At 47.5% G+C, this 122265-nt stretch overlaps 5 protein-coding genes across 5 annotated transcripts; 4 read left to right on the top strand and 1 right to left on the bottom strand.

Annotated features, from left to right (window-relative positions):
• Positions 1-8750: 8750 nt before the first annotated feature.
• On the bottom strand, positions 8751-23904 carry CIMAP2 (ciliary microtubule associated protein 2). The gene is made up of 9 exons (XM_065409283.1): positions 23855-23904; positions 20245-20332; positions 19502-19672; positions 19202-19318; positions 16028-16165; positions 14646-14789; positions 13364-13528; positions 10136-10264; positions 8751-8885 (listed from the first exon to the last, which is right to left on the bottom strand). The coding sequence occupies exons 1-9, from the start codon at positions 23902-23904 to the stop codon at positions 8751-8753; spliced, it is 1137 nt and encodes a 378-aa protein (XP_065265355.1).
• A 2911-nt stretch (positions 23905-26815) lies between these two features.
• TTC22 (tetratricopeptide repeat domain 22) lies at positions 26816-45590 on the top strand. Its single transcript, XM_065410105.1, has 7 exons — positions 26816-27382; positions 35896-35951; positions 37981-38096; positions 38824-38942; positions 41144-41305; positions 43875-44027; positions 45060-45590. The coding sequence occupies exons 1-7, from the start codon at positions 26816-26818 to the stop codon at positions 45588-45590; spliced, it is 1704 nt and encodes a 567-aa protein (XP_065266177.1).
• Positions 45591-50982: 5392 nt separating this feature from the next.
• On the top strand, positions 50983-53129 carry PARS2 (prolyl-tRNA synthetase 2, mitochondrial). The gene is made up of 2 exons (XM_065409377.1): positions 50983-51041; positions 51673-53129. The coding sequence occupies exons 1-2, from the start codon at positions 51001-51003 to the stop codon at positions 53126-53128; spliced, it is 1497 nt and encodes a 498-aa protein (XP_065265449.1). The 5' UTR covers positions 50983-51000; the 3' UTR covers position 53129.
• Positions 53130-66161: 13032 nt separating this feature from the next.
• Positions 66162-90177, top strand: MROH7 (maestro heat like repeat family member 7). The gene is made up of 19 exons (XM_065409282.1): positions 66162-66207; positions 67203-67309; positions 69409-69497; positions 70290-70416; positions 71402-71497; positions 72492-72593; positions 72754-72889; positions 74363-74475; positions 75531-75683; positions 76171-76325; positions 79917-80055; positions 80972-81135; positions 82317-82454; positions 82567-82681; positions 83666-83806; positions 85582-85743; positions 86887-87042; positions 89513-89576; positions 89942-90177. The coding sequence occupies exons 1-19, from the start codon at positions 66162-66164 to the stop codon at positions 90175-90177; spliced, it is 2439 nt and encodes an 812-aa protein (XP_065265354.1).
• Positions 90178-92211: 2034 nt separating this feature from the next.
• TTC4 (tetratricopeptide repeat domain 4) lies at positions 92212-102407 on the top strand. The gene is made up of 10 exons (XM_065409389.1): positions 92212-92333; positions 93147-93264; positions 93521-93682; positions 94634-94711; positions 96874-96998; positions 97910-97996; positions 98131-98345; positions 99552-99633; positions 100964-101046; positions 102165-102407. The coding sequence occupies exons 1-10, from the start codon at positions 92226-92228 to the stop codon at positions 102265-102267; spliced, it is 1161 nt and encodes a 386-aa protein (XP_065265461.1). The 5' UTR covers positions 92212-92225; the 3' UTR covers positions 102268-102407.
• Positions 102408-122265: the final 19858 nt, after the last annotated feature.

Genomic DNA, 122265 nt, shown 5'->3' with positions numbered 1-122265 from the left:
TTTGGGTGGGGGGAGGGAAACTAAAGGACCTGTTGTCAACATTAATAATTTAGTTATATAAGGTCCATTTGAATAAATATTGGTGATAAGTGTAGGGGACAACCTAAAATCCAGTTGTGAGGTGGAAGTTTGAAATACACAAAACATGGCTCTGACTTTTTGCTTTCCATTTTAGCTGGATTAGTTTGATAGGTTTTAAAAAAAAGACCCCTTCAACCAACTGAAGAAGAAATAACATTAGAAAAATCTGCAGAGGGTTTACTATTCAAGCCCCTTTTCTAACTGTGTGTTTCATGAGCATGGAAACGTTTTGACATTGCATATAGTACAACATTTTTTAAATTGAGTCCACATCTGATCCAAACTACTTAAAGTTGTTATTTTAACATTTGTTGGGCTTGTGGAGAAATGTATGTTCTTGCATTCTGCATAATGTGAAAACAGTTATAAAACAATTGCCAATGAGGGGGGGGTTCCTTTTTATGTTCTAGTTCAATGCTAAACCAATGATTGTTTAGTGATAGATGGACATTTATAATGCAGATTAAACCACTGATAAGGCAGTAATGGAAAATTAACTTGGTCATTCACTTTGTGATGCATACTGGGCCAAATTGCAACCTTGCTGGTGCTGCCATGCGGGAGAGTAAAGGGATATAAGTCATCCCCTTAAGGCCCTATGTATGCTGTCCATACTGTGTGTGTCAGTCCAGGGGGAGACATAACCAATGCAGAGCAGGTACATCCCCCTCCATCCGCATACATGAGTGCAACAGGGTGGGGATTGGGTGGGGCCCAGGCTCAGCCCCCACTCCAATGTGCAGGCCAGCACAGCTGTGTCAGCGCTCCAGAGGATGTATGCTGTGCCAGGTATAGACCTTGGAGCAAGGGCTACTGGAAAACAAATTGTGATTGTGTCATAATCTACCTTCCAGTCTGCTCCTGGGGCAGCACAATAATGACTGCCCTTTTTTTCATGGCAAAGCCATGATTTCACCTATTATCTGTAGGATACTCTGCACTGAGCGAGAATTGGTTCACTTAGCTTTTAAAAGGCAATATTAAAAAAAAAATAAAGGATATGCAAAGATATTAAATCAAAATAGTATGTCTCTAACTTTGGGTATTCATAGCCTTTAGTTATACACTGTATTTGTTACTTCATAATTTGCCTTTGCAAACTTTTGGTACAACATGATTTTAATGTTGTGTAACTATGGTTATCGTGAATACACACACTTTCTCTTTCTCTCTCATATATGCACATTGCTGCTGATGGAGTTTGAAATTCTTGGCTGTATGAGCTGTTACAATTAAAAATATAACCAGTTGTACTGTTAAAATGTTGTTTTTTTATGGATGACTAAATAAAATATGTTTTAAAAAATCAATTTGTTCTCTGCTGTGCTTTTGGCACTGTTACTGGGATTGCTGTGAAAAAGAGGGCTATTTGGAAATTACAGCATAGAATGCAGTGAGCTTGTTGAAGAGACTGGGGTCCCAGTCCTGCAAGCTGCTTAGTGTGAAGACCTCTTGAAATCTGTGGGGCTCCATCTCGGCACAGGAGCCCACCCATGCAGAGCGGCATGCAGGATTGGGGCTTGGATTTTTAATTGCTCTCTGGGTAAATATTGACCCAACTATCTTAAAACTTCTCTTAGGAGTCTAAATAATCATAGAGTCATAGGACTGGAAGGAACCTCGAGAGGTCATCTAGTCCAGTCCCCTGCACTCATGGCAGGACTAAGTGTTATCTAGACCATTCCTGACAGGTGTTTGTCTAACCTGCTCTTAAAAATCTCCAATGATGGAGATTCCACAACCTCCCTAGGCAATTTATTCCAGTACTTAACCACCCTGACCGGTAGGAAGTTTTTCCTGATGTCCAACCTAAACCTCCTTTGCTGCAATTTAAGCACATTGCTTCTTGTCCTATCCTCAGAGGTTAAGAACAACAATACTCCCTCCTCCTTGTAACAACCTTTTATGTACTTGAAAACTGTTACCATATCCCCTCTCAGTCTTCTCTTTTCCAGACTAAACAAACCCAATTTTTTCAATCTTCCCTCATAGGTCATGTTTTTTAGACTTTTTTAATCATTTTTGTTGCTCTCTTATGGACTTTCTCCAATTTGTCCACATCTTTCCTGAAATGTGGCGCCCAGAACTGGACACAATACTCCAGTTGAGGCTTAATCAGCACGGAGTAGAGTGGAAGAATTACTTCTCGTGTCTTGCTTACAACACTCCTGCTAATACATTCCGGAATCATGTTTGCTTTTTTTGCACAGTGTTACACTGTTGACTCATATTTAGCTTGTGGTCCACTATGACCCTCAGATCCCTTTCCGCAGTACTGCTTCCTAGGCAGTCATTTCCCATTTTGTATGTGTGCAACTGATTGTTCCTTCCTAAGTAGAGAACTTTGCATTTGTCCTTATTGAATTTCAACCTATTTACTTCAAACCGTTTCTCCAGTTTGTCCAGAGCATTTTGAATTTTAATCCTATCCTCCAAAGCACTTGCAACCCCTCCCAGCTTGGTATCTTCCGCAAACTTTGTAAGTGTACTCTCTATGCCAGTATCTAAATCACTGATGAAGATATTGAACAGAACTGGACCCAGAACTGATCCCTGCAAGACCACACTCGTTATGCCCTTCCAGCATGACTGTTAACCACTGATAACTACTCTCTGGGAACGGTTTTCCAACCAGTTTTGCACCCACCTTATAGTAGCTCCATTTAGGTTGCATCTCCCTAGTTTTTTATAAGAAGGTCATGTGAGACGGTATCAAAAGCTTTACTAAAGTCAAGATATAATAATGCCAGTCATCTTTGTTGTTCCCCTCTCTGCATCTTTTTCAGGACAATCTCCTTTCTTTGTTAGTGTGACCAGTGTTCCAAATGGGGTCCAATAAGTGCTGGGGTGGTGGATTAATTCTGTCTCCTTAATATACTCTTTAATTAAACATTGCAGTGAACTGAAGGCTTCAGTGACTTTCTTTTGTTAACTTAGACCTTTTTCTTGATCAGGATGGCATGTAGCTGTTACACTGGGTCTTGGCTGCGAGACTACCTAACTTAAATTTTTCTGAACTGCAATGAATTTGCCGTTTGCTGGCCCAGTCACCTGAACAATCTAAATTCTTTTGGATCAGACTTGCATCTTTGATAGAGTTTGGGTTCAGGTCCACAAAAGGGACTTAGGCCCCTGGAAAATCACCGGAACACCACTGTGATCCACAAAGCCATGTTAGGTGCCTATGCTCCTATACAAGGAATAGCGAGAGATAGGCACCTTCGAATGAAATCCACAGCCAGCACTCTGGGTGGGGAACTACCTAAGGTAGCCAAAGGAAGATATTGATGATAGGGGTGTGTCCTAAACCCTGCTCCTCTCACAGAGATAGGTGTCTATCTCTGTCTGTGATCCATGAACTGGAGGAAGATAGGTGCTCCTCTGCCTAAGTCATGTGTGGGGCCTGATCTGGTAACCATGCTCACTGCTACCTAACTATACAAAACGGCTGGCAGGGGGAGGACCTCCCTTATGAGCTTTAGCCTAAGAGTTAGAGCATTCTCTCAGGATGTGGGAGACCACTGGTTCAAATTGCCCCTTTGCTTGATCAGAAGGGATTTGAACAGGGATCTGCCATCTCTCAGGGGAATGCCCTAGCCACTGGGCTATAGAGTCATTCTCACTCACTCTGGCCCAATTAATACTTAGTTACACAATTAATAGGAGAGTTAGGGAACCCTACATTGGAATATTACATAGTGCAGTGATTCAGCCACTCAGCTGAGAGTTGGGGGAGGTCCCTGTTCAAATCTCTTCTCATCATAGAATCATAGAATCATAGAATATCAGGGTTGGAAGGGACCTCAAGAGGTCATCTAGTCCAACCCCCTGCTCAAAGCAGGACCAATTCCCAACTAAATCATCCCAGCCAGGGCTTTGTCAAGCCGGGCCTTAAAAACCTCCAAGGAAGGAGACTCCACCACCTCCCTAGGTAACGCATTCCAGTGCTTCACCACCCTCCTAGTGAAATAGTGTTTCCTAATATCCAACCTGGACCTCCCCCACTGCAACTTGAGACCATTGCTCCTTGTTCTGTCATCTGCCACCACTGAGAACAGCCGAGCTCCATCCTCTTTGGAACCTCCCTTCAGGTAGTTGAAGGCTGCTATCAAATCCCCCCTCATTCTTCTCTTCTGGAGACTAAACAATCCCAGTTCCCTCAGCCTCTCCTCATAAGTCATGTGCTCCAGACCCCTAATCATTTTTGTTGCCCTCCGCTGGACTCTTTCCAATTTTTCCACATCCTTCTTGTAGTGTGGGGCCCAAAATTGGACACAGTATTCCAGATGAGGCCTCACCAATGTCGAATAAAGGGGAACGATCACGTTCCTCGATCTGCTGGCAATGCCCCTACTTATACAGCCCAAAATGCCGTTAGCCTTCTTGGCAACAAGAGCACACTGTTGACTCATATCCAGCTTCTCGTCCACTGTGACCCCTAGGTCCTTTTCTGCAGAACTGCTACCTAGCCATTCGGTCCCTAGTCTGTAGCAGTGCATGGGATTCTTCCGTCCTAAGTGCAGGACTCTGCACTTATCCTTGTTGAACCTCATCAGGTTTTTTTTGGCCCAATCCTCTAATTTGTCTAGGTCCCTCTGTATCCGATCCCTACCCTCTAGTGTATCTACCACGCCTCCTAGTTTAGTGTCATCTGCAAACTTGCTGAGAGTGCAGTCCACACCATCCTCCAGATCATTAATAAAGATATTAAACAAGCAGAGGGAGAACTAGAAAGTGGTCTCCCACATCCTGAGTGAGTGCTGTAACCACTGAGCTAAAGGTGACAAGGGAGGTACTCCCCACCCCATTTTGTTTGGAGCTGGGCAGCTTCTGAGTATGCCTACCGGATCAGGCCCCACACACATCTTAGGCAAAGAAGCACCTATCTTTCTTCTGCGATACTTGTGCATCACTCTGGAGCTTAGGCTGCCGTTGGTGCCTGGACACCTAGAGCAAGGCAGAAGTGTGCATGTCCAGAGGCAGAAACAGACACCTAGGGAACTTCTACTGCAAAAACAGGTGCCAAGTGAGTTTCGGCGCCTACAGGGTTGAACGTAACCAAGCGAGGGTTTTGTGGATCACAGTGGTGCCTAAAAATGGGGATTAGGCGCCTAGGTATCATTGTGGATCTGGGCCTTGGTTCCTATGTTACACCACCAGTTCTTTTGTAGTCTGCAATTTCCCACCAAATAATACAGATATCTCCACCCTACTCTCCCTCCAGGGACCAACCTTTTCCTTAACTCACTCTTTCTATTACAGTAATCTGCATTTCTTTCATTCACCCTATTTTTACCTGTGTTCAATTATGCCTTGCACCACAGAGTAATTGCAGAGTAATTAGCATATTTAATCAGCCACAATTGACATCTAATTACAATTAAACTTAATTATTCCAGTTGGGTATACACATCATTATTAGACTTTGCAAAGGTTAACCCTGAGCAGCCCAGATATTTTTATTATTGCTCACTTTCTCCAGGAACTACCCATATTCATTTTCACTTATCAACCAACAACCACCTTTTTGGTCTTCTTCACGGCCTCTAGGGTTAACTTCTTATGGAATTCATAAGGTGCCCAATGATACCACTAAGCATAGTCCTACTGCCGCTGTGCTCCTCCTAATCCACCAGCTCCACAGCAGGCCTTGTCTGGGCACGCCAGTCATACAACAAAATAACATTTTATGCTTATGTAAAACCTTTCAGCTGAAGTGTTTTGCAAACAATCTCTACCAATATGCCTGGATGACAGGTAGATGTAACTATTTGCACATGAAAAGTCTAGACGAGTTGGGAAGAGCAGTACATCCTCTACCAAGTGGTTACCTATAAAAACCAGGCAAAAAATGTTAAAAACCACAACCATTGATCTCCCCTCTCCCTTTTAATGATTCGTATCTATGAGCTTTGAATTGGAGGGATTAGCAGTTAGCCCTATTGATTTGACAGCCAGCCCTTTTCTAACATGGCTGCAATTGATAGCATACAAACTAGTCTGGTAGTTAGAGTGTGAAGGCATGAGTTTTGGCTTCTAGTCTCCCTTCTGAAACTGATGTGTTGTGTGACTTGGGTCAGTCATGTTGCTTCTCCGTCTGTTACCTTTTATGAAAAACAACGAAATATTTAATATTTTATTTGCTTTAAAGCAGTGGTAAGTATCTTTATTTTCAGAAAAAAACCAAATGAAATGAAATATTGTTATATATTCACTTCTAATCTGCTTTGTGTTGGCAGGTTTACTATGTAAAAAATCTATTTTACTGATAAAGTAGAGGATTTTAGCTTTACCTTCTGAAGTATGCTTTATCTACTTAAACTGCACAGATTCTGGGTAATGTCACTGAAATCTAGATCTGGTGTTTTGGCCACGAAAGCGCTCTCCTTTTTCAATCAATGTAATAGACATCCTTTGAGAATGCAATGTCACTTGAGTTGTACTGACTTTGGCCAATTCTGTTGCTTGAGGTGAGAACAAAAGCCATCAGCGCAATGTACCGAACTTTGCATTTATATATGTACAAAAAATATATATGCAATTTCTTGAATGAAGCAATTTGATGGAAAAAGAAATATTTAATATTCAAAGAGCTACCCACCAGCACTCCTATTTTGGGGAAGAAAATGTACCTATCTAAAATTCTGCCAAATATCCTTTTCATAAATTATGTCATGTATAAACAACCAAAAGTGAAAATAACTGTAATCACAGAAAGAAAAAGTAAGATTGCTGGTGGGTTTTAAGTGTGTTATTGCAGAGCAAAACTGTAGGTTGTTTTAGACTGTCTTGACCTGTGTGCAGCTGTACTGTACGTTGCAAGTATTTTCCTTCTTATAACCAATCTTTATTTAAGTGTCTTCTGCTTTACAGCATGCACTTAGTTTTAAGTAGCAGCAATAGCTTGTGCAGAGGTATCTGGATCACTTGCAGCAGAAACCAAATTGTTCCAGTGCCCTCTATTAACAGGGTTGATCCGCTGTCTGTAAAAGGGGAGGAAAAAACAAGTAGACTCAAGTTATTGACTGTATTAATCTTTCTTTGGTCTTAGCTCGTGTTGAGGAAAATGAAGTTATTACAAGCTTGACTGTTAACTACAGAGTGAACAGCTACGAGAGAGTGAAAGCTGGATTCTCTTACATCATCTCAAGATGTGTTAGCAAACTCTAGTTGCAGCAACAGAAAATGCTGCCCTCAGTTACATCTTTGCAACCCCAGCACAGACGATAGTCAAACAACTGTCTTAGAGCTCAAGAGAGGAAAACGTAAACAAATCTTAACAGACCTATGATCGATCTTTATTCCGTCCTACAACAGAACCTTGCTAATCCTCACTCCGAAGCAGAGAACTACTGCAGTGAGGTCTCATAACTAATAATACCTCCCTATGGTGGGGCAGATCCTCACCCGGCTCAGGAAGGGTTAAATAGCTCCTCTGGGCATAATCAGCCTCAACCTGGTACACCTGTGAGGCTTGTCAGGCCTGCAAAGGGGTGAGTCCTTAAAAAGGAGGATCCAAACCCAGGCTGAGGTTGGCACTGAAGTGAGTAAAGCTTGATCAGGGAGCTCCCTAACCCCACCAATCAGGTACTGTTTATCAGGAAAGCTGCTGAATTGCTTCTGCTGTCTGGTTCCCTCTAAAGAAGTAGAGGGACCATCTTTGCTTAGCTTTCCTTTTAAGAGCCCAGGGCCCTCAGACTAGGTCCTTTGGCCATACAAGGAGATAGGAGCCTAGTCCTCTTCACACAGCCTACTGACCTTTTGCCGTGTATGGAACTACAGGGTGAGCCCAGACTGTTTTGTGAGCTGCAGGACTATTTGGTTTGCTTTTTTCATTTGGACTGCATTAGACCCCCTGGAAGGGTGCATCCTTCCTAAAACAGCTAGCTGGAGGACAACACCCCGAACTCCCAACCAACTCTTCAGCAACATCCATAGCAAGGGATGGATATCTGGGGCAACAGAGGCACCAGCCATCACCCTCAGGGGGTGCCCTAGTGGTACAATATACTAGGCTAGCTTTTAATGCTTTTCAATCATAGCTCTCAAAGCACTTGACAAAGGAGGTAAGCTTCATTATCCCTGTTTTAAAAGGGGGAAATTGAGGCACGGGATGGTGAAGTGACTTGTTTGAGGTCACCCAGCAATCCAGCAACAGGGGTGGGACTAGAACCCACCAGGGCACCTGGGACACTCTCCACAAAGGTAAACTACAACTTCCTTTCTTTCCTACAAACTATGCAACAGCACCAGAACATGATCTCTTATAAATAGACCTAAACTGCACTTACCTAAGTAAGAGAATAAGTGACCCTTGTAGGAGTGCCTACCATTCGTTAATGTATTTAGCCTCCTAATACCCCAGGCAGGTAGGGAAGTGCTATAATCCCCATTGTACAGATGAGTAACTGAGGCAATGATTAATTAAGTGACTTTGCCAAAGTTTGCGGCAGAACAGGGAATTGAACCCAGTTCTCCTAAGACCAGGCTCCGGCCTTCATCTCAAGAACTATCTTCCTTCCCAGGAGGCAGGATTTGGGCCCTCACTTAATCTTCAAGAGGCAGTAATTTATACTGGGTCTCCTGTTCATTGGTGGGAATTAGTGAGGTTCTACCATATACCAATGTTAATATATCACTAACTTTATGCTGCCCATAGTACATTTCTCTTACAGTAAGTATGCATCCCGCTCCAGGTTACTCAGATAACGGTGTGTTTCGCACTGGTAAAGTGACCGATATCTAGTATTCCACTTGCACTTTTCTTGATTTGTGATGTCATAGCGACCAACACCAACTGGGTTCTGAAAAAAGAAAGTCAGACATGGTTCTGCAACGTTAAAGGTGCAGTTATACACACACCAGTGAAGTTCTGCCCGTGACTACAGTGGCAACAGGATCAGGGCCTCAGTTTGAAAATAAGAATCTGGAATATTGAACAACAATCACCACCACCACCTCTTGTATTTGAGAATGGAGGAATTAGGGCCTGATCCTTCCATTTAGGTACAGAGTCTATGCAACAACCATCATAATCAGATCCTACAGTTCCAATTTCCCTGAAGACGTTGGGCACCATTCCCTTGAAATGTGATTTTCCCCAACAGCCTAGAACTAGCTCTAGTCAAGTTATAGCAATGTTACCACTGTAATTTAATCTGTGGAGTTCCTGCATCAATTACAAAGAAGTCTTCAGCCTTGATCTTTTTCAAATTGCCTGTTGCCTGCTCTTCTGCATAAAGGCAGGAAACTGCATGGGAGTTTGCTCCTCATCCCTAACCATAGGGACTACTTCACATTAAAGTTTTCCTTGCTTCTTTGAGCCCTTCAGGCTTTGTTCTACTTCACTAAGGGAAACTTGAGAAGATTATTACTACAGATGACATAAGAAAAGGCATTAAGGGAAGGAGCAGTTACCAGCACCATCCCTTCAGCACTCTGATGCTAAAAGAAATTCTGTTTTTTCAATAACAGAATGTGACTTTGAGTGTATATGTTGCCCTGCCCCCTAAAGGATTAAAATCTGCTGCATAACTTAGAACATTCCTGAACTACAATCTCTTGGCTGGAGAGCAGTAACCACTTGGTACACGGCATAACTGATGAGGGAGGAGAAAGGTGCGCAGGGAATTTTGGCTAAAGAGGCAGAGCTAAACCTCTTTCTCTTATAAAAAGTACCACAGTGTCTCTAATGTCCATACCAACAATGTTGTTTCCAGCGTTGTTGTAGCTGTGTTGGTCCCAGAATATGAGAGAGACAAGCTGGGTGAGGTAATAGCTTTTATTGAATCATCTTCTGTTGGTGAAAGAGACAAGCTTCTGAGCTGCACAGAGCTCTTCAGCTCTGAAGAAAAAGCTCGTATAACTCGAAAGCTTGTCTGTGTCTCTGAAACCTGTTTATGGACAAAGCTGTAGAGCAGCATTCTTTGGGTTAGAAGGATTTGGACCTCCAGTGGAAAGATCAGTAAAGGGTATGAGTGCGTCATGGAAGAAGCAGACAGCATGAATATTTTCATGCACCTACATCTATTCCTGCCATAGATTTTCCACTCACCGTGTTTCCAATAAAGAGGCGGTATGCTTTCCTGTCAACTCTTTTTGCAGATGACCAAAATGGAGGTTGATTGAAGTATTCTGATCGCTCCACGGGTTTTGGATCATGTGAGCCTGGCCCTACAGCATACTACAACAAAGTGACAACCAGTAAACATTGATGTACTTACGTATGTACCTAACTCATGCTTAAAGTTAGGCACCTGCTTAAGTATCTTGCTGAATTGGAGCCTCAGTTAATTCTGTTGTATTCTTCTAGTAGCCACAGAACTGAGAGGCTGCTTCGTGAGAAGTATTAAGTGCAGGAAACCGTCATGGCTGTGTTGCAATGGTGGGAATAAGCACACCAGAAACGTGAGAGACAAAAGGAGCAGCATGCTGGAAATGAGACCGTCGCTTGTGCTAAGCCTCCAACCTGCTATTTGCAGTTGGAATTCAGTAGAGTGACCCACCACTCCTTTGTTAACAACTGTGGTGTAGATATCCACCTTTACTCATATGCAACATCCTGTCATATAGGCATGGTATGGGCCTGCCCCTTCTCCTGCTCCAATTGAATTCAGAGGGAGCTTTGCAATGCAGCTTGAATCTGAAACGGGACTATGCAAAAAACCTCCTTTGTTTCCCAGAATGGTGACAGGGAATGGCTCACTTGATGATTACCTGGTCTGCTCATTCCCTCTAAAGCGCCTGGCATTGGCCACTATCAGAAGACAGGATACTGGGCTAGATGGACCTTTGGACTGACCCAGTATGGCCTTTCTTATGTATGTTCTTATGTTCTCCTTACTTCAGCCAATTTATGCCCCATGTGAATTCAGAATCATATTGGCTGATGTTTGTGACTGTCAAATTGTTAACTACTCTTTAATTCTTTTAGCCAGACCCAACACAGCTGAGAGACAGTGATCTGGATTCTAGTCCTTCTCATGTACCAAAAAAACCATAAGCTAAATTCCAGTGATAGATCTTTATTGTTGATGATGTATGAAGAAGAAAGAACCCAGTTTGACCTTCAGGTCCCAGGGTGAGTTTGCAATGTGAGTGGTTAGATAAACTATCTTTTCACTTATAATTTTCTGAGCAGATTTGATCTGGAATCACAGGGAGCCTCTAACCATTGAACCCCATAATGTTATTTTTAATTCCTATGCTGCAAGTACTTAAGCATGTGCATAACTTTAAGCACATGCTTAAATCCCATGAAAAGCCTATGTTTAAAGTTAAGCATGTTGTATTGTGCTTTGCTGACTGGGTTGGGATTACTCCAAATTTATCTTAAAGCTGCTGAATCGGGGCCGTAAGTAGTTACCTGAGCAACATGAGAGCACATTGCAAGATGCTGTCAGATGGAACCATAAAAACGCCAATTGTAATGACAAGAGCTTAATTTTCAAATAACTTGTGATAAAAATAATAGCTGCTAAGAAGCACTTCTTTCAAAATGCATGGCTGAGCAAATGGATGCCGTCGTTTTAATTTAGCTCATATAGCCACAACAGGGTTGGCTACCAGTGCACATACAGGTGTGCTATGTTCTGCCAGATGCCTTCCGCCGCCCGAGGAGTTCACTTGTAGCCAAGCAACACACAGCCCGGAGAGGCTTATTGCTATCAGAGTGTGGTTATTGTTACCATGCTACCTGTTAATTTCAAATTTTACTCAAAAAATGTTAGGTTTATGCAATGAATCCTTCCACAATGAACAATAGTTGGTTGTCGGAGGAGAAGGGAATGTAAGGGGCTGAATCACCTTTCCAGGGCTCCTTTGGCTATTTTGTTATTCTTTCACTGTCTCCTAATGTACCCACACCTCCAGGTTTGCACTTTATTTGCACCCCTTTGCCCTGAGAATATCTCCTCAGAATCCATCCGGAACAAGGCCCAGCTAGCCCTAGCGCTCTCTTTTATGGGATAATGGCCACATCACGCTCACCCCGCCCAGGGTAATAACTAACCTGGGAGCTATTTAACCACCCCGTTTATTTTTTAAAATGAGCGTAAAGTTTCCCGAGGTTGCAGATTGATGCTGAAGGGCAGCCAGGCTCCTGGGGGCAGACAGGGAGGCCTTTGAACGCCTCCAGGTGTTTCCCCCACAGCTGCCTCCTCAGCCCCTGGGCTCCTTTAAAATTGCCATGTTAGTTTAAGTACTCAGTTGGGAGCCTTAAAACTAGCTTCCAACTCAAAAGAGCTGAGCGGAGTCAGCATGAGAGAAGGGGGAGGAATGAAGGTTTCAGCTGCCTTTGTTAGTAATAATGGAGAAGTAGAAGGAAAAGATCATGAGGCTTCTCATTTCCTCCCGCTCCAGCCCATCCTGGGCACAGGGATTTCCCTGGTGCTTTTGGTGATGAGCTATCAGTTGGGCACTGGTGCGTGGCTGTTACCTCACCAGAGGAAAGGCCAATCAGAACACGGCTTTGGACAGCTCTGCCCCAGCCCTCCCCATGGCAAATTTTGACTGCACAGTAGGGTGACCAGATGTCCCGATTTTATAGGGACAGTCCGATTTTTGGGGTATTTTTCTTATATAGGCTCCTATTACCCCCCCACCCCCATCCCGATTTTTCACACTTGCTGTCTGGTCACCCTACTGCACAGAGAATCCTCTGCAGGTGACCAGGAAAGCGAAGATAATGCCCTGGCAATGGCTGATCATCCTTCTACGTGAGAGCTCTGCAGACCAACCCAGCACAATCACCACTTGTCCCAATCCAGACAGGCTGCTCTTCAGCTGCACATTTCACCTGGGGTTCTCCCAGTCCTAGAGGTCCAGGTGGTTTTCCCGCCTTTCCCTTTTGCCTCACAGCAGAGCCGTAACAAGGAATTTTTGCGCCCGAGGCAAGGGCTGGCTCCAGGCTCTTCGGCGGCAATTCGGCGGCGGGTCCCTGAGTCCCTCTTGGAGAGAAGGACCCTCCGCCGAAGAATGCATGAAGCGGCGGCAGCAATTCGGCGGCGGGTCCTTCCCTCCGACAGGAACTCAGGGTCCCACCACCGAATTGCCGCTGAAGCAGAAGCGGCGGTAGTGCTGCCGCCGAAGCACCGCCGGTCGCGGTAGAGCTGCGCCGCTCCACTTTGCGCGCCCAAGGCAAGTGCCTCACTCGCCTCGCCCTTGTTACGGCACTGCCTCACAGTCTCTCTCAGTGCCATGGGGTGTATTCGCAGCAGATGGCATCCTGCACGGTAACATTTGCAGCAGAGACAGGAGAGGAAAGGAACACGGTGTCACTAACCGTGGCACGTGGACACTGGCTGAGTGTGGCCCAGAAGATCCGCTCCGTGGGGCAGCCGGGGTTCCGAGCGAGGGTGCTGAAAACGCCTTTTTTCTTTCTGTCCTTGGTGTCCAGCTCCTCCACAAAGCTCTTGACATTGCTGGTGCCGAGCTCGATGCATTTCTTCTAAAGAGATGAAAGAGAGGACGGGACGTCTGCTGCTGCTGGAGAAAATGTGACGCAGTTGTCTGGCAAGGCCCTGCAGGTGCCAGCCACAGGGGCTCTCCCGTATCTCTGCGCTCACGGGATCCAATCCAGTCCCCAGGTGAAGCCTGGCAGGGAGAGCCCACTGACTTCAGTGGAGCTGAATAAGGCCCATAGACCCTCATTCGGAGTCCATTGACTACTTGATTCCCTTGTCACTGACATGGATCACATCTACCCTCCTCCCTGCACAATCTCTGCCCCACCCTGGGTTCTCTAGGGCAGATATCTTTCCAGAGTGTAATAAATGTACGCCACTGCCTTCCGCACCCCAGCAGGTGAGAGGTATCCCCCAGGCTGCTTCCAAACAGAGGTTCTTAAAGGAATATCTCCTCAGAATCCATCCAGAATAAGGCAAAAAGACTGCACATAGACAATCTTGTTCATTTTAGGTTGCTGGTTTGAATCCTACCCTAGGCCAGTAGGGAGAGGAAGCCGTGAGTCCTTTTCATTGTCCGTACTAAATGAAGGGCAAACAGCAAGCAAACTAAGGCTTTGTCCACGCTACCACTTTTGTTGGTAAAACTTTTGTTGGTCGTCGGTGTGAAAAAAACACCCCCCCCCCGACCGACATGTGTTTCACTGACAGAAGTGCTGGTGTGGACAGCAGTGTGTCGGCAGGCGAGGCTCTCCTGCCAACATAGCTACCGCCGCTTGTTGGGGGTGGTTTAATTACGCCAACAGGAGAGCACAGCGGTACCGCTGTGCCGCTGTAAGGTCCATAGTGTAGACATGGCCTAAGTAGCAAAAAGTAAATTAGCTTTTTAGGGCTAGATCTTCATATAAATTGTAGCGTCACTGATTTCAAAGGAGTTGTGCTGCTTTCCCCTTGCTGCGGATCTGGCCCTCAGTTTTAGTAATCTAAGTTGTTAATAATAACGGCAAGGATGGGTTTTAAAACTATGCTGTCTAACCTGACAGCACCCCTCTCCTGGCAGCAATCTGAGAGAGATGTCACGCCTGCAGGACTAGCTCCTACATCATTAACCAAGGCAAGGGTGTTTTACTAAAAACACAACTCTCTTACAAGGGTACGTACTTCCACAGCGTAATGTCCGCAGATAATAGGCTTTGACCTGTCTCCTGTGAAGGTGTCATATGGGCCGCGATTACTGACCACACGTTTCAACACCTCGTCTGTACTGTTTTTGAGATTGTAGGTGCCTGGCCCCAAACCACTTCCCTAAAGTCAACGGGGAGCAAAAACAACCATCAGTGATCGCTCTGTTGGGGAGCAGAGTCCTAGGTTGTGCTCATTTGGAAACCGGACACTAACTACAGGTTTGTTGCTAGACAATTGCAACATTGCTGTTATCTATTACAGTAGCACCCAGAGGCCCTCACTGAGACCAGGACCCCATTGTGCTTGGTGCTGTACAAATACTTAATGAGAAGCAGACCCTGCCCCAAAGAGCCATGTCTTGTGCTCTGCCCATGACTTTTCCCTCTCACCCATGCTGCTCATTCTTGAGTGGTCAAATAATAAATGAGTAGCCACCTGTTTGTTTCAATCATCCATTACAAATTGCTCTCTGTACCCTCAATTAAAAGCTTCACCATCAGATTGCAAGGGGTGGTCCCTCTGCATGGCAGCCTTTAAACTAAGTGGCTTGGACCATCCCCTTTGCTTAGTCTCCATTGCTCATGGCATGGAACACTCCTAAGAGACCCAGAATGGGGACAGTGCCACCTCTATGGGATCCTGCACATGCACTTCTGAGAGTGGGAAAGTGAAGAGCAGGGGAAGCAGGCATTCTCTGTGGCACCATCCCCTGCTGACCCACTGGCTCTCTGGGCAGTAACCTAGACAGGAGTTCAAGCTCCACTGAAACTTGAGGCTGGCTGCAAGATCATCTGTAGATTCCCCTACTGAGCAGCTGTGGTGGGCTCCACCAATGGCAGCACAGCCCCGGAAGGGCCAATATCACCAGAGGGAGCTGTGGAGCAGCCATTGATGCAGGCTGGCTCCAGTCTCTGGGGGTTCTCTCCTCTACAGATCCTGTGAGGTTGGGAAGCCTCAGCCTCTTCAGGTGAACCTCACCGACTTTTCTTTCCCTTTCGGAAGCTGTTTGCCCAGCCTCCCCTTTACCCCTCCTCCCCCCGCAAGGGGCACTCCAGTTTCGTGCAGCCAGGCAGTGAAAACTGCAAGCTGGCTGCATCCTCTCTAGAGAGAACCGCAAATGCTGATGCCTCCCTGAGCCTTCAGAGACACCCGAGGGCTCCTGATTGGCCAAGAGATGAAGACCATAGCCATGCTGATATGGTCCACTGTAATGAACAAGGCAGCAAAATAACCTGGGGGGGGGGGTCAGCTTCCACAGATCCCTCACTTTCGTTCTTTCTGGTCACTCAAGCCCTGGGCAATGGCTGGTATGCAGGTCAATACGGGAGCTGAATGAAAAACAAATAGCGCAGACTTGCCGCAGCAGTAGGTAAGACAGATTTTTCGGTTTTGCTGTCCATTATCCCTTGAGAGTTTGCCGAGCGTCTCTCCTTCTCCTCAATCAGGGCATAAGGGTTTCCATTCTTGCCATAAGTCCCAGGGCCAGGGTGGCAATCCTGCAGAAATAAGAGGGAGAGGATTACGAACAAAAATGGATACAACTACCAAAAAAAAGCCAGATTCTGCCATTCAAGCCTATTAAAACAGTGATTCTTTGTAATTCAGTAGTGCCCAGAGATCTTAACTGAGATCTGGGCCCTCCGGAGCTAGATAGTGCACACACATCCAAAGCCTCAGTCTCTGCCCTGCAGACCTTCCTATCCATTAGGCATTTCTCTGTGGAGACATGCTGCCCCAGGGAGGCACGGGGCCTCACAGGAGCCCAGGGACTGCAATTGTCAGTGCTAATACTAACAATACATCAGGCGAGCGCAAAGCACTTCTCAGTCTTTAATGTCCTCGGCACACCCCTGTGAGGCAGGGCAGGGCTGTCATCCGCATTGTACAGATGAGGAACAGAGGCACAAAGAAGCTAAGAGACTTGCCCAAGGGCTGTGGAGGAACAGGAAGTAGAACCTGGGTCTCCCAAGTCCTAGTGCCCTGGACAATCCTTCCACCATGGCCCCCGCGTGAAGGAATACAAGGGGAAGAAGGTTCCCCGGGGGGGTTCCCCGGGCACACTATGCTCTAGATGACCTAAAGAGAATCCCAGTAAGGAATACCAAAGCTCCCCCTTTAAAGCAGATCAGACAGCAATTCCCTTGCCCTACCATGTCCCCTTCATGCAAACTGGCTCCATTTGGACCTGGAGGGCAGCTGTTCCCCAAGTCTAGATTAGAGTCAAATCTCATTGCCCTCCAGGCCGTGAAGCCTGCAGCACAGAATTAAGTTCTGGGTCTTTATGATGCCTGTACAATTGCCACCCTCTTTGTGCTTTGTATTTCTGGGGTGAATATGGCCCTCTACTCCTTTCCTATTGGAATCAATGAGGGTTGTGGGTAAAAGTCTAAAAAGAGAATTGGTTCTAAATTCAGCCGCTACCCAATACTTAGACAGAACGATTCATCCCTAGATTTCAAAGCCCTTTGCAAAGAGGATCATTGTTTTACAGATGGGGAAACTGAGGCACAGAGCAGTGACACAACTTGACCCAGGACAAAAAGCGAATGTATGGCAGCAGGGCCGGCTCCAGCATTTCTGCCACCCCAAGCAAAAAAAAAAAAAAAAAGCCGCGATCGGCGGCGGCAAATGGGGGGGGGAAAAAAGCCACAATCGGCGGCGGCAGTTCAGCGGCAGGTCCTTCGCTCCTAGAGGGAGTGAGGGACCTGCTGCCCCCGAATTGCCACAGGTGCCGCCCCTCTCCCTTGGCCATCCTAAGCACCTGCTTGTTAAGCTGGTGCCTGGAGCCGGCCCTGTATGGCAGAGCCCAGAATAGAATCTCTGGGTGAAATCTTGGCCCCACTGAAGTCAATGGCAAAGCTCCCATTGATTTTAATGGAGCAGGATTTCACCCCCACATCTCTTCACTCCCATTCCACTGGCTCAGACTGCCTCCCTACAGTTTGGCAGTTCTTGCCAGGTACAGATTGCTACATTCTGTATATGAAGGATAATCAAGTACAATCTTTGCATCTCTCCAAGCAAATAAAGGGAAATCTGACCTCTTGGAAGGCTCTTGATTAAAAAAACCTGAAAAGATACTAAGGCGAATTAGAAATGAAATCTCTAGCTATGAAATTAGGACAACAAGGAGTCTGGTGGCACCTTAAAGACTAACCGATTTATTTGGGCATAAGCTTTCGTGGGTAAAAACCCACAAAGAGTTACTCCCTTCTCTCCATGTGTCAGTATATAATGCCTGCATCTGTAACTTTCACTCTATGCATCTGAAGAAGTGAGGTTTTTACCCACGAAAGCTTATGCCCAAATAAATCGGTTAGTCTTTAAGGTGCCACCAGACTCCTTGTTGTTTTTGTAGATACAGACTAACACGGCTACCCCAGATATATGAAATTAGGAATTCTGTAACTTCATTGGCCACCAGCACCGGCAGAGCTGTTGCAAGTACAGTAAGCTGTGATTCACACAAGCTCCCACTACGCGTCACTCTTGATTCACACATACAAGTGTAAAATCAGCAGTCATGTGGCTATGCAACAGATCCGAGTATTAACACAACATTCTACAGCTGTGGCGATACAGGATATTTGACTGTTGTTCAGGCCCTATGGAGGAGGGATGTGCCACTGAAATGACCAAGTTTTTAATTTCTTCTGCCAGGCAGTGCAGATGGCAAAAGTGGCCAGCCTGAAGGGTTAGAAAGCAGGCGATGCCTACTAGCATTCTGCCCCACAGCCTGGTGGAACTAGAAGTCGTTACTAGGGAGTTCTGGGGCTAGTAGAATATTTGCAGAGCATTATTCTATAGAAAAGCTATTTTAAAAATATACTATCCTGTGTATACTCTGGATTCATAGAAGATAGGACATATATGTAAATGTGTATGCACCATATACATACACTAACACACTGATACTGCATATCGATTCAATATTTAGGTAGTATGATGGTAGGCATTACAGAAATATCTACAATACACACTGATTGGATAGACTGCAGTATATACACACAAACATATGGGCTCAGTCCCAGAACTATACCTTACACAGAACTCCCCAGTGAAATCAGTGTAGGTCCCACATAAACAGGGCACCTAAATAATGTGAAATAGAAAACACTGATATTGTGGTTTAGTTTGTCCCTGGATCAGTGATCTCTTATCTGCTCCCTTTGAATAACTCCCTTGTTAGTTAGGATGATTTTAGCTGGGGTATCACCAGACTGTGTGAGCAGAAGGCAGCTTTCTTTAACCCTGTTAATGGTAACATCATCCAAATCAAGCAACCGGGAAATTGAACAGCAATCAGGAAGCATAGCTGGGCATTGGCCCTTATTATTTCTTGCACCACCTACTGTACTTTTAAATTTTGCACAGTTGTAAAAGGGACTTGTTTTGGCCCCCAAAAGTGTGTATCATATTATTAGGTGATCCAATAATAATATTTAACTCTGCAACAAGAGGTACCAGATTATCTACCTTATATGTTTCTTGTCAAGTTATTGCAGTATCTATTGCTTGAATCCGATACATACCCTAATGAAGGCTCTAAACCTCTCTTCTCCAGTGTCACAAACACCTCTAATACTTGAAGGTCGGGTCTCTTGCAGAAAATCTTTGATATTGTAAGTTCCTGGGCCCAGTTTTTCTTTCTTATTGAGAAAAAGATTTTAGAGGTTTAATAGCAACAAAGCCAGGATTCTAATTTACCCATGCAATTCACAGCACCTCTAGTTCAATCTATCCCATGTCACTTAACAGTTGAAAGATTAAACCACAGAAACAGTCAGATTTCTTGTCCACACATAGGGAAAAAAGTCAAATTCAGATCTCACCAGATACTTGCTTTTCTTCAAGGTCTCCTTAAAATTAAAATGGGGCATCTGGGTAAGTCGTGCCGCTTCCTGTGCCTTGCCCCAGCCAGAATTTGAAGCCTTCTCCTGCAGCACAGAGGAGCTAAAGCTTCCATGGTCAATATTGTAGGTGCCTGGGCCTAACTTTCTGCCCTAAAATGAAGTGTAAGGTTAAAACTAAAAGCTTGATTTACCATTGAGTTAAGCCAGTTTTACACTGATGCATCACCATTGAAAAATGGAGTTCTGCAGTGGTGAATCAGGCCCTAAGAATTCTAATCATATTTTTTGCAAATTCTTACTATAGGCAAATAGAGAGAGAAAGTCAATGGAGCTATAACAAGCTACACCAGCTGAGGATCTGCGCCCACAGATTCCTAGCACGTTGGATAAATTGCTGACACAGGAAATCTACTCAAAGGTTCTGTAAGTATACATTATACTGAGAAGTAAATTACATTAGAGAGAGCCTCATCCTATATATGAACATCAACAGGAGTTTTGCCATTGATTTCATTGCCATTGGACCTACATTAAATGGACCGATTAGATTAGATTCAGTGATATTATCAAATTAATTTGAAAGCAGCAGAATGGATCCATTTGGATTTTTCATGGAAATTGAATTCTGGAAAAAGAATCCAAAGGTATAATTTTTAGTTTAGTTCTGCATATGGAGCTGAATAAGTGTTTGTTTTGTATATAAAATAGAGAGACAGACTCACCAACTCTGAAGAGACCTTTTTGCAGTATGGCGCCTGTGTGTATGTACCAGGTTTCTTACACTTTGGATAAACTGCTGACACATCAAATCTAGCGGAGGATGATGTAAATATACAGTAAATTTTGAGTTAAAGCAGGACTAATTTTACAAACATAGGTCCTGGTCCTGTGAACATTTAGGACTTGATCCAATGTCTATTGTAGTCTGTAGAAAGGGTTTCACGGACATCAATAGATGTTGTATCAGGCCCTCAGTACTGGACTGCTCAATACTGCAAAGAGACACGTGCTTCATTTTGTGAGTAGTCCCATTAAATTCAGAGGGATTACTCATGCTTAAAGTGAAGCACATGCATAAATCTTTGCAGGTTTGGGGCCTAAATGCTTTCTGCAGTGAGTAATCTCCTGAATGTCAATGGGATGATTACTCACTAGAGCAGGGGTAGGCAACCTATGGTATGCGTGCCAAAGGTGGCACGCGAGCTGATTTTCAGTGGCACTCACACTGCCCGGGTCCTGGCCACCAGTCCGGGGGTCTCTGCATTTTAATTTAATTTTAAAAGAAGCTTCTTAAACATTTTAAAAACCTTATTTACTTTACATACAACAATAGTTTATTTATATATTATAGACTTATAGAAAGAGACCTACTAAAAACGTTAAAATGTATTACTGGCATGCGAAACCTTAAATTAGAGTGAATAAATGAAGACTCGGCACACCACTTCTGAAAGGATGCCGACCCCTGCTCTAGAGTAAGCACAGGGCCAAAGACTAAATGTTTTCATGATCAAGGCCCTTAAACTGATGTACTGTACAAATTACATACAGACACTGTTTTATCTACTACTGAAATGCAGCCATCTCTGGTGTGAATCATGGCAGCTGTTTAACAGCACAGAGTAATACTACAGGAATTGAAATACAGTTTCTCCAGTGGAAACTACAGAGAGATTTTAGGTAGGCAGAAGCAAATGATCCAAATTGGAATTTGGCCAAGATAATAGAGTTAAGGGCCGCTGTCAGTTTAAAAATCATGTTTTAAAACAAACAAACAAACAAAGATCCATCCCTAATGTTATTAAAATCTCAGGCTATTAAAACAGAATTTTAAAAATAAAATTTACTCTTTACTGTGGATGCTTTTTATTTTTCCTTTTCTCTCAACTTAGACAATGAAAACAGACTGGCCATTTCCACATTTTTATTTGCTTCTAGTCAATTTCCCTAAAATGGTCAGGCACCAGTTGAATGGTATGATGTTTGGGTTGCAAACACTATAAGGAAATGTTAATATTTTTAAAAATTCCATTGGATTTAACCTAAGTTTGGGGTCAAATTTGACTTGTTCAATGTCTTTTAACAACCATTCTCTGTGAGATCTTTAATGACAACAAATGATTAGAACTTTGGCTTTCTGTTTCATCTGGAAGATGCCGCCTCCAAGTGCCCCATCCTGTAGCCAAAACTCTTGAAGAAGTCAAAGGGAACTTGGACTCAAACCCTGGTAACACAGCTATTCCCAGTAGAATTTCTGACACAAACTATATCAATAAAAATTCAGACCACATTCTTAGCTGATGTAAACTGGTGTAGCTCTGTTTTACAACAGCTGAGAAATCTGACCCTTCACTTGCCAAATTCCTCGGCATTTAAATAGATATTTCTATATTGTACAAATTAAACCAATTAAAATAAATTAAACTTTGCAGGTGAAAAGCAGTATATGAGGCCTTGAGCCTGCAAACTGTAATGTGATAATGCCTAGCTGTGAAAAGTCAAAGGACTTCAAAGGGATTGCTCATGTGAATCAAGTTACTCACCTGTGTAGATATTTGCAGGATCAGGGTCTTAGTGCCGGGTATTACATTGAAAATCCCCAAGCAGGAATTAGGCATACAGATTCATAGATTTCAAGGCCACAGGGGACTATCATGAGCTACCAATGTTTCTGTATTTTATTAGCCGATTGAAAACTTGCTGCTGTGTGAGCTAAATAAACAAAATCTCTCTCTCCTGCTGTTCAGGTGAACTAAGTAAAGGCACTGCAGGCCAACAGAGTTCCAAGAGGGCAAAGTGTGATTTAAGGGGTAGGTGTTTGTTCTGAATAAATAACATGGGTCATTTTAAATAAGGAGGAGAAGCAGGGAGAAACCCCAATCCATGTATTTTAGGTTAATGAGCTGGTTAAAAATGGACCCAGTTAAAATATATTATGGCAGAGCTTGTCAAAAAGTTTGTGTCTCAGTCTCTCACATGGCTTTGAAAATCTCAGCCAGTATGTGTATCATTGTGTTGTTAAAAATGTGATTCAAAATCCTTAAATATACACTACGTTACTGGAGAGATATGATTGTACTGATTTAAAAAATACACAGTGAAAGCAAAATCACTGAACACAGGGCCACACTGTGCTGCAGTCTGATGCCGCCATGCTGGGCTATAAGGGGGAGCATGATCCCCCAAACCCACCCTGTGCAGCCTCCCTGGAGCGCTAGTCTCGGTGCAGAGAAAGAGAGCAGAGTTTTTGCAAGACCACTGGATCCCACCCACGCAGGTGGAAGTGGGCAGACACGGGTGGGAAGTGGGCAATGCCTTCACTCCACTCCCCTGGGTACCAGCTAGCGCACCTGAGCTAGCATGTGGGGGAAGTGATCTGCACGGGATAAGGGGCTGTTGCAGATTGCTTCCCTGCAGGAGCAAGTGGGGAGCGGGAAGGAAATGTGGCTTCTTGGGGCTCCTCCTGGGGTAGCATGGCTGAGCTCAGCACCACCCCTGACATGTGGCTGTGCCTAACGGCTCAAGCTTAGCCTCTGGGAAGCAGAGATCGGAGCGTGTACTTTAAAAAATATTGTCAGTCATACCGTTACGCCAGACCATGTAAAACATTAGGTTTGGCATGTAGTATTTTGAAATGAAATTCACTTTCACCTAGAATGGGGGAAGTCATAAAGATAGCCAGGGTCAGCCAAAAATCCAGGGCCCCCCCAACCTGCTGGCTTATTTCTGAAGGAAAGGACTTCTCAGAGAAAGGGGTCCTGGCTCGTTGGATCCATTCAGTCAGGTTACAGTAACCCAGTACTGTATAGGCAAAATATCCTGCAGGAGCTTGTAACGTATAGGCACGAACGTGCGTGCGTGTGTGTGTGTGTGTGTGTGTGTGTGTGTGTGTGTGTGTGTGTGTGTGTGTGAAGAAGGAGTCTGCTGTGTGTTTCAGAGACATGTAAAAACTCATTTCTGTTTCCTTGGAAACTCCCCCATTCAGAGTATCACAGCTTGACAGAGTCCTGCATGTGGGTGCGTGGACACGTGTGCATGGACTCTCCGTGTGTAATAACCATGTGAACTTGTGAATGCATGTGTGTATGTGATCGCTGCATGGCTAGGTGTGTGATCTGTGTGCTGAGGGGCGTGTGATCTCTTGACTGCAGGAATGTGTGTGTGATATCTGTGTGCCGGGGTGTTTGGGGGACAGGGGAGAATATGTGTGCAGATGATCCAGAAGCTGAGAGTCAGATAGGGGCTGAGCCCAGTTCTCTACTGACTCTGGAAGGCCAAGTCAGCTGCAGGCTGAGCCTGTCCCCTCTGGAGCCTCTTCTGGGTGACTCTTACCTGACTGTCTGAGTGCCGAAGGGGGCACCTGTAAAGCCCTTTGCTGCCATTCTCTGCTCCCTGGGGATGGAGGGAGCCCCCCCACCCCCAGTGGCACAGCTTCCAGCAGCTCCGGAACACTGCTGCCATGACAACCCCATACACTTGTTGCCTTTCTGTTCCCATGAAGGCGGAGCTTCCAGGCAAACCATTGCATGGGGGAGCCTCTGGCGCCAAGCCTCTGTACCTGTTACAGCTCAGTTTTAGGCTCTGCCAGGGTTGGGGAGAGGGATGCAGCCGTTTTGAGCTTGCTGTTTGATCCTTGGTTAGTTTTGATGCATTACATTTTATCAGATGTGCACGGGCTCGGCGAGCAGACATGCCCCTTGCCTGGACTTGGACAGGCTTGGCGAGTAGACGTGCCCCTTGCCCGGATGTGAATCGGCTCAGCGAGCAGACGTGCCCCTTGCCTGGACTTGCACAGGCTTGGCGAGCAGACGTGCCCCTTGTCCAGACATGCACGGGCTCGGCGAGTAGACGTGCCCCTTGCCTGGACTTGCACAGGCTCGGCGAGTAGACGTGCCACTTGCCCGGATGCGCATCGGCTTGGCAAGTAGACATGCCCCTTGCCCGGACGTGCACGGGCTCGGTGAGCAGCCATGCCCTTTGCCCAGACATGCACGGGCTCGGCGACTAGATGTGCCCCTTGCCCAGACATGCACAGGCTCGGTGAGCAGATGTCCCCCTTGCCTGGATGTGCACGGGCTCGGCGAGTAGATGTGCACGGGCTCGGTGAGCACGGGCTAGAAGGGCAGACATGCACCTTGTCTGGATACTCATAAGGCTCAGAGGCAGACGTGCACCCTACCTGAACATGCACCAGCTCAGAGAGCAGATGGCCCTCTCAGCAGACATGCCTGGGGCTCAGAGAGCAGATGAACCCCCTCAGCTGATGGGCCAGGGGCTTGGAGAGAAGACGAACCCCTTGGCAGACGGGCCAGGGGCTCGGAGAGCAGACGAACCCCTTGGCGGACGGGCCAGAGGCTCGGAGAGCAGATGAACCCCTCGGTGGACGGGCCAGAGGCTCGGAGAGCAGACGAACCCCTCGGCGGACGGGCCAGAGGCTCGGAGAGCAGACGAACCCCTCGGTGGACGGGCCAGAGGCTCGGAGAGCAGATGAACCCCTCGGCGGACGGGCCAGAGGCTCGGAGAGCAGATGAACCCCCTCAGCTGATGGGCCAGGGGCTCAGAGAGAAGACGAACCCCTTGGCAGACGGGCCAGGGGCTCGGAGAGCAGACGAACCCCTTGGCGGACGGGCCAGAGGCTCGGAGAGCAGATGAACCCCTCGGTGGACGGGCCAGAGGCTCGGAGAGCAGACGAACCCCTCAGCGGACGGGCCAGAGGCTCGGAGAGCAGACGAACCCCTCGGCGGACGGGCCAGAGGCTCGGAGAGCAGACGAACCCCTCGGCGGACGGGCCAGAGGCTCGGAGAGCAGACGAACCCCTCGGCGGACGGGCCAGAGGCTCGGAGAGCAGACGAACCCCTCGGCGGACGGGCCAGAGGCTCGGAGAGCAGACGAACCCCTCGGTGGACGGGCCAGAGGCTCGGAGAGCAGATGAACCCCTCGGCGGACGGGCCAGAGGCTCGGAGAGCAGACGAACCCCTCGGTGGACGGGCCAGAGGCTCGGAGAGCAGATGAACCCCTCGGTGGACGGGCCAGAGGCTCGGAGAGCAGACGAACCCCTCGGCGGACGGGCCAGGGGCTCGGAGAGCAGATGAACCCCTCAGCGGACGGGCCAGAGGCTCGGAGAGCAGACGGGCCCTTTGCACAAGGCCTTTTTAGAAAGGGGAAAGCCAAAGCTGCATAAATAGGAAATCTGTGTTGCAGAGCCCCTAATTATCCTTGTACAGCCCCACAGAGCCCATAGGACTGAAAAGCAGAGATCTTGTCCACCCACCCGTGACAGGCTGTGGTCATTACTGGGACCAAATTGCTATTTCTTAACACTGGTTTGTAGCCTGTTCAGGTGTTGCTCCAGGCTCCAACTCGGAGGTGCGTATCTGCGGGTCACCCAGCAGCAGTGCTGGTAGAGTGCGGCTGATCCTCATTAAATACACACTGTGGCTGGCCCAGAATGGATCCACCAAGGGGTGGGAAGAGTACAAGAGTCTCCTCCACTCCTGCCTTCCTGCACAGGGACCAGCCACAATGCTCACGCCCCCTGGTGAAAGGTCGAGGGTGAGCCGGATCCACGCTCTCACACCACCCAGCTGAACCAGCCAGCTGCGCCCTCTCATGGGGGGCTGAAGCCAGTGGGGAAAGCCTGGGCTGGCTGCTCCCTCCGCTCTGGCCAGCTGAGCCAGCCTGTGCAGAGCCCCAGGGGAGGGACTGTGACTGCAGCACAGCCCCTCCACTCCCCCAGCAGAGGGCTTCTGGCTTCAAATGCCTGGATCTGGTCCAGAAGCGGCTCCGCTGTGCAGTCCGTGATCAGGCTCAGCTACCGATCCGTTCTGATGGGGGTTTGGAGTAAGGGAATCAGGATTTGGCCCAGGCTGTTTATTTTCAAAGGTATTTTATGGCCTGGAGCGAAACACACAACGAACATTAACACACTACGGAATACAAACCAAAGAAGGGAAATGGGAGTATGGGACTGATCGCTCCAGCATGCACTGCAAGGAGCAGCCCAGCCCTGCCCCTGCCCTGCCAGGACCACAAGCAAGAATGGATCCAGCAGACTTTTCTGTTTTGGACTCTTGAGATTCACTGACAGTCCTGGCCAAGCAGGCCCTTGACGAATGACAGGCGTCGCTAGGTGCCTCTCCCATTCAGGACTCCTCCCAGGCTGCATGTGAATCAGCTAAACCAGAATTGCAGGTTTGAGAGAGCGGAAAACATTGTGAGAGAGGAGGAGGAAAAGGCTAGGACTGGGAGACGCCACCGCAGCAGCCCTGCGTGGGGATATACCAGCAAGTCCCCATGGAGAACCCGGAGGAAGCCGAGGTGGATATTGACACGCTCATTGATGAGATGGACTATATTCCTGGTCACTTCCACCTGGAGATGAACATGAACTTCGAGCCCTGCTCCCCTGTGAATTTCAGAGGGAGGGACATGAAGCTTAAGCGAGACAGCCTGATGTATGAGCTAGAGCTTGAGTCTGGCTCCCAGCAATTCGCTGTCAGGAACCTGCTCGGGGTCTTCTCCTTCCACCTGGAGGAGATGGAGCAAGCCAAGGAGATCTTCCTGAGCATCTCCCAGGAGGACCCTGACAACCTCAATACCTGGGCCAACCTGGCCTACGTGTACGACAGGCTGGACAGCGAGCAGGAAGAGGCTGACTGCACCAAGAAACTAGCCCACTTAATGGGCCTGGGCTCAGAAGACGAGTCTCAGGGGGATCCCAGGCTCCGAGCAGCCCGCTGTCTGGCAGAGCAGGGCTACGCTTACGTCTTTGACATTGGGCTTGTGGATGAAGAAGACCGAATGGAGAAACTGACTGCCGGACTCATGCTCTATGACAAGGCTCTTGCTTATGGGCAGCAGGTCAGTCACGGCTCCTACCAATGTGTAGATTGCTGTCTGGTATCACTGGACGTACTTGCCATGTGTCTTTGTAGGGCCTCTATCCTTTGGGCAGAGCAATTCAATCATGGGTTCATTATGATCGCGGGAACCTAGAGTAGGAACTAATTTACCAGCTAATAGCTGAGCTTGGGTATGACAGTGCAGACAACTATAAGCCAGAGGGAATAAAGTTCTGCCAGGAGAAAGCTTCTGGAAATTGCTCCTATCTTAGTATTCGGCCCTCCTTCGTGCTGTGTCACTTAAAATTGTTGATCTCTATGGGCCCGATCCTGCAGATCAGCCCCTATAAAGGCGACACGATTCTGTAGCTGGATGGAATCGTGGAAAGTTTTAAGCCCGTTTTAAGTTACTCTGGTCTTACGTGATCAGAATAAACGGTGTTCTGCACTTCCAGCCTTATCTTCTCTAGCTGTTCAAACAAAGGCGCGTCCTTCTGCACACGCAGTGTGTGGCTGGCCTCTGGGAGCTCATAAAAGGCCAGTGGCTGGTATGCTCATTTAAGGGGAGCGCTTGGGTCAAGAGGTGGTTTTGTTTATTGTTAGAATAAGAATTGCACGGTGTACACTCTCTGAGATATCAGAATAGATGGAGCATCAGTGTAGCACACACATTGAATTTGCTTCAAGACACTAACTGTGTTCTGTTGGCAAAGCCGCAGAAAATGTCCTTCCTTAAGCCATTCAGCTCAAGGCTTTGTGTCAAGTGCAAATACTTCTCCCAGCCATGTTTGGAAGGGGCTTCAAGGCCTTCAGCTAGAAGGTGCTATCAAAATGCTCAGGAGTGCTACAGCTCAGTTCATTCCTTTAAATTCTTGACAGCAGACATGTTATCTGGGAAGTGCATAACTATTACAGAGAGACAAGGTGGGTGAGGTAATAACTTTTATTGGACCAACTTCTTTGGGTGAAAGAGACAAGCTTTTGAGCTGAGAGCTCTTCTTCAATTGTGGGTAAGCTCAAAAGCTTGTCTCTTTCACCCATAGAAGTTGGTCCAATAAAATATATTGGCTCACCCATCTTGTCTCTCTAATATCCTGGAACTAACATGGCTACAGCAACACTGCAAATAGTGTTGCCAACCCCCAACATTCAAAAATCATGAGTCAGACCCCAGAAAATCCTGAGATAGACTTAGCAAATCAGGATTTTTACAGCTAATTAATCTCGGATTCTTTTTCTTTGCCTCCTGTTACCTGAGCCTTTAGGCTGCACTCAGGGCACATTTTCAACCTTTTCTTTGCAACTCTGAGGGCTAGAAACTTGCTTTTACTTTTAAATGCAAGCTGAGATTCTCATGGAATCACATCACTCCTGGATCTGGGCTTTAAAAAAATAATCACAAGAGTTAGCAACATTTCAGTGAAGGGCAGGATAGAGAACTCTAGGATAGAGAAACAGATGAAAATGCATAGCAAGAGAATTAGCACTGCATCATTCTCTAAACCTCCTGTTCTAGGATGTTCTGTTGTGTCAGTGAGATGAAAACTATCAGACCATTTTTTTCATTTTAATTAGATGTGGGGGAGATGTCACAGGGTGACTGGCCCTTTAAGGGGAGATAGGTCCAGAGCCCCACCTGTGACCCACTTAACTTGTCTCCCCAGGTGGAGAAGATGAGCAGTGCCACAAGACAGGCAGGTTGTGTGACTAGAATCAAGCCTTCTTGAGATAACAGAGAAGCCTGCAGAGAATCAAAGGGGAGACTCCAAGTAGGAAGCCCTCGGAGCTGTTGCTAGATGGAGAGCAGGGAGGGACTCAAAGGAGCAGGAGAGCAGCATGAGCTGCTCAGAGACTCTCCCAACTACCCAGGCAGGAGGGGTTCAAGCCAGCTGGGAGCAGCAGCCAGCGAGGATGGCTGGAAGGTTGGAGAGCAAGTCTGCTAGAGGAAAGACTCAGCAGGGCCCAGCCTAGGATCACTGCACCAAGGGGTGGGAGCCAGCTAGGAAGGCTAGGGGAGTTCTTGTGTATCCAGACCCCGAGAAGGGGTGTTACAGGACACACGAAAGACCTATGCTGACGTTACTGGGAGCCCAAGAGGGGGAAACTGAGGCAGCCGCTAGCCTGCAGCCAGAGTGGGTAGGCAGTGCTGCTACAGGCGATTCAGCAGCTATTTAAAATTCTGCAGTCTGGCACTAAATTTTTCACAGTCCCAGTTCTGCACAAAGTAGGGGGTTAGTGATGCAGGGCCGCTCCGTGTGACGCAGGCAACGGTCTAACCCCGAGCGCTGTCACTTAGCGCATCACTGAGGCTACTGTCATAAGTGGACTCATCGACAGCACGAATGGGGCACTATTGTGTTATAACACAGCAACATGTGTGGTGTAAATGGAGCCCTACCAGTGTCCAGTCCCAAGTCTGCAGCCACACAGACCAAAGCAGCAATTATCAGAAAGGTGTGAGCTTTCTCCCATCAATAACATTATTCCTTTGTAAACACTAAGGGCCAGACTCTCAGCTGATGTAAATCAATGTCCCTCCATTGATTTCAGGAGAGTGATTCCAACATACCTCACTTGCAGATCCAGCCCCGGCACTGCTGACCCTCTTATCCAAACCACCCGGTTTATGTACCCGCCCCTGCCAGCCACTCTATTCTCTGTGCAAGGACACTGCCTAGGAAAAAGGTTGTGAATCTACAAAATAATTGACTCTTCTATCAGCTATTCTGTGGATTGCTCAAACCATTCCCGTGCTGGCCACCAGCCTTAGAAAGTAGGAGGGGAGCGGTGTTTACAATGTTGACAGCTGCAAAAATGTTGGAGCCCTGTGGGCTGGTTGTAGGATTCTGAGGAGCTCCTAGTAAATCTAGTCCAGCAGCATTCATACCCTTCACTTGAATAATCTCCGGCAGATCTTATCTACTGTAGGGCCATGTGGAATTGTAACTCAACTAAAGCCCTGCAGCCCTGGGGAAAGTGTGTGCAGGAATCCTGCAGGTTTTGTCTAAACTGCCTATGGGTGTCCCTGCCGGTGAGCAGCCCAACCTAACTTCTCTGGCAGTGTGGGGAAAGGAGCAGGTTTCAATTTAAAAAATGAGGATTTGAATGGCAAATCTGGAGAGTTTAGCAAAAGCTCAAGCAAGACTTTAAGCCCCAGCCCTGCACTGTTCAGTGGGAGCGCCAAGAGGCATTGTTCAGACAGGTACTCTGCCTCCCAGAGATCCGGGTCAGCACAGGCATCACTCTGTTACAGGATGCACTGTCTGCTCTGCTGCACAAGGGAGTGGAGGCATACGCCTTCCCCCTCTGGAGCCATGAGTGCTAGCCTTGTGCGGGCTGTGCGTTCTGCACGGCGCTGGGTCCACGGCAGGTGTGAGTCTGTCACAGCTCCAGCTGCAGAGGCTGGATCTTTAGTTCAGGTTGTAGCTGCTTATGCTTTTTAAGTCTGGAGATCCCTGGTTCAGTTTCTGGGGTGTTGCTCAAAATGGTGGCTATCAAACTTGCACTTAACAAAGCACAAAGGCCAGGGTGGGCAGCGTCTTTGTGCCCTCTCCCGCTTTCTCGCTCTTCCACTGAAGGCCAGGCACAACCTAGCTCCAGAGAACGTAGCCAGGTGGCTTGCCAGGAGTGATGAGTGATTCTGAGTCAGCTGGTTAGACATTCCTCAGCGGAAACTTTTCCGACAATGCCGATTGGTCAAACTGGAAAAGTTTCGCGGCAATGGCTCCTTTTTGACCAAGTTCTGATGGATCCCCCCCTGCCAGGCAGGTTTAGAAAACTGCCTGGTTTCCTGCCTGCTCACCCACCCAGCCCTCCGCAGCCTACCAGGGCAGCCTGGGTTTCCAGGCTCTAAGCTCTCAGGCAGCCTGCCTGGTGGGGAGCCAAGAAGCCCTGGGAACTGCGACTCCGAAGCTCCAAGGCTCTCTATTCAGCTGGGGCCCCCAGACTTACAGCTCCCTGCCAGTCCACCAGGTGGCTGCCAAAGAGCCGGGAGCTTCAGCGCACCAGCTAACAGCGCCTCAGCAGACAGAGCTACCAGAGTCCTCGGCTCAGGGACAGCCCGCTGGGCAGAATGCCCCTCAGCTGGGGTTCCATTCCCTTTCATGGAGACTTTCAAAAATGTTGGGTTCCATTCCAAATTGAAACATCCGTCCTCCCTGGAACAAAATTCCCTTTCTCCGCACAGCTCTCATTTTGAGGTACCCAACTTGAGCCACTTTAAAGAGACCCGTTTTTCAGAGGGCTGGTTGCTAAGCACTTTTTACAGACCCCCCCCCCCCCCCCCTAGGCATGTCTCAAGTTGGACATCCAAAAAGTTAGGCATTAAAATCATGTGTCGAAATCCTTTCTCATTTAGTGCTGGCTGCTTCCTTCTACATCATGATCCATAGTCTTGCTAGGCCGTTTAAGGTACAGGTTTATTTTATTCATATGCCCAGATAAAATGAACCCACAAAGAAATCAAAAAAGAAACTTAAACTGAATACCTTCTAAACAATCCAGCCAGCTCAGTGCTCTCCAAACCCATTAACCTGCAAAATCTGCTCCACCGCCAGGTCTAAAGGGAATAGCAATTAGCACTTTGCCCACAACCCATTACAATTAAAAGCAAACAGAGCCACCAGATGGGAGTATAGATCACAAAGCTGGTTCACTTTCAACAGATCATGGGCAAAGTACCAGCAACGGTGCTTGGTTCAGCTTCAGCCAGGGAGGAGGAATGGCCTTTCCAATTGTATTCAGTTCTTCTTATGAGCTAGGAGTGCAAATTCCCTCCCTCCAGTAATCTGTTACTTTCAACCTCAGAGGATCCCCACATGCTTCCCAGGCAATCTGTAAGATCTTCACAGGTGCTGAGTACCCACAAATCCCATTGAAATCAAGGAAGTTGCAGGTGCTGAGCACCTGATTCAGCATTCCTGACGTGGGTATCAGTGGAGGCTGAATGAGCAACGGCCTGTAGAAACTCTTCTCCCGTGAATGAAAGGCAGCCACCTCTGGGGGAGTGGTGGCAGGCGGCTGGAGCATGGCATGTTGCACAACAGCTGGGATGGGGAATGCTGGCCAACAACTGTCCGCAGGGCAAACTCCTGTTGTTACAAAACCGTGCCATGAGATGTTTAAAGTCAGATTGGCCCTATTAGGGCATGTCTACATTGCATGCTAAGCTCGGGCTCCAACTTAGGTTTCAGCCAAGTCCCTTTTCTGTCCACACACACATCAGTCTGACTCGGGTCAGCAAGCACTCAGGACCCAGGTCCTAGGACCCTCCTAGTGGGGTGGGTCAGAGCCTAAGTCCCGCTGTGACTTGGGTCCAAGCGCTGTCATTTTGCAGTGTGGACGCAGGTCAAGCTGCAGACCCGAGTCAGAAGGTCTGCATAGTGCAGTGTGGATGTGTTAGCACAGCTGTGAAAGCTGGGTCCAGGTTTACAATGCAATGTGGATGCAGCATGGGCTTGGAAACACCAAGTCCACAAGCCTGGGTCCCAGAGACCCAGGTGTACAATGCAATGTAGACATACCCCTGGACACCAGCCCACCTTAGGGTGCTGTGGAGCCTCCTGCCCCACAGGGGAAAAGCATTGTGCTGTAGGAAGACATAAGACTCCCTGGAGCTTCCCAGCACACAAGGTGAGCACATCTGCTACCCCATGTCTTAGCAGAGCGGGCTGGCTGCAGTGGGTGAGCAGGGCAGTGGCCTCACCTCCTGCCCACCGCCACCATCTCCTCTCGGGAGCCTAGTGCCCCAGGGACATCTCTGGACTCGGGAGCGCCCCAGGCTGCCCATGCACAACACTCACAGCCTTGACTTCTAAGGATCCTCCCAAAGGGAATTGCCTGGCAGTCAGTTCCTTGGCCACAACAGGATGAGGGGGTCAGCGCAGGCAGGGAGGGAGGCTGTGCGCTTGGAGTTTGGAACCAGTCGCTTGGCTCACAAAACTGTCCCTTAGGGCAGCTACCCACCTGGCACACTGTTAGCGGCGTTTCTGCAGTGAGCTGGCATTTCTGCTTACAGCAGCAGGCTAAATATCAGCCAAGTGCTTTCAGATATTTATAGTGCACTGAGAAATCTCTTTCATTGGAACGTATTTCTGCCACCTACGCGGTATTAGATCCAACAAGCCGACAGTTCTTCACCGCAGAATCTCCTGGCTATTTCGAAAGCTTTATATTGGTGCGTCTGTTATTCCTGTCATACGTCCCCATTTGTCCTTCCCTTACACACCAGCAAAAGATGCTAACACTTTGCACCTCTGCAGCTGCTGCTGTTTGAGCATCTCAGAGCACTTTGCAAACATGAATAAATTTAGCATCAAACCCTCTCTGAGGACGGCATTATTATTATCCCCTTGTAGCAGATAGGGAACCTGAGGCACATGAGTTAAATCCTTGTCCTACAGAATATATAGGAGTTTTGACTTCACTGGGGGGCCAGGATTTAACACTGCAGATTTGATGCTCCAGGGCTTTGCACCTTGTGTGTTATTTACACCAGTGAAAAGTGGGTGCAAACACAATCGGAGCAGACTGGCAACTGTTATAGCGACTCTGCACAAGAGTGAAAGCCTGCACAATGCAGAGACAAAATGGGTGAGGTAATATCTTTTATTGGACCAACTTCTGTTGGGGAGAGAGACAAGCACAGACTTTATCCTGGGACTAACACAGCACCAACAACACTGTGTGCACAGTGCAGTTACCAGTAAGACTCTGAACTGAGCAAGGCGACACAGAAGGCCTGTGGGAGAGCTGAGAACAGAACTCTAAAATCTCCTGATTCCCAGCGCTGTGCTGTGCTCGTGAGACCATCCTTTCTGCAAAGTGAGTGGAGACAAATCAGCCCTCACCTCCTGCTCCCCACGCACTTGCATGAGGCAGCAAAGATGGTGTGTGTAACCCTCGCTAACCCCGCAATTCCTTCCTCCCTGAATCCTCAGCACAGGGCAGGAAGGCAATGCTTTGTTTGGGAAAACTGTCCATTTGGTTTCTCCACCTCGCTGGTGCAACTGGCTGGCTGGGCCTGTGCTTGCTAAGGAGCTGTTCACGCCAGTGACGCAGTGAGCAGCTACAGTATGGAATCGCTCTGTTCTGGGTACGATAAGCGGGAGCCAGGATTGTTGTTGTAAGGCATTACTCTGCCTCAACCTTCGGCTTTCGTCACAAGAACACGCTAAACCAACCCCACCACTTGATCCCCCAGCATGTGCTGTCTTCTATGTGTCAGCCTCGGAGACTTGTGCTCTCTGGGGCAGGGGCTTGCTTTCTTTGTGTGCCCTATGCAGTGCTGAGCGCAGTGTGAATAATATAAGTAACATCGAGAACGATGTTTGCTCCTTTTAATTGTAACTGCGTCCACCTCTTGGAAACTGCTGACCTGGCTAGTATTGCAATCCATAACCCATTGCGTTATATACTGTCCACCAAGACTTACCCCATTGCACTGCCCCGTGCAATTTCCATTTCAACAGAAAGCATCCTCTTCTCTGTGCAGAGTGAGGGGACTGTGCTGCAGGCAAAGAACCCGACAAGCCTGATCTCCATGTTGCTGGCCCAGACTGGCTCTGCGATGTACCATTTTTAAACACAGTAATGCATACAACAACCTTGTAGGACGCAGACTTAGACAGATGCACACTTCATGGAAACCCACTTCTAACCTGCACAGAACAGAGTAAACACTAAATAAACCACCCTGAGTGGAATGGTATAGCCTGGCTGCAGAAATAGGGGGAAGAGAGGAAATCCGTGTGTCTGTGAGGACACCTGCATTCAGGAAGTGCCTTTTAATGGGTAGACCTGTGGCCCGGGAGTTGGGATTTCTGTGTTCTAGTCCCTGCTCTGCCACTGACTCCTCAGACCATCCATTTCCCCCTCTGTAAAATGGAATGATTAGTGCTTTGCTTGTGAACCAATTGCCATTGACACTATAGACTTCAAAGGGTTTTACAAAGGTGGATAAGCATTACTGTCCCTTCTTACAGATGGAGAAACTGAGGCACAAAGATTTGCCCAAGGTCTCACAGCAAGTCCTTGGCAGAGTCATAAGCAGACTCCTGACTACCAGCTCTTGCTTCAGGCACTAGACTACAGCTGCCCCTCTCTGTAGGGTACTCCCTTAGTGGGTTGAGGATTCACTCGTGTGTTTACAAGGTGCTTTGAGATCCCTGAATGAAAGTGCAACATCCACTGTGGAACTTAAAGGCCAGTGTGAAAGGGCAGAGGTTTGCATGACATACTGAACAGGTTTTGAAAGGGACCATCTCTATTTAAGAGGGAACCTTTGTGTCAGATTTTGCCTTGCTAAAAACTCATGGAGCGCCAATGGCGGGCGCTACACTGATTTACACAGCTGAGGATCTGGCCCAGTGTCTTTTATTGAATAGCAAAGTAAGAAGTGTTTTGAATGTTGCTTTCCTGGCAAAGTGCATGTTCGTCTTCCCTTGGGACGTCTAGTTTCATAGGCCAGTGGATTCAGGAGGGCGATTTTCAGGTGTTAATGATGATTTTCCTACAAACCTTTCCCTATTTCAGATCCCCCTGGAGGAGAAAAGAAGCTGGTACTTCACTATGGCCACGCTGTACATCAGGTAAGAGAGGGAGTGCCTGGCGCGGAGCTGGAAGAAGAGAGCGGAACAGCACCGAACACCTTCTTCAAGGGTGCCATGAGAAATAAACAGCAGCAGGTTACAGTGGAATGGGGGAGTTTGCCTGCAACCTGGCAGACCATCTGCTTTGTTTCTTGGGAAGTTGTAGCAAGGACTATGAGATGCCCAAGCCTGGCTCAACTAAAACAAAGGCATTGAGAGCAGGGACCGATAGCTCCAGTGTGGGATGGATTGTAATTGCCCCAGGTGACAGGTGCTAGTTAACATTTCTCTCCAGGTGAATTAAACGCCCAGTCTATTCAGACCCCATTCAGGACACAATCAAAATCCCTAGTGACCGATCCCCTAGAGCGATCTCGTTGAGCCACAAGCCAGAGAGTTTCCTTAGTCGTTTCTTCACTAGGGTGTTTAATTTGTTCTGGGTTCTCAGGGGCATTTTACCTTTGATTCCCCATGGGAACTCCTTACAGGCCAACATTTCCCGCTCTCTGGTGACCACGGAGAGGAGGTGGTGTGTCCCTGGCTGTGGTGCACTATGGGAGACGTTTCTTCAGTGGGATCAGGATTTGTCCCATGGTGCGGAGAAAGGGATTTTCTATGCAGAGATGAGTGGCTTTTTTCACTCTCTTTTTATTGCACAGCAAACCAGAGCACACCCCTCTAGTGAGGCCTGGGCTAGCACGCGGTGGAAAACAGGTAATGCATCAGGGGAACTGAAACCAACTTAGCATCACAGTACAATGGTGCCAAATGCCAGGGGGAAGTGGATTCCACAGACAGAGGAGGACTTGTGTAAACGACTCGGAGGGAAATCCTGGTTCCATTGAGCTCAATGGCAAAACTCCCAATTACCTCAATGGGGCCCGGAGTTCACCCTATATCAGACTTGTTCTCTCTTACTGCCTGGTAGGAGAAGGGGCTTCATAGAGAAACTCAGATACCATGGTCATGGGCACTGAATTAGTGGATTACGAGGGCAGAGTTCATTCTACCTGGCACAGGGTGGCTGGCCCTTTAAAGGAGTTGGGCCTAGCCCTCCTTTGCCTAGTTACCTGCCTCTCTGGTGATGGCTCTGAGGCCAGGGATCAGGTGATAGATTGCAAGTGACTGGGCCCAGATCCACAAAGGTATTTAGGCTCCTAAATTCTAGGCCTTGGGCCTTAGATAAAAGGCCAAAGAAGCAGCCCAGCTGAGAGTGAGACCTGCGGGAGACTCTGGGTCCTGGCCTGATTTCATGAGTTAGATTTGTGTTGTGCTGTTTGATTTGGAGAAATAAAACTCAGCCCTTAAGAAAGGATCTGAAATTCTGCCCCTAGCCCTGAGCCGCCTCCCACACACCAAAACTGCTGCTGCTGAAGTCACGGAAAGTCACGGAATCCGTGACCTCCATGACAGACTCGTAGCCTTAATTATAGTTACAGCTAACAAAAAGGGCATCAGATGGGAGATAAAACCTCATGTTTCAGGGCTCAAAACAATTTATAACTAGTAGGGATTAGGATTAGACTTTTCTGGGTGGCAGATTACCCCACATCTACCTACTGCAGGGTTCTTACACTTCCCTGTGAAGTGTCTGGTGTTGGCCACTGTCAGAAACAAGATACAGGGGTGTGATCCAGTCTGGCAACTCCCTATGTTCCACTGTTGCAATGCAGTGGAGAATCAGGCTCCTGAGTTCCAATCCTGACTCTTTGTTGACTCGCTGCGTAACCTTGGACAACTCGCTCTACCTCCCTGCGCCTCGGTTTCTAGTAAAGCAGGGAGAACATTATCCACCTCTGAGATCCTTGGATGAAAGGTGCTGTGTAACTTCGAAGTCTAATTAATAGTAGTGCGTTTGCTGTCCTAGGGTGTGACACATGAGCTGTGACTAGTAAGCCACTCCCACTGACTGCAGAAGTGTACCCTAATACTGAGCAATCAAAGCACTATTTGCTAAGGAAAGCAGTCCTATTGATAGAGGCGTTTGTGTAGCTAGGAGCCAGTAACCAAACCACTCCTGCTCTTACAGATTAGATGGGATCCTGATGAACAAGGGAAATGATGAGCAGAAGCGGCTGCCCTCCTTTAACAGAACGCTGGCTCTGCTTCGACAAGTGACCAAGTCCTCAAATTCTCACTACAGAGGTATGAGAACCGGCTCATTCCAGGCACACTCCACGGCTCTGCACAAGAAGCAGGGCTCAGACCGCAACTCACCAAGCTTTTCACACCTGCCTGCCTAAGGTTAGGCTCATACATGAACGTGGCCTTATATGCAGAAGAGCTAAGTATCTACAAATCCCATCTCTGGCAGCTGCTAAGGCCCCGATTCAGCAGGTTACTTAAGCAAGTGCCTAATTTTAAGCACATGAATAGTCTCATTGAAGCACATGGAACTAGTCGCATACTTAAAGTTAGTCACGTACTCAAGCACCTTGCTGATCAGGGCCTAAAAGTTATCGTACAATGGTTGTTGGGTGGCCTGGGTGAAATAAACTGATGGTCTCAGTCCAGTACCTAGTCAACAGAGATCAGGGAAATAACGTTTTCAACGGCAGCACAATTGCTGCGTATTGGCCGTCTCAGCAGAGAAGCCAAGGAGAAGACAGATTCTGGGAAGTGACCTATGCTCTGACCCCTTAGAGATCTGGGGTGTGGTCGAAGTACTTGGGTGGGGCAGCGTGTGGGCAGCTTGCACTGTCACTCTTCATGTTGCAGATAAACCAAGTACTCCAGGCTCCTGGGCACTTCTCAGAAGCACTAAATTCACTAAACTAACCTGACTTTGATTGTGCAGGATGGATAGCTTCTAATGTTAGTGTCTTTACTGCTAACCTGCTCTGACTTCTGTTCTCCACCCCCCACCCCCCAGCTCTGGCCTGGTGCTACCTCGGGTTGCTGCTGGAAAGGAAAGAGACGTTTTCCACCACCCCGATGGGGATCCATGACTGTGGTTACTCTGGGACTGGGCCCCTTGATTGCTTTGGCAAGGTGCTTTTTTACTTCATTGCTAGCGTGTAACAAGAAGACTTGGGGAAGACCCCATTGCTCGCTCCTTTCCACCTACATCCCCCATAAGCCATGCAGATTGCCATTTCTCTCCTCCGCATTCCCTTCTTATCTGCTCCTTCCCCGTCACCCCATCCTCATGCCTCCTTTTCCCTACTGCGAGGCACTCCAGAATGAGCAGTACATCTAAGGCAAAGCCAGCAGAGCTTAGGATCTCTGTCTTACACAAGCAGACCTCACCATCAAGGACACTGGGTCAGATTCTCAGGTGGTGTGAATCAGTCTCGTTCCACTGATGACAAGAGCTACCACTTACTGCAGCCCAGGGGCCCAAGCTGTAAGATGAGGCTGGAGGAAGCATCCAGGGGTTAATTTTTGTTAAGAGTGAAGAAGTTCTAGGGATGGGAGAGTCCCAGGGAATGGAGAGAAGGGAGAAGGATTAGGCTGGGTGTTTGTTTTACCCCCCCCCCCCCCCCCGCCACAGCCTCCACCCCTTATACAAGCACCTGAGCCTCACACTGACTACACCCCTGCTCCCAATGTAACTGAGGAATCACATGCTCCATTGGCAGCCTGCCTGGGTTACACGTGCAACTCAGCAGTCCTGCCAGCTCTCGGGTTAAGATTATAATCACACAAGGCAGCGTTGGCATGTACAGGCCTAAGCCACCCATCCAGTCAGGATCCAGAGCTAAACTCTCCCAAAACTCAGGGCTGGCTTGATCCATGGTTTGGGCTCACAGCCACCTCTGCCAAGAACAGTGGCTAAGTCTATTGCCATTATCAGTCGGGTCTAGCCTTATGGGAGTGCATGAAGAGGGAGGGAGAAGGAGTCTCCTCCCCTTTCAATGCCCTATACAGAGTGCAGGCACAATTCCAGTGCCTGCACTGGCCACTCTGTGGAGGGCTGGGAAGGAGGCAGGGCTATAACCCAGTCCCCATTCCACAATGGTCGGGAAAGCTCCCCTCATACGACGTAGGCCCGCAACCATACTCTCCCCGCATTGCCTCCCAGAGTTCCCTGCTGGGATAGTGTGGCTCCAGACCTGTATCTCTACAGCCCTTAATCAGGCACCAAGACGCTGTGGTAATGGGCCTGATGTATGAACCTAAGTCGATTACTTTGGAGTTTTAAAAAAATAGCACGTGGAAAATTTAAGGTGCTTCCTGTTTCTGAGGTAATAACTGTGTCCTGACTTAAATAATGTAGATGTTGAGGTGCTTATTAGTCCAGGGTGTCAAGGCCAAGTCGTGAGCAGCCAGATCTAGTGGTCAGAGCTGGAGTCCACAGTCAGGAGTTGAGAGTCAGGCTGGGTCAGGATACTGGGAGATCAGAATCACAAGCCAGAGATCAGGAGCCGAGTCAGGTCAGGATACTGGGAAGTCAAGCCAGGGGAGCGGGAAGCACCCAGTCCAGAGCACGGTGAATCCCAGTTGTTCAGACAGCTTTCCTGTTCCTGACTTAAGTAGGGCCAGTGAGCCAATCGGCTGCTCTGGGACTTCATCAATAGGATATCAGGGCGGACCCTCAAACTGGGGCTGTGTTTCCTGGGTCAGAAGTTATCAGCAGGTTGCCAAATGGAGGGTTGAAGCGTGGCTGCTCCTGTGGGCCTGGGTTTGAGGCCATGGGTTATGACACAGGGTATGGTTACTACTGAGTTAGCAGAAGGAATCATTGGGTGGTGGCTTTTCTAGGCCAGAATCTAATGCCTCTTCTTACAATGGGTAGCTTATGCTCAGCCAATGATCCCGTTGACTTTAATGGGGCTGGATCATGCATGGAGAGAGGTGCTACTCAGTGAGATAGGGGATCAGAATCTGCCCCTAAATATTTCTGAGAAATGACTGGGTTTTTCTTCTTCCTCTTGCTGGCTAGGTGAAATGAGAAGTTGAGGCAACCATGTTTGTTGAGGGCATGTAGATGCCAAGCCCTGAGGGCAGCAGTAAAGCGGAGTGCAGGAATCTGCCTATTTAAAAGAACCGCACCATTGTGAGTCAGTACCTGTGCAGCTTTTGAGTCATCATCTGAGTCACAACAAACTACAGTCAGTCAGTCACAAAAGCCAGTCTGGTCCAATAACACAGACGGTCCAATTGAATCAGGGATGTTTCTGGGCCTTTGATCAGTACAGTAAGGGGCAGTTCACTGATGGGAATATGTTTTGCTTTCTTGGTTTCAAAAGGCAATAGAAATAGCTAAAGACAATCCTCCCACACTAAACCGACTGGCAAAAATTTTCCACTTCCTGGGCAAGCAAGAAATGGCTATGGGAATCTGCAATATGGCGCTAGCTCTCCTACAAGATCCAGAGCTCAACTGGCAGGCCTACTGCACGCGGGCCAAGGTACGTTGCTTGTCTTTGAAACCAAAGTCTGAACCAAGAGCCAGAGCAGCCCCTAACCTGGCCAGGGACTGGCCTTGTGGCAATATTTCTAGCAACCTCGTCATTTGCACAAGATTTGAGGCTATGCTAAACTTACCAAACAAACCCAACAACTCACATTTCTGTCTATGTCATTTTGCTTGATTTCTGGAGTCTTCTGGAGTGGCACCTTGCACAGGCTTCAGCTCGTCCTGGGAAGCCCATTGGAACATACAATTTTTTTCTGAAAGGGACTGCAGCCTCACCTTAAAAAAGTAAGGCTCCGTTGTAGCAAAGCGCGTAAGCACTTTTGTCACTTTAAGCACATGCATAGTCCCGCTGACTGAAATGGAACTATTCACCTGCTTACAGTGAAAGATGTGCTTATGTGCTCTGCTGAATAGGAGTGAGATGCCTCATGTGCTGAAAGTGAAACAGGTGCCTAAAGTTCTGCTGAATTGGGGCCTAAATTTAAGAAACTAAGTAAGCATGTGCATTTAGTACCCTTCATTTCCTCTTCTAACCTGTTGTGCAGTGTTGCTCTGTGATGTGAAACAGCTGCCATGTTCCACCCCAGAGGTGGCTGTATATCAGTGGTGGGTGAAATGATCCCTCTGTTTAGTTTGTTACTCACTTTGGGACACTTCTAGATAAAAGGCATCCCAGGAGATGTACACCGTTGCTGTAAATATTAATAATTATGGAAACTGATCTGGCCCATTGAGGTATCAACATTTCTCATTCGCTGTCATTACACAAGAGCAGGTTGGTGGAATCTTGGGCCTGATCCAAAGCCCATTGAAGTCAATGAGAATCTTCCCAGCAGCTTCAATGGCCTTCAGATTGGGCCCCAAATCACAGGAAGGCACTTGAGTTCCAGCAGAAGGTAATGCTGGTTTCCTGCCACTCTCCACCCAGAATAAAAACCTACCACTGCCTCCCTCCTTCCAGGAGCCAGCCTGACTCTATGTGTTTCCATTAAGGGCTTTATTTGACAGAAGATCTATGAACTTCCAAAATGCAGAATCCCCGTGTAAGGCCATTGATCTGCTTTTCAAGCCCTGCCAGCCGAGTGCAGTCAGCCAACTGGAGAGGGCATTTGCCAAGATCCGCAGCCTCTCTGTGCCACTGGTGAATATTGGAGGCATCATTTGAATAAGCATCGTCATCCCTGAGCGGCTTGCCAGCTGATGCACCCAGGATACAGGGCCCCAGGGGAGATTTCTCTTGGAAAATGGGGCTCACCAGGCCTGGCCTTGTACTCAGGAGTCAAATTCCTCTTCGTGATCTGAGGAGCCTTTCACTGATATGGCTCCTGAAAATGGCTCTGTCTGTGCCAGTGGGATTCCACTAGGGATTCCTGATAGCTTCTTTTCTAGCGTTTAGCTTCAGCTATCATTGTCCTGGGCTATGTGATGTGATAGTCAAAGCAGTCACCCAAAGGGAAAATAAACTGGGGAGGAAGGATGGTCTCATAGTTAAAGAGCCAGCCTGGAGATCTGAGTTCAGTGCTGGCTCTGCCATGAACTCACCTAGGGTAACATTTTCAAATGTTAATAAGTGACTGAGCCACCTAAGTCTAATTTTCAGGCATTTGGGAGCTGAAGTCCTATTGACTTTGAATGAGACTTAGGCTCCTAAATCATTTACGATCTTTTGAAAGTGTTACCCTCTACCTGTCTGTACCTGGGTGTCCCCATTTGTACAGTGGTGTTGATGATTCCTACCTCAAATAGCCGGGAGTATTGTTACTGGTTATTTCCTATTATAACAGCAGCAAAGTACTGAAATGGGAGTTGGTTGGTTGGTTTTTAAATTAATTCTCACTTTATTTATTTTTTAAGACATGAAATATTCAATTCCTTAAGAAATAAATTACCTCACAAGTGAATGTTCAGGCTGTCCTGGGTATCCTTAGTGTGTGGCTAGACCTGTTCTTCAAAGGAGGTTTCTAATTTCTCTTGAAGCTCAGCTGCATGCAGGTATGAGGCCAAAAAAATGCAGCATTAGGGCGGTTTCTGAAAGCCAGACGGTGTCTTAACTAGACTCAGCTTCAGAAGACTACAAAACAATATAAAACAAAGGGCTTGATTCTGCAGTTCTTACTAAGTTAAAACTCCTCGGATCGCCAATGGGGTGCAGTGGTGCAACTGACAGAAACATGTAGTGCTCCCCAATTCTATTCATATAATAGGATTATTAGATCAATTGGTAGTTACATCCTCATCACTGTGAAAGGGGATTCCAGTAACTGGTCAACACATCTCCAGGAGGTGTGTGGAAATATGTTGTCTTAGGCACTCAGACACTTTGGTGATGGGCAAAATAGATAGCTCCTTGGCTCATGTAACTTGGCTTGCAGTGGAGCTACACTGATTAATCCCAACTGAGGATCTGGCCCAATGTGTTCATTTTTTTTACTAATATTAATATATTTAGTGCTATATATGTTAAAATGGCCCTACAAGCATGAACTAACCCCAAATATTGTGGCAGGAGGGATAACATTGAAACTGGATGTATGCCAGAATGAGTTTCCTCCTGTGTTTAGATCCACATTAAGCTCTATCTGCGAGATCTGGAACGTGCAAAGATGGGTTTGGGAGGCATGCCAGACAGGAAAAATCTCACCAGTGCTAAAGAGGACCTTGAAAGCATTGTAAAGGTTTGTCCGTGCTTGAAGACATACCTGGACATAGGCCAGGTGAGTAAATACACAGATGTTCTCCCAGTGAGATCAGCTGCTGCTTTTTTCATGTCTTCATGTTTTTATTTACATTCACTACTTAAAGAAACAAGAAGAACAATAGAACATAGAAACCCTGAAGGCTGAGTCCTGGCTCTTGGGGTATGTCTGCACAGGAAAAGCTGAACAAGGGCTCAGGGCCGGCTTTAGGCCAATTCCCCCGAATCGGGCCCCGCGCCTAAGAGGGCCCCGCGCCCAGTGGCAGGGCTGCCCAGAGTGGGGGGCAAGTGGCAGAGAATCCCTTCCCTGGCTAGAGGCACCTTTTTAATTTTTACTCACCTGGCGACGCTCCGGGTCTTTGATGGCACTTTGGCGGCAGGTCCTTCAGTGCCGCCGAAGACCCGGAGCGAGTGAAGGACCCGCTGCCAAAGACTAGGAGCGCCGTACGGTGAGTACAAACCCCACGTGGTTTTTTTACGTGTTTGTTTTTTTAAGTCATCCCTGTCGGGGCCCCGTCGAAACTGTTCGAATCAGGCCCCGCACTTCCTAAAGCCGGCCCTGCAAGGGCTAGCCTACACAAGCTAGCTTGAATCCAATTAGCAGTGAAGATAGCACAGCGTGGGGTCCTGGGTGGGCTAGCGAGCCATGTATGTACTCAGGGTCCCTGCTGGGCTTCTACTACCTGTGCTGAAGCCCACACCGCATTGTCTTCACTGCTGTTGTTACCGGTGCTAGCTGGATTCACGCTAGCTTGGGCAGGCTAGCCTGTGCACAGCTTCTGCTGTGTAGACGTACCCTAAGAATCAGTGTAGGGCCGGAGGTGGAGGGAGGTGAACTGGAGGGCTCAAATGATGGTTGTGTATAATGTATGCAGACTGGCCCAGAGCCTCAACTATGCCGTGGCCACTTTGCGTGGTCCACTGGTGGATTCTGCTAACGAATGTTACCCCGGCGTAGTGCAGTCTTCTCAGGCAGTAGTAAAAGGCTCTGCAGTTTCCCTGTAAACCACGGCTGTGAATCTGCAGTCATTCTGTCATTATGTCCTTCTAGGTCTACTATTACATGGGTGTTGATGCCATGCAGGAACTATTCCCAGTGGACGAGACTGCACTGGACAATGCTTTGGAGTTCTTTGCGAAAGCCATGGAGTTTGACCTGGGAGATACACTACCGGAAATACAGCTGCTTAGGGGGAAATGCTTGCGGCTTAAAAATGAGGAGTCCAATGCCATTGGGTGCTTCAAGCGAGCCATAGAACTGGACGATGTGGGCTCCACCTACACAGAGAGTTTCCGGTGCCTGATGGAGACACTCCTTATACTGTTCAGTCAGAAGAGGGTGAATGCCGAGATGCTGATGCAGGAGGTGGAATTGTGGGTAAAGAAGGCTGAGGAGAAATACCCAAAGCAGCGTGTCCGCCAGGAGCTGAGACTGGTGTGTCGCAATCACACAACAGAGGTGATCGAGCTCTCTAAAGCCATGGTCACCAGAGGGAATACCGAGCTGGTGAAGATGCTGTTTGAGACAATAAAGACTGACTTTTCCAAGCCCAAACTAAATGAGCGATCACTCTCCTTCTGAACAACCGACGTTGGAATCACGTCATGCAGCACAATTGCCTCCTGGCTGATACTGTCTGAACACACCTAGCTCTCTCAGATCTCATCAAACAGGCAGTAGACAATAACTAACCATTTAACTCTTATCCGCAGATCTCTGAGCAGTGTGCAGAAGTGGCCAAGTATTACTGTCTCTGTTTCACAAATGGAGAAACTAAGGTACAGACCAAATAATGAAAAGTGATCTCTGATTATGGGTGCCTCCAATTTTTGAGTTCACTCGAAGCTGTGAGTGCTCAACCCCTCTGAAAATCAGGCTCCAGGTTTCTCAGGGTGGACCTGGTCTGAAATGTGCTCAAGGCCACACAGCAAGTTACTGGCAAAGCTGGAAGTAGAATCCAGATCTCTTGCTTCCCAGACTGCCACCCTATCCGCGGGACAGCTCTGCCTCCATTACATTCTGGGGATGTGATATCCACTGTAGAATAGCCTCTGTGCTGGTGTTGGTCTCCACTCAATTATCCTCCTTTTCATTAAGCGAATGCAGCTAATGCAGAGCTCTGCTCCTGCAAACTCATTGGGAATTGAGGGTGCTTAGCACCAGGTAGGATCAGGCCACAATCCTTGGATTTCATTTTAAACAAATGAATAACACATCTGTTAATAAGGTAAGAAAGATTTTAGTGCGGGAAGGAAACATGATCTGTTGAATACTAGACAATCTCATATGTTCAGTCTTTTCTACCTTACGCTTTTATACTGCCTCCCATCACCATAGTATCTGATCCCCAACTCAGCCCTGCACTGGTTGGGAATCAAACACAGATCTCCCATCCTATGGTGATAAGCGCAGTATAAAGACCTGTATGAAACAGACACATGCACAGTGAGAATTTTACCGCTAAACCACCCATACTAATAACTGAACTAATGATGGTTGTTGGGGGCTCCTGGGAGCACCTAAAATTCTTCTGAATTGGGATGAAGTTTGAGGTGGTTTCTCTGCCTCTGAGGGAGTCTCTTGATACTGCTGACTCTGGCCTGGTGCTCATAAAAATACTTCTGAGGGGCAAAGGTCTTCCAGTTGGGGGCTCCTGGGAGCACCTAAAATTCTTCTGAATTGGGATGAAGTTTGAGGTGGTTTCTCTGCCTCTGAGGGAGTCTCTTGATACTGCTGACTCTGGCCTGGTGCTCATAAAAATACTTCTGAGAGGCAAAGGTCTTCCAGTTGGGGTGCATCAGATGGCGCAGAATGCTGGGAAGAGGATATTTTCCTAACTCAGGGCAAGGGTTTCATCTCTTTCTCTCTCTCTCTCATGAATGTCCTCTGTATATTTTAGTGGAACAAATTATATACCTTTCCAGCAAAGCTGTGTTTAATGTAAGTTTCTTTGTCTTATGATTTTTGCCTCATTCTCTGGTTTTACATTAGTTCTGAGAAAGCATTTTGTTTCAAATGACTAGATTCTCTCTCCTTTTCCATGGGTGTGCATATCTCCAGCACCTAGGTTTATCACGGAAATGTTTGTGGGGGTAACTGTTAGCAGCACATCACTGAGCCATACGCATATTTTGTTTTATGTGAGGTGCTCTACCTACTTTTACTGGATTTCTAATGGAGTTTTAAAGATATGAAAGGCGCTTTCCATGATAATACTCTGAGGGCCTAATCTTGCTTCCATTAAAATAAGTCACAAATTTCCCATTTTCTTTGGTGGGAAGGGAATTAGGCCCTGGAAGAAGAACTTAATTACAATAACAAACAAGAACCAAGACACAGAGTTGGGCCTCTTTCCATCTGCACAACAATAATGGTATGTAGAAACCACCTGGGCACAGTGGGGTCCAGATAACCATGTTTACGCAATACACACAACATGCAAGGTCAGTTATACAGATATACTGCTACTCTGGCAGCTTTCTAAACCATAGAACACAGTGAGCACTACTAGAGGGTTCACAAACTATTTAAACAGATACTACCCAATTCCTATACGCTGAACAGCACAATGAAAGGGCCAAGGGGCCCTGCCTGCATTGTGGTTGAAACTGGGCTGCTGTTTCTCTGCCTTTTAGGATGCTCCCAGGTTATTATAACCTGGTAATGCCTGAAATTAATTATCCTCAGTTTCTGAGAATCGCTTTTAAAGTATCCCAGCTTCCAAGTAGCGGTACAATGAATTAGCAAGTAGGTATGTGAACCATGGCTCTCTGCTGGATGAAATCAGCACTGCTTAGCTGTTTGTTGCCACCTATAGGTGGTAATTTTCCTTTAGCTCAAGTGGTAGTGGCTGTGAGTTCTACCCCAGCTATTGCTGTAAAGTTCCAAATGGGCATTGAAATGGAATGCGCAGCGCCGTAGGGCTGGGGAGATACAGCATGGTGACAGTCACAAAGATCCTATATGGCCATGGATTTGTTACAATATTTATATTTCCTGTCAACATAATTTATTAAATGAAGGTGATAACATTTGTTTAGCAACGTATGACTCACCAGTAAAACAGACAGATGGAAACCAAATTATATATTACAGAGGAGACAGATGATGTGTTTCGTAAGGCATATGTGAATAACGGCATCAAATAACATGTAGTCTTATAGCAGCTCTATCAATATTTACTGGGTGGGCAACATGTAAATAAAAATGGCTGCATATTGATTTTTCATTGAATAAAGACATTTACACTGTGAAAGTGTAAAAAGGGACAAGCTTGCCATTTCTTCCACGTTGCTACTGTCTATTGAAATTGTTTCAATCATTATTATCTTTATTATTTGTTATTGTGGTAATGCCTACAAGCCCCAAATGAGATCGGGGCCACAATGTGCCTGGTGCTATTTACACACACATAACACAAAGACAGTCCCTGGTGCAAAGGGCTTACAATCTAAGTATGTGATGAGATACAACAGGTGGATACAACAAACAGGGTGGGGGATGAAAGGGAACAGTAAGGCGGGTCTTATTGCTGTCAGAAGCAGCGGTCACAGTACACCAGCTATTTAGGAATATGTTGCCTGATTTCAAAGCAATGTCTGTAGAAATTAATTCTGCTGCATTAATGTACCTACTGGCCACTCTTTCTTGACTGACAGCTGAGGGCAGCTCCATGCACTCGCTGCTTGACAGCCTTTACCCCACCCCTCAGAGGGAGGGAGGGGTGAGGAGAGACAGCCTGTCACGGTACGGCAGCAGCAAGCCTCTGAGCCCAGGTCAACAGACTCAGGCTTGTACTAATAACAGCTGTGTAGAAAGTGCTTCTAAGTCATGTAGGGTGACCAGATGTCCCGATTTTATAGGGACAGTCCCGATTTTGGGGTCTTTTTCGTATATAGGCTCCTATTACCCCCCCACCCCCGTCCCGATTTTTCACACTTGCTGTCTGGTCACCCTAAAGTCATGGCTCATGCTGGAGCTTGGGCCCTGAAGCCCACCCTCCTCCCTAGGCTTCAGAATGTGAGTTACAACATCTTCACAGCCAACTTTAGTGCTGTAGCCTAAGCCGCAGTCTGTGGACCTGGGCTGGGAGGCTCACTGCCACAGGCTGGGTAGACACACACACGTGCCCTTAGTGTCCCCACCTACCCAGGCCTCTTTCAGAGGGGCTACAGCCTGGAGGGATGTTTCTCTCCTCCAAATGGTTCCATGGCCACAGAGAAAGGGTCACAGGTGCTCTTGCTTACCCCTCTTGCTGTTTCCAATCTCCAGCGCGGAATCCTTTCTCCAGTCCTTTGCTGGGGGCAAAGAGTCTGATAGGTCCCCAAGGAGCCACCAACTGGATGCTCAGACCTGGTCCCCGCCTGGCGTGTTTGAGACATTGTGCCTGGCAACATTTTCTGCATGTTGGCAATTCTGCAATACCTGGCTCTTTGATAAGGGCTGAGGATGCCGCATGCTTCCTTTTCACTAACATTCTGTGAATGTTGACATGCATGCAACATTCACAGAACACACTTTGTGTCAAATTACTGCTCAGTCTGGAGTTAATAACTTGAAGCCAGTTTGCCATGTTGAAATATGCTCTGATTCTGCCCCGTGCAGCCAACCAGAAGCGTTCAAAAATCACGAATCAGGCCCCCAAAATCAGGAAGACATTTTTAACAGTTATAAATGTTGGGGGGGTTATATGTTGCCTTATGGGTTTTGAGCTTCTAGCTTACACGTGGGTCCCATTTTCCAGCTTTTCCCCACAACCACAAGGGCTAGTGAGTTACTTTTTTAAAAAAATGAAAGCTGCGATTCTCACATAATCACATGACTCCAGGCGCTGGTGCTTTTGTGAAAACGCCAAATTTTGCAAAATGTGTGCTAACATTGCCACCATGGGCGATACCACCCGCTAGACCTGAGAGCGGTACAGCAGCTAGAGCCTGCCAACGTGAACAGCGCGGGAATGCACTGAGCAGTGCACCTCCAGACAGCAATTTGTGGCACCTTAGAGACTAACACATTTATTTGGGCATAAGCAATGACATCGTTGCAAATACTTTACAGTCGGCCCTGGCAGCACACCCCACATTAACGTTGCGACTAAATTAGGGTTACCGTATTTAACAAATAAAAAATGAGGACCCTCCACGGGGCCCTGGCCCTGCCCATTTTCCACCCCCAGCCCCGCCCCAACCCCGCCCTAACTCCGCCCCCTCCTCCCTCCCACTCCCAGCCACGCGAAAAGGGCTGCCCGAGCGCTACCGGCTTCACGGTTTGCCGGGCAGCCCCCAGACCCTGCGCCCCCGGCCGGCGTTTCCCCAGCGCAGCTGGAGCCCGGGAGGGGAAGCGCCCAGACGGGGGCGCAGGGTCTGGAGGCTGCCCGGCGAACCGTGAAGCCGGTAGCGCTCGGGCTTCGGGCAGCCCCCATGCCTCCGGACCTGCGCCCCCGGCCGGGCACTTCCCCTCCCGGGCTCCGGCGGCGCAGGGTCCAGAGGCATGGGGGCTGCCCGAAGCCCGTAGCGCTCGGGCAGCTCGGCTCTTAAACAGAGCCGAAGAGTCAGGGGAGGAGCAGAGCCGCCGCGGGAGGGGAAGTGCCCGGCAGGCATTTTCCCGGACACGTGCGGCTTTTTGGCAATTCCCCCCGGACGGGGGTTTGATTGCCGAATAGCCGGACATGTCCGGGAAAAACCGGACGTATGGTAACCCTATAGTGACTAAATTTCCGTATTTAACGATTCCCTCCCCAATGAAGGCGTTCCAGGCAGCCGGTGAAAGCACTGATCATAGAGTTTAGCCTCCCAGCGGAAGGAGAGTCTCCACTGGAAGGAAGTCCCTGCTCCAGCCACCCTCTCTCTACGGTGTCACGAAGAACGGTTTCTTCCGGCATATCCCCTGAGTTGAGCCGTTTCGGGGGCATCACGTGCCACGGAACTTTCTTTCTGATTGGCTAGCTAGACCTAGCCTCCGGGAAGCCTCTTTTGGCGCATGCGCACATCGCATGGCCCTTGGCGGAAACTTCGGGCGCGGCGGAGGGCCGGGGTGAGGCGGCTGCTCGCGGGCGGGGGGTAGCCCCGGGCTGGGTTTGAGGGGAGGTTGTGCCGGGGTCCAGCCGGCAGCTCCAAGGCCGTTGCCCCGGGAGCCGCCACCCTTCCCGGGTCTGTTGTGCAGCGCGTAGCCGGGAGCTCCGCAGCCGCGGGGGCCGAGCCCGGGAGCCCGGCCAGCAGCTCCCGCTGCAGACTCGCCGGGGCCCAGCGCCTGAGGGGAGCCCGTGCCAGCCTGCCGCGCCCTGCCCCGGTTAGACACCCGCGGCCTGAGCCGCGTCGGGACCCCGCAGCGGGGAACGCGCTGCTCCGAGCCCAGCGGGGCCCCGCGTGGGATGCGCCGCTCCGGAGGGGTGGGGAGGTGCCCGGTCACAGCAGGCGATGCTCCGTTTTATGGCAAACACCGGGGGAGGAGGGAGTCTCTTGTCTCTGCAGCCTTGGCCACTTGGGTCAGCATGGAGCATGGCATGCCAGGGGGTGGGCCACACCTCCATGAAGTTGGCTGCAGCCTGCCCCTCGCTTATGTCAGTGGAAGGTGGCCCTCACTTGGGATGTTCCTGAGCTAAAATAATTGATGTTCATATGGCTATGGTAATGCTTTATGTGCATGGCACTCTGTCCCACTGCAGGTTTGACAGAGGTTCCTCCATGGCTCTGGGGGTGGAATGGCTGCTAAGACGATGGAAGGAATTGCTTCCTGGTCTGACAACCCGTGTCCTCCAGAGGCAGTATCTTTATAGATGTCACCATGGCCCCACTCACAGAGCAAAGCGTCTGGTGCTGTCCCAGCTCTTTCAGCCTCTGAATCTTCGGGAGGACAGTGTGGTTGGGCTGGAGAGCAAACCTGACGATCTGACATGTAAGAGTCAGAGGCTGATGATACAAGCAGGGTTAATCTACCCCTCTAGCCCCGGCTGCTACTACTACATGCCTTACACTGTTCGAGCAATGGAGAAGCTTGTCAAGGTGATAGACCAAGAAATGCAGGCTATCGGGGGGCAGAAGCTAAATATGCCCAGTTTAAGTTCTGCAGAGCTCTGGAGAACCAGTGGGCGGTGGGATTTAATGGGCAAAGAGCTCTTCCGACTTGCAGACAGACACAGCAAAGAGTACTGTCTGGGGCCAACTCACGAAGAGACCATCGCAGACCTGATTGCCTCCCAAGCGAACTTGTCCTACAAGCAGCTGCCGCTCCTGCTATATCAGATAACACGGAAGTTTCGAGATGAGCCCAAGCCCCGTTTTGGCTTGCTGCGCAGCAGGGAATTCTACATGAAGGACATGTACACATTTGACACCTGTGAGGAAGCTGCTCGCCAGACCTACAGCCTGGTGTGTGAGGCCTACTGCAACGTGTTTAACAGCTTGGGGTTCCACTTTGTCAAAGTGCAGGCAGATACGGGCAGCATTGGAGGGAGCATGTCCCACGAGTTCCAGCTCCCCGCAGGCATTGGAGAGGACAGGCTGATGATCTGCTCCAACTGTAGTTTTTCAGCCAACGTGGAAACAATAAATCCTGACCAGACAGACTGCCCAGTTTGCAAAGGAAAACTGTCTGAGAGCAAAGGGATTGAAGTTGGGCATACGTTTTATCTGGGCACCAAGTACTCTTCTGTTTTTAATGTCAACTTCCACACTGCCCAAAACAAACCTGTCCTAGCAGAAATGGGTTGCTATGGCTTGGGCATAACTCGGATTCTGGCTGCTTCTGTCGAGGTGCTTTCAACAGAAGACAGCATCCGTTGGCCAGCCCTCATTGCACCTTACCAGGTCTGCCTCATTCCCCCTAAGAAAGGCAGCAAGGAAGAGATGGGTGCGGTGCTAATGGATAATTTATATGACAGTATTGTCGAAGCCGTGCCTCAGATTAAAGGGGAAGCTGTGCTGGATGACAGGACTCACTTGACCATTGGTAAAAGATTAAAAGATGCTAACAGACTTGGTTACCCGTATGTTATAATAGCTGGGAAGAAAGTTTTTGATAATCCCCCCGAGTTTGAAGTTTGGAATCAAAACACTGGCGAGATCATGTTCCTTACTAAAGAAGGTGTAATTGAATTGCTAAGTAAAGTGCAAGTTCCCTGACCTTCCAGTCTTTGGTCTGTGATCCTTGGTGTTTTACCCATATCTAAATGTATCTAGTTCCCTCTTTAAGGATTATAGTTACAGGTGAAAGATTACTCTTGTTTGAGTGGAAACTGCACATGACTTCACGTGTTGCTAGGAACTGAGGCTTGTTTCTATTAATGGCACATATTTGGCTTGAAATCTAATTGGTTTCAAAAGATGAGTTTAAAAGTACTTTCAAATCCTTCACTTGTGTCTGAGTCTCCCTGCTAACTTCTGTGGCTTCACAGTCATGTTTCCCTGTTCTTTTTATGTTTTTTCTCTCCCCTATTGCTGTGTAAAGGACCCACACAAACAGAGGGGGAAACCAACCATGGCTTTGATCTTGTCAAGACTTACAAGTGCTTACATGTATTCACAGAAGTAGTGCCATGCCTGAGTAAAAATGCAGGTTCAGGCCCTAGCGGTCTGTACAAGGGCAACAGTGAAACTGACTAGACACAGATTTGTCAAATGTACAAAGGGGAGAGGATGAGATTCTTCTCTGATCTCTTTCAGGTGTTGCATTCTCACATCTTGTTTAAGGGTAATAGGTTTTAAAAACAAAACTTGAGACAGATGTTTGTCCTTGTTTTAGTTGACTGTCTTCTCCCTTTAATTTGAGTCCAAATGCTAACTCTGAAGGTTAATAGGAATACAGATTTAATTCAGTTTTACAGATACCTAACCCAGAAAAATAGTGTTCATAGTCTTTCTCTTCTTCAAAGTGCATTAGAAATGTTAATCTGAATTAATTAAATTAAGAATGTTATCCGTCACTAAGACCCACTCCTGCACTCAGATTCAGGTGGGAGGACTCTGGCACTAGCATATAGTCTCATACCCTAGTGTTAGGGTGCCTATGTGTAGGGATCCCCAACCTAGAGTTAGAGTTCCTATGTGTAGGCCACTTGGAGTTTGTGTTAGGTTTCTTATGGGTAGGGCTCCAGTCCCTCTGGTTAGGGTTCCTATGGGTAGGGCTCCCCATCCTAGGGTTAGGGTTTGTATGGTTAGGCCTCTTGGAGTTAGGGTTCTTATGGGTAGGTCACTTGGATTTAGGTTGAGGGTTCCTATGGGTAGGCCACATTGAGTGAGGGTTAGGGTTCCTATAGGTAGGGCTCCCCGTCCGAGGGTTAGGGTTCCTACGTGTAAGGATCCCCACCTAGGGTTAGGGTTCCTATTGGTCGGCCACTTGGAGTCTGGGTTAGGGTTTTTATGGGTAGAGCTCCCCGCCCTAGGGTTAGGGTTCCTATGCATAGGGCTCCCCGCCCTACCATTAGTGTTCCTATGGGTTGGGATCCCCATCCTAAGTTTAGGGTTCCAAAGGGTAGATCACGTGTAGTTAGCGATAGGGTCATGGGCAGTGTGTGGAGCCCTCCTTCAGGGACGCTAACCCTTGGCTACACCCCTTTCTATTGCGTCCCCTCTCTGTAGCCGGAGCCCTGAGACCCCCTGCCCCACCCTCGGCCAGAGGAGCCCCAGGATGGCCGGCGGCCCGAACGCCCCCCACCCTTGTCCGGAGCTATGAGCCGGGCAGAGCCCCACCCCCCAACTACCCGGAGGAGTCCTAGGCCAGCCACAGCCTGGATCTCCCCCCACCCCCCTATCTGCCCGGAGGTACCCTGAGTCCCCCCACCTGCACCGAGAAGCCCCGGGCCAGCCACAGCTGCGCCGGGCCACCCCTCCCCAGACCCCAAGCCGCCCTGGGGAAAAGCTCTCACTCTCTCGAAGAAAGTTTTGATATGCCCCATGCAGGTTCCAGGGCAGCTGGGGAGGAGGTATTTGCTACTCATCTTCCTTGGTTCCTCAGTAATCTCTCTGGAGTCCAGGGAGATTACTGATGAGCCCTGGAAGCTGAATATCACATACCGCCACCTAAGCTGCCCTGGAACCTGCATGGGGCATAATAAAGTAAAAACTTCTCCTGCCAAACCCCCAACCAGTGGCCCCGGCAGCTCCCATGGCCTATTATACCTGCTGTCCATGGATAGGGTTCCTGTGGGTAGGGCTCCCTGCCCAAGGGTTAGGGTTCCTGTGGGCAGAGCTCCCCACCCCCCCGTTCAGTAGGGTTCTGCAAAAATCCTATTGCAAGGATCCAATTTCAGGATCTTGACCTTAAATACTACCATATTCTTTCCCTAGCTTCCCTCAGCTGCCATCCAAAAAAATATTAAACCAGGCAATTTAAACTCTGGTGATTTGAACTTATGAAATTATTGCAAAAACAACATGAAGGAATTCTGAAAAATTCCAGATAGCAGCAGACCTTAATGCTTCAGGCAGCACTTGGAATGTTTGCTGGCCTAGGTAAACTGGAAAAGGACAGTCCCGTTCAGTACCTTGATCGGACATTCACAAAACAGTCTAAATATGTTGGTGTCGCAGTCAATCTGCCTGCTCTTGTGTGCAAGATCTGGCCATTGGGAAAAGAACGACCATACTGGCTTAGACCAAAGGTCCATCTAGCCCAGTATCCTGTCTTCCAGCAGTGGCCAATGCCAGGTGCTTCAGAGGGAATGAACAGAACACGTAATCATCAAGTGATCCATCCCCTGTTGCCCATTCCCAGCTTCTGGCAAACAGAGGCTAGGGATACCATCCCTGCCCATCTTAGCTAATAGCCATTGATCAACCTGTCCTCCATGAATTTATCTAGTTCTTTTTTGAACCCTGTTAGAGTCTTGGTCTTCACAGCATCCTCTGGCAAAGAGTTCCACATGTTGACTGTGCGTTGTGTGAAGAAATATTTCCTTTTGTTTGTTTTAAACCTGCTGCCTATTAATTTCATTTGGTGACCCCTACTTCTTCTGTTATGAGAGAGTAAATAACACTTCCTTATTTACTTTCTCCACACCAGTCATGATTTTATAGACCTCTATCATATTCCCCACCCTTAGTCGTCTCTTTTCCAAGCTGAAAAGTCCCAGTCTTATTAATCTCTCCTCATATGGAAGCCGTTCCATACCCCTAATCATTTTTGTTGCCCTTTACTGTATCTTTTCCAATTCAAATACATCTTTTTTGAGATGGGGCGACCACATCTGCACGCAGTATTCAAGTTGTGGGTGTATCATGGATTTATATAAAGGCAATATGATGTTTTCTGTCTTATCTATCCCTTTCTTAATGATGCCCAACATTCTGTTCACTTTTTTGACTGCCGCTGCACATTGAGTGGATGTTTTCAGAGAACTATCCACAATGACTCCAAGGTCTCTTTCTTGAGTGGTAACAACTAATTTAGACGCCATCATTTTATATGTATAGTTGGGATAATGTTTTCCAATGTGCATTACTTTGCATTTATCAACATTGAATTTCATCTGCCATTTTGTTGCCTAGTCACCCAGTTTTGTTCGATCCCTTTGTAATGCTTCGCAGTCTGCTTTGGACTTAACTACCTTGAGTAGTTTTGTATCATCTGCAAATTTTGCCACCTCACTGTTTACCCCTTTTTCCAGATCATTTATGAATATGTTGAATAGGATGGTCCCAGTACAGACCCCTTGGGGACATCACTATTTACCTCTCTCCATTTTGAAAACTGATAATTTATTCCTATCCTTTGTTTCCTATATATTAACTTCTTATCAGTCCAGGAGAGGATCTTCCCTCTTACCCCATCACAGCTTACTTTGCTTAAGAGCCTTTGGTGAGGGACCTTGTCAAAGGCTTTCTGAAAATCTAAGTACACCATATCCACTGGATCCCCCTTGTCCACATGCTGCTTGACCCCCTCAGAGAGTGAGGCATGATTTCCCTTTACAAAAACCATGTTGACTCTTCCCCAGCAAATCATGTTCATCTATGTGTCTGATAATTCTGTTCTTTACTATAGTTTCAACTAGTTTGCCCGGTACTGAAGTTAGTTTTACCAGCATGTAATTGCCACAATCACCTCTGGAGCCCTTTTTAAAAATTGGCGTCACGTTAACTATCCTCCAGTCATCTGGTACAGAAGCGGGTTTAAATGATAGGTTACAGGCTACAGTTAGTATTTCTGCAATTTCACATTTGAGTTCCTTCGGAACTCTTGGGTGAATACCATCTGGTTCTGGTGACTTATTGCTGTTTAATTTATCAGTTTGTTCCAAAATCTCCTCTAATGACACCTCAATCTGGGACAGTTCCTCAAATTTGTCACCTAAAAAGAATGGCTCAAGTTTGGGAATCTCTCTCTCATCCTCAGCCATGAAGACCGATGCAAAGAATTAATTTAGTTTTTCCACAATGGCCTTATATGCCTTGACTGCTCCTTTATCATCTCGATTGTCCAGTGGCCCCACTCGTTGTTTAGCAGGCTTCCTGCTTCTGATGTATTTTTTAAAAATTGCTATTACTTTTTGAGTCTTTGGCTACACATGAGAGAGAGAGATTTTAGGAGTGTGAGTCTAATTCAAAATATCATATGAGGGTTGCAAAACTTTTAGTATCCTTATATCCCACCCTGCTGTAAGGAAGGATATAAAAAAGTAGAAACTCTTAGTGTCACTGGCTTTCTTTTAAGAGTAAGGATTTTCTTATTCATAGTTCATGAATTCACTTAGTTCATAAAAATCTCCATCATAGGCATGCGATTACCCAGAGTGGAATTTGTGGGACTGGCATTGGGAGAAGTATGATTTAAAGTGATTGATAGGCTGAATGATTCAAACAAGCAGTGTAAGAGAGACATTCAGTATATTAACAACTTAGAATTTACCTTTCCCTGCCCAGAAATTACCTATGAATGCACAGAGCATCTAATCTGATAAATGTCAAATGTCCAGCTTGCAACTGCTGAATAAATAGAGGATTCTCAGTGTGAGCGGAGGATGCTAGGCACCTGGCCCTGCACTGTCGCTCATGATGAGGTCCAAGGAAAGTTAAATCTTTCTGCACAGTCACTGGTAACTTCTGCAGGGGAACATAGGGTCATTTGGATCCGAGAAATAGCAGCCCGGTCTTACAGACGTGCTACAATGTTTCATGAATCCTCCGAATGTGTTGTAATGTGGTGAGCCTGTCCCCCTTGTGTAATGATCAGGGGCTTGGCCAGTCAGACCTAGTGATCAGAATAAGGAGTCAAGCCAAGGGTCAGAGCTGGAACAAGAGTTAGAGCCCGGGACAGGGATCAGGAACAAGGCAAGAGAGCAGTGCACAGGAATGAGGCAGGAAGGCAAAGTCCAAAGTTGCAGTAAGCCAGGAATTCATCCAGTTGCACGGACAACTTCCTGTGCCTCCTTCTGGCTTGAATAGTGTAGCTGGACCAATCAGTGAGGCCAGGTACTCCTCCAATCAGGAGACCTTTGGGTCGTGCCTCTGGTAAGGCAGGGGTTCCATTAGCCATTCAGCTCACTAGTTACTAGCAGGCACAGGAATGCAAAGACCCATGGATCTTCAGAGCTTGGCTATCAGGGCCACTTGCTGCAATTCTGGTTGGAAGGATTCTAGAGTAGGGAGGGAAGCCACGGATGTGTATCTCGAATGCAGAGCTAGCCCACAGCTGGTGCCTAAGCTCTAGGAATACACAGCAAGAGTTGGATAGCTGGTGTGGCTCATAAGTTGGCACATGAAAGATGTGCAGAGGCGTCTCCCCACTGTTAGAGGCACATCCTCAGCTCTGTTCTGGCTCATTTGTGCTGCTCAGGTGTTACCCGGGGTTTCCCGAACCCAAAGCTCTCGGTAACTTTAATCTATGCAAGGTGGTATCAGGACAAGGGAGATGCAGCGCTTCCGTCTGCTATATGGCCAGCACAGACGAGTCAAAACCACATGTGTTCACTTAAAGCCAGCACTTTATTAGTCTCCATCATTCCCACTGGAATACCTTTACTCAAAGTCACTGCTTTGTTTAGTCTCAAGCACACACAAACACAATAGGTTATAGAGCATCCCAAACCGATAATTACCCCTGAGGAGTTTGGAGCAGTATTCAGGTGACTCAGACGCAGGTTTCCAGTGGCCAATCTTCCGCCTATGGCTGGAGATCTTCTCGATGTGTCCATTAAGCGATCCGCTTGACCCAAACCCACAGTTCCCCTCTTATACTCAAAAAGTTACCGAGACATGAAAAGTGTTACATAAAATCAGTCACTAGGCAAGAAGCAGGGGTTACAAAAATATATCCTCAAAAAAATAATTAAGCAAGCAGTTACTCAGGCAGTCGTATTTCCCCATAACAGCAGCCCTGAAATATATCCAGACTTCCTGTTTTCCACAGACGTTTACCCCAGCATATCAGAGAGGGTGTAAAGTCAAGCTCACTTCATGTGAGAGCAATTCCCCCCGCTTCCCGGCTTGCCTTAATTATGCTAAGTTCCTGCAAAGGCCTACTAAATGGCTAATTGCAAGAAGCAGAATAATTGATAGTTCATCCCAATAACTGGCAGTGGCCTGGACACCTGGCTGGTTGCTAAAATGCTCCTCTACCCAGGTGGTGCAAAGATGTAGCAATGTTGACTGAAATGGCCAGCTGGGGATTTGCGCAGCTGGTCGGGGGATGGGGAGAAGGGCTCTAGGCCACTCCCCACACAGACCCTGCATTAGGAGGCATGGCCAGAGGGCTCCTGCATCCAGGTGATTCCCTAGCAGGACTAACAGCTCCTTGGGGATCCTGGCAGCTGGCTGTGACTTAGAGCCGCTCTGAGGTCATGATGGACCCCAGGGGAAGAAGGTCCTGCACAGAGCCTAGTTCAGCCATATTTGAAGGTAAGGGCCTTAGCCTCTAGACTGGACACTTTTAAAGCCGTAGCTGGGTGTGAGAAGTCTGCTGAGCCTAGCTCATTGGGTTGGGGTGGGAGAAAGGGAGAGAGCAATATGGTTCATATGCTGCCTTTCACTTTCTGCAGACCTTCCTTCAACAGACCCCCTTTCCAGGGCTGGAGATTGTGCTGTGGTTCTACCCCTTTCAGCAGGGGGGCCGGAACAATTTTTATAGAGGGGTGCCGAGAGCCATTGAACCAAACTAAATCCTGTATGTGATGGAAATCACTTCAATCCAGGAGGTGCTTTAGCACCCCCTGCACCCCTAGTTCCAGCACCTATGCCTTTCTGAGTGGAGCCTCTCTGAAATCTGCCTGCTGCAACAGGTAGGCCAGACACGCAGCAGCTGGATTGACTAAGTGCCCGTACAATGGATCTCTCAGCTGAGGACAGGGATGTGAAATGCTTCTTAAACAACTGATGCCCACCTTGCACTCTTCTGACTTCCCTGCAAACGAGGGTGTTTTCAGTGGAGCTGGAAGATGTGGTCTTGCTTTCTCCATGGTTTTTGTGCCTTTACGCTCCATTACCATTAACGCCAACCCTTCTGCTGGGTTTAACAAAATATCTTTTCACTCTCTTGTTCATTGTGTCTGACTATCAGTAAAGAATGTGGCATTGTCCTCTCCAAAAATCCAGTTTCGGTTGTCAGCAGGCGTGGCTGTGAGTTAGAAATTTAAATCCCCACCTGGGGACGTCTGCTACTTAATCTCTTATTGAAGTCAATGCAAAACAAAGCTAAGATGTGGGAGGAAGGGGTATGGGAGGGTGTGTATAATAAAAATCCTTACTTGATTGACTTAAACATCTGGCAGCAGATGCTGTTAAAGCCTCTAAGAAGCTATAGTTGAGAGACCAAAGGATAGGGGTCAAATTTTTCTTTATGGACACACTAAGTCCCTGGGGTTATCCGTGTGTAGCTGAGAATAGCCCTTATTGACTCAACTGGAGTCCGGCCCTGAGCTAATTCAGCACAATGTGGGGGATTCCCTCCTTAAACAGAAGGTGCCTGTCTCTAAAAAGAAAAATTATGCCTAGGGGATGAACTAAGAGCTTCACAAAAATGCATGGAACTTAGATGTGAGGTTGCAGGTTCCCTTGGATTTTAGGCCCTCCTTGTGGAGGAGAAAGTTTGTTCTTTTGTTGCAGACAGATCTCCATTTGTCATGGTAGTTATAGTCCCCTTGCTGATCACCAGTGATTGCAAAAGGGCTCTTGAGGAGAGCAAAGCAAACTGCACTATCCTATTTCTGTATTGGGGGATCTGTTTTTCCATTGCCTTGTGTAACATCCGTGCAAGGTGGCTGTAAAACTCTTCCATCTGACCTGGTGGCATTTTACCCCACTCTGCCCAGGCATCAATGACGGTGCAAGGCGCTGGAGGATCAGGCCAGGGTTTCTTTCTTGCTCTCACCAAGTTCCCAGTCCATTTTCCTTGATGACTTCCTCAAATCTCCCTGCTTTCATCCTCCTGGAGCTCACCCTGCTCCCTACAGTGTCAATGGCAAAACTGCTGATGTTCAGTGGGAGCAGGATCCCATCTTTCATGAGGAATGGCCTCCTGCTGGAGTCTGCCTGCATCCGTCACTGTCTCCACCTTCAGTCAGGGCAGGTTTCTGGAGACTTTTGCCTACACGGGGGGGAAAGATTAACTCATTGTCTTCTCAGAAGAAGGCAGGCATTCACCACCCCTCACTGTCTGTAAACAAAATAGAAATGTTCATGTCCTGGTAGTTTTTCCACTGAATCCTTTCCCATCTGAGCCTTTTATCCTTGAGTCAGTTTTCATGGTTCTTTTCAAAGATCTAATTTCCCCTTTCCCTGCCTTTCTCTCCTTCCCTACCAGCAGCTTCGTTCCCCATAGCCTGCTGAGCTCCAAAGAGGACTTGGGCTATGCTTTGCATTTGACAGACCCACTACATGGCCATATGTTTGCAGACCCACTGGTCTTACCCCTCTTCTGGCCTCTGCCTTGCCCAGAGATTCCCTGTTCTCTGGTGCTGAGGGACTCTCCATGGACTATGGCACTATAATGCCAGGAGGATATGGACTGCCAGGGACAGTTCTACTGCGCTGCAATCATGGCCTTACACACCAAGGGCAGGATTTGCTCCAAACTCAATATCAGGAAAATCCATTTGTGACTGGGGTCGCAGTGGGGGCCAACTGGGTTCACTCAATTAGGGTGAACTGCAAAGAATGGGGCAGACAATCCCCCAAATGCTGGTGGATATTCCAAGACTTAGCTTTACCAAGCCAGCATAAAACAGCTTCTTTGTTACCTCACTGGTTGCCCAGAAGCCAACAACACAGTTCCCTTGAAGTAACCCAGCCTCAGGTCTCCGTCCAGGTACCCAAGTCAAATATGATGAAGATTTCTGAAAATCTTATTTCATCATATCAAAGAAAAGGTTCTACCAATCCCACAGGATTGGACACATTACCTCCCAGATTAATGAATATTCTGGATCTTACCCAAATACACGCTACAGCCAATTATTATTAACTAAACTAAAATTTATTTAAAAAGAAGAGAGAGTATGGTTAAAAGATCAATATACATACAGACATGAATTTAATTCTTAAGGTTCAGATACATAGAGATGGTGAGCTTTGTAGTTGCAAAGAATTCCTTTAGAATTTAGTTCATAGGTTATAGTCCAATGTCCAATATCCTATCCAGGGTGGACCAGCTGAACTGGGATCTCATCTTGTGACTCAAACGTCCCCTGATGAAGCTTAAGCAGATCTGAGATTAAAAGGATCAGGGCCCCAGGATCTTTTATACAATTTCAGGTCTTCTTTGACAAGTTGGAGTCCCTCGGGGAACAATAGGTAATCAGGGCATCTTTGAAGTGGGTCCATCACTGGTACTTAGCTATGTGAATTAACATAAGACAATTGCCTGTTCCTCCACCATTCACCAATGATCTGCTATATATTTCAGAGAGAGATGAATACAGAGAGATCCCGTGTTTACAATTCATTTAAATGCTAGGATGTTCTTTTGATCTCTGAATTAATAGTTATAGTGACAGACAGGAACTGTCTGTTTACATGGCTAGCACCAAAGATACACACAATCAATATTACCTCTAACTTCTAACAACATAGGTTTGCATTTCAAAGTTCTAGCCTATTTACCATGAATGGCCTTAATTACCATTCGCATACCTTTCTAAAGACTTTAAAGTGGGCTCTTCAGCCTGCAAACTGCTTAACCCTTTCTGGCCATGAGTTATATTTTGTATAAGATTTGCTGCAAATATATAGCAGTGGTAGCAACAATGGTTTGCATAATTATATTTTAATCAGACAACCTCACACCATTAAATCTCACGTTTAGGGGAGAATTGACTTGTTTCCACGACAGATACACCGTCATACCTCTCTATTGTAACAGCTTCCCCTGCTGGTGTGTGCTACCTCTCCTTGTCTTAGTCCATGCTTTCCTCTGTCATTGTTATCTCCTGAAAGAAGTTGAATCTACCTGACAGCTGTGAACATCCAGCACAGACAAGTAGTCATTAGATGTGGTAATTTCCCTCCTTCGGCTCAGTTAGACCTGCAAACGTGGTCGGACGGACCAACGTTAAAGGTGCTTTTGGCAGGATTCAAAGTGTTAACAGTTTTCTATACACTAGGGGCCAGATCCTCAGCTGGTGTAAATCTGCATAGCTCCATCAGTGGAGTTTCACCAATTGAGGCTACATCTACACTACGGGGGGGGTCGATTTAAGATACACAAATTCAGCTACGCGAATAGCGTAGCTGAATTCGACGTATCGCATCCGACTTACCCCGCTGTGAGGACGGCGGCAAAATCGACCTCCGCGGCTTCCCGTCGACGGCTCTTACTCCCACCTTCGCTGGTGGAGTAAGAGCGTCGATTCGGGGATCGATTGTCGCGTCCTGACGGGACGCGATAAATCGATCCCCGAGAGGTCGATTTCTACCCGCCGATTCAGGCGGGTAGTGTAGACCAGGCCTTATACAAGCTAAGCTTCTGGCCCTAAAAGCTTCTCCACGACAACCTCAGTCTAGGGTTGAAAACTCCAGTGATTACGGTAATTCTAATGCCATAGATGGCTAGATAAATACTGAATAAGAATATGTATGCTGTAAAAAAGAGTTCTCAAAGCAGTCCGTAGAAAGACCTGTAATGGTTTCACCATCTCCACTGAATAAATGGTACTGCGTCCCACTCGTTGAGACTGCCGTTTTAATAATTCTTCTCAGTTGGAGGCAAAGCTTGATACAGAATAGGATAGAAAAAAATACGCCTTTCCATTAGAGAGCATGGGAAATCAGAGTTTGAGTAGCTGTAAAGTCCTTGATGTATCTTATTCACTTCTGGTTAATTTAACACTTGTGTAAACTGTTAAATTAATTTTAAAAAATAAAGATCTTTACATCAACTTTGTAAGTCCCTTTCCAGCTGTCTAGTAAGAGAGCTATTCTATAGTCCTATTCTGCATTTTTCCAACTGTCAAATTAGAAGCCTCCTCTTTGATGGCTACATATTCTTTTTAAATATTATTCACAAGCATTTTTACTGGTTTACATTTCTTTGTACTTATAGTAATTAGAATAACTTTTACAGCACACTGGCATTTTCCTTAAAGCACCAGTAACTGGAAAAGCTGAACATGAGGGTTTTTAGTTTGCTTTGGGCATCATTTTATTTACTTTAAAAGAATTTATTTAGCCCGCTGGGTAAGAGAAGCATCTTTAGGCCACAGATAAGACAAAATAAATTGAAGGCATGATTGTAAAGAATTTTAACCATAAATTCTCCCCAAACTCACTTTTTCTTTCGTGCTTGAGGAATAGAAATAGGGCCAAATTCTGCTCTCATCTGATGCACACGGGCTTCGCTGGGGCTGCACACCTGCACAGGGACTCCCTTCTCACAGATCTAATTGCAGGATTGGGGCCAAATTCACAGACTTCTGTCGACACTGGGGTTACTCTGGATTTACACTAGTGTGAATGAGAACAGGGTGTATCATGCAGTGTTTACTGCCTAGCTATACGATGCAACTTCTGTGTGCCTCTAACACCTAGCTAATCTAGAGTATTTGTGGAAGATTTTATTTTTGTGTAACTCAAAGAACACCGACTGTATTGTTTTTAAAACAGCAGTACCCACCTGATTGCACAGGAGTGGGACCCTTATTGAGAAGTGAAATGTATGTTTGAAAGGGAAATGAGCTGGGATGCGGAACTGCACACCAGCTGGACTGGACAGCTCCCTGAAGACTTGATCCTACTCCCATTGGAATCAAAAGAGCCTTTTGATTAATTTCATTGGGCACTGTGACAAGATGGTCAATATAGTAGGGTGGGTCCTGCACTTTTCTTGGTGGGGGGGGGGCTAAAATACCACCCCTTACCCCTGCTCTTGGGGCACCAAGGGCCCCACTAGTGGCCCAGGAAGGTGGTAAAGGAGGGAAGCGGGAGAGGGGTCTGGGTTTGCTCCTCACTCTGAGTCCCAGCCCCTCTCAACCCCTGTAGGTTCTTACCCTCTTCCCCCTTGGGTGGGTTACCTTCAGTCCTTAAACACTGGGGGAGGGAATGTCCCTCCCCTGCTGGGCAAAGTCTCCCTTACTCTGGTTTTCTGTTCCTCCAAGTCTTACAGCGCACACCTCCAAGCTCCAGTCCTCTCTCCTTCCCCCTAACTGCCTGAAGCAGGGGGTTTTATTAGGTTTCTAACAGGGCCTTAATTGATTACAGGTGCTCCAATTAACCCGTAGCAACCCTCCCTAGTCTACAGGGAACCACGCCTTAATTAACCTAGGGTTTATATACTTCCCTTCTACCACCTCCCACTGCTCCCTGACCCTCCTGTATCACAGCACTTACACTTCAGTGATTGTCCAAAGCAAGAAACTGATTGGCTATTAGATGCTGTCTTGGCTTCATCACCAGTACCTATTCAACACGTGGTTATGACATCGATTGCACTACTGCTTCATTTGCATATTCAAAGCAGTGACATCTGGTAGTTTACCATAACAAGCTGGGGTAAAATGACTGTTCCTGATTCTGTTACAGGAAGGCTGCATGTGTACATGGACACTCCCCTTCAAGAAGGTGCAAGTGGCTCATTGGGACACCTTAGCCTGATGCTTGAGAGGAGAAGTCAGGCATAGACCACAGGAGCCAACAGTATCTCTTGAGCAAGTCTTGGGAGCGAGAGAACATGAATCCAGTCCATGTAGGTGAGGAGTCAGGCACTGCTCTGAGGATCCAAGAACATACCCCTATGACCCAGGAGGGGGAGGAAGGTACCAAGAGTTTGGTCACTGGAGGTGAGGAGTCAGCTGATGTCCTGATGACCCAGCTGTGCCCTCTGGGACTGGAGGAAGTGGTGACCAAGAATGCTCTACATGATGGCCTGTCGGAGCACTGAACCGCACAGGCCACTTCTGACGGTGAGGAGCGATGTGTGTCTGGGGAAGGTGAGAGGCCTATGCGTACAACATCCTCACATAAACATTAGATGCTGCGGCACCTCCAACCAGAGAGATCTCCAAAGAAATGGCATTGTGAGGCCCTGGGCCCAACTGCGTCTTAACTACCAAGGTGCTTGTATGGCCCCAACGGCACAGTGCCTTCGAATATCACACAAACATTCTTTGATCAGGCTCCAATTTGAAAAGGTGCCGCAGGCACTCAACACCCATTGGCTTTCAGTGGGAATTGGATTCCTAACCCCCAGGGAAAATCCTAACCTCAGTCCTCACAGCGTCCCCCTCAGGTGGGAAGGGTTATCATCTCCGCTTTACAGATGGGGAACTGAGATACGGAGAGAGACTGGGCTGGATTCTCCTGTCTGCCAAGTTTTTTTTTGCTGCATGCACTTCCTGTGCTGGAGATGCTTCTTCAGGCATTACCGGACTGTGGTAAAGAAGGCGTGGAGAGGTGGTGTGGCATTATGAGGCTCCACCCACTTCCTAAGGGCCTTTAAGTCAGCAGCATAAGCCACATTCCACTGCAGCTTTATCTTGCACCAGAACGAGGCATCTGAGAATCAGGGAGCTGCGACTGGCTTCCAGACAGCCACCTCTCTCCACTGCACCCAAGTTAAGTGACTTGCCCAAGATCACACAGGAAGTCTGTGGTAGAGCTGAGAATTAAACCCTCATCTCTTGATTCCCAGTTCTGTGTCTTAAATACAAGACTAGCCTCCTGTGAATGCCAGAGAGGGAGGAGCAGCAGGTATTTCTATATTCTTTTTTCCACCATGCACCCCTTTTAACCAGCTACTGCAGAATTTTACCCTCTCCCTTTTTATCAAATTCAGAAAATCCCAGTGAAGCTTGTGGGACAATAAGGCAGGATGTGGGAGAAAAGGAGGACAAAGTGCAGCCGGCACTGGAGATGGTGGCACTGAATGATTGCAATAAGCTGGTAGGAACATGCGCCATGTCTCTAGTGTCTCTCTCCCCTCACACTTCTATGCACTTTAATCCAACCATCCCATGACATTTATCATGCACTCAGAAGTACTGCATAAATGCCTAGCTGGACTAAGTGCCTAAGGTTCTGACCTCATTCTGTCCAACCAGCACACACATTCGGGGGCCAAGTAGCTTGTGGTCTGATTTTACTTCTGTAGGGGTGTGTGCACGTGTGTACTTAATAATTTCCTCACAACAGAGAATGTGTGAATCTTCAGGAGGTGTTTTGATGGGAGAAGTGTTTAATGACTGATGTTTGTCAACTTTCCACACTAATATCACATGTTCTTTCCTTGCTTGGGTGGGTCCACGATCCAAGAAGGGAACTCGGCAGGGATGTCAGCGGGCACGGACAGAAAACGAACTCCCTTCATAGCCAGAAACTCATGGTTGTCAAGCAGACTGTGGTGAGTAAGATCTGCCCATGTGACAGAGTGGGATGGATGAGCTATATCTAGAATTTCAAGGAATGCTGCTGTTAACCTGCCTTATGAGAGCACAGATGAGACAGGCATGGGCTCAGACACTCCAGAAGCAATGAGCTGTGGGTATTAATTAAGCAATTCCATGTTATCCAAATAAAGGTGCTCATTGAATAACCAGAGGTTAGTGTAGAGGGAGGAGTAGCTATAGAGGGTGTGATGGGGCAAGGCCAGATGGCTACAGTAAAGTAGTGAGGAACAGGTATGTTAGCCCCAGGCTAAACAAATCCCTGGTACCATGGTAACCAAATGGCAGTTGCTCCAGGTTAATCAAGACACCTGGGGCCAATTAAGAGCCTTCTAGAAGGCAGGAGAGACAGCTAGATTGATTGGGACACCTGAAACCAATCAAGGACTGGCTGGAACTAGTTAAAAGCCTCCCAGTTAGTCAGTGAGGTGTGGGTGTCAGGAGCTATAGGTGGGAGCTGTGCTGTTGGAGGAATGAAGTAGTATGAATCCATATCAGGTGCAAGGAAGGAGGCCCTGAGGTAATTGTGAAGAAGATATTGAGTAGGGGCTGCTGTGAGGAAGTAGCCCAGGGAATTGTACACGCCCTATTTCCAAAAAGTCAGCTTCCATAGCTGCTAAGTTTAGGGTCCCTGGGATGGAGCCCGGAGTAGAGGGCGGGCCTGGGCTCCCCCTCTCCCCTCCCTGATTAATCACTGATACTGGGAGACAACAGAGACTGTTTGAGGGAGGGTTGTTTCTCCTCACCTCCCTTGCTGGCTTATGATGAAAATGGCTCAGTAGACTGTGACCCTTGCCTCTAGAGAGAGAAGGGCTATGTGGAGGGTCACAGTGAGCCTCTGAGGCTAGCAAAATCCGCCAGGAAACGCAGGACCCACGGAGTCAAGGACAGAACTTTGTCACAAGGGCCACACATGGGTGGTGAGTTTTCCTGACACAGGAGCACTGTTCCAATGCATGTCTTTGTGTATTTAATTTGGAAGGACTCTATTGCAAGCACCATACAAAAGCCAGAACGCTAAGCGTTAGCTGGTCACAAAGGAGATCCAACCAGCCCATCTGTGCTGCCCAGGCAGCAGCAGACCAACCTGGCACCAAGTCAAACTTTCGGGCAAGCCACCTCCTAGTTCAAGTGATCTCTTCCCTGAGGGAGTTAATGCAGAATCCAAGAGGAGGCCCAGAAAATGGTCAAGAATAAACCAACTGGAATAAATGAGCCTTGCAGAGTACTTTAGAGGTAGCCAGTGAGTGGCTCTGGCCTACATCTCCTGAGGTAAATTCCTCAGCAGAGGACTCTCCACCGAGAAAGCTCTATCCCTGGCCCAGTTAGAGAATGGACTTGCCCCAGCTCACTTTCACTGTCAAGCGGGGACACAGGGCGAGAGGGTCAGAGAGGGGAGTGATTGGGTCGGCTGCTCATTATGGATTTATTCACTTGGGGGGCCTGGCTGGGACTTTGGTCTGGCCTTGGGGGTTAGCTACCCTCCCTGTGCTCTCTGGAGATTGGGGTCATCCCCTTGTTAGGGCAGAGGGACAAACACTGGGGTTGGCAGGGCTGCCAGGAGCTCATCACTACGTTTGTCTCCTCTGTGATTCACAGAAGCACATTAAATCGCTGCCGCAGAATTCGCTGGACTCGCACTCCAGTGCCGTGCGCCGTCAGGGGATGCTGCTCATCACAGACTGCAGGTACTCGGACGTCTCGCCCTGACTCTGTAGAGCCAGGAATCCCAGCCTCCCAGGAGGGACGTCCAGCTCCCATTGCCGAGCATTCAGAGGGACAGAACGGGGAGCACTCACCTCGCTCGCCGCCTGGCTGGGCGGGTTGTTCAGACTGACATGCAGGATCTTGAATCCAAGCACTTGTTACAGTGAATGGTGTCTGAATGGAGTCTCCCCTCCCGCTCTGTCCAGATGTTTGCTGAGGTTCCCCTGTGAGTGTGGACTAAGCCTCCCACCAGCAACGATACAGGATGCCAGAATAGCCACATCCCTGCTGCTTTCCCCGATGCCAGTCCTACACTCTGCCAGCACACGAGGAAAGGTGGTCTCCTGGTTATGGCCCTGGACTGGCACTCTGGAGACTGGGGTCACTTCCTGGCTCTGCCACAGACTCCTGAGTGGGCATGTCAGTGATTCAATTTCCCTTCTGTAAAATGGGGGTAGTAATGATACTTCCTCTGCCTGTCTTGGGTAATTCGATTATAAGCAGGGCCTGTCGCTAAATCTGTATGGCACCTAACACAATGGGACTCAAATCTCAGTTATGGCCTCTAGGCACGACTGTAACACAAATAACAATAATAATTAGCCCGGTCCCTGCTGTTCTCATCCACGCTGCTCCTTTATGCTGAAAGCATTAGCACAAACCTCTGCCAGCCATGTTTTCCCGTCCTTTCTTACGGCCCCACAGTGACAGAATGAAAGTTCCGGTGCCTCTTCCACAGCGGGAATTCCAATGGGTGCTTATTTTTCTACTAGCAAAGCGAAGCCGCCTCTGGAGGGTAAAGAGAAGTTGGATGTGGTCATTGTCTGCGTTACCAGCATCTTTGCCCTGCCCTCAATCGAGGCCTTGCAAAGGCAGGAAGGCCACAAAGTAAATGTGAAGGTAATTCATTGTCCTCCTCTGACCACGTTGCCTCTGTGTTTTTTGGTTGGTTTACACCCACTCCCTTGGCTTGCCTAGAACCTGAATCTGAATCCTTCCTGCGCCATCAAATGTTGCGTAGGCACAAACAAGGCTCAGCCATCCCTGTGTATCCACTCTCTGCATGTCCTCCATGTGTTACGTCCCATAGGGTTCCCTCTCGAGATCCTGTTTGATGGAGGGGTTCTTTCAGGCAGCCCCTTTCCCGTGTTCTTCCAGCTGCCCAATGGCACGCCTGCCACGGCAGACACACTGGCTTCATTCTTAACACATGGCCCAGATAGTTCCATCTCTTTTTCTGCAGAACTTTGGGAAGTTGTGTTTCTGTAGCTTACTCCTTTCTAGGAGGATAGATGGTTGGCCTATCACTCGACTCCCAACCTGGAGGACCCATGGACTGCTTTTCATCTGGTCCCCACCCTTTGACATGTCCAGCTTGGGTGTCCCTCCCAGGAGTTACAGCTCTAACCAGCATAGCTCACAGGGTCTTTGGCACGCCCAAGCCTTCACACCACATCAAAGTACTGTCTCCAGGGAAGTTTGGTTTTCCTAGAGCTGATTGGAAAAGCTTCCCCCTTGGTGTCTGGTGAGTAAGAGGCATGTGCGTTGTGTGAGGTGAAAAAAAGACTGGGGATAACAGAGCAACGAGGAGCTCTCTCCACCCTGCTGAGACGATTACACACCACGAAGCTGAGTCCTTGCTGGGCTTTGGGTCATGAACAGTGTCCTATGCCATGCTGCAGGAGGAGCCTTCTTAGTTGGTTTCATATCCGGCCTCCTGGCAGTAACAGCCAATGGAGGGGTCTGAAGCAGAGCTTGTAAAGTGTGTGTGTGTGTGTGTGTGTGTGTGTGTGTGTGTGGTGTCGCAAGACCCCCACAGACAGGCTCCTAGACATCACGGGCTTTGTCTGATGCCAAGTGCTGCGGCTCTTCTTCGTCTTTTCAGGATTTGTACAACCAGACTGTGGATGCCCTGGAAGTGATGCTGGGAGCTCTCCTGTCAGAGAAACCAAACCCAGCTGAGCTGCAGAACTTCTTGGATGTAAGCAGCATTGAGCTGGTACGGGCAGAGGGTGGGGGCATTGCCATCTTGTGGCAGTGTGAGGAGGGGAGGGTGCGAGGGAGAGACGGGAGGGTTTGTGTTTCTGTTGTTGTCTGTCTTCACCCTATGTCTTGCTCCCTAGAGTGGAGATCATGTGTAGTGTTGGCTGCTTCAGGGCAGTGGAAAGAAAAACAAGGGAAAGGAAATTTGATATCACTTTTCAGGAGGCTCGTCCTGTTCTTCACAGCCAAGGACTCCCTTTGTCCTTCCTCCCAGTCGCTGACAGCTATGGCAAAGCTCTCCCTTTCCCCGTCCCTTTCCCAGAGGAGTGGGAATGGAAGGTGGGTCTCTAGCATCAGCTTGTGGAGCATTAACTCTGGGGTCTCCTGTCTAGCTTGTGGAGTTTGAAACCAGAAGCGCAATAGCAAAGACTCTCCCTTTCCTTCCTACAGAGGCAATCAGACGTGGAAAAGTAGGAATGGCTCTCTGGTGCAGAGGGATCCACTTCTCCCTTCCTCTCCAGAGGGATTGAGTGATCCACCGATGGGGGAGTGGTATTCAGTGGTATTCAACCCTCTTGCTTCCTACCTAGAAAGTCCCTGAGGTCCAGGGAAGGGGGAGGTGAGATCTGCCTGAGTCTTCTCTGATTCTCTGGACATGACCGAGGGCTCAGAAGGAGAATGGGACCAGCCCTTTGGAGGGATGGAATACTGCAGCAGTCCCTCAACGCAGTGGGCTGATTACAGGACACTGCAATCCTGATGAACACAGAGGTGAACCGTATGGGGCTAAAGCCAGATTTACCTCTGAATAGGGTATGTGTCAGGGGAATTGTCCATGACACAAATCCTGAAGGGGAGCAGGACTCAGACAGCCTGTCTGGTTAATACCGTGGTGATCAGGTCAGAGAGAGAGAGCAGCTTTAGGGGTTCACTGCAACACAGGCCCCTGTTCTGCAGTTTCTAACACAGGCCTCCCTTGCTTATTCCTGCAGCACTTGGCCCCCTGGATGACATCAGAGAAAGCTCATGAGCGAGCGAGGGCTGTGAGCACCAGTGTCTGCCTGTACAAGCAGCAGCCGAGAGTCCTAAGTTCTGTGTGAGTGATCTCTGACCCCTGGTAGCCTGACGCCAGGAAGAATGGCCCTAGGCCATGCTCTCTTCCCCTCATGTGGGATATTTATGGCCACTGATGACAGGTTCTCCTTGTCCACCAAACCAGCACACTGTTTCCTTCCCCCTTTGATTTTCACTCAGATGTCACACGAATTCCCCAGGCTGAGGCTCCTGATTGGACGGCTGGCCCTGCATGTTGGTGACCCAGAGAAGGAGATTGGCCACCAGGCTATGGAATGCTTGTATTTCCTCTACTCCCTCATGTGGTGCCAAAAGGGTAAGAGGGGGCTTTCCGAACTCAGAGGACCCAAAGCTCCTGCCTGTGAACAGCTGGACCCTAACCCTGTAGGAACAGGCGTCGTCTTGGAGAACTAGTCTAGAACACAGCTTGTAAGCAGATGGCCATCTTCCCTTCTCTATGCTATAAATGGATTAGTTCAGAAACCCCAATAGGTCTTTAGGTGAGAGCCCTCTAGGGCAGTGGTTCCCAAACTTGTTCCGCCGCTTGTGCAGGGAAAGCCCCTGGCGGGCCGGGCTGGTTTGTTTACCTGCTGTGTCCATGGGTTCAGCCGATCGTGGCTCCCAGTGACTGCGGTTCGCTGCTCCAGACCAATGGGGGCTGCGGGAAGCGGCGCAGGCCGAGGGATGTACTGGCCGCTGCTTCCAGCAGCTCCCATTGGCCTGGAGCAGCGAACCGCGGCCAGTGGGAGCTGCGATCGGCCGAACCTGCAGACGCGGCAGGTAAACAAACCGGCCTGGCCCGCCAGGGGCTTTCCCTGCACAAGCGGCAGAACAAGTTTGGGAACCACTGCTCTAGGGACTTTGCTGCTGCTGTTGATTTTCTGTGGAAGTGCTCAGGTGCTGAGATGATGGGTGGCACTATAATACTCATGGAGGGATGGCTGGAGAGCAGAGCCACTGTTAATGAAGGTTACATTTAAAAGGGGTATATTCTGCAGAGGGGGTAAGGGCAGAGTATGCCCCAGGAACGAAGCTATTTGTAAGTCACTGTGAGTGTGTAGTGTTTTGAAGGAAAGAGACAGTGAAGAATATTCTCTAGCAGGGAACAGGATAAGGCTGTTAGGAAGCTAGTGATGTAGTGTCTGCCTCCCCATACATCCATATTTCCCATGGCAGGGTGTTTGTTATGCAATAGACCTGCTGCTCCTTCAAGCACTGTGACTTCAAGCCTGTAGTGCAGCTATGGTTCAGGAACATGAATGAGAGTGGGAGGAAGCCAGTCATTTAAGGGCAAAAAGGGAAGCCTTTCAAATATAGAATCATATGAAATGAACGGCTGGAGGGACCTTTAGAATCATGAAGTCCAGCTCTCTGCACTGAAGCAAGACTAAGTTTACCTAGACCATCCCTGACAGGTGTTTGTCCAACTTGTTCTTAAAAACCTCCAAGGACGGGGATTCCACATCCTCCCTTGGAAGCTTATTCCAGAGCTTAGCAGTGCTTAGAGTTAGAAAGTTTTTCTTAGTATTATCCTAAATCTCCCTTGCAGCAGATTAAGACCATTACTTGTCATACCTGCAGTGGGCATGGAGAACAATTCTTCACCACCCTCTTTATAACAGCCCTTAACATACTTGTTATCAGGTCCCACCCCCTCAGTCTTCTTTTTTCAAACATGCCCAGTTTTTTTAACCTTTCCTTATATAAAAGGTTTAGAAAACCTGACTTCTTTTTTGTTGCTCTCCTCTGGACTCTCTCCACCTTTCCCAAACGTATTGTCTTCTCCTAGAACCTGAGAGGAAGATGGGGTCTGTGACAGCAGTGCTACATCAAATGCCCAAAGAGATCTTGGGTATCTACGAGCCCACCAGGACTTGTGAGAATATCTCTGAAATTGTTAAGGTGAATCCTCAACGCAGGCTGTAATGAAAAGTATTTCTGGCTGCAGGTGTGTTCCCAGTGTTGTACCTGTCAGTATACAGTGCAGAGCAGAGCAGGCTGAAAATAGGAATTTCTGTCCTATGGAAAATTCTGATATTTCAACATTTTTCATCCCAAATTGGGATGGAAAAATTAAAATATCAATGTTTTTTCACAGAATGGAAAGTTCCAAATTATTTCAATTTGGAAATGTCAAAATACTTCATTTTGGCTCAGTTTGACATTGAATTGCGTCAAACTGCCACGGTGTTTCATGGGAGTTGTAGTTCGGGTGCCTCTTGCCCCCATTCTCCTTCATGGGCCAGGATTCCCAGGTGGATTACATCTCCCATAATGCACAGTGGCAGTTCAGCCAGAGGGGAATCCGGGGTGCATCATGGGAGATGTAACCAAGCCCATAGAGGAAAATGACGGTACCTGAACTCCCATGAGGTAGTGCGGCAGCACAGGTGGATACAGATTAATGTCAAACTGAAACATTTCAATTTTTTTTTCTTGTGGAAAAATTTAATTTTCTGGAGAAATTGAACAGAAAATTCCTGACCAGCTGTTGCTCAGAGCCTGTCAGCCATAATACTTTTCTTTCATCTATATTTTAGAGGAGAACTACCTGTCCTTTATCTAAGGCTCAGTGAGCACAAAAGAAAATACCAATGAAGCTTGGTTGGCCTCACTAACTGAATAGTTTGATGCAGTGACTATACAATATCTACAGGGGTATTTGGTTTGAAGCAGTGACTAAATAATACTCCCCAGGGTATTTGGTTACAGTATCCCATACACGCGGCTCAGGAGAAAGTCAAAGGCTGAATGCATCACACACCAGAGCAGTTGAACTCTCGTGAAGCATTGGTATGGTTGAATGATCTTGAAATTGTTGGAGGCAGCTCATTCTTAAATAAGTTGAAAAAAGCCAAACTTGGCTTTGTCTGGATTTTGCTTATCAATTGTGCCAGCGGCAGAGTGGGTGTCCAGCTGGGTCACCTACATCAGGTGCTTTGGTTGTGTTCGTCCAGAGATTTGGACAATTTCTCAGTCCAGACCAGATGGCAGACCTTCTACTGACAGCTGTAGAAAGCTTGAAGGAGGCCAATGAGAGCACCATTGAAGCATCAAAGACTATTCTGAATGTAATCCTGGAGAAGTACAAGCAGAAGATACAGATGGAGGTAGTTGGCTCTTGGGAGTTGGGGAGCATTTAGAATCTCCTGTCCTGGGGTACCATCAGCGGGACTCTTTCTTCATTGTGATGCTGATATTTTAAAGTGTTGCAAGTGGACTGTCTAAAGCTGGGAAATGAGCCTTTGTTCCATTGTCTCGGGACTTGGAGACTGCATCTGGAAGTTCTCTTCAAGCTGCTGCAGTTCCCTCTTGTTCTGGTTAAAGAAGTCCTACTGATTTGCTCTTCAACTTTGTAGCTATCAATCTCTTCTACAAAACACTAAAGAATTGATCACTAGGAACACTCCTTGCGTTGGCCAGGAGGAGGACCAGGCAATGTAAGAGGTCTTCTATAATGATGCTTGATGAGCTCTCCAGGAAGGTGGAATTGCTCTCATTAATAGTGTCTGCCCTATTCTGCTCCGATTCTTACCCCAAAAGGAACCCCCTACACACGTGCGCGCACATTCTCTAAGCTGTATTGTTTTCTTCTAGGTGCCAAAGATTGTGGACAGGATCCACTCCCAGCTCAGAGCCATCCATCATTCCCATGCCAGACAGGTAGTGATGATGGCCTTATGCCTCCTGGCTCGTGCTTTCATGGAAGAAGTGTCCACAGCCCTTCTAAAGTGTCCACTCCCGCTGGACAGGTATGAAACTTCCTAATGACCAGGATACTGAGAGCTCAGTCTTTGGGTTCCTTATTCTTTCCTCTCCTCCTGAGATGTCTCAGACGGGCAGTAGCTTCCTTGTTGTGCAGAAAATGTCTTTCTTGCCAAGGGTCGATTACACCACTAACCACTGAGAAATGAGACCCTCTCCGGCTTCCATCCCAGGAAGCTTCTTCTCCATCCATCTCATAATGGCAGGAATCACAGATTTGCCCAGACGCCCTATGTGATATTTACTAACTGTGCCATTCGATGTGTGCCACTCGCTTGCTTGGAATGAGTGGAAGGGGGGAAATCCCACTGAGGAGAGCACCTGGGGCTAAATTCTCAGTCTGCATAATTGGTGCATGACCACATGTACAGCTGCCTGTGTTTGAAAAACAAAAATCTGCATGTGTACATGGGTTCTTGCGTGCACTGGTACCATTGCTGGACATGCTCTCCCTAGACTCTGGATGCCTCAACCCCAACTTAAAATTCACAGTAGTTGTTGGGGGTGGGGGAGTCACAGTAGATGGCTGAAGTCCATTGCTCCTGCCCCCCACAACCACCGTCAGATACAGTCCCAAAACATGATTTCCCCAGGCCATTGAATAACCCTCTTCAACCCTTATCCTGTCTCCTCCCCAAACAGCCAGAGTAAAAGATGGGCTTTGGTGTGTGTTCCGAAGGGTGACCAGTCCAGGCTGTAGCAGACCAACAAGGAAAATACATTCCACAGCTCCCACTGTTCTGTATCAAAGGCATTGCAGCTTGAGGGCTTTCAGAAGCTGCAGCTATGGCAATATGTTATGGGGAGAGATGGACTCCCAGGTAACCCAGACATACAGCGCTTTCTTTGTTGGTACCTGTGATGGATTCCCCTGGGGGTGCCATCTGGAAGTGGGTTACCACTGAGCCCCCTTGACCCACCAGCCTGGGCTCCCTTTTACACTGTACTGCTGTGACAAGCTGACAAGCTCTCTTCAGGCTTCAGCCTGCACTTTCACCAGCACACATACAGGTAGGGACACACCCAGCTGCAGTTACATGCAGATGCTCTGACCAGCTACTGCACGGGAAGGCTCCAGCTAGGGCATCTCCCAGTTCATAAGGCACACACCCTTTATGGAGTGTAAACCCAAAATTATACCATCTTGCACTGCACGGGGGAACTGTACAATGTAAGCTCATGAAATTCGCCCCCTCCCTCAATGTGGAGAGGAATATACCACCGCTTTCTGCCCTGAGTTATGACTTCCACACACTGGTTTTAGATAAAGCAAAAACAAGTTTATTAACTACAGCAGATAGATTTTAAGTGATAGCAAACAGATCAAAGCGGATTACCTAGCAAATAAACAAAAAACACAACCTAAGCTTAATATACTACATAGATTGATAAGGATAGCAAATTCTCATCCTAAGTGATGATACAAGCAGGCTGTAGATTCTTAAGGGGCAAGCTGCACTTGCTTACAGCTTGAAATCCCCAGGTGCTCCATTCACAGGCTAAAAATCCCTTTAGTCTGGGTCCAGCACTTCTCCCAGTTCAGTCTTTGTTCCTCAGATGTTTCCAGGAGTCTCCTTGGGTGAGGGAGTTAGTGAAGAACCCTGATGATGTCACTCCCCTGCTTATATAGCTTTTGCATATGGCAGGAATCCTTTGTTTCAAAGCTTGGTTCCCATGCCAGTCAGTGGAAAAATACTGACATCCCAAGATGGAGTCCAGCACTAGGTGACCAGGTCACATGTACCTGTAGTGTCATAGCAGCTATTACTCGGAGGCTGTCTGTAGAGTCCTCAGGAAGCCTCCCCAGGTGGGAGATAAGCTTCTCCGAAGGCCTATTGTTCTCTCTAATGGCTCATTAACTTTAATGGGCCCTTCCCAGCCAGCCATCTAGACTGAGAGCCTTTTGTCTAGTGGGCGTTCCCCAGGTTAAACACATTTGAAATACAGATACATAGTCAATATGCCTAACTTCAGATACAAAAATGATACCTGCGTACAAATAGGATAATCATATTCAGCAAATCATAGCCTTTTCAATATCTCACATGACCTACCTTGCATAAAATACATCATAACAATGTCATAATCATATCATCATAATATCACTGTGAAGAATATGGGGTGCAGTGTCACAGTACCAACACCTGGAATTCCACTTGGAAGCCCACGTGCAGCTCCAAGAACACCAAGGTGATGTGCTTCCCTCCATTCAGGAAATGAACTGCTGCATTCTGGACAAGCTTTCGCTCCTGAATGGTATCAAGGTGTAGCCTGAAGGGGCGAGTGGATTACAGGAGTCTAACCTCAAGGTGACAGATAAGATCAGCAAAATTCCCATGTCCAAAACCAAAGGTCACGCTTGGCTTACCAAGCAAGATGAGAAAGTGCCCTTTGGCATGGCTGTGCCCTGGGCTTCAGTAGTAGCCTTGAGTCTAGCATGACCCCAGAGCTGTATGTACGCTGACTCAGAAATAATGGCTGTCCTCCATTGAGGTTAGTGGAGGTGATGTGATTCTAGACAGGTTTTTCTGGTTGTGTCCCACAACCTTCTAACAATCTCTTTGCCCTGCCTGGGCTGAATCTCAGCCAGCTCAGCCTCATCCAAGCTCCAGTCTCCTGTAGACACGGGGCCATCCAGTCCCATTCACCAGCGAATCAGCTGTAATGATGATATACAGCTGGGTATCCTCCACAAAGAGCAGGCACCATTGCCCATGTTTCCTTTGTCACCCACCTAGTAGCCTTGTGTACACATGAAACTAGAAATGAGAGCAGAACTCTACAGGATTCCACAGAAGATCAGTCTGGGGGTGGACAAACTATTCCCCATATTCACCCTCTCAGCCATCCCGTGTATATAGGAGCAAAGCCACTTCAAATGAGTTCCATCTACTCCTAAGCACACTTCATGATCAGCCATATCGAAGGCAGCTGACGTGCTGTCTTCATCTGTAGCCAGGAGACAATCAACCAGTGCCACTCGGGCAGCTTCAGTCCCATACCCAGTTCTACACACAGGATTAAGGGAATCTAAAGACTGCAAATATTGCCAGAGTTGCTTTGTCTCCACCTCTGTGACGATCCTTCCCAAGAGTGGGAGATCTCATACCGGTGGTAGCAGGACCCAGTGGGCTAGGAGCCCCCTCACATTGCAGGCAGTAATGGTCTGTTCATGGCAAGGGTTGTACATCCCCAACCCACTGTAGACGCTAGGTCTGCAGTGTGGCCAGGTATATGTGTAGAACCAGCAATCATCTGTGACAACCTCACATGTGTGTGACCTGACTGTATCTTGTAGGTAAAAAATATGGCTGGTAATCTTATAGCAGACTGCAGGTCTGACAGTGGTCTCAGCCCACCATGTTATCTCAAGGTGATGGAACATGTAACATTGGTCACTTACTGCTTTAGGTACATAGTTTTGTTTCCTTGGTATCTGGGATGAGGCCTCGTTGTAGTCACCATATCTCTGATGGAGCCCCTGACCCTAGTTTAGGTGTCATTTGTCCAGTCAGACTGTGGTGTGGCAGAGCTATATGTATCCGATCCAGCGTGCGACTGTCTCTCTCAACTCGTAGAGATGCAGCTGGGATGTGTAGAACACTGGCCAAAACAGAGGCAATCTGTCACTCCCACAGACTTCTGGATGTGCTGCTGAAGGAGCTTCAGGAGAGGCCAAGTACCTCTGAGGATAGAGCCTTCATCATACCTCTAGCTGTAAGAAACAATTCACACATGACTCTCCCCTCTCTTCAAAGAGGAGAGAGGTCCACGTCTGAGAGAGAGATATTGCTGTGAATTCTCCCTGGGGAAGGGATGGGGAGCGCTGCCCTGTATCTCTGGCAGAGCCCTGAAAATGCTCTCTTTTTCCATTTCTTTGCCTTCCGCAGGAAATGCTGTGTCCCAGACACCAGCCATCTTGTCATACACGGCTGGACAAAGCTCCCTGCTGAGCCCACCAAAGCTGCTACTTAATGACCTGGAGGGGACCTCACTGGTGCCATTTCCTCTGTTCCCCCAACAGGGACTGAGCAGTCAGTCTCCTCCCACTGTCTGCAGCACTCCACCTCCTCCCTCTCCTCTTTTCTCCTTCTCAGGGTCCAAGCAGGCTAGCTCCTGCCTCCGTTGTCAGAGGGTGGGTGCACTGCCTCCCATCTCCATAGTGCTTCATCTCCCCGAGGCCTGAGCACACCACTTCGATAGCAGCCTCAGATACAGCTGGTCCTGGTCAGTGGGACTCAAGCATTTTCCAAAGGAAGTCTGTATCGTTGTCCCCATTTTACAGATGGGGAAACTGAGGCAAAGAGTGGGAAAGTGACTTGCCTAAGGTCACCCAGTAGGCCAGTGGCAAATCTGGGAACAGAATCCAGGTTTCCTGAATCCCAGTCCAGTGCTCTGTCCATTAGGCCATGCTGCCTCTTCTTTGGCATTGAAACCCTGGTCTCCTGCATGGCAATGCAGAGCATTAAGCGAAGGGGTGGGGGTACCATGACAAAACAATACGACCTCTTCTTACTGGCAAAGCCCTGGGCTAAGCAGCCTTGCTGGGGTCCATGCAGCCGAGGACTGGCTATGAAATGGAAGGGCTGGGGAGAGGCAGAGGATTTTAGCTGCATTTGTTTCCCTCCTTCAGGCAGCCAGCGCTCTGTGCGAGGTGTTATCCGTATCCATGTGCACACGGACGGTGACACGCTTCTATCCCCGCCTCCTGATGGCTCTGCTTGTTCAGGTGTACTATACCATTGGGCTCGGCCTGCCCGACAGCAGGGTGTCCAGGAAGGAGCTCATCCCTGCATGGTAACTACTGAAAGGACGAGATGCTAACTGCATATATCAGACTCCTCCCTGGGTTCAGCTGTCTGTATAGGTTACTTGTCATCATGTTCCAGGTCTTTTATGGCTTGCCCCCACCCTCCCTATCATAAGAACGGCCGTACTGGGTCAGACCAAAGGTCCATCTAGACCAGTATCCTGTTTTCTGACAGTGGCCAATGCCAGGTGCCCCAGAGGGAATGAACAGAACAGGTAATCATCAAGTGATCCATCCCCTGTCGCCTATTCCCAGCTTCTGGCAAACAGAGGCTAGGGACACCATCCCTTATCCATATCATCTTTCATTCACTATCAAGAGGTCGACTCTTTCCTCCAATCAGCCCCCCAGTGCCAGCCTCCGTCAAACAAGCACCTTCACTGACCCTGCCACATGGGTGGTGCTCCCCATAAACATCTGCCAAGCTATTTCCAATCCCTTCTTCAAATGCTCCTTTGCCATGATGCCTACAAAAAACTCGACAACAGTCAGGTTGCTGGGGTGCTGAGACCGCTGACTGGTACTGGCTCATTGTTTCCTTGTGCTCCCCCAGCTCTGTCTGTCTGTCTTGTCTCATGCTGAGATGTAACCTGTTTGGAGCAGAGACCGTCTTTCATTTCTTGCTTTGTACAGCACCTGGCACAATGGGGTTCTAGTGCAGGACTGGGGTTCCTAGGTGCTACTGTAATACAAATAAATAATAATCTATAAGACTCTATCGTAGCTCCATGCTTTCCATATGCTCCCACCAGTGAAGTCACCCCTCAGCACCCCAATGCTCCTCTCTCTTACAAACAGTGATGTTACAGCTCCATGCATGTGTGCTGTGGAGGGTGGAGTGTCACTGATATGTTATAGCGCAGTCTCTTCTATGTGCAGCACGCTTACCCGCAGCATGGCATTGGGCTCAACGGCTCAGTTATAGCACTGCAGGTGCCGCATGGGAGCAGTGCGGGCTTGGGCTTGGTTGCCGTGCTGCCTGTTTTAGGCCTCAGTGCAGTGACTGTGCATTGGACATGCAGTGCAGGGTTGGGGTTGCCATCTCTATGACATTGCAGGGCACTGCGAGTCCCATCTTGACACAGTGCAGGTATCTGGGGGGATGAGATAGAGGATTGCTCTGAGCAAGGCCGGTGTCGCTTTAATGCGGGTTTTGCTCTGATTGCAGCTGTGTTGTGAAGACAGTGAAGACCCTTCTCCTAAAAATGGGATGCCACTACGAGTTCACCTCTGTTGAGAAGGAGGGAGGCTGGGAACTGCTCACTAGCTCTGAGGAGCACCATCGCGGGGTAGGCCTGCTTGCAAGGTGAGAGGCGAGAGCTTTGCTCTTGACAGATCTTCCCATCCGTCCCTTCTGCCAACTGCTCCCCCCGCCGACTCACCTCCTCTGTAATAAGGGCATCTGTTTGCTCCCACAGAGCCATGGTCCACTATTCTTGCTGTCAGCTGTGGCGGATCTTGTACCTTCTGGTCCCTTTCCTCGAACGAGGTGATAAACAGCACAAGCTCACAGTGAGGGCCTTTTTCGTTGAGGTAAAAGTTATTGGCTCACCTCTATCGTGGTACAAAAGAGCGTGAGCTGCATCTTCCCTTTCTGGACGGGTCAGCTGACCTGGGACTCCAAGTGTCTCCTATATCTGATTCACTGAGCTTTGGGGGAAAGCCTGAATAGCCCTGGAGAGTGTTCAAGGGACTAGGTGCATGTGTCAGAAATAGCGATAATACGTGGCCCTTCTACAGCATCTTCCTTCTAAGGCTCTCAAGACACTTTGAACTTTTCTCCCCACCGCAGCACATTGAGGTAGATGAGTGTTATCACCCCCATTTTACAGATGGGGAAACTGCGGCAACAAGGCCTTAACTCCCCAAGTCCCATAAGAAGTCTGTGGCAGAGACCAGAATAGAAACCTTTTAGTCCTGTGCTTTGGTTTGTGCTCCCTCTCTTTTCCTAAATGTAGGTTTATAGTATGTAAATATCTTTTATAGACAGGCCAAAATTCTCAAATGTGGGTACCTGGCTTTGAGTACCCGCTCCGTCTTTAGGCACCTGAATAAGTAGCCCAGTGTTCATAAGTGCTGAGCACCGGAGTTCCCATTGCAGTCAGTAGTTGCACAAAGGGGGTGTGGCCAGCACGCCGACTCCCACACACTGGCCAGTGGTCTGAGATCATGGCTTGGGTAGCATATGATTCACCTGCATAATCTCAAAAATCTCATAAAGTCAGCCCAAGGAATGGGCATCATGCCCACTGCAGACACATGGGATGGTTTTTGCACTTGTTGTTGGTGCGTGGAATAGACTTCATGCCCACAAAGAGAGAGTCTATGAACATCTGGAATGAGATTCTTACCTGCCTTGAGCACAAGGAGCAGGCTTCATTCCCCCTCTAGGCATGGCAAATAGACTTCATACATGCTGGAGCATTTACAGCAATTTCATGGTAATGTTCATCCAGAGAACAGACAGACAGCTGTCTGTTTTGCAGCCTGTTATTGGCCTGCTCTTTGTCTTTTTAGCTTCTCCATATGCCACAGGCAAAGCGGCTCCCAGAAAAATATTCCTTGCTCCATCTGCTGAAAGGACTGACTGACCCAGATCCAGTTATCAGAGCGCTGTGCGTCAAAGGACTGATCACCATGGCAGACTGGCCAGGGAAGGTGAGATGGAATCCATTTCATTACGCAATCAATATCCATGTAATTACTCCAGAAGTATCAGTAACACTAGTAGAAATCTAGAGTGACTCTCTCTGCTGATGGAAGTGAAACAGATTCCATTCCTGTTTGTGCAGAACGAGAACTGCTGGCCTGGATCAAGGCTAGGTGAACAGCATCTAGAATTGCTCCAGATCCCAGCCTTTCAAAGCAGACCCAGAACCATTTATCTGGATCTGAGATCAGTGAGCAGCATTTAATATTGCTCCAGATCTCAGCCTTGCAAAGCATATAAAAAACCCTCTTAACTGGATGTACTTGAAAATGCTACTACAGATATCAGTGAAACTTTCAAGGAAGAGGCATGTCCTCATTGATAGAGCACTACCAAATTCACGTCCATTTTGGTCCATTTCACAGTCATGGGATTTAAAAAATCATAAATGTCATTATTTCACCTATTCAAATCTGAAATTTCATGGTAGTGTAATTGCAGAGGTCCAGACCCAAAAAGGAGTTGGGTGAGGGGTCTGCAAAGTTATTGTAGAGGGGTTGCGGTACTGCTACCCGTACTTCTGCACTGTTGCTGGCAGTGGGACTGCCTTCAGAGCTGGGCAGCTGGAGAGAAGTGGCTGCTGGCCAGGAGCCCAGCTCTAAAGGCAGAGATGCTATCAGCAGCAGCGCAGAAGTAAGGATGGCGTGGTATGGTATTGCCACCCTGACTTCTGTGCTGCTGCCTGCAGAGCTGGGCCCTCAGTCAGCAACCGCCACTCTCCAGCCACCTAGCTCTGAGTGCAGTGCAGGAGTAAGGCTGGCAATACAGTGACCCCCTAAAATAACCTTGCGACTCCCCCTGCAACTCCCTCTTGGGTCAGGACCCCCAATTTGAGAAACACTGGTCTCCCCCGTGAAATCTGTATAGTAAAGGGTAAAAGCACACAAAAGACCGGATTTCACAGGGGAGATCAGATTTCACGGTCTGTGATGCGTTTTTCATGGCCGTGAATTTGGTAGGGCCCTGCTCATTGGGTATCTAGCACTGCACACTAGAGACAGGGTAAGAAATAAATTTCTGCATTATTGGATAAAATGCAGTCTGAGGGCTGTGTATGGATTATAGCACTGGTTTTCAACCTGTGGTCCACAAACCCCTGGCGGTCCACAGACTATGTCTAAGATTTCCAAAGGGGTCTGTACCTCCATTCAAAATGTTTTAGGGCTCCACAAATGAAAAAAAGGTTGAAAACCAGTGGATTATATTAAAAAGGGCTAGGATTATACAATGTCATCTTTTACGCCTTTACATTGTCTATTTTTGGCTACTTTAGTGCCTGGTCATGTCCTAGAAAAATCCGTTTATTTGAATTGTCATGGCATAAATGTGAGCAGAAATCAGTCATTTCATTAGCAATGAAATAAACGCAAAAGGGAAAAGAAAACCTCATGACCGCTTTGTTTCAAAGGGTTTTTTTTGTTTTGTTTTTTTATTGTTTGCCTCCTATATTCACACATGGTGAGCCCCCAAAAAGCCTCATACCATAGCTAAGACCAAGAAGTGAATTAGGGGAAGGGAAAGAATGTGACATAGGCTGTAATTTACAGGGAACAGGGTATGAATTCTGTGGAAAGACCATTTTAAGCTAACCTTGCCATTTTCTTGGGGGCTTTTTCAGTATTTAGAAAAATTCTCACATTGGTTATTTTCTTTTTAAACTGAAAACCAGAATCCTTGGTGAGACTGTGGGGGGGTAGTTACTGCATCAACTTCTTCTGTATAGGAGATAAAGGTCCTGGTGCCAGCCATGATAAACAGCTTGTGTGGAGTGGACGGGAGGCTGGTTGTGGAGGCTCTTGCTGATGTGAAGAAGATTCTCAGAGGCCTGGATGTAGCAAGTTATGTTGGCTGCATCACCAGTCCCCTTAGGCTCCTCTTTGATGATGTAAGACAACGGTGTGTGTGAAAGGGATGAGGGAAGGGGAGCCGAGGAGCATGTCCCTTGCACACCAGCAATCAGTTGTATCAAATAATGGAAGTGAAACAATGTCACTCTTCCTGCTTTCAGTCCCTTCATTCTTGCTCCTGCCCCACCACAGTTGTCTTGTGCCTGTCCCAGCTCAGTGGACCCTGCTGTCTATGACTTGGAGGCACAGCCCATGCTGTAGCCATGCCTAACAGGTTAGGCCCCTACTATAGCATGTGATGGGGGCTGTTTATGGTGTGATACACTTATGCCACAGCTACGCATGTTGTACATGGCATATTCAGTCACACTACACACTTTGTGCAACCGAATGAGGCTGGAAAGAAGAGCGATTTCAGCTCTTATCATATATACTGACCTGTTAAGTGCTGAGTGCCCTCAACTGCTATTGATGAAGTCAGTAGGAGATGAGGGGACTCAGCACCTTGAAAGATCAAGCCCTGTATCTGTATATAATGCATCGCGAACACCATGTTGCACAGCTCTCCCTTACCAAAAGTGTGATGCATTATGGTAGCGGTTCTCAAACTTCATTTCACCGCAACCCCCTTCTGACAACAAAAATTACTACAGGACCCCAGGAGGGGAGACCGAAGCTTGAGCCCGCCCCAAGGGCTTCAGCCCTAGGCAACCCTAGCCCTGCTGCCCAGGGCTGAAGCCCTTGGGCTTGGGCTTTGGCCCTGGGTCCCAGTAAGTCTAAGCCAGCCCTAGCGACCACATTAAAATGGGGTCGTGACCCACTTTGGGGTCCCAACCCACAGTCTGAGAACCGCTGCATTATGGGAAATGTAATCCAACTGGGGATGCTGGCCCATAGAGGAGAATGGGAATACAAGGCACAGACTACAACTCCTGTGGAGCACTGCAATTCCCATTTTCCACTTAAATCTTTTGGCCAACATATTTCAGTTAAAAAACACATTTTCCACAGAAAGCAGGCTCTTCTTGCGAAAAAAAAAATTGTTTTGTCAAAAGCCCTAATATGGACCATGGAGCAGCATAAACATTGCAGTAATTTTCATTACAAACCAAGAGGAGTACTACTGTTCACTATCAAGACCCCTGTCTTCCTGACTTCCTCTGTTTGTCTCTCTCTCTCAGGAGAGAATGAGTGTGCGTTCTGCTGCCATTTCCTTGTTTGGAAAAATGGTCAAGAAGGTGAAGAAGAGTCAGGGGCTTATGAAAGAGGAGGATGTCTTGGACAGCTTGATCCCATTACTTCTGCACCTGCAAGAGGGCAACCCTGACATGGCTGAGGCAAGTTCCTACAGTCATTTAGCTCCAAGCCTCAGTCATCACTATCCCCAGACATCTTTCTCCATCTCCACCTTTCAGTGTAGGATCTTCTCCTAATCTATCTACTCTAATGTGTTTCCTTCTGGAAAAAACATAGAGCTTCCCTATCACCTTGTGAAGAAGAAATTCCAGGAGATTCATTTTCATTGCCGGTTATTAACAGTTGGAAAATATTGCCCGTTCCCAGGCTTTTAACTGTGGGAACTCTATCCTGTCTTGTAGAAATGTAAGAATGACTTGGATGAATGTTCTCAACTCCTGGAATGGAGACTACCTAAACAGGTGGGCAACAGGAAGGCTTGGCACAACCACCAAGAAGATGTGGATGAAATCTGTCAGTACCTTGTAAGTAATCTCTGGGTTCATTGTTAGAACTGTGTGTTGATTTGGTTGAGGGAGGGTTTACACAGAGGAAGATACCCATTTATCAGGCTGTGTGGGTAGGCTTATGAGGGGTTGTGTCGGGCCATCCCTGTCATTAAGCTTTCATTTTGTGCATTATTGATGTCTTAGGTGAAGAAACATCAGGAAAATGTCCAAAGGTTCTTGTTCCAAAGCCAGTGCTACCTCAGCAGCACACAGCCTTCTGTACGAAGGGCTGCAGCCATATTCATAGGTAAATACAGAAAAATGTGCATTTCTTTAGCAAATTCCATAGAAGCACTTTTTCAATCTGTTGCGCCGTTCCCTCTAGTAGTGCAAGTTAATTGCTTTTTGCCAGATACCCTGATTTCTTGACTTTATAGGATTTAGTACTGAGTGCAATACAGAACCGGGAGTCACGCCTGGATTTTGTGCTATCAGAATACCCCTAAGGGCCCCACCCATCAGCAACTAATCCTGTGGGAACCTCCAAAATTCCCCTGGATGTTCCTGTAGGAATTTCTCTGCAAAAATGTATGTCATCATCTTGAAAGCCAGCCTCTCAGTATGACCCCAATCCAAAGCTCATTGGAGTCAGTGGAAAGACTCCAGTTGACTTCAGTGGGCTTTTTAATCAAGTCCTATCTCCTTAGCTTCTCCATCTCAGGATTTAGGAACTTGTCCAAATACCTGAGGGCATCCTTGTGTGAAAGACAAAAACTGTGAAAGTCCCTATCGGAGGGTGGGAGAGTAATGGGAATTCCCTGCTTTTAATGGCATGTTCAGGGTTCCTGGTTATGCACATGGACAACATGATGAGAATGAAAGATTTGGACATCATAAGTAATGGTAAGTAAATACCTCATTTTTAAATTCCTATGGCCTTGGATGAGTGTGTATGTGTGTCTGAGGAGGCATTGGGATTTATATGCACAAAGATCAGTACTCTTGCTGTGCAAGAACTGTATAAATAGAATTGGTAATAGTTTGAATCTATACCTTTTCTTCCTCTATGCTTTATTCTTGGTGGCACCCCCAATCGCATGTGTTTGACTACCAGTTCTATCAACACTAATGACTCTCAAATCCACTCTGGACCCATCTCTCAAAGTTCAGTCTCTTTTCTTACACACACTCTCCAACATCTTATATTGGTTGGCTCACCATTAATTCAAACTCAGTATGACCAGAACTAAACTCTCTTACTACTCCCTTTTTCCAATGTTGTAGGCAACACCACCATCCTCCTTGTCAACCAGACCTGTAACCTTGAATCATCTTTGTCTCCTCTCCAACATCCATGCTATGACCAAATCAGGTTGCTGCTTCTTCCATCACTCTTCCAAATTCTGCTGCTTCCTTTTTGCTTCGATAGCAAAAGCACTTGCCCACTCCCTAATCATCTCCCAGACTGATAACAACAAACTCCTTCTGTCCGGTCCCCTGTATACTCAGTTTATTCCCCCTCCAATCCAGCCAAAATCCTGGACCAAAACCATCTCTGTGTTATGACTGTATCATCCCCCTTCTTAGTAATGCCTCCACTAGCTCCCCTTCACCTTCCATATCAAATTCAAGCTTCTTTCAGAGCCTTACATCAGTCAGCGCCAAACTGTATATTTGATTTGATCTCCTTTCACGCTCCATCTCCACTACTATGCCACTGTCATCAGCTTGAATGCCCCCTTTTTAATTCTCCCACTACTGCCTTTGTACGTTCTTCCATGCTTCCCTTATGCATGGAACAGCCTCCCTTAACCAGTTTGCCATGGCACCACCATCTTCTGATTCCCTCCTATAAACTCGCTTCTTCCATGTTGCCTAGGAGAAGTGAGTTAATTTAACTAACTCCTTGGCCTGTCTGTCTGTCTGTCTAGATATTTTTATCACATGCACCAGAGTGGCATCTGAGCATTTGTAGATCCATGCCTCATGGAGTTAATGTGAGATCTTTTTAATGTAACCATTCTCCTACTCCCCTTTTATTATCCTCACTTGTTGTGTTGTCTGAACTTATGCCTCAATCCTGCAAATTGTTCCTCGTGATCTGACCACTGTGCTCATGCAGAATCCATTGACTTCAGTGAAGCTCCATGCAGGTGGAGGCATCTGCCCCCATGGAACAACTTGCGGTATTGAGGCCTTCCATCATAATTTCTTCAGGACCTGCACAGTGTCTAGACTAGTTCCTGTGAAGCACCCAGCACATGTTTAGGCATCAAGCATAACAAAGTCCTGTCAGGCAAGTACTTTTAAGTACTTTATGGTAGTGTTCCAGGGGTGCTGCCGATGAGTAGGAGGATGCAGAGCATCTAGCAGGGGGGTATGTTACAGGTGCTGTAGATGAGGGGGAAATGCAGCGGAGGGCTCTAGGAATGGTGTTTTAGACAGCTGAATGTGAGTATGCAAAGACCCCAGTGTGCTGTGCACTTCTGGATATAAATAGTTTTTATGACAATTCTGTAGTTTCCAATCAACATTTTCTCTTTTGTTTCAGCTCTCGGGGGCTTAATGCATGACCCTGAGGCGTCCATATGTATCTTTGCTGCTCAGGCACGTGAACGCGTCCTGGCAGTTTACTGGAAATTAAAGTATGGCCTGGTTGAGCAACACAAAGTGAACAGTGACTCTGCTGAGAAACACAAAAGCCCCCCAAATCCTCCTGCTACCGAAAGCACCTCATCCAGGCTGTTCAACGCCCTCAATCTCTGGAAATTAGCTGCCAAGCACTAACAACTGGCTCAAAAAGAGAGCCAGGGCTTATGCCCCACTGAGCCCCATGCAGACACAGCCAGACTCTGACGATTATTTTTCTCAACTTGGGCTGCCTGCTCTGTTTTCCAACCAAAGGGAAAATCGAAGGGACTCTGGAAGGGTCATTAACATGCCAAAGAAAGTGAACTGAACATGGGCAATAAAGAGCACTGAGAGTTTATTGCGAACAAAGCCTGTCAGGCAATCTTGACTTCTTTTTTGGAGCAGAATTAGAGTGTTGGTGGGTGTTGGCCACATGTAATAGCCGGATGTTAGACAGTGCCAGGTCCCTTCCTCAGAGAGCGTGTCTGTAGTTTCTTTACTCACGGAGCTCTCTGCTGCCCAGTTATCAGTTGAGAGCTTTCCTGACCCACACAGTTGGGGTGTTTCTTCCCCCCTCCCCTCCAAGAGTAGAGCTGTTCCTGTGCGGGAGCAGGCTTCACTCTTCCAGGGCAGTATCCGGACCTGACTCTAGGCACTTGTTTCTCCCTCTGGGTTTTCCTCATTGGTTGCTGTGTTTGGGGGACAGGGGCTATTCCCTCTCTTTGCTCCTGTCCCTGGGGCTGCGGGGGGCTGAGAGGGAGCTGGCCCTGTTTGTGGGGATGTGGGGAGAAGAGGGGCTGTGTCTCAGCCCTGTCCCTAAGGGGAAGGGGGAGAGGTGTCCCTGTCCCCCAGATCCTAGGTTTGTGTGAGGGGAGAGAGGGGAAGCAGCCACTCAGCCCTGTCCCTAGGCAGCAGGGGAGCTGTCCCTAACTCCCAGGCTGGGGTGGGGGGAGTGGTCCCCAGGTTGGTATGACATGGCAGGAGCTCTCCCTAACCTGCGGGGAAGCTGTCCCTGGGTTTGTACACGGTGTGGGGAGCTGTCCCTGGCCCCCAGGCTGTGGGGAGGGAGAAACTGTCCCTGATCCCCAGACCGTGGGGAGGGAGCTGTCCCGGGGTTTGAATGGGGCAGCAGGAGGAGCTGTCCCTGATCCCCAGGCCGTAGGGTGGGAGCTGTCCCCGGGTTTGAATGGGGCAGCAGGAACTGTCCCTGATCCCCAGGCCGCGGGGAGGGGGCTGTGCTGGGGTTTGTATGGGGCAGCAGGAGGAACTGTCCCTGATCCCCAGGCCGTGGGGAGGGAGAGCTGTCCCGGGGTTTGTATGGGGCAGCAGGAGCTGTCCCTGATCCCCAGGCCGTGGGGAGGGGGAGCTGTCCCGGGGTTTGTATGGGGCAGGAGGAGGAACTGTCCCTGATCCCCAGACCGCGGGGAGGGGGCTGTGCTGGGGTTTGTATGGGGCAGCAGGAGGAACTGTCCCTGATCCCCAGGCCGCAGGGAGGGGGCTGTGCTGGGGTTTGTATGGGGCAGGAGGAACTGTCCCTGATCCCCAGACCGCGGGGAGGGGACTGTCCCGGGGTTTGTATGGGGCAGCAGGAGGAGCTGTCCCTGATCCCCAGGCCGCGGGGAGGGAGCTGTGCTGGGGTTTGTATGGGGCAGGAGGAGGAGCTGTCCCTGATCCCCAGGCCGCGGGGAGGGGGCTGTGCTGGGGTTTGTATGGGGCAGGAGGAACTGTCCCTGATCCCCAGACCGCGGGGAGGGGGCTGTGCTGGGGTTTGTATGGGGCAGGAGGAGGAACTGTCCCTGATCCCCAGACCGCGGGGAGGGGGCTGTGCTGGGGTTTGTATGGGGCAGGAGGAGGAACTGTCCCTGATCCCCAGACCGCGGGGAGGGGGCTGTGCTGGGGTTTGTATGGGGCAGGAGGAGGAACTGTCCCTGATCCCCAGACCGCGGGGAGGGGGCTGTGCTGGGGTTTGTATGGGGCAGGAGGAGGAACTGTCCCTGATCCCCAGACCGCGGGGAGGGGGCTGTCCCGTGCCGGGGGGCAGTTGGCCAAGGCCCTAGTGGAAGCGCCGCCCCGGGGCTGGGGCAGGAGCGGGCGGCGCCGCGCGGGGCGGAACGGAGGGCGCCGGGCCGGGCCGCGGGGGAAGCGGCGGCGGCTGCACTGCAGGAAGGAGGGAGCGAGCGGCGGGGCGGACGGAGCCGGAGCCGATGGAGGCGGCTGCGGGACAGGCGGAGGAGGCCGGGCTGGCCTCCTTCCTCGACAAATCCCAAACCCAGCGCTACGCAGGGGGCTTCAACCCGGCGAGCTGGGAGCAGGTGCGGGCCGGGGGCCTTGGCCACGGGGCGGGGGGCCACCCTGCAAGCGGGGGTGTTGGGGGGGGGGGGTCTCGTCCCTAGAGATATGGGGCGGGGGGGGGGGGAGAGGGAGGCGGCCCTGGAGATGGAAGTTGGTGTTTGGGGACAGCAGCGGGGGGTCTGATTCCTAGCGATGGGGGGAGGGGGGCTATCCCTGGAGATGGGGGGGTGTTTGGGGGCAGGGGGTCTCGTCGGTAGAGCTTGGGGCAGAGGGATCTGGTGGTGGGGAAGGAGCTGTCCCTAGTTAGGAGGTGTGCAAAGTGCTGTATTGGTCGGGTGTCCTGCCTGGGCCAGGGAGGGGTCTCCTGTCTTTTGGAGAGGGATTGTGATGGTCTGACAGAGATGGAAGGTGTGTGTCTCTCTCAATGCGGTTGTCAGATCATGTTGGGCGGTGGAGAATAATGTGGATCTCTCCTAATGAAGAGGCAGAAATGGCATGGTGCTTTGTGAGCCTAATGCTGGGACAAGCTGAACAAGAAATGTTGGGGGGGGGGAAATCTTGTGTGGGACATGAAATGTCCCATTGAAATGCTGACAGAGAAACTCATCTTTCCTTCAGATGAGGGGCTTTTGCTCCCAGAGAGATGTGGGTGAGCTCTGAATGGCTTCGTCCGTTCCTTCAATGTATTACTGGGCTACCTGTGCCCTGACTGGGTTGATGTGCTTGAAGAGAATATTTTGCAAGGCCATATTGATAAGGATTTAATGATTTCCAAAATGTGGACTTAATTCCAATTCTATGATTGTGTTTTCCACCCTGGCTGTTATTAATAGGAATTTGACAAGATCCCCATGTTTATGAAGAAATCCCCTGCTGAAATTGATCCTGAACAGAATCCTGATTTGGCATGCCTTCAGTCAATCATTTTTGATGAGGATCGATCTCCTGAAGGTATTTCATAATTTCATGGACATTTAAATCTTTGCTTTTACACCATTCTGGTATTGTGCTACTGCTCTTTGGAATTATCCTTGGAATTTGAGGATTTAATTGTAGGTGGGTGTGGTGGGTTCTAGATATCTGCTTTTCTGTGAGTGGGCATTGGGTATCTAAGGGGTGTTTGAATTTTTAGGTATGCTAAGGTTATAGGCAGGGGTGATCTATTGATTGCATTGTACAATGAAGGGTGTTTTGTTTGTCTTTGCAGAGCAAGCAAACACCTATAAGAATGAGGGGAATGAATACTTCAAGGAAAAGAACTACAAGAAAGCTGTAATCTCATATACTGAAGGGTTAAAAAAGAAATGCAGTGACCAAGATTTGAATGCTGTGCTTTATACTAACCGAGCTGCAGCACAGTTTTATCTGGGTAATGTCCTATGTTGCATTTTATGTCTGATGTAGATTCTGTGTAACCAAAAATGACTAAATTGCTTTGCCTATTTATGTCATGTGCTTTCACTGTTACAAACTTTCAAAAGATTTTTCAGACAATCATGAAGTGTCCCTGTGGCTCTGAGAGACACAAGGTGAGCAAGGTAATATATTTTAATGGACCAGCTTCTCTTGGTGAGAGAGAAGCTTTCGAGCTACACAGAGCTCTTCCTCAGGTCTGGGAATGGTACTCAGAGAGTCACAGCTAAATACAAGGTCGAGCAGATTGTTCAACATAAGGGGCCATCCCTGTGGCTCTAACTCTTTTTGCAGGGGTCAAATCTTGGAGCTTCTGTTTTGCACATTGCTAAATTTAAAACTTGTGGCCAAAGCAAAGTGCTTTGGGGAGGAGTGTGAAGTGAACAGGTTGATGCTGGGCTTTTCTGGGCTAATTCCTAGAGGTGATTTGATGATGGTCCGGGCGTGGCAGTAACACTGGGAACCTGGGTCAGGGGTTGGGTGCCGGGAGGAAAGGACAGTGATAAAACTCTGGTTCTATAGTGAAGAGATAAGGAGACAGATAACTATACATGTGCATCAGATTTGGGGTAGGCCTGTGTATTTTCATAGGTCCCACTGAGATCCTTGAAACAAAACAAGGAAGTTATAAATATTGAGGACAATCTGTTGTATGTTAAATGTAGCAGTTTGTGCATTGTCTGTCCTAGCTCCTGTTATCCATCTTTCACTTTTCTGGGCACCAGATTTACCCCAATCATTTATTTCTATTGTCATTAATGTGCAACCTCCATCTTTACCTGTCTTGTGGTCATAGAATATGCATTGTCCAGTGGCTCAGCCTAATGATTTCTCTTGCCCTCAAGTCTACTTGGATTTTAGAAGTTGTTCATGTGAAATGTTCTGACCCAGGTTTTGCTTTGTATAGGCAACTACCGTTCCGCTCTCAGTGATGTGATCGCTGCAAGAAAGCTAAAACCCAACCATCTCAAAGCAATAATAAGAGGTAAGATTTTAAAAACAAATAGATAGTATGCCAGTATTTTGAAGTTCAAAGGTAATTTAGAAATGCTAAACCCAGATTAACTAAGGGAGGTCACTTTATTTTGCAAAACTATATTGTGTTCAAGGAGTATTTTACTCTGTGTAAAATAACACAATGATCATGGGTGTTTAAGTTAACTAATCAAAAGACCAGGCTTCAAAATGCTATGTAAGGATAATTTGTTACATACTGTTCTTATCGGTAGACTCCGATTTTTTTATTATGTTTGACTAAATGTACTTTTTATAAGTTAGCTAGTTTGTTTCCATTTTATAATATAGTTTTGTTTATCTACCTTGAATGGCTGATAAGCAGAAGTGCATTACCGACTATCACTGTATTCTCCCTGTCATACTATCCCACTCATAAATTTGTCCTGCTGTCTCTCAATTAGTTTTAAGTTGTTTGCCCCCACAACTCCTATAGGGAGGCTGTTTCAGAACCTCATTCCTGGTGGTGAGACACCTTCTTCTGATTTCCAGCCTGAATTTGTTCATGGCCAGTTTATATGCATTTGTTCTTGTGTCAACATTGTCCTTTAGCTTAAATAGCTCTTTGCCCCCCAATGTATTTATAGAGGGGAATCATATACCTTCTCAGCCTTCTGTTTGCTAGGTTGAATCTCTTCCAGTCTCCGCTCAGAAGATAGGCCCTCCCTTCCCCAGATCATCCTAGAAGCTCCTCTCTGCACCTGTTCCATTTTAAATTAATCTTTCTTTGAACATGAGTGACCAGAACTGTACACAGTGTTCCAGATGAGGTCTTACCAGTGCCTTGTACAACAGCATTGAATATTTCTCTATCTCTACTGGAAGTGCCTCTCCTGATACATCCTGGGATTGCATTTTTCACAGCGCATCACATTGATGACTCCTAGTCATCTTTGATCAATCAACACGCCCAGGTCTCTCTCCTCGTCTGTTGCTTCCAACTGATGAGCCCCTTAGCAGGAATTATTCTTATTAGACCCGAAGTGAATTACCTTGTACTTTGTACTATTGAATTTCATCCCATTTCTGTTACTTCAGTCTTCAGGGTCTCTTCCTAGAAGAGACAGGTCTTAAATCTTTAATAAAGTAAAGCTCCAAAAGGTATGCTGCAATTTAAATTTAAAGTTGTTGCAAAGACATAGAACTCCATTGATTTCAGTGCAGTTACACTGTCAGAGAATTTGGCCAATGTTCAGAGACGTCTGTTTCACTTATCTCCTTGCTACCCCTGCTGAAATCCTATCATTGAGCCTGATCCTGTGAAAGCAAGCTAGCAGGCATGGTGTTTGCTACTTTAAATAGCCCCAACGAAGTCATTAAACCTCATAATTGTGCTTGTTTATATTGAGGGGAATATAGACTACTCTTCGTATAAATCAGGGTTGGGCAAACTACGGCCCGCGGGCCGCATCCAGCCCGTCAGACCTTTTAATCCGGCCCTCGAGCTCCATTGCTCCGCTCCAGCGCTTGCCCCGCTCTGGCGCTTCAGCCGGGGAGCAGGGTTGGAGGATCCCACATGTTCAGGACCTGCGTGACTGGCATGAGGGCACGCATGTTACTCCGGCTGCACAACCTAAACACACCTCATGTGCCATCAGAGCTTGGAATGTGCAAGCCCACATGCCTGCTACTTGTTGGCTTAGGTGACTCTGATGTTTTAGCAGTGTTAATTTTCCATTGTTGAGGATAAAAGAAAGAGTAGTTAGCCAGGTAGTGCTCAGTGGCGGTTTTCAAAATTGTGGGCTGTCGGGACCTACGTGGGAGGAGATTTCTGAGAGCAGGGGGCTGGTGAATCTCAATGAGTCTCAATGACTGAAAACTTACGCCCAACAAATCCAGGCTAGAGAGAGAGGGCGTGGAAAGGGGGTAAGTTCGGTTTAATTATTGTAATACGTTGGTATGATGGTATATTTATAATAGTACGTAAGGTTTTATGTTTATTTCCACTAAAATGTATCTTTATTTAATAAAGTTTATTTGAATATCTCTGAATTGTTAATTTCGTGAGCATTCATGGCCCGCCATACAATTTCCGTACCCAGATGTGGCCCTCATGCCAAAAAGTTTGCCCACCCCTAGTATAAATAGATTTATACACTGGTCCTGTGTCAGAATTTTTAAAATTTCTTTCAGGAGCTTTGTGTCATTTGGAGTTAAAGAATTTCCCTGAAGCAATGGCATGGTGTGAGGAGGGTCTGAGGATAGATTCGAAGGAGAAGAAACTTGTGGAAACGAGAGCCAAAGCTGACAAATTAAAGGTAAAAACCAAAACAAAACCTGCCCATGGCAATATAGGATTTACCATGCCAGATCAGACCGTTAGTCCATTACCCCACTTCATGTTTGGGAAGCACTTTGGGATCCTCAGATGGAAGGCACGTATAAATGCTAATTATCTTTTTTTTTCCAGAGGGTGCTACAGTTTCTGTCCAGCAGGATCTAAAGATCGTGGAAGATTGATTGGATGGCCTAATGGGTCTCTTCCAATCTTTAACATTTGAGTATCGGTCTTGTCCAAATTCAGTGCATCCAATTTTACAGCTAGTGGAGCCAGCATCACTGTAACTAACAAGGGACATGGTGCCATATTGGAGACCAAACTTGCTTATTATGGCTTTGGTTTTGTAGGGAAAGAAAAAGACCTCTTAAATCATGATTGACAGAAATTAGCCACGTATTCCCTACTATTTTCACAGAATGAGAATGCTTCCTCCCATACCTGAAAGGTATAGTCTGCTGGTTAGAGCAAGGGACTTAGGTCCCCGGAGTTCAGGGTTCATTTCTGTCTCTCAATGACCATTGTGTGATCTTGGGCATGGAATTAGCATAATTTTACCTTCTTTAACCTTCTGTTAAATGGGGATAACAATATTTGCCTGCCTCACAGGGGATGTCAGAGGTTTAATTAATGGTTGTAGAGAGCTGTTGAGCTTGGAAGAAAGGTGCTATAAACGGACAAAGTGTGAGTAAAAAACTAAAAAAAAAAAATCACTTGGCATTTCCATGAAGTGGAATTGAATGGTGATTCCTAGCCATGTCACTGTAAAGAGATGCAGTGAGAGGGACCATAATTTTTCTGGTGACCCAAATTAGTTTCGCAGCTTTTCAGTAAAATAAGGGATGTTGACTTATTTCACATGATTGTGATGCAAACTTGTCTTACGTGCAGCGAGCTGAACAGCGGGATATAAGGAAAGCAAAACTGAAGGAGAAGAAGGAACAGTCTCAAAAGGAGGTCTTACTCACGGCTATAAAGGTATGGGCCTGAGATGTGTTTAGGATTCTCTTTTAAAAATTGTCTTTTTGAAAAGTTGTTCTTCATATGTAGATATTCAAGTGACTAAACTTTGATTTTTAGGTCATGTTCTCAAATTGATTCTTTCAATGTAGGAAAGGAATATCAAGCTGTTTCTAGAGGCCTCTAAGGAGGAAGATGAAATATCAGATGGTCTGGCTGAGATGTCCTTAAATGGACTGAGTTCTGATAGTGCCACGGGCACAAAGGTCTACTTAGATGATAATGGCAATCTAAACTGGCCTGTGCTCTTCCTGTATCCTGAATATGGGCAAACAGATTTCATCTCAGCTTTTCACGAGGACTCCAGGTGATTTCTACTTCATGTGAAATAATGATTATATCAGATATTCTGTTTCATTGCAGAAATAACACCAGACTTCCAAAGTAGTTCAGGGACAAAATCTAGATTTTATGAATTCATAGTGGGGAGGAGTGTGGAATATCTAATGATAGTCATGTAAAGGTGACAGGTTATCTCAAGCATGTATCATTGAAAGCTGTATACCACATATGTTACAAGAAAACTATTTAGGAATTAATCAGGACAGTGTTTTGAAGCCACCAGGTGCCTTAGGTACCAGGAGTCCAGTTGTGCAGGTCTCAAAGGAAGAGAGAAGTTAAAGCTGATAAATATAAAACACCTCCAAAAATGACCTAAAATAGCTCTTAGAGACCTGATATTGTCCTGTTAACTCAAGGCTAGAAATGAGTGCTGCATCACATTGGAAAGGGGGAAACTCCCCTTCTCTTGGTATGAGCTTTAGTTTATAGCCCTGCAGGGTTACAAGTTAATGAACTTGAAATTTGTAACATAATTCATAACATAAATGGTGGTATGTGTATTAACCAAATGTAATATAAATAGATTATTTTTTGTTTTAAATCACAGTGCAGATGGTTAGACAAGGGGTTTTAATGTTGTCCTAATGTTGGAAAGCAAGAGCATTGTGCTGTGTTCAAGATCCAAGAAAGTGAATATGACAAACCAGAGCAGTTTCACTATGTGAGATCACTGAAGTGCAAAAAGTAAACAGGCGGCATAAACAGTGACATGTAAATTAGATTTTGAAAGTTTTTCGTTCTAATCTAAGGCATTGTTAGTAACACAGAGGGAAAATCGATTTTAAATAAATATACAACATTTATCTTGGCAGTATCCCTGAAAAGGCTGAAATCAAAGATTAATGGTCACCTTGGTAACATTAATGGTAACAGTTTTTGCTGCACTGTGAAGGTTGTTAATGAAAGTATGTGTTTAAAGCAAAGTATAAACTTCAGTATGTGAAGAGTATGTTTCTGAAAATTACATTGGCCTGAACATAATCAGATAATTACGGTAGTCTTTAAGCTATTGTTTAACCTGCTTACTACTGTAATCTTTGCCATCATTCATATTTAAATGTATGAATTAGAGAAGTAGAACTAGTAGATTTATTAGCATGGATTATAGTAGCTACTGAATGCTGTATAATGCTGTGAATAGGATCATAACAAGATCCACTTTGGCTTTTAGATTTATTGATCATATACTGGTGATGTTTGCTGAGTTACCTCCTTGGGATTCAGAAAGAAAATATCATCCCAGCAATCTAGAGGTAGGAAATTTGACCTTTCTTCTATTTTATATTTCAGATGTACATTGTTTTTTTTAATTAGTTTCTCATAAGCAGCTTACTAAGTATATAAAATATATATGTAACATTTTTGTTTACATTTGTGAGGGTGCGGGCCGCACATTCATTCATACATTTCCAGGCTAAATTTATTGTAGCTGTTAGAATACACAACACTGTTTAAATGAAGAATGTGAAAATTCTTCTCTCTCTCTCTCTCTCTCTCTCTCTCTCTCTCTCTCGATTTATATTTTTATTATGAGATATTTTATTGCCTGGATTCCCATATATGTAATAAGCAAGAATTAGACCAGTAGGTTGTTAACCTAATAACTTTTTAATCCATAATTTAGTGAAAAGTGTTCAAAATAATGTGTACACTAATACATGGTAGAAGAGTCTAGGGATAATTGTTAGAATTAAGTAGCCTAGCTCTGAGTTGGATGCTATTACGTATGGAGACTTGATGAGATTAACCATTTAGAATTTAATTAGGTTGTGACTTCACCCAGTAGTTTTCAGTATATTCCAACATGAATTACTCGCATACAAGTATGTGGGATAGTTATTTCCCACTACAGTTTCATATCCCCAGGCAGCATTGATGGTCCTTGGTGCACTGAGCAGTCCTTTCTGAAAGCATGATAATTCCTCAGGCACTACTTTATCAGGATGGACATTTTGTTGATAACTGCCAACAAGCATATGCAATCTAAGGGGCTTAAATATGTTGGGCTAAGTTTTGTTTTAGACATAGCTGCTGTAATAATGATTCTTAAACAAAATAGGCTAAATTTATTCCTTGGGTAACTGTAATGAAGTGACACCACAGATGAATTTAGCCTGTTTTTAAAAAGTGGTCCCAAAGCTTTGATTCCAATAACCCATCACTTCATTGACAGGCAGAGCACTTCACCTTCTTAATGCAACTGTTGTTTGGGCTGGAGACAGTCTTAGGCAAGAGCAGTCATAACAGATCAAATATATATTGGTTTATATAGGGAAAGCCTTGTAGATAGTAAATAAATAAAAGCCTGCAATCTATACAAAACAAGCTGTTGAAAGGTTTCTACAGCTCTGGATTCCCCCCCCCCCCCCCCCCACTAGCCCCTTTTAGGTAGATGAAGCTCTAAGAGCCCTTAATGGTACATCCATTTGAGAGACTAGAGGACACACATGCAGATGCTCTGTTGTATGGCCATGTGTGTGACCATGACAAATCTTTCAGCAGGCTTTTAGCTAGTGTCCCTGGTACACCTGTAGGCAAGCCAGAGGTATCTTAAATATTCATCTTATACCAAATTTTATCCAGCTTTATTTTGAAGATGAAGCAAGAGAAGAAATGTACCAGCTGAACACAGAAAACACACTGCTACAAGTGCTGCAGCACCAAAGGTGAGCGAGTGGCCTGGAACAGCATTTTGTTCGTTCATCTGTAGTGTGAGGAGAAGTAGAGTCACACTCTCCATGTAAAATTCAGGTGCCTCCTCTACAGGGTTAAGTGGCTTTTTAAAAAACAAATCACACTTCCCAGTCAGACTTTTGGTATCCATAAGCAAAGGGGGGAATAAACCACACGAGAGGGAGAGCGCGCTAGTCTGCATCCATAATGTGTGTGTGTGTTTGGAAGAGCAGAAACAGCAGAAAGCTACCTCTGTGCCACTTTACTTAACACCTCAGTGGGTTACATGAAAATTGCACTGTCATTGCTCTGCTGTTTTCACTCACACACACACACACACACACACACACACACACACACACAGCTATTAATACTGTTTCCTAACACTGAAAAAATCAAGTGCATGGAACTCAGTGGACTGAATGTATTGAAGGGATCAAGTGCCTGGTACTATTTAAAAATGGTTGTATCTACATGAGCAGCCCACAGCTGACAACCCAGTGTGCATGTGAGATCCAGAAAAACCTCATGTTGATAAAGGAACTGACTTCAGCTCCTAAGAAGCTGACAGGCTGACCTAACCTGCAGTGTAAAATAACAAAAAATAGCGTGTGCCTTTAGATTTAAAAAAGAATCTATCCTCTGTATGTGGGGAGGGAAGGAATACTGTGCTGAGTCAGCACACCACTTCTTTTCCAGCTAGAGATCTCGCTGCAAAGTCACCAGGAAAAACTCAGCCCTGGAATCTTGCTGCTCAGGACTGCATCTTAACGATCATTCCAGAAAACTCAGCAGCACGCATAATCCTTGCCACTAACCTGGCCTATTGCAGCCTTAAATTGGCAGGATGAATGTGACGTTCAGGGTGACAAGGCTATCTTAATTTGAATTAGAAAAGTTGTGGGGAGAGGAATTGATTCATAAACCACTCTCCTCATACGTGCACAGACATCAATATAACAGGTGCTGCTAATTCAGCAAAAAAAATTCTTGTCATCAGCCCCCATGAAGCCAATTTTTTTTAATTGTTGACGTGGGGCCAAAGCTTTCACTCTGTGTAATATCGGGGTAGAAATGAGGATGATGAATGACTTTTTTGTGTTCATTGCAGGTACTTTGTAAAGGCTGGGACTCCTACTTTTTTGGTTTTAGTAAAGCATTCTCCTTTCTCTAAGAATTACTTTTTTGGCAAGAAGGTGCATCGACTAAAATAAGCAAGTGCAAGCACAAAAAGGGACGAGAGAAACCCTTGCGGTGGGCTGTATTGTTCATATCCACAGATAGGAACAATCAGTCTTCTGCCTGTATAGTTTAATAATTTTTTCTACTTCAGTCAAATAAACATAACCACTATTGGACTTTTGTCTTACAATTCTTGCACATGCAAAACTCCCCTTGGAACGAAGTCACCGAGTTCTGAGTGGATACAGACTGAAGCTTGATCCCCCCCCCCCCCCCCCATATATAAATGGATGGTAGTTTTCTTTAATATATTGAAATGGACTGCTGTTCCCTTAAGCCTTGCACAGTGTATGAATGGCAGCTGTGCATATGTGCCAAACCTTAATTATAGATGACGTGACATCAATTTTCAGTGTACTTGCATTGTGGAGGAGTGAAGAATTCCACTGCTGACCTTCTGCACTGGAATGGCTGTAGTTACTGGTTTTGAAGTCAGTGGAATTGGGATGTCCTCTAGTAGCACTGGATGACTCTGCATTAATCCACTGGCCCGGAGCAGTCAAATCAATACAGCAGGAGTTCACTCACTAATGCACTGCGCTATTGAACGAAGGAATACAAAGCTCTTTGTTTACTGACCTTTCACTACCCTTTCTTATTGTCTGATGTAGATTGCAAATAAATATATTTATGGTAAGTAGACAGGTTGGTGCCTAGTGAATTAGGCAGGCTCATTTTCCTTACTGTATTCCTGAATGGGAAATTGTGCCGATATCCTCAAGGAAATAACATATAGTAGTTTTAAAGTGAGGGAACATCCTCGTGTATCTCAATAACCAGTAGTCACCTATGGCTAGCACCAAGTGAATTCTGATTCTACAACAGCAGACTGCTCTAGCGTCTACATTTTTTTAATTTTTAAAAATATTGGTTCTGACCTAGAGCTCTCTGGTCTCCCCACTTCCAGAGCTACAGTGATCAATAGCAAGTGGAAAGACATACTGCATGTGTAGTTAACCTAATGCAGCAGCCGTTAAAAACAATTCAGCTTCTAATAGAAGCTAATATAACTTTTACCAAAAAGAATGTAACCCACCTTAAGAGGACTGTCAAGATGTTGTAGCATCTCACATCAAGGCTGGATTTAATCTAGCAGCTCTAAGCAACTGTGCCAGAACACTACTTTACGTAGACCTAGCACCTCACTGTGCATAAATAGTACACCCATTTTACAGATGAGAAAAGAGATCACCGTCTCCCTGCTCTACCCCAACAATCATGCTATCTTTCAATAACTCCAGTAATTAACAGCTAATAGAGGGGCTTTGGAGTTAGTCTGGTCAGCTGTCAGCACTGTTGAGTGGAATGACTTTTGCTCAAGGCTACAGCTATTAGTATTTTAATTTTGTTTACACAATCAAAGCATTGTCAATAAACACAGAACAGATCCATTCCAGGGTATGGCACATAAGGCAAGGTGACTAGTTCATAAGTCAACAGAGGTGGATTTTGCTTCCTATAGAGTGTGATGGGCCATTTTGTACTCATATGCCCATTTATTTAGATACAGTATAAAGTTATGGTTTAATCCAAAATTAGTGATTTGGACAAGAGAACCTGTTTGCCCGTTCAGAAAAAAAATAACCTTTGGGGCTTTTCTGTACTGAAGTGCACACACTGGAGACATCCTATCTGGATAGCTTGATCGAATAAGCATTCTACGTACCAAAGATACCTTTTAAAAGTAATCACAGGTGCTGCCTCCATAAGCCAGGCACCTGCTCTTACAGAAAAGATCAGCCTGTCATCAAAACACAAGATCACAGGAAGCTTGGAAGCTTCCTTGACTCTTCCCTTTAAAAAAGTCTTTGGCCTGCTGCCCCTTTAACCTTCCATGATTCTGGTTGCAGTTGAGCTACAAACCATTTTCATCCCCTTTCAGTGGCAGTGTAAGATGGTCTGGAGAGCCTGCTTTGACTAACTCCACGTAAGGTAGACAAAGCCACCTGTGGGGTATTGCAAAGAGCAGCAACAATGCAGAAGGAATCAAATGAGGAACATCCTAAAAACTAGACATGTATAGCTTGGTTTAAAGAGATGGCTGAGGGCTGTTGTGAGCACCACATCAAATATTCCATGGGCAGCCACCTTCATTAACCCCAGAGTAATGATCCACTTCATAGCAGCCAGTGTGATGAGGAATAGTTAGACATAGGAAATCTAGCCTCTAGCTGATCACATTAACAGTAAGAGTCAAGAACACTGTAGGTTACTGGCCCAAAGGAAGTAAAGAATCTCTTTATCTGCAGATACTGACGCTCATAGTATCCAAAGTGTCAGGCATGTTCTGTAGTGAGGCACAGACTGGAGAAGCTAATGCATCTTTTTCCAAATCTTAAGTTCTGGCCATGCAAATGTTGAACTCCTGTTGAGGTTAAAATTGCCTTTTTCATGTATAGTGTACAAAGGTGAGCAGCCATGTACAGGGCCGGCTCTAGCTTTTTTGCCGCCCCAGGCAAAAAAGCCTCCGGGGGGAGGGCGGCGAGCCCCAGCGGGGGCTCCGCTCTCCCCCCAGCGGCCGGGGGGAGGGCGCCGGGGGGGAGGGCGACCGGAGCCCTGGGAGGAGGGCGGCGAGCCCCGGCGGGGGCTCCGCTCTCCCCCCGGCAGCCGGGGGGAGGGCACGGGGGGGGAGGGCGGCCAGAGCGCCGGGGGGAGGGCGGTGAGCCCGGCTGTGGCCCCGCTCTCCCCGGCGGCCTGAGCGCCGCGCCGCCCCCCTCCAGGTGCCGCCCCAAGCACCAGCTTGGTTGCCTGGTGCCTGGAGCCGGCCCTGGCCATGTAGGACAGACTCGAGCCATTGCACACAATGCAGCACAGATTGCAGAGGGAGAAGATGCTAGCTCAGAGCATTACCTGGCTGGACACTCTTGTATTTTGGGTCCAGTTCACTCAGCTTAGCATAGGTTTTGTTTGAAAACAGGCCAATATCCTCTCCTAGCCCATAGCGCGGTTCAATCAGGTGCACGTCTGCTATAACCTCTGAAGTCATCTGTCCAAGCCTGTAGGCATTGTGTGCTGCCAACTGACAGAATGGAAGATTGTGATCTGCAAGAGAAAGAGACAAGCCATGAACATTTAATGCAAGTCGGTGTAGATGCAACTCCTCCTTAAATCTTTCCTTCCAACATTCACAAGATTCTCTAAAAGCTTGTAAGCCTAATGGGCTTCTCTTCCAGCCAGATGTGTGAGCGTCTTCCCAGCATTTGCTAGAAATAATGAACTAACCCTAGTGTAACAGAACTTAGCAACGACCTGCCGATGAGGTGACTGTTAGATGTAAGTAAACCTCATTTAATATCTTCAGGAAACTCTGGCTCCGTCCTCATTCAGGAGTTCACTGGGATGTGGTGTAGCAAATACAGTTAGATTAAAGAACGCACAGGTATAGCTGATATGGAGGAGTAGGGGAAAAGACTATTTTGAAAGAAGCCGAAGGTATGTCAAGGGAGCTTGCTGCTTGTCACAAAACCGGCCAGGACAGGGACACAAGAAAGCAGTTATTCTAATGTGAAGCTGAAAGGTATTATCTTGTGAGTACTAGAGAATAAAGTATTTCTGCTTACCCAAAAAAGAAGTGCAGCATCGGCATCTCCATGTTGCTGGGGAGAAACCACTCTAGAAATCAGAATGTCATTCAGTCTCCCCACCCATTCAGTGTCTAGCCAGTAGTTGTATCTGCCACCAACAGTTGTACATTCTGGACTGGAGTGAGACCACTAACTCATGTCCCAGAGGCACCCAAACAGCTGTCAGGTGCTAATGATGTTCAGACATTACCAATTCAGGCTGGATTCAAACTGGTGCCCTGTAGATATAAAGCTTAATAGCCTGCTATAAGTCTCCGTACAGAAACCCCAACTTTCTAGGACTTCTATCTTCTTCAGAAGCTAAACTTTCATTATTAAAATAAAAATAGAGTTTTTCTATCAGTCTTGCCAAGGTAGATGCCAGTTTCGAGCACAATTAGTGACTGATAAAGACCATCTCAGAATCAAACTGATTAAAAACAATGATCAGAATGGTGGGGTTTTAGGATTAGGGTTAGAGACCGTGACCTGTAAGGAGTAGACATGAAGCCCTTATACCATGAGAAAACTGACAATCCCAGTCTTCCGGTGATGTGCATTCTCTCAGCTCACTGGTTTGAGAGGAGTAGCTCCTTAAGGAAGGGATGCTCAAAAGCACTCAGGTGTTGACCTAAGCTTTACTCCCACTGAAGTCAATGAAAGCTGCACCACTGACTTCAGTGAGAGCACAACTCCCCCTCCCACTGCACTATGAGTGTCAAACCCTGGTTGCAACCATCCAAGGGCTATCAGCATCCAACATGGCAAATGCAAGTGCCAGCATAAAAATTTGTGTGCATTGAGAGTTAAGGTAGAAGCCTGGTAGCATGGGAGTGTGGTGTAACGGACAGGCCACTGGACTGGGAGTCAAGAGAAGGCAATTCTCTTCCTAGCACTTTCATTGACCTGTGTGACCGTAAGCAAGTCACTTCACTTCTCCGTGCCTCCACTCCCTCCCACAGTTTTTGTCTCTTTAGACTGTAAGCTCTTCAGTTCCGGGGCCATCTCGTAACTACTTATACGATGTGTAGCACAATGGGACTCCAATTTCAGTGAAGGCTTCTAGACATATAACATATAAGAACAAACATTAAAATGCAGCATACCAGATATAAAAGTGACCCAGATCTGCATCCACCAGAAGGCTGAAAGGAAAATTCAAGTACAGCTCTTTCACTGAGGTTGAGTGCTCAGCATTTGTTGGTGTGGTACTTAAAGAGGTTCACTGTCAGCCAGCCAGCGTTCTTATCCCAGGGTCAGCACAGATGCCACCTGCTGCTGCTGTCTTCAGCCTGTTCACAAAGAGGAGGCAAAACCCAGGAATGTGGTTTAGTTTCATACAATCTTTTTATTAAATGAGGAAAATCTCATCACAGCTACAATATATGATTGCTGTAAAAGGACTAACAATTTTCTCTACACGCTGTGTGATGTTTTCGGTTGGGTTTTTGTTTTGATTTTACTCCTCACAAACAGGGAGGATAATAAATCCCTGCTGGAATTACTGAAGGCATTAAGTAAAACAGATCAGCTAACGATGGGCCCAAGACCCACAGTTTAGAGCTGGAGCTGAATGCTAACAGAATCTGAGCACATTCAGGCTCACTCGCATTCACCACTTTGTTAATCTTGGTTCTAATTAGTTTGAGAGAGCGAGAGTTCTTAGTACAACTCACTAGTCTAGCAACAGCCCAACATGCTGACACACATGGGCAATCAGTGTTCAGGTCTGGGGGAGGTGACTAACTGGCAAGGGCTGGGAGTGCTAGAGAAATAACATCTGCATGTCGTGGCCAGAGAGCAGTTAGTCTGCTCCATGCACTTGAAAGAATGTTGTGCCACCACATCTCTAGTGGCTCCTTCACACTTGCAACTTTCGTTTAAAAACTAAAATCCCTAGCCCCGTAGTTGCAAAGATCATCCAGTTATGAACCGGTCAAGAAGTGTCCTGTTGACTGTGAACATAGAAACAAGAGCTCTAAGCAAGATACAGGCTGTCCCCATTTGTCTCAATGAGGTGTTAACCCTGAAATCTAATACAACAACGTATACAACATGGATCATTTTAGAAGAAACATTCAGATATGCTGATTTTGGGGCAGACCTTTGGCAGAGTACCACCACTACACCAAGCCCTGATTGATACCTGGCAGGAAGGATGGGTTACAAAATAAACAATAAAAAATAGCAAAAAACTGCCACACTCACCCCAATGTTACATAGATAATGGCTATTCCTTGAAATTCTACTAGAACAGGGGTGCGCAAACTTTTTGGCCCGAGGACCACATCGGGGTGTGAAATTATATGGAGGGCCGGGTAGGGAAGGCTGTGCCTCCCCAAACAGCCTGGCCCCCTCCCACTTCCCGCCCCCCTGACTTCCCCCTCAGAACCCCTGACCCATCCAACCCCCCCTGCTCCTTGTCCCCTGACTGCCCACTCCTGGGACCCCATGCCCCAAACCGCGCCCCCCCCCAGGACCCCATCCCCATCCAATCCCCCCCGTTCCCCGTCCCCTGATTGCCCCGACCCCTATCCACACCCCTTCCCCCTGACAGGCTCCCCGGGACTCCCACGCCTAGCCAACCACCCCCTGCTCCCTGTCCCCTGACCACCACCTCCCGAACCTCCACCCCATCCAACCTCCGCCCCCTGCTCCCTGTTTTCTAAGTGCCCCCCCCGAGCCCCCCACCCCTTATCCAACCAACCCCCCCCCCCCGCTCCCTTACCATGCCACTCAGAGCAGCAGGAGCTCGCAGCCATGCCGCCCAGCCGGCCAGAGCCAGCCGTGCAGCCCGCACAGCAGCATGGCTGCGGGGGAGGGGGACCAGCAGGACGGTTTGCCCGCGGGCCATAGTTTGCCCACCTCTGTACTAGAATGAAGTCACTTTTTCTTGGCAAAAGCAGCCTGTGATTAAAAATAAAGCTTCAGCAAATCAACAGTTTCTGTAGGCTAAAGGTGAACAGGAAGAGTCTGGGTTTTTATTTACTCTGCCAAAACCTGAGCTCAGGCAGGCCCTCAGGGCTGGTTTGCTTCGTAACAGTTGGAAATAGCCCTAGTCCCTACAGAAGAGAAGAAAACCGTGGTCTTTAGTCGGCTGTAGGCATCAATGTGCCCAAGTGTAGCCCAGGGAACAGCGAATCCCAAGGGTCTGGGATCAAGACCCAGCATAGAACCAAGGAAGGGACTGATTTTAAAACCAACTGGGTGCAAGGTGCAGCGATTCCCAGGGTTCACCGATTTCTACAGGTGATTTGTTAAAGCATTCTCCAGCCTACCTGCACCCATAATGGCAGTCCTGCAAAAGGGGGCTCAGTTTGCCTGGTCCACAGAGGCTCAGTCAGCCTTTGACTGACTGAAGAGGGCATTCACCCCGGCACCTAGCCTGAATCACCCAGACCACCCAACCATTTACAATCAAGGCCAATGCCTTTAACTTTGCCATAGGTGCATTATTGTCTCAACACGAGGGGCCCCCTACAACCAACTCTACCCCGGTGCTTCCTACTCTTGGAAGTTAACCTCAGTGGAGAAAAATTATTATATTTGAGACAAGGCGCTACTGGCTATTAAGGTTTGGCCTCCTCCTAGACAGAGCCTGATTCCTGACAGATTATAAGAACCTGGAATACTACAGACTGTCAGATGCCTTAACCAGTATCAGAGCCACTGGTTCCTCTTCTTCGCTCACTTCAGTTTTGTTGTAAGGGACAAGAAATAGGAAGGGGCTGTCCTATTTCACAAAGACAAATATCTCAACCTGTCAAAGAGCCCTTTGCCACCATGCTCAAGACATCCAACTTTGTCAACAGGATGATCGTCAGCAGTCTGACATTCTCCATCTGCTCTCCGATGACCCGTTCGTAACCCAGATCTGCCAGACCCTGACTGATATGGGTATCCAACCTGACTCTGAGTTCTGACTACAATATGGCCTCCTCTATTCCAAGGGTTGTTTTTATGTTCCAGAGGGCCTACCTAAGCTCCAGGTATTGAAACTATCCACAATTTGCCACTTGTGGGTCATTTTGGCCAATTCGAGACCTGGAATCGGGTCTCAAGGAGCTTCTGGTGATCAGGCCTATGATCTTACATCATGGATTATATAAGGTCCTGTGATTACCAAGACCCCACGATCAAAGCCCCTAGGTCTTGTCCAGTCTCTGACAATGCCTTTGCAGCCTTGGAATACTGTATCAGTGGACTTCATTGTACAACTGCTATGCTCCCAGGGACACTCGCTAATCCTGGTTGTTGTCAACTTCCTAGCTAAGATAGTGCACGTCATTCCATGTACTATTCCTACCACACATGACACTGCTCAGCTCTTCCTGGAAAATGCCTTCGGGTACCGATGGGCATTGTACTGGCCTGGGGTTCCCAGTTCATCTCCCGAGTCTGGAGGGAATTCTCAGATTCCTTGGCATTGAGTCCCTCTGCTCATCCGCCTATCACCTGCAGGCTAATGAGCCTACAGAGAGAGTCAATCAAATTGCAGAGCAGTATCTTTGCTGCTTTTTGAGTAGGGTGATCATACATCCTGTTTTGGCCAGGACAGTCCCTTTATTAAGCTCTGTCCCGGCCGTCCTGACGTTTTTGGCAAAAGTGGGCAGTTGTCCCATTTGCTCTTCCCCACTTTTGTCAAAAAAGTGGGGTGCGCACCCCTAGCAGGGCGGAGAGGAACGTGCAGGGGAGGGGTGGTGCGCGGCAATGCCAGCCGCGTGGAGGGGCAGCCAGGGCTCGGGCAAGGAGCGACGCTAGCCCTACGTGGGAGCAAGCTGGGCTCAGACAAGAGCGTGCGCATGAGGGAGGCAGCGCTCGGGCCAGCGACTCAGGTCAGCCCTGTGCATAGGAGGGGCAGGGCACGGGCCAGCCCCATGTGCAGGGTGCCTAATTGGCCACACCACCTGATTGGTCGGAAGAGTCAGCAGAGCAGCTCTTAAGCCCAGCAGCAGTTCAGTGGGTGCTCAAGGCGTTTGCCCATGGCTTTGCTAGCTCCTGCTTATGCCTCGTCCTGCACCTACCTTGGACACAGTAACCCGGTAATCTGGTTCTGACCCTTGGTTCTTTTGCCTGGCTCTGGCATCTGGCCTCTGACTCCTGGCTACCGATGCCTGCTCCAACCTGCTCCACAACTGCCCACATCCCCATCACTGGCAGTGCTAAGGCTTAAACCATTAATATATGCAAAGCTTTTTGTGATCCTGTCCTGGACTGTGCCATGGGGAGGCAGTATGGCCTAGTGGAGCAGGGCACTGGCCTGGGACTCAGGAGACCTGGGTGCTTTTTTTGGCTGTGCCACTGCTTTGGTGGGTGACCTTGGGCAAGTCACTTTCCTCCTTGTGCCTGAGTTCTCCATCTGTGAAGTGAGGATAGTGATACTGATGTCCTTTGTAAAGTGCTTGGAGATCTACGGAAAGCACTAGATAAGAGATAGATATTGTTATAGAAGTGCAAAGTATCATTACTATAAGAGTTGGCTGGTCATAGCTTGTACACACAGAACTTAAGATATGCTGATAAACCAATTTAGTTGCACTAAGTTGAGAATTCAGTTCAATTAGACAGAGAATCCCAACAGGGCAATTTGTGTGTGGACACATTTCTATTGGTTTAACCTTGGCTTATATCAATAACATACTGGCACAAGCTAAACTGAGATATGCCTGGTTTAAACTGATATGAGTGTCCAGACACATAGTTATACTTAGGGCCCTACCAAATTCATGGCCATGAAAAACACATCACGGACCATGAAATCTGGTCTCTTGTGTGCTTTTACCCTATACTATACATATTTCATGGGGTGACCAGCGTTTCTCAAATTGGGGGTTCTGACCCAAAAGGGAGTTGCAGGGGAGTCGCAGTATTGCCACCCTTATTTCTGTGTTGCCTTCACAGCTGGGTGGCCAGAGAGCAGCCACTGTTGGCCAGGTGCCCAGCTCTGAAAGCAGCGCCCCGCCAACAGCAGCGCAGAAGTAAGGGCAGCAATACCATACCATGCCTTCCAACATTTGACAGATGGGAAATCTAAAGCAGAGAGAGGTTAAGTGACTTGGCTGAGGTCACACACGAAGTCTGTGACAGAGCTAGGAGTAGAGTCCAAGTCTCCTGGTTCCCAGTTCTGTGCTTTGACCATTGAATAATCTTCACCCACTCCGTGGGCCTTGTGGTCTGGCAAAACAGCCCTACAGCATATGCAGAAGCAGTGGTTGCTGCTTCGTGTTTTAGCCAAGATGTCGGAGTGATCTTTTGTGGTGCTGCTGCAGTTGCTACCTACAGCCCAAAAGCAAGCATCACATCAAATGTCTTCTAAGCTTCATAAATGAAAAAACTGGGACAGTCTCTGATATTTAACCTAAAGCTGGCCTTTTATTTGTGCAAAGCATTGGTCTTCCAGAGCAAATTATCTGCCTCAATCAAGGAAATGGATGCACCCACATTTTTTTATTCCCGAACACACCTTAAAATGAAAGACTCCTGATTTCCATGCTAGACAGGATAACAAATTCTCCTTTGCTCAAATGCTTACGGGGCTGGGCTTTTGAAGAAGTTACTAATGGGCTGTATTTGTCACAGCCCTTTAGAGAGTTAGCTCAAGAGTGTGGCGTTTGGGTGTGCGTGGAGCCAAGCTCACTTCCACAAGCAGATTTATTCACAGCGAGAATATTGGGAGGACCAGACGCCAGTAATGTGAGTCCCAGTATGTTACCTAGAGAGGGGCCAGACCCAAACACTCCCAGCCCTGGCAGATGTTCAGATTCAAATCTAAACTTGTCGGCTGGGTCTTCAACACGCTGAACCAAAACTTCAGATCTGAATGCTCCCAAATTTGGGGGGGGGGGTGGGTTCATCCAGGTTTGGATCCAAACTCTGTCCAGGGGACCCATCTCTAGAACCCTCTAGTCTTTGGTCAGCCAAAATCAACATTCAGCCTGCAGAAGGAATTTTTAAGACTCCTAGGGGAGATCTTAAACTAAAGCATGAAAGAAGAGCTATCACAGCTCTCCCAAGGAGCAGTGAGGCGTCTCAGCCAGCAGGTGGGAGTAGAAGGGAAGGTTTGAAGAAAGTGCTGTCTGGTATTACAACAGGCTTGGAAATTAATTAAAATAAACCTTCTGAGGAGCCACATGGCCATTGCTACAGCCCATCAATTCTGCCTCCTGCTTTATTTTCATTCACCTGAAAGGGTTTGGCTGCGTGAGACACCATCTTTCCTTACCACATCTCGACACACTCAGGGCATAAATTATAGGAGTGGCCTCAGTACAGACAGCCTTGAGAAAGATGTGCTGTTGTGTAATTACGTCTTGTTCCCACTGAAAACAAAAATATTATCAGATCCTTCAAAACATTTTATAACCACCAGGGCTGTGTGCTGGAGACGGGCAGGAATCTGCTCGCGTCCCAGCTGCAACCCTGTCGCATAGATCATCCCAGCAGCTTCTCGCTCACACCTCTCCTTCACCGAAAGCCAATGGGTTGTTTGTGCAAAGTGTTTATAGGGAACAAAGAATCCTGTCCAATCCAGGGTCACTGGGAGTTTGCTGTTGCTGTTGCTGCTTTAAAGAATTTGTGGCCCTGGACTCATTATACCAAGAATTTAAGATTGAAAAGGGGATTGGATATGGCTACGGATAGCAAGAATAGCCAGCGTTATCCTAATTTATAACAAAAGTTTGGAAGCAGCATTAAACCTCATATTTCGGGGTTGAAACCAATCGCTATTAGAGATCAGGCTGAGACCTATGTGGGAGGTGGATTGTCCCACATCTGTCTACTGCAGGGTTCTTACTCCTTCCTTGGAAGCTGCTGGTATTGGCCACTGTCAGAGACAGGAGACAGGACTAGAGGGCCCATGGCTCTGATCCAGTCTGGACAATTCCTGTGTTACCATGGCAGCTTTCAGAATGTCTAAACCCACGTGGACTGCCCAGACCTACTCCAATTAGACAGTTTCTAATCCCTATGCCTTTGGTGACTTGGGTACATCCATTCAGGGCCAGCTCCAGGCACCAGCAAAGGAAGCAGGTGCTTGGGGCGGCCAATGGAGAGGAGCGGCATGTCCGGGTCTTTGGCGGCCAAAGTGCCGCCGATCACGGCTTTATCTTTTTTTTTTTTTTTGCCTTCTTTAGGGCGGCAAAAAAGCTGGAGCCGGCCCTGCATCCATCGATTGTTAATTTTAAAGAGGGTGGGTTTTTTATTATTACACGTTTCAGTGCATTCTTACAAATGGTTTGTCCCTCGCTGTCCAGCTTGCTGAGTACCATGGTAAGGACCTACAAAAACAAAGGGATAATCTGTTGATGAGTATCTGCAGAGATAGTTGTGGGACTGCTGAAGAACAAGCCAGTTTAGACGCAGCAACGTCTTAGTGGAGGGAAGGATTTTTGTGCTTAGAAGCCTCTTTGAAATATACAAAGGCCTCCGAAGTGGCACTGTTGGTTAGCGCACAGTTAAAATGGGTCTGTTCCATTGAACCAAGTCTGAGGGCACGATGAACAGCTGTAGTGCCTTTGGCAATGCTCTGAGTGAGACCCCCGACTGTTTAGCACCAATCTTGTCTACAAGTGCTGAAATATTTCAAAAGCACGGTCTTCTGTCAGCCTGGGGGGGAGGATTTGATTCATTTGAAACCCTCCCCCCCAAAAGCCTTTCATCCACATCTACCAGGCTGGCAGATTACAGACCGGGGGGAGTGAGTACTCAGCAGAATGAATAAAACACGCTCACCAGAGGAGGACTTGAAATTGCTGAAGATGTTTCTTGTCATCCGGTTGCAGGGATTCAGCAGACAAACCAGAGCCAGAGATTGCTTTAGAAACACCATGCTAAGTATGTAAATGACTAACGGGCATTTTGATCCCTGGGTGCACATCTGTGGCATCTTTAACTTACTAGAGTTTGGCCAGTAGTGATTCAGAACCGTTTTTTACAGCCCTCTGCTTGAACTAGGCAGGTGCCAATGTGAACATCAGCTAACTGTGCAAATCCCTACGCACACTTGCCAGCCATGGTGGTATATACAAACCCATTTTAGTAGGTGTGCACTCCTCACTAGTGTGTATGCATCCATAGAGGGACACATCCATTTAGACATACCCTTCTACACGCCCGCAGTTGAAAATTCAGGTCAGCATGTCATACCACGGCGCTTTCCTTAGGTCCTGTTCACGTAATTAGCAAGGCAGATTGCTTGCTCAAACGCAGCTTGGGCTTGTAGTGAGTGAAATTTGCTACCACTTCATGACTGTTCAGTGGCCTGTATGTAATAAATTAGTGGTCTCAATCCAGCTGCTAGTGGACAGATTGCTGCATTACAAACATCACCAGCAGAATTGCCGGACTTTGAGGCAATTCCAGCACTGGGTGGGCCAGGATCCTGCAACCACTTACACACCTGAGTAATTTATGTATGTGAACAGACTGCTTGAATTCATTACCAAAAGTTACTCACATGCCTAAGTGTTTGCAGAATAGGAGCTAGAAATTTCTGTCTCAGTGCCAACCAATGGTGGCCAGTATGAGGCTCACGTGTGAAATGTCATGTCTCTTTAAAAATAGATGAGGATTTACATGATGTGCTATGTGTTCCCATATGCATGAATGTGATACAGATTATTCTCCGGCTTCTATTCTATGTGCAAAATAGCCACTCCCCTGTTTAAGTGATCCCTTTACAAGCGATCACACATTTTTCCAGCTAACATGCTCCACTGGTGAAGTGAAGTTAATGGTTTGTATGTGTGTGGAGAGAATACGCGGGTAAGTGGCAATGGAAATAGCGCTAAGTAGTGTTATGTTGATCATTTAATCTTAAAGCGAGGTGGATGTTGCTATTGTGGGCTATATGTCTGTCACCTGGAGGCTGGATCACTGCATGCACTCTGCATGGAGGACTACAGCTTAAATCTAGCCACAACGTAAACTGATGCAGAGTATGGCAGCCTGCTTGTTAAGCAGTACCGCCTGGTAGCAGTATATGCAACCAGTGTTCTGGGTCTGCACTCGTAGCATACTGGCTTCTAGGTGGAGTTTTGGCCTAAGTTCCTAAACAGCTTGGGACCTGCCCACCCATGCTCCCAATACTTCTGTTAGTCTTAAAGGTGCCACAGGACCCTCTGTTGCCTCTTCCCAGACCATATTGCCACTGCTGTGATTGGCAAAGGATCTGCCACTAGCCACTCTTTGGAAGGACCTGCTAGCAGAGCATTTGCCATAGGGCCCATTTCCTTTGGGCTACGCTGCCTCCCCAGGCCTCAAATAGCCTGATTCTGCTGATCTGTGCATGTTGCATAGCCCATGCGCTTGGATGGGCATCACTGGAGGGTGGCCTTTCTGTCTAGTGGCAAAGTGCCGTGGGGGCTTTTTAAAGGGGGTATGCATCACATGACTGGTGCTCAAATGCTGTGTGGTAAGGTGGGAGGAAGAAATGCTACCACTTTGGTGAACTTTTATTGTCTGTCGCCTACAATCTTGTGTCTTAATGTATGTCAAGGATGCCCACAGCCTTGGCTGGGAGCCCTTTGGTGTAGGGTTTGAATAAGCCTGAAATCTAATTAAATACTACAACTGGGCTACTGGTGAATGTTGGTCGGAGTTAAAAGTTGCAGTCTGTGTGTGTAGTGCTGGGGACGTCCTCGGGAAGGAGTGCATCATCTCTGTAGTGCAGGGACGTGCGCGGGGAGGATGGCACTGCATCTGTAGTGCAGGGATGTGTGCTGGGAGGATGGCACTGGGTCTGTAGTGCAGGGATGTGCACAAGGAGAAGGGCACTGGGTCTGTAGTGCCAGGGACGTGAGCGGGGAGGATGGCACTGTGTCTGTAGTGCAGGGACGTGCGCGGGGAGGATGGCACTGCATCTGTAGTACAGGGATGTGTGCTGGGAGGATGGCACTGGGTCTGTAGTGCAGGGATGTGTGCTGGGAGAATGGCACTGCGTCTGTAGTGCCAGGAACGTGCACAAGGAGAAGGGCACTGCGTTTGTAGCACCAGGGACGTGCTCGCAGAAGACTGCACCACATCTGCAATGCTAGGGTAGGGTTGCCAAGTGGCTGGTTTTCAACCGAAATGGCCAGTCAAAAAGGGACCCTGGCGGCTCTGTGCCCCAAGAGAAGAGACCCCCCCTCCATGGGCCCCCATGGGGACCACAACAGAGTCCTGCCCTGTTGACTTCCCCAGCAGCAGGAGGGAAGGGGAAGGGGAGGCAATCCCCCACCCCAGTCACCCTGGCAACCCTCCTCTCTCAACCAGTGGGAGAAGTGGAGACAAAAGCAGTCCGCAGCAGCCAGTCAGAGGACAGCCAGGCAGAATGAAAGCACCCTCTGCCCCTGTGCAAGCCCCAGGTGCTCAGGAGGGAGGCTGTGCCTAGCCCCGGTTTCCCTGCGCCTGGCTGAGGCCAGCCAGGGAGTGGAGGGGAGAGGAGAGGAGGTCTCCCTACAGCCTGTCAGCACAGCACTACCAGGCCCAACAACCGGCCTATCTGTGACATGAGCCTGCAGAAAGGGGGGGACAATCCACTCCTCCCGCCCCCAGCCTGCCAGCAACAGGAGACAGCCCAGCTCTCCTGCCTCAACCTGCAGCCTGCTTGCCTTGCAGCCAGCCCACACCGGATCCAATATTAGAGACCCAGATACCCGACCTGACTACAACTGAACCCAGGGGTTCCAAGCTTTAAAGAATCTTTCCAGGAGGAAACGGGCAGTTAGTCCCTCTCCAGCAATCCCCAGGGAGGACCTGCTTGCCTGCATCAGTCTCCTGCCTACTCAGCCGGAAAAGGACCCTGAGTGAGTCCCTTGTGTTATAGTCACATAGATAGGTAGGGTTTAATTCTCACCATTAATGCGCATTGCATATACAAAAGGGCTTTCATTTATCTGGATTCTCAAGCTGAGGACCATGATAGCCCATGTCTACAGAGCTGAGACCGTCAGTGGACTCTTTCATTGTCCTGAGACTAATCCAACGGCCTGAACTTTGGAAACTCCCTGTGACCAAGGTCCAGAAAGAGTGCCTGAGACAGGAGTTGGCCCAGAAAGCAGACATATTCTAGCAACACAAATGGGATATTGGCTCAAACACTGAATCTGGATGAGTGATAAGAAGCCCTTCTGGGAGAGATCCCGGTTACTTGCACTTGTAAATGTCAAGGACATGAGAAAGCATCTGTTGGAGCTCAAAGCTGCTGGACTAATCCAGAAGCCCATTTGCATCTCCCATTGTGGTAGCCTATAAGAAGAACCATGACATCGGCATGTGTGTGGACTACCGTACCCTGAGTAGAGAAACAATACCCGATCAGTACATTTTGCCATGGGTGGAAGATGTCTTGAATTGCCTTACCAGAAGCAAGTGGTTTTCGGTCCTTGATCTGAGAAGTGGGTATTGCCAAATCCCCAGGGCTCCTGAAGGTTGTGAGAAGACAGCTTTTATTTGTCCATTGGGTTTTTACGAGTTTAGAAGGAAGCCCCAGGGTATATTTGGAGTCCCAGCAATTTTCCAGAGATTAAAGGAGAAGACAGAAACATGAACTTGCTGGAGGTGTTGATTTACCTGGATGACCTTATTGTTTTCAGGAAGACTTTCAAGGAACATGAGCAACTTCTTAAGTGCTTGATCATGTCAGCACCTGTGGATTCAAGCTGTCCTTAGACAGCTGCCAGTTTTGCCAATCAAGTGTGAAATACGTTGGGCACATTGTCTCACAAGGAGCCGTAGCAGACCCAGATAAGATAGAAGCTTTCGAGACCTGGCCACGACCAAGAAATCTGAAAGAGCTCCAGAGTTTCCTAGGATTCTGTGGATATTACAGATGTTTTGTGAAGGGATATTCAATCATTGCCCATCCACTGAATGCCCTGAATCAATGAATGCCCTGACTCTTTGTATCAAAACAATAGGAGCCCTTGTAAGCCAGAAGTGCCTTACCACAAGGTGTCTGAACTTTTTGGAGACAGGTGGACTGCAGCCTATGAACATGCGTCTGACGAAGTGGGTATTCACCCACGAAAGCTTATGCTCCAATACGTCTGTTAGTCGGACAGGACTCTTTGTCGCTTTTTACAGATCCAGACTAACATTGCTACCCCTCTGATACTTCAGCCTATGAACATGCTTTCCATACTTCGACAGTTTGGCGAAGGTCCGTTCTTGCCTTTGCAGATCCCAACAAGACCTACTTGCTACATATAGATTCCAGCATGGACAGTTGGTTTGCAATCCCATATCAAGAGCACCCAGATGGATATCAACCTGTGGCCTATGCCAGCCAAAGTCTGACTGCCTCAGAAAAACTACCCAGTGCATAAGTTAGAGTTCCTTGCACAGACGTAGACCATCGTGGAAGAGTTCCATGATTACCTCAAAGGTGCAAAGTTTGTAGTCAGGACTGATATCAGTCCCCTGACTTGCATCCTGACATCTGCAAAGCATGACGGAGCTGGACACCAGTGGTTAGCCGATCTAGCCACATATCACTCTGGAAAGACTAATATTGACAGCGATGTCTTGTCTCAATGACCACATGATCACTATCCTCCAGATGATGAATGGATAAAGATAGCCACCCCTGTAGTGAGAGCAATGTGTAAAATTGCTAAGGCAAAACCCAACCTGACTATTGCTAACCTGGAGAGATGTTTTGGGAGTGTCACCTAAAGCCTTTCCCAAAGTCTTTCCCTCTTGGTGAGCTTAGATTTGACATCACTGCCTCAGTTGAATTGTGAGGAGTTGAAGAAAATTTGGTTAACTGACTCCTGCATCAGAGACATAGTCCTGGTCAAGCTACAAGGGAAGCTGTGACCATGGGTGAAGAGCAAACACCTCAACACCTTGTTAATGCTCAGGGAATGGGATAAGCTGATCAGTCAGGGAGGGTTGCTATATAGAATGATTTGTGACCCCTTGGGGCATCCTTGGCGACAGCTGGTACTTCCTGAAGTGTAGTGCTGAAGTCACTTCATGATGATCGAGGCCACTTGGGAATAGATAGAACTACAGACCTTTTGAGAACCAGATTCTACTGGCCACATATTGCACGGGACGTTGAACAATACTGCAAAAGCTGTTCTCTGCATTGCCAGGAAGACATCGCCCAAACACTCAGCTGTTAGTTCACAGCTGAGTTAGTTCACAGTAAAGGGCTCATGGATCTGGTCTGTGTGGACTTTTTATCTTTTGAACCGGAGCAACACCACCAATCTATTGGTCATCACTGAACACTTCACTCAGTATGCACAAGTTTTCCTGACCAAGGACCAAAGTGGCAAAGGTACTCTGGAAACAGTATTTCCATCATTGTGGCCTGCCTGCACGAATACATTCTGGCCAAGGCAGAGACTTCAAGAGTAGTTTAATAAAAGGAAATTGCTGCAGTTGGCAGGTGTTAAGAAGTTCCACTCCATGCCATATCTTCTGCAGGGTGACCCTCAGCAGGAGAGATTCAATAGAACATTGCTAAATATGTTGGGAATGCTTGATCCTGCTCAAAAGCCCCATCGGAGTCATCACTTAAGCCATCTTGTGCATGCTTACAACTTCACCAAGAATGAGTCTACCAGATTCTCACCCTACTACCTAATGCTTGGTAGGGAAACTCGTCTGCCTGTGGACATGTGCTTTGGAGTATCTCCAGATGGCGCCAGTCAAGAATTCTACGTGCAATATGTAATACAGCTTAAAGAACAACTGAGTACGGCCTACAAGTTACTAAGGAATGCTGCAGAGAAAGGGAACTCCAGTAATAAGTACAGCTACGACAGACAAGTAATTGAACAGGATTTGCTACCTGAAGACCATGGACTCATACAAAAATCTCAGTATCCCTGGAGAGCACAATTTCAGCAGCGATTGGAGGCCTGACCCGTACATCATAGTTCAGACGCTACCAGACATTCCAGCGTGCCGCTTGAAGTGAGAAAGTGGACCAAGAAACATAAAAGTTTTGCACAGAAACCAGCTGCTGACAATAGAACAGTTAGTTAGTTCATTTTCTTGAAGCACCCACAGTGAAACCCCCTGTGATTCACCCAGTGACTAGAAATCAGGAACCCAAGTCATCTGAAGGAAGTAATCTCGCTCCTCTAAAGGGAGAGTGCAAGTCAGCCTCAGATGATGAGAGACAGTGTGTTTATCCATCGCCGATGCATTTTGACACCACTGTATTTGACAGGCACCCTTCTTCTGCTGCAGAGAAAGCAGTCACAGCACCCGTTCCTGGAGCACAGCCCCACCAGGAAGGCACGGTAGAAGTACATAGAGCACAAGAAAGTGAGATTACAGACGCTAGCACAGTTCCTCACGTCACACAACCACCTGACTTTACCCCTGAAGTCGTGAAGACTACAGCGGACACAGAAGAAGGATTTTCAGAGGAAGCAAGGCCTCAGAGACTGATAAAGCCAGTGTGCAGACTCACCTACAATTCCTGCGCTGTGCCTGATGATTTTCTGTTGAGTGTGGTGCAAAGATTCATATCAGCTCTGGCTAATTTTGTCAGGTGCTGCCTCATGAGTTCTCTGTGAAGGTTCATACTATATAAAGTAGAAGATAAATGTTATGATGTGGTTCAGCAGGAATTATGTGTAACCAGATAGCACTATTTAGATAAGTGACTTGCAGACCTTGCAGATTTGGACATTGGACACTTTGGACTTTTGAACAGGTAGAGTCTAAATCTTGATGGGGGCATCAAGATTGCAGGGGGGAAAGGATGTAGCCCCCCCAACCCTCTTAGTGAGGGGGCTGTGCCCCAAGAGAAGACATTCACCTTTCGGGCCTCCCTGGGGTCCCCGACAGAGTCCTACAGTGCTGATTTCCCAGGCAGCAGGAAGGAAGAGGAGGGGGAATGCAACCCCCCAGCCACCCTGGCGTGGCAACCCTCCTCCCTTGACAGCACTTCAAGGCCCAGCAACTGGCCTATCTGTAACCTCAGCCTACAGAAAAGCCTCAGGAGAAGACAATCTGCTTCTCCTTCCCCTAGCCTGCCGGCAACAGGCAGAGAGAGTCCAGTTCTCCTGCCGCCATCTGCAGCCTGCCAGCCCACACCAGAGCTGGGATTTGGGCTCCAGAGACCTAAGGGGTTCAAAGCTTTAAAGAACCATTCCAGGAGGGAACGGGTCCCTCTCCAGCAATCCCCAGGGAGGACCTGCTTGTCTGCACGAGTCTCCTGCCTGCTCAGCCAGAAAAGGACCCTGAGTGAGTCCCCTGTGTTATAGTTAGATAGATAGGTAGGGTTTAATGTCACACCATTAATGCACATTGCATGTGCAAAAGGGCTTTCAGCTACCGGGAGTGGCAAGCCCTGCATTGCCAGTTCTCAGTGTAATGAAGTGTGTTTCTAACACCATCTCCTTGCAGGCCTGCAACATGTCTCTATGTGCAACACCCGGTTACCTGAGACATGGGAAC

Source organism: Emys orbicularis, chromosome 8 (genome assembly GCF_028017835.1).
Source record: "Emys orbicularis isolate rEmyOrb1 chromosome 8, rEmyOrb1.hap1, whole genome shotgun sequence".
In the NCBI taxonomy this organism is placed as follows: Eukaryota; Metazoa; Chordata; order Testudines; family Emydidae; genus Emys; species Emys orbicularis.
The sequence above is the reverse complement of the archived record's forward strand: the minus strand, read 5'-3'. Positions and strand labels throughout refer to the sequence as shown.

Coding starts and splice junctions, on each gene's coding strand:
- CIMAP2 (XM_065409283.1), bottom strand. CDS start 23,904: ATGGCAGCAAAGGGCTTTACAGGTGCCCCCTTCGGCACTCAGACAGTC. Junction 19,319..19,501: donor TGAAGAAAAGCAAGTATCTG/GTGAGATCTGAA, acceptor TTTCTCAATAAG/AAAGAAAAACTGGGCCCAGG. Junction 14,790..16,027: donor CTGTCTTACCTACTGCTGCG/GCAAGTCTGCGC, acceptor CGTTGACTTTAG/GGAAGTGGTTTGGGGCCAGG.
- TTC22 (XM_065410105.1), top strand. CDS start 26,816: ATGGAGAACCCGGAGGAAGCCGAGGTGGATATTGACACGCTCATTGAT. Junction 35,952..37,980: donor ATGGCCACGCTGTACATCAG/GTAAGAGAGGGA, acceptor CTGCTCTTACAG/ATTAGATGGGATCCTGATGA. Junction 38,943..41,143: donor CCCTTGATTGCTTTGGCAAG/GTGCTTTTTTAC, acceptor TGGTTTCAAAAG/GCAATAGAAATAGCTAAAGA.
- PARS2 (XM_065409377.1), top strand. CDS start 51,001: ATGGCCCTTGGCGGAAACTTCGGGCGCGGCGGAGGGCCGGG. Junction 51,042..51,672: donor GGGCGCGGCGGAGGGCCGGG/GTGAGGCGGCTG, acceptor GTCCCACTGCAG/GTTTGACAGAGGTTCCTCCA.
- MROH7 (XM_065409282.1), top strand. CDS start 66,162: ATGACCCAGGAGGGGGAGGAAGGTACCAAGAGTTTGGTCACTGGAG. Junction 81,136..82,316: donor AAGGAGCTCATCCCTGCATG/GTAACTACTGAA, acceptor CTCTGATTGCAG/CTGTGTTGTGAAGACAGTGA. Junction 89,577..89,941: donor CCCCCATGGAACAACTTGCG/GTATTGAGGCCT, acceptor CTTTTGTTTCAG/CTCTCGGGGGCTTAATGCAT.
- TTC4 (XM_065409389.1), top strand. CDS start 92,226: ATGGAGGCGGCTGCGGGACAGGCGGAGGAGGCCGGGCTGGCCTCCTTC. Junction 93,265..93,520: donor TGAGGATCGATCTCCTGAAG/GTATTTCATAAT, acceptor TTGTCTTTGCAG/AGCAAGCAAACACCTATAAG. Junction 97,997..98,130: donor TCTTACTCACGGCTATAAAG/GTATGGGCCTGA, acceptor CTTTCAATGTAG/GAAAGGAATATCAAGCTGTT.